Genomic DNA, 144,179 nt, shown 5'->3' with positions numbered 1-144,179 from the left:
GGACACCTCCACCAATCAGAAGCCTTGGTTTTCAAACATTCCAAAAGTCAAACGGACTTCCAGAACGGATTAAGTTTGGCGCTTTTGTTTTTGCCATTTATTTTGCGTTTTTGTTTTTGAGGCTTTTTTGGTTAATTTGTTTTTGTGACTATGTGGAACCCAGTTCAGCTACTGACTGATTGATTGATTGATTGATTGATTGATTGTGTGACTATGAAAATGGATAAAAGCCCCCCATCCAAACAATGACTATCATCAGTGCATGTAAGAAAACATTTAAATTTAAATTTTTATCATCTACAATACTGTCTTATTTATTTTATAGTACAGTGCATTGATTATTGCTTTCATTTTATGGATCAATGGTCCTGTTAGATAGTAAAATTCATGTTAAGTTGCTGTTTTAGGGGTTGTTTTTAAAAGTCTGGAATGGATTAATCCATTTTGCATTACGTTCCAAGGGAAAGCGCACCTTGGTTTTGGAACGCTTTGGTTTTGGAACGGACTTCCGGAATGGATTAAGTTTGAGAACCAAGGTACCACTGTATCATGTTTTGTAAAATAGGACCGTTGGCCATGTGCTTGGGTACATTTAGAAGTCTAACCCTTGCTGGTTATTTCAGGCCCCTTCCTGAACATTCAGTTGCTATTCATTTAAGTAGCCCCTATGTGAATACTGTATAAGGAAAACAGAGTGGGTCGTATTTCATCCAATTGCTCACAAGGAAGTAAACTCCTCCTAGCTGTCTTTGATCTGCCAAATGAATGGGAAGGCTCTAGGATGAATGATAAGCACTACTGATTAGATGCTCTTTTGATTTTAAGCATGCAAAAAGTCTAAATGTCTATTTGTTTTTCACATAATTATACTTATGTACTAACATCACCATTTGTGATTTCATATCTCTTTTCTATTATTCCAAGTCCAGGACCAAAGATTTTTAAATTGTTCCTGCCTCCCCTCCATTAATCATACACATTTTGTAAGTTTGGACATCATAGCAATATGCCATACTATATGAAATCACTCTCATTCTGTGGGCATTTTTAGTGTATGCCATTTGGCACTTGATTGGGTTTTTTACGCAGTTAATAGGTTTCCCACCAAAATAGAGTGTTCTGGGCGTGCATCATTTTTTTCACATAAGCCAAAATAATCTGTACTAACTTTAATGGTATAGGACAGCGACGTCCAACCGGTTGACCGCAATTGACAGGTCGATCCCTGGATGTTTGTGGTCGATCGCAGTATCCCTCTTGATCTGTGGCAGTGAAAAGTAATGCAGTGAAAGTCCCCGGCCCCCTCCTCCTTTGCTTTTTTGCATCAAATGTGTGGTTTTTAATCGTAGTTTGCCGACGAGTCTGGAAACGAAAGTAGTCATTTCCGCTGCATTGTTGTTAAAAGTGAGCGGTTCCCCCAACAGAACTTCAACAGCTTTTAGTCCATCCTCCCCTTAAAAAAGGTCAACAACTTAGGCTTCCCACCCCGTAAAAATGGGTAGATCACTGCCAGTTTTTTATACTGGGAGTAGATCGCAGTCTCTTTGGAGTTGGACGTCCCTGCTATAAGATAACCAATCATATCTACTATATTCTTTATAATTTTCTCCCTGTAATTTTCTGACCTCATCACAACCCCACAAAGCAGGCAAATTTTCCTCATATAGATTCCAACATAGATTACTAAGATTAGGATGAAATAAACACCAATAGTAAAGCATTTTTTGACATGTATGTGGATTTTTATGCTGCCTTTTGATGTATTTTGATGTATCTTAATATATTTTGACGTTTTGTGTAGGATTTGTTTTTGTTGGTTGTTTTACTTATGTAAACTGCATAGAGATCTTTATATGACTTAAAATGTGACATAATGAATAGTAAATATAGGACTGTGCTTGGTTTTGAACATGCAATCTTACTGTACAATATTTCTTATATTGTTTCCTTTTTTGAGGATCTGTAAACTGCTTAGAGATTTCTGTTGACATATGAAGTTGTATATAAATTAAATAAATCTCCTAAGGAGTTATATTATGCTTATACATGGTGATAAAGTCACATTCGTGGGAAATTCATTGCTCCACACCTCCTCCGCAATATTCATCTGTAATAGTCCTTCCTCTTATTTTGAGAAACTACATTTTATCATTTGATAAGAAGGTCTCATATATATTTTATATCCTTTTTTGTATTTTTCTTCCTTGACTACTTGTGTTGTTTTTTTTCAAATGATACTTCCAACGGATCACTCCATTTCAACTACTTGTTCTTTTTAAACTCAGCTCCAGAAATGGTCAGACAGACCTCCTCACTCTCGCTTCTGAATCCACCAAATGAGCTTGCCGAAGGGGAAGCCCCCTCAAGCGCAATTTATAATTATTCCTCTTGCCTTGGTATGCCATGGAAATCAACCCATGCAGAAATGCTCTCTGACTGCTGTTCTGCTAGGTTTTCCTCAAGGTTGGTCACACAGCCACAGCTGGGAGAAGACTGCAGACTGCCCAGGGAGGTGGAGATTCACCGAAATTTCTTTGGAGCCTATCTCCACTGCTCCCTGCATCTCCACCTAGATTTTCATAAAATTAAATGTAAATTAATACACTTAAATAACTTTAAACATTGTGGATGAGTTATATTTATGAATCTAATTTCCCAGTGCTCTGCAAATATTGCCTACCTCCATACATTGGCCTACAGGCACTGGATATGGGACCAATATATAAAGGAACCCTGCCTCCCTGGATTGAGGTGAGGAACCTGTGGCCTTCTGGGTGTTACAAGGCTCCATCTCCCAGCAGCCTCGGCAACCATGGCCAGTGATCAGGGATAAGGGGAGTTGGAGTCAATGACATGGAGAGCCATGGGTTCTCCATCCATTTCCTAGGAGATTTCAGACAATTCCCCAGCTGACGGGAACTGGAAGAGGCAAGTAACTTCACTCTAAGGAGAAAGGATACCATGAAAGCTGCAATTGACATCCCAACAAGCTGCAACCCACTGCTAAGTGTTTCTGAAAGCTAATTATATGACACAAAGCAAGCGTAGTCGTCTACAAAACAATCTATGAGATGTACTTCCCTTTGTTCCTCTGGTGCCTGAATGGATACGTTCAAGAAAATTAACAGGAACTTCAAAGAGACTTGTAAAAGCCACCAGGACAATGAAAAACAGCCTTGACAGCTTTCAGATGTAACCAGGAGGGAGCTGGGAGGACTTTCTTTCCACAGATGTCTGTGCCTACTCATGCCAGGAAATGGCAAGTGGAACAAGGATTTGTTATTAATGATGGTGGTGATTTACCACCCGACTTGAAGGGAATACTTACTAATCAGCAAGATAATGGAGATTTTCCATTATCATTTTCAAGCTTTACATGCAGTTCCAGGTAAGAATTTGATTCTGCTTGAATCAGATTTCAGATCCAAAATCCTCAATGCTGCTGGCTAGGCAGATTTGGGTTGTTTCCTATGTTAACAAGTGTTTAGCAAGTATTATCATTTCACTGTCAAGCTGAGTATCGTGCTAACCCCTGCTGAGCCAAATGCTTGGGAGTTATAACTCTTTTGTTTGCTATGGACCACATGCGGGGCTGGTGGCTCTTCAGATTTTGCTAGACTACAACTCTCATCATCTCTGGCCATTGGCCATGCTGAGTGATGGAGCTGGAGTCCAGTGACATCTGGAGGACTACATGTTTCCCATCACTGGAAGTTATCTAAAAGTTTTCTATATTGAAGACTGTTTTAACTCTCATGGCTTCCCACAAGGAATTGTCACTCCCTGAAGATGCTGAGAATTCTCCATTAGAGATTCCTCCCCTGGGGGGAAGACAAGAAGGCACCCCGCGGGGGGTCATGACAGCGCGAGCAGCCATCATGTCACTGCAGCCTCAAGTGGAGGATCCTCCGTTCGCGGGTACACCACAAGCAGAGGATCCCGGTGCTGGCAGCAAACCACTATGTACAGTGCATGTGCAGCCTCTGTATGTTACAACGCCACACATGTGCTGTACATAGCAGTTTGCCGCCGGCGCCACTCAAGCGCCATACGGACGGCGGTGGAATCTGCGAGCAGAGGGTCCCGGCACCGTCTGTAAGGCACTGGAGCGGCGCTGCCGGCAAACTGCTATGTACAGCACATGTGCGGTGTTGCTACATACGGCACATGCGTCATACGTAGCGACGCCCCGCCCCAGGTGTCACAACGCCTTCATTCACCCCTGTCTAGTCCAGCCCCCTGCAGTGCAGGTATCACAAGTAAAGCATCCCTGACAGATGACTATACAACCTCTGTTTAAATGCCCCCAATGAAGGAAAGTCCACCATCTTCCATGGGAGTCCATTCTACTATTGAACAGCTCTCCTCTCACTTATGGAGCAATAAGGCTATCAATAGTTACTAGCCACTGGAGGGAATGGCAGTTTTTCAGGTTACCTGGTCCAGAGTTGTTTGGGGCCCTAAAGTAGCAGGATCTTAAAACTGGTTTGGTGGCAGCCAGTCTCAATCCCTTAGCACTGGTGTGATATGTGCCTGACAAGGAGACCACTCAAAATCATAATCATCATCTCTGGAACTGATGGCCCCTAAATCTGGCCCTGACTGTAGCGTCATAAGAAAAGCAAGTGATACCTGTGACCTCCCCTGCAAAGCAAAGTCTGCTTGAAGAATTTGCTCAGAGAAAGCTCACCAACCAAGTTATTTTTTCCCCTCAAAAGGGAACTTCCACAATTGGCTTCAGCTGCCTGTGACAACATTAACTACCTTGTCTCAGAGAGTGCAATGTGCACTCACAAATAATTACAAATAATTATTGAGGCTGATATTCCAGTCTGATATCCCATAATTAAGCATAATGATTTCATGGGGCTTTGGCTGACCAAGAACTAGGCATTTGGAGATAATGGCTTTCCTTGCCTTTTATTCAAAGTGTATTAACTTCCTTCACTGCCTGAAAGGCAGTTATTAACACAAGTGCATTTTATAATTGGGTTTGTTCTGACTTGCATGCTATTCATTAAATACTTACAGTCAAACCTGATAAGATCCCATTTCTTGGACAGAGAAGAACTATGTTCTTCACTAATGGGCAATCTTATCCCTTTTGACATGACCTTTTAACACTGAACCACCACCACCATTTTAACATCTAGATAACGTTTGTAATTGGGTTACGAAATAGATATGCCACACCAAAAGAGGTCACCAATGAAGCAAGCACATATAAAGGATAGGAGAAAAAAGAGAGATAAAGATTTAAGGCAGGGCCCCTGGGCCAACTTGGGCCCACTAAGAGTTCTAATTTGACCTGCCAGGCCATTCCTGGCAAACCACATCCATCTGTCCCACATCAGGTGACATCAGGTGTGGGAAATGGACAGGTGTGGCTTTAAAGCAGCAATCAGGTGATTTAAGTAAGCTCCTGGATGTTCCTTTGCTGGAGCAAGGCATGTTGCCACAACCCTTCAGCTCAGGGGATGGGTGGTAGGACACGCCTTCCTCCAGGATTAGGAAGAGGTTTCCATTAAAACTCCTGCTAAAATGGAAGAAAAATCTGCAGACTCCCTAGTAATGTTAAGTACAAACCCCATGTTTGACGTATAAATTATTCAGTTTGTGGGGAGCAGCAAAACGTGGGGCTTTCCATGCAAAACACTGAAAAAGATCGGCAAAACTGTGGCACAGGTTTGCAGAGGATCCCAATTTTGGGGGTTCATAGTTAATGGGCCCATCTGAGGAGAGTCCTGGGATACGAATAAGGAGGCTTGGAAGGCTGTATTTAGCCTGTGAAGCTGAGGTCCCCCACCACTGCTCTAGCAGGAATGGGACCCTACTTTCTTGAGAGCAAGCTTGCAAGCACAAGAATACAAATAGAAAACTGCAAATGGAAAAAGCTACCAACATTTCTGCAAATGATGCTGGGATTTTGTGAGCAACGTTGCAGGCATTCAAGTGTAAAAACAAAAAAAGTTTTAAGCTGCAGCAGGAGTGGTTTTTTGGGACGCGGGTGGCACTGCGGGTTAAACCACAGAGCCTAGGACTTGCTGATCAGAAGGTCGGCGGTTCAAATCCCTGCAACGGGGTAAGCTCCCATTGTTCAGTCCCTGCTCCTGCCAACCTAGCAGTTCGAAAGCACGTCAAAGTGCAAGTAGATAAATAGGTACCGCTCTGGCAGGAAGGTAAACAGAGTTTCCGTGTGCTGCTCTGGTTCGCCAGAAGCGGCTTAACCATGCAGGCCACATGACCCAGAAGCTGTCTGCGGACAAACGCCAGCTCCCTCAGCCAATAAAGTGAGATGAGCGCCACAACCCCAGAGTCGGTCATGACTGGACCTAATGGTCAGGGGTCCCTTTACCTTTACTAGGAGTGGTTTGTCCTATGGGCTGGGGCTGCAGAAACAGCCTCTTGGCCGGAGCATCACTGCCACTTCCTGTGAGGGGGAGGGGCAAGGGGTTGGCAAAGTGGGAGTTGTGTGGGTGCACTGGTGGGAGTCCAGATACAGTCTGTACAGTCCCCACCTCATCCCCCTCACCCTTCATAAGCAGCAGTGCCATCACTCCTGGAAGATTATTGCTGAGGCTCTGCCTTGCTGGGTGAGCAGCAGAGGCCACGAGCTTTATCTGCATTAGTCTTCATTGAAAGGGACATGAGAACATGAGAAATGCCTGCTGGAGCATCTCAATGGCTCCTTTAGTCCAGCATCCTGGTCTCACAGTGGCCAACCAGATTCCCGTGGGAAGCCTGAAAGCTGGACTTGAGCTCAAGAACCCTACGCCCAGCAACTTCAGTCCTACAGCAGACACAAATCCTTGCAGTGACGTCAAGTGTCATAAAAGCTGCTAGGGCAGAAAACTGCAGCAGCTAAATCTCATAGATGACAAGCTTCCTCATGTTGACTTTGGCTCAGAAATAAGCCAAACAACTCCTCCAAAAACTGGGAAGATGCTCTGCTTATTTTCAAGGCAAAGCCAATTTCTATACCACCCTACAAATCCAATACATTATCCCATCCAGCAATACTGCAATGTCAATAGTCCTTGGGAAACTACATTTCCCAAGAGCCAGTGCAGTGTTTTGTCCCGGCATGCTGAAACTTAGCATGCTAGGGACTAGAGAGGGAAGGGAACATATTGCATGAATTGTTCAGTTGCTTCTGATCTAGCAATTTTTATTTTTTAAAAAGTCTATTGCAAGGGTAGCAAACAAGATGGTGTCCTGCAGGGGGCATTAGACTCCTGTCAGCCCCAGCCAGCAGAATCCATAGTTAGGGAAAGTGTGAGTTGTACTCCAAAAATACCTAGAGGGCCCCACATTGGCCACTGATGGTTTTATTGCCTCATTTCTTTCTCAGAATATCTCACACTCTGAGCATCTTTCCTCTGCCTTTTTTCAAATGAGCAGTCGCAGAAATATTGTTGACTTTTCAACTCAGCTAAGCAGTGTGGGGAGGGAATAGTGCTGTACCACCTTGTAGGTCATATCTAAGTAAAACGGAATTATTCGGGAAGGCCGTGTTCATTTCACAGTAATACCAACTTTATTAGCTTTCTGAATTATTTAGCATAAGCCCCCTTTTAAAATATTGAACCATTAAAAACGCTCATTGTTAAGTTCCTAGTGATATAAGAAACCAGCAATCCTGTGACCTCTTACACTCGTTATGTTCTTTCCAACCCTGTGTGACGTATCTTCCGAAACATAATCTTGGGCCGGGATGGTTCGGGGACTTTCTTCATCCATTTTTAAAGTTGATTTCAAAGGCCCATTTGCAGAGCGACGGCAACTGAGTTAAGTCTGTGCTGCAGCTTCTCATCACAGGATGTCTCTGAGAAATTGCACCACTTACTGACCTTTGTGCAGCTTGCCTTTGCTTTGAGCTGCAACAAGCTCAATAAAGAACTTCCTAAATATTTTATAAAGCCTTGCAATTGTTTCATTAGATCCTGTGTACAATTTGGCCGGGACATAATGTTCAAAAGGATATGCTGCTGCCTGCTGGGAAACTCCGCGGAGATTTTTATTTTATTTTTTAACTTCTTGTTTGATGCTTTGCAATTGTCTCTGGTGCATTAATGCTCAACAACAAAACAAAATCCTGTTTGCTTAAGCAGCCCATTCTAGTGCTGATCTACCCGCGTTAATTGCCTGTCTTCGGAGTTGTGGGGCGGGCATGACTTGCCAATGCTTTTTCAAACAAAGATGCTGGGCCTTCAACAGGTGCGTGGCAAGCCGAAAGAACTGCTGTAGATTTTCTTGAAATGGAAATGCATTGTTGAAGAAGCTACTGAATGATTTCTGACATCATTAAGTTGTTAAAGATGCATACCTTCTTGGGTGGGAGCAGAGCCACTGACTTGAGCCTCAACCCATCGGTGCCAGCGGTGCATGTGAAATGTGACGTCATGACCATATACACCACCTTGACCTACTTGCCTCAGGTGTCAAAATGCTCTTGGACCAGCTTTGGGTATGAGTAAACACAGGTGACTGGCAGCGCAGTCTCGTACATGTGTACTCAGAAGGAAGTCTCAGTGCTTTCAACAGGGCTTTCTCCCTGGTTAGTGCATACAGGATTGTAGCTTGAGTCTTAGATACTTTAGGCAGACCACAGAATCAGGACAGAGTCTCATCAAGCACCTAGTGTGCTCCAACACATGGCTGTCATATTTCATACAGCCTGGGACCACCCTTTGTACAGGCCTCCCAAACGCAGGTCGATTTCAAAAGTGTGGTTTGTTATTTTGACATGAATTGAGCATTAATGAACTCTCAGATCAGCTGCCCCCATAAATTTTCAGGGAAATCTTTCACATCTTCCACCCAATCCATTTTTCTCATAAATATCAGCACTCAGGGCAGAGAGCATTCATAAACAAGCAAGAAACCCCCTGGGATCATTCTCATCATTCTCACTTCCAACTTCTACACCGTACAATTAGCCGAGATCCAGCCTTTTACTCAAGGCCAGGAGGCAAATGAAAGAATCTGTCCATTGGGACGTTTTTTCCATAGTTGGGTATGGGGAAAGAAACACTGCTGGTGAAGAAGGGCCTTGTGTACTCCATCTGCCCACAATTAAATCACTGTCCAAGTTTTTGTTTTTGTTTTGCCTTTGAGATATGCCTTTTCTAACATTGTCCTAGCATGAGGGGGAGGGACAAGCTAGAGGTGTTTTTAATTCCATCGCTATCAGGCATTCCCCCCCCCCTGGGGTGGAGGAAGGGGGTGAGGTGGGTGCGGACCGCCCTGGGTGTCACTACTGGGGGGTGGCCAAATGCTGGACTTGATCCCCTTCCGCTCTTTTCTTTCTCCTTCTGTGATAGAACTCCTATTTGGGGACTTCCCTGGCTTTTTTCTGGCCCACGTAGGACCAGTCTGGATAGTTGGCCTTGGTGAAGATTTGACGTTTTCATCCCCAAAAAGTTTTTGATTTGAGTTTCTACTGAAATGAGGCTGCATTTTAATGTTGTATTTCAATCTTGTTTTTAAGTTGTATTTTAATCAATTGTTTTTATACCTGGTGTTAGTCACCCTGAGCCCAGTCTTGGTTGGCTAGGGTGGGGTATAAATAAAACAACTTCTTCTTCTTCTTCTTCTTCTTCTTCTTCTTCTTATTATTATTATTATTATTATTATTATTATTTATTAGGAAATGCAGAATGCAAGGAGAAGAGGCTTATTCCTGCCTTCCCTAAATGCAGTGCTGATGAAGACTGTCCATTTGCACTGCAATGAGTCTTAGGAAAATAAAACCCCTTGGTGCCAGTGTAGGGAGGCTGCCTAAGGTTAACTAGCTGGGTGGGGCACTTCGTTGGGATTGTGACTAAGGACAGAAGCATTAAATTCTCCCTCTCTAGGTGCTGCCGTTCTGATGCAAATGGAGGGGGCTGTTCTCCACCTGTAATTAAAGAAGACAAAAGAAAAACCATGCTTCCCCTCTGTGCATTTAGCATAACAGTGTCGTTTGACCCTGAGATGCTACAGTTGCCCCTTGATATAGATCTGCCTCCTCCCTGCTCAAGCTGAGAATTAATCCATCCATAGCGGAGGCCTTCCATCTCCTCACAGTGTCTAATGGTGCCATTTCCAGCAGCATTACAGGGCAATTTCTGTAAATCCCTGCGAGAGAATTTGCAGGAATCGGCAAATAACATCTGTCACCGCTCACTGCACAGCATCCAGCAGAATCACAGGTATTTTTTAATATCTCTATCACTCAGGACCCCACGCTTTGCAAATAAAACAAATGAGAGCAAACCCCAGCAGCTGGAATCCCTCCTGCTGCCAGATACACTTTAAATAAAGAGATTTGGAGCCACTTGATCCTGGCTTATCTCCTCCTGAAAGAAGGGATTTAACAGCCGGCTTCCTCGCTGACATCTTCTTCTCCATTTTTCAATTGAAAGCTACTTCTCTACACAAAAGTCTCATCCCAGCAGCAGCCCCCTCCTCCCCTGCTAGGCAGTCAACAGCTGGCCCAGGGTCATCTCCAGCCCTTGTTTATTAAATGTCTACCTCCCGGGTACAAGAAAACTCAGGGCGGCTTATAACAGGGTGGTAAACTATTCCATCATATATAACATAATTCCAAGGCTGTCTGCTATGTAGTTTGGCTATGTGAAAAAGCATACAGGACTTCAGCTGAAATCACAACTGTTTTAAAATGTATGTATGTATTCATTTGTAAGATTTCTACTCCTTTCTAGGGGTTTAACCTCTGCTCAAGGAGGCTTACATAAAGTAAAAGTCACAACCATAACAAAACATATCAATAAAGTACAATTTAATATAAAAAGACTGGCATGAGTGACAGATAAAAGAGAAGAGAGTTCTCAAACTTTTATCTAATGTGGCATAGCAAAAGCCTGCCAATATAGAAAACTCTTCACTGACCAATGAAAAACGGCAAGAGAGAGAGAGTCATCTGAGCCTGAAAGGACAAGGTGTTCCATTACCTGCTTTGTGGATATTTTCCTGCCCAGTATACAGTGGTACCTCGGATTAAGTACTTAATTAGTTCCGGAGGTCGGTTCTTAACCTGAAACTGTTCTTAACCTGAAGCACCACTTTAGCTAATGGGGCCTCCTGCTGCTGCCGCGTCGCCGGAGCCCGATTTCTGTTCTCATCCTGAAGCAAAGTTCTTAACCTGAAGCACTATTTCTGGGTTAGCGGAGTCTGTAACCTGAAGCGTATGTAACCCGAGGTACCACTGTACAAGGAAAATGTACAGCCAGAAAACTATCTGGATGAAATGGTGGACTTGGATGTGAATCCCGAAGCTTGGCAAGATTCTGTGGGTGCCTGGTCTGCAGGTCTGAGTCTAGGAAGTCAGCCAGTGTGTGGCTTCTAACGCACCATGATCCAGTGTGGGTATAGTCTCACCCACTTCTCTTGTGTTCATCCAATGAAGCTGGATTCATGACAAGTAAAAGAAGTACTTCTTCATATAGTTAACTATGGAATTTGCTCCCACAGGAGGAGTGATGGCCACCAACTTGGATGGCTTTCAAAGAGGATTAGACAAATCCATGGAGGATAAGGTGACGAGTGGCTTGATACAATATGCTTCTGAATCCCAGTTGCTGGAAACCACAGGAGGGGAGAGTGTTGTTGCATTCAGGTCCTGCTCAGGGGCATCTAATGGCCACTTTGAAAACAGGATGCTGGACTACACACCTGATCCAGCAGGCTCTTCTTATGTTCTTAGGTGTAATATTTGCTTGTTGAGTTCAGCAAAAGGTTTGTCAATTATAGTTTCCAGCTCAGTTCCTCCCTCCAAAAAAGTAACTAACACGGACAAGTCCATCAATAATTGAATACATGCAGCACACACGCAAACGTACATGTGTGTGTGTAAGCTGCCTCCATATATTACAAGAAACACAAGACACTTCTAGACCATTCTTATTTTGCAGGTGAGATTTAATTGCATACCAGCAAATGTAGGTCACAGAATTAAAGTGGATTTTGCTCCCTTGAGGAGCATACCTGCTTTCAAAACAAATCACACTTTCAAAACAACTCAAAGTCTTTGGAGTAAGAAAAGTGTCAGGAAAATGAGAAGTTGTGAGATAGCAATTGCTTGGCACAACTTTGCGTAACCTCCCTCAGCCTGAGGGCTGGATTCAAACATGGCTGACCGTCCAATGGCCACATTCCAATGCAGATGGGGCCAAAGGTGAAAGGCGACAGGGCCAAAGACTAATAGGAAAGAAGAAATGTTTTTCCCCGTAGTAGAATAAATTAAAATAAAGAAAAACAATACTCTCTAGGGAAACCATACCTTCTCCAATCCCCTCTTCTCCAATCCCCCATTTGCCCTTCCCCTCCATACCTTCCCCAATCCCCTCTTCTCCAATCCCCCATTTGCCCTTCCCCTCCATTTTGCCTCACTCCCTGCTGCTGTGATTAAAAGCCGATCCCACGGGCATGGTTGGCCAATTGGTGCCAAAGAAGGATAGGACTTTTTTTATGTACGCCACAGCAGCAGCAAGAATACTTATTGCAAAGCATTGGAAGACACAAGATCTACCCACCTTGGAAGAATGGCAGATGCAAGTAATGGACTACATGGAAATGGCAGAAATGACCGGCAGAATACGAGATCAAGGAGAAGAGCGGGTGAAAGAAGATTGGAAGAAGTTTAAAACCTACTTACAAGAATACTGTAAAATTTTTGAATGCTGATGACATTGAAGGGGTTCTAGTAAATAAGGGAAAGAAGAGTATGAAAGAAGGGATAGATATTGGATGAAAATTGGGAAAGTATAATACGTGAGGGAAATTATTTAAAGATAAAACTAATAAGAATGAATTTGCTAATCAATTTTAAAGTGGAATACAAGAAAGGGAGGTGGGTGGAAGTCAGGAAAATAAGTTTATGAATGATAAGAATTTGAAAAGAGGTGGGGTTTTTTGTCTCTTTTTTTGTTAAATTTCTTAATTTTTTTGCTTCTGTTATATTTTTTCTTTTTTGTTGTGTTTTAACTGTTTGTATTCATTGGTTTTTTGATGTCTGTTGTATGTTTGATATGTATTGTTTCTTTTTTGTATTGTTTTTCTTTTGTAAAACTTAATAAAATATTATTTAAAAAATAAAAATAAAAGCCGATCCCACATCAAGCTCACCTGATTCATTGGTGATCCTCAGCACCTCCTGTGAACTTTGTGCAAGCTAATCAGGATGAAAGCGCAATAAAAAAGGTCATTCGGAAGTGACCAGAATCATTAGCTGAATGATCAGCCACAGTCACTGGTGAATGTACTCATCTAGCTGCCATTCCAGACCTCTGAAGGCTATGCTTCTCTGGGCGCCCCTACCAAGTGCCATGTGACAGGGAAAGGGAATTTCAGCGGTGACATCTGGTTACAGAATGCCCTCTCCTTCTCAGGCTCACCTAGGGCCCAACCTTAAACTTTTATTGGTGCCAGGTGAAGATTTTTTATGTTATTTTGCCAGGCTTTTTAGATCTGGGCTTTTTCAATTCTGAATTTTTAGATCTGCTTTTAGTCACACTGTTTTGAACTATTTATACTCTTTTATTTGCGGCTCCTATTTTTATGTTGCGGTTTATTTACTGATGATCAATTGATTTTTTAAAATTGTGTTTTGATTTTGTAAGCCACCAGAGAACACTGTTGCTACCCAGATATGTAGAATGTGGATGTGTGTTTTAATCTGTTTTCAGTTTATCACTGATTTCATACACACACACACACACACACACATATATATATATATATATATATATATATATATATATATAAAATAAATAATATATGTATATATATAATAAATATATATATATATATATATATATATATATATATATATATATATATATATTTGCTTTCGTAGATTTTCACGGGTACAGGAATGCAGGTTTTGGTGTCCTCGGGTGTCTTCCCGTGTAAAAGTTGGGGTGTCTAGGCGACGTTTCGACGAGGTCTCACTCGTCATCTTCAGGCTGGTGCTTTCGGCTTCTTGTTACTGGAACAGAGCAGGATCTCAGTGTTTGAGTTCCTATAAATACTGTAGAGGGGGTGTGGTGTATAGCTTCCAATGTTCTGGGCAGAGAGGAAGTTCCCAGGCTAGTGTGCCTTTTCTTCTTTTGTTCCTTAATTACTTGAGAGATATCTATATAAAATATGTTTGCCTTTAACTGGTTTTACTGATAGTATTGCTATGAGGTGGGGGGGAGTAGGTAGACTATATGCAGAAACCTTCCTAAGCCCCATATGTTGCTGTCATTGCTGAGCATAGGCCATCTTGGCTATGGCTGGTGGCAGGCAAATTAACATCTGGAGGACCTCAAGTCCTGTATCCTTGTTTTAATGCATTAAAGTGAAGTGAAATATTCATATGTATTCCAGCCCTTTCTCTCCTATCCAATTTTTCAGCATCTCTGGGATGTTGCTTATGCTGAAGTTCTAAGATTCTTCATTCACCCTTCCCAGAATGCACTGTTGTTCTTGTTAAATAAACAGCATGAGAGTCGCTCATCCATATGCTGCCAGTGCTAATCCTAATTCTCCAAGGAATCACGCTGGATTACATTCGGGGAAGGTCAAGACCTGCACTATTCCTCTGCCTGCAGCAGGAAACCTTGTCCAAGCTGCAGATCACATTTAGTGCCTGGAAACTGGAAGAGCAATAAGCAGGTAAGTGTGGCACACCTTGCCAAATATGTTTCTGCGGTATTGTTTTTGGTTTTTCAACCAACTGCAATCAGCTCGGTTTCAAAACTGATTCAGCAAGAATTATCAGCAACAAAACAAAACATAATATCTAGGTGGCTAGGTGGTTCTCCAAAGGAACGGAAACCAATAATACCATTATTAAGGAAGAAGGAAATGTGCCTGGATTGTTTGCAGGGCATATTACATGATACATTTTAGTAGCAAGCTGGCCACAATGCTGTATTATCTCTCATTATATTCTCAGGTATCTCAGTTACAACATGGTGCAAATGTAGCGTTTGAAATCACATTAAGCTTGCCTGAGATTTTACACACACACTTCGCCAAGTGTATACAGGCACCTTCTATAATAGTAGCAAAGTGGTCTTAGGTGGACCAAGGAGTTAGTTCTAGAGCAGAGGTAGGCAACCTAAGGCCCGCGGGCTGGATGCGGCCCAATTGCCTTCTCAATCCAGCCTGCAGATGGTCTGGGAATCAGCGTGTTTTTACAAGAGTAGAATATGTCCTTTTATTTAAAATGCATCTCTGGGTTATTTGTGGGGCATAGGAATTCGTTCATATATTTTTTTCAAAATATAGTCCGGCCCACCGCATGGTCTGAGGGACGGTGGACTGGCCCACAGCTGAAAAAGGTTACTGACCCCTGTTCTAGAGTCTCATTTTACTCTCATGAGTTCAACATTGGAGAAGTCCCACACCTGCTGACCCTGGCCCTGTCATTACATTCCCACAAGCCCCTCTCACTGAGAGATACTGGGATGGGAGGTCTGAAAGGAGAAGGTTACTCTATGTGCATATGTCCATTCTTCCTCCCAGGGGATTCAGAACCCTGATCATGCAGGAGAACCTGTAGGGAGAACCTGTCCTAGATGAATAGAGCAGAATCTCCTCTCCAAACCTTCTCCCAAAGTGTAGATGGGGTCAGGGCGGCACAGTAGTATTATGGAGCCAGTAGGCATGGCCTCACTCTGCCCTTCATGCAGCTAATTGTGTGAGGGGATAACATTCCAATAAAAGGGCTGGCACCATTATGAATCATGCACAGGCAGATGCCAGGGCTCCAGTGCCCTGGGAGGCCTCCCCCCGCCCCTCGATGCATCCTTGCTTATTAAAGAAAAAAATGAAATAATTTTGTATTTTTGAAAAAGAAATCAGCACTCTGGTATCAAGATTTGCCCCCCCCCCCAATGTCCTGGAAGTTACATTGTTTGAAGTTACGGTTGGGTAAAAGATGTCTGCAAGCATAAACACATGACAGCCACCATACTTCTGCGAAGGCAACCTTCTCTCTGCCACTCCTCCCCCCCCCAAAAAAAAACAGTTTCTGTAGCATTGGGAGCAAAGCCAAGCTAGTGGCCAGAGGTCACTTGTTAATGGAGTGGGCAACATGTTAATTGCACATCTTTCTCTTATCAAGCGTTACTTGGGAGATATGTGAGAAGCAAGGGGAAATGAGTAGGGGCACCAGTCCCACACCCCCTGTGATATATAGTAAAGCTGAAAGCGTTGGATCTGTAACTAACTCCTCTGTTGCCATTCTGCCTAACAGTAGGGCAGGCCCTGCTCCATCCCCATCTCAGAGAACACTGTCTCAGGTGGGACTTACCTGGCACCTTCTGCCAGCCATCTTCACATGAGTGAGTTTAACATCCTTAAACCTCCTCCAAATTCCAGCACCAGCGTCAAAACCATTCATATTCCTGGGGGAAGGCATACACATCCCTTTTCTCTCCTCTGAAAGATTAGAGAAATTTCTCTCAGCTAGCAATTGAGGCAGCAGCGTTTTCAGAGTATCTTGTGGGGCTTATTATTAGTGAATTCTGCTCAAATATTAACTAATAACTCTCTTCAGAGAGACAGTAACTTTCTCAAATGCTGCTTGGGGCAATATTCATTTTCCCCGCAGACAAGGAGAAGAAGAGCCACTATCACACCTAGGCAGACAGGCGGTAGGAAAAATCTGGCATTTCAAAGAAATGGGCTCATCATAGTATAGATATAAAAGAGATGAAAATGTCCATTCTGTTTTGGTCCATTTGGGAGCCGTGTGCATATTTTACAGGAATGGGGTTAATGACATTTAAGGGATGGCAATAATCCAGAAAATGAGCTAGAGAAGAGGCTGTATTATTTAGAGACTTCTTTTTTTTACACTTGATCAGACTGTCTAATTACCCCAGGTTTCAACCTCCCCTATTTGAGACTGTGCATGACAAAGCAACAGATTCTGTACAGGTCTAGGAAATGCAGAGATTATTTACAGGAAGGGTCGATATCAGGGACCCTCCAAATGCGGTTGGACCCTAACTCCTATGGCCAGTGGTCTGGGCTTATGGGAGTTGCACCTGAATGGCATATGAAAGACCGCAGGTTGCCACAGGATTTATTGCTTTGCCTCTGACAGGATATTCGTTGGAAAGTACCCAAAGGAATACTGTTCCTAAATAGTGCTTTGGAAACCTCACACCAGTCTACGGGCCAGAATGCATCTGCAGCCTAACCTAAGATTTGATATCTGAACTGAATGTGCCAATCCATTCCAGTGCTGCCCTGTGTTAGGAGGATGTAAATAGTACCTGGTTTTGTTGAGAATAACACATTCCGCCTCCAGTTTGGCCGTTTTAACATGATGTGCTACAGGCTTTAATGCATTCATCCTCACAACCTCCCTGCCGCTTGGATGTGTTGAGGCAAATAAAGGGCTTAGCCTTTAGGACTCCTGTGGGAAGGGAATAATAAGCAGTCCATTTGCTGTGGCCTCAGCAGCTCCGCTACCTCCTCCTGCCATGCAGATGAAGACAATGAAGACATCAGAAAGGTGACACTCAGTGGTGTGAGACTTGACTCTTCATTACTGACTCATCAAGCTGTGGGATCGATTCCATTTTCCCACAGTTTATTGTAAGTTCAAAGCTTGGTTAGCTTTAGCATTTCATTTTCTAAAGGTTCCCTGCACTCCTAAGGCAGACATCAAAGAGAGAAGGGTATTAGAGAGGTCAATGAAGCACTCGGAAATGGCAAGAGCACCTGTGGAAGTGGATCGCTCTGTTCATTAAGATGTATCGCCATAAGCCTTTGCTCAAAGAAGACTTGCAAAGAAAAACAGCTGAGGAAGAAAGCGCAGGGGGATAGGTTGTGAAATAACCTGAGAACTGCCGTAATCAGACATACTTATATGGCTGTCTTCTGAGGCCTGGCCTGGAAAGCAGGAGAATGCTATCAACTTCCCTGTACAGTGGTACCTTGGGTTAAGAACTTAATTCGTTCCGGAGGTCCGTTCTTAACCTGAAACTGTTCTTAACCTGAGGTACCACTTTAGCTAAGGGGGCCTCCTGCTGCCGCCGTGCCACCGCCGTGCAATTTCTGTTCTCAACCTGAAGTAAAGTTCTTAACCTGAGGTACTATTTCTTAGTCTGTAACCTGAAGCGTCTGTAACCCGAAGTACCACAGTATATCATGCGTGGGGGGACTCCTTTGCAGACTGAGGGGCACATTTCCATCTGGGCAACCCCCTGGTGGGCCAGGGTGAAAGCAGGCAAAGCAACAAATTAAAATTCACCTTTGTACAGGAGACTAGTTTCTACAGACTGATGCTCTATCCTCCATCCCAGCAGCCAAGAGGCATTATTAGACAATGACACTTTCCAGCCTGTCAAAAATGCTCAATGAAGCAGGGCTGCTAAGAGTGTGTGGCTGAGGAGGGGTTGTAGCATTGGAGGAGCCCAATGGCCAGATAGAGAGCCCTAGTGGCCACATTTGGACCCCAAGCCTGAGGTTACCCACCTCTGCTTTAAACTGCAGTACAGCAAATGATGGAACTGGAAACTTCTCCATATGTTATCAATTGTGTATTGCAGAAAGTGGCTTTGGCTATCAGCACAGTACTTTTCAAACTCAACGTTTTTCAAACTGTAGAGCCAGTGCAATATAAGCAGTTAGAGCGTGAGACTCGAACCTGGGAGACCAGGGTTCAAATCTCTACTTGGCCAAGAAGCTTACTGGGTGACCACATCACAGCATAACCTATCTGACAGGGTTGCTGTGCAGATAAAATTAGAGGTGCCGTATGTCCGGAATTTCCTGGACATGTCCAGGATTTAACCAGCGAAAATAGCATCCAGGTCTGGGATTTTGAGGTTGATTGCTTAAACAACTGTTGTGTCCTAAGAAAAGGGAGAACCATGTACAGCACTTTGAGCTCCTCAGAGAAACAGGTGGTGTATAAATTCAATAAATAAATGTAGCTGGGGACCATAGGCCAGAGAATGGCCTGAAGAGTCCTGGGGTCATTGTGTTTCTGAAGCTAAGCAGGCCTGGGCCTGACCAGAACTCACATGCCACTCTGAGCACCAACCACACATTATGTTAAATACATAGCATGCGCTTACATCTGTTTGTTTTAGAACCAATACAAAATTTCTTACTAGCTTAGCCCAAAACAGCTACAACTTGCGTCCCTTTCTGAAAGTGAGTAAGGAGGTAGAGCTTTCCACCTCAGAGGTCATCACTGTAAAGGTCTAGATACCAGCAACTACAGTTCTAATTTTCCACAGTACTGGAATGTGAAGCAGTGGATTTCAATCTCTAGGTGTAAAGATATCTGGGCGGCTTGTAGATCTCACCCTAAGTGACATTGAGAACAACCTACTATGAACTACAGTCCAGTTGATGTTAAAGGAACACTGACAAGGAATGCTGTCGTGCTCATGTCCTGGGCATCTGGTTGGCTACTCTTAGGGGAGAATCTTCTTGTGTTCTTCTAAGTCTGGTATATGTCCATTTTATACACAAACACATACAGTGGTACCTCAGGTTAAGTACTTAATTCGTTCCGGAGGTCCGTACTTAACCTGAAACTGTTCTTAACCTGAAACACCACTTTAGCTAATGGGGCCTCCTGCCGCTGCTGCACGATTTCTGTTCTCATCCTGAAGCAAAGTTCTTAACCTGAGGTACTATTTCTAGGTTAGCAGAGTCTGTAACCTGAAGCGTCTGTAACCTGAAGCATATGTAACCTGAGGTACCACTGTAGATGATATGTAAAAATCATATCTGCTCCTGCTGATCAATATTGCTGTAAGTGATCATGAATGGCTAAGAAGTTTCACCTTCCCTTGTAACGTGTAGTTTCTATATATCGATTTTGGTTGCTTGCTTCCTTTAGCAGCTACATAGCTGGCAAGGAAAGGTCTTCTGCCACTCTTAAAGGTAAAGGAGCCCAGAAGGGAAGGTAGCAATCTTAGACATTGCTGCATTTTAAATCGTTTTTTGTCTGCTGCCTGTCTGTTCAAAGCCTATCACAACAGGATGCACTGAGAATGATATGGATCACTACTTCCTCATGCATATTCTTTCAGCACCGTGGGACATTGAGCCCATTCCTGCTATCAGTCACTGACTCTTGATTTCACATCTGGAACAAGCCTCATCATCGGCTGAAATCTGCCTCTCTGCTCAACTTCCATAGGTGCGTCTTCTTGGAACAAGGTCAGCTGTTCCTTGGCTGCAAAATCCCTGTCTAAATGTTCAGAGTCAGGGCACAGCTGGGGGAAATGGCACATTAGCATAGAACTCATTTTATTTCTCTGGCTCCCTGTTGTGCTCTTGTCTGCAGCCATTAAGGATGAAGCAATCTCCTTGTTGCAGAGGCCTGCCACAGGAAAAAGGCTGCTGGTGCAAAGTTAGGCTCAGCATTTGACAGGTACAAGCTTCTGAAACCAGAGTTCTAGTGAAGGAATCACTCTTTGAAATGGGAGCACTGCTTTGGATATCAGTAAAAGACACAAAGGGACGCAGGTGGCACTGTGGTCTAAACCACTGAGCCTAGGGCTTGCCGATCAGAAGGTTGGCGGTTCGAATCCCCGCGACGGGGTGAGGGTCCCTGCTCCTGCCAACCTAGCAGTTCAAAAGCACATCAAAGTGCAAGTAGATAAATAGGTACCGCTCCGGCGGGAAGGTAAACAGCGTTTCCGTGCGCTGCTGTGGTTCACCAGAAGTGGCTTAGTCATGCTGGCCACATGACCTGGAAGCTGTACACCAGCTCCCTCAGCCAGTAAAGTGAGATGAGCGCCACAGCCCCAGAGTCGTCCGTGACTGGACCTAACGGTCAGGGGTTCCTTTACCTTTAAGAGAAACAAAGCTGTTCACAGTGCATTTATTCATGTCCTGATTTGAGGTCCCCAAACTGCAAGGAAAAGTAGGTTTGGGGGTTCAGAAATCAGACAGGGTTGCTGGAGGAGTATATGGCTAACCTGTCAGGAGTATATGGCTAATCTGAGCCAACAACCCCAAACAAACAAAACTCACTGCAACCAACCAAATGCAACCAACCATTCCCTCCCCCCTCTCCCCTCCCAATATCACAATGCCTATGATAGCAGTATCTCACACCAAATGTAACTGACCTGTAGAAAAGACTCTGTGAACTGAGAACAGAGACACTATTTGTACCTTTGTTATCCATGAAAATCTTTCAATAAAAATAAATAATACAAATAAATCAGGCAGAGTGAGTGTGGGCAGGTTAGTGGGGAACCACATAATCTGATTTTCCTTTGTTCACACACACTCTGCTCTCAACTCTGAAACTTGCACACCATCCTATTAAGGCAAGCTGATTGGGAGCTGTGATTGCCACCTTCTTCCTGACAAAGCCCATGAGCAGTCAGTAATTCAGCAGGTGCAGCTGCTTCTCGCTAAACATTTGTCACCTTCTTCCGGCATGGTTCCTGTACCTTTAACAGCTGCATGCTAGGAGGAAGTCCAACTGATGAAGCTTTCCTCATCACTGCATCTGAAGCTTCTGTTCTGTTCATACATACATCATTTTATTTGCATGCCTCCTTGCCAGCTTACATGAAAAATACACAAGTGCAAGCACAACAAAAGCAGACATAAACAATAAATAACACATCAATAAGTACACAATCAAATTGAAATAATTTCCACATAAATCATAAGATCTAAAATAAAGATAGAAAAAAATAATATCAATACGAGCAGCAAACCCTCCCCCCCCCAATAAACCCCCTAAACAATACCCCAGCCCAAGAGTCTGTTCAGCAGCCTTAACATCCTACCTTCCAAGGCCATGTACAAAAACCTAAGGCACAGAAGCCAAGCCAGGACAAAAAATAAACAGGCAACACTATTTCATGGTAAAATCTGAGGTATCCAAGGCAGATAAAAAGGAATCTCATTAACATGTGGAATATGTGGGTCATTTCTTGGATGGAACACATGGAACTGATTCCACTTTTTCTGGCAAGGTTCGTGCCAAAATTCATCACATGCAACATTGCATAAGGATGGTGTGCTTTCCCAATTCAATTTTCAACTCAGATGCAGTAGCTAAGGGCTTGGGACTCTAGCCAGGAGGGGGTGGGAAATAGGACCACACCGCTTAGGCGGTATTACTAAGGGCACTTCCACGTGGCAATTAATTGTGGACTCAGCCAAGTTAACAATGGCCTCATCAAAATGCCATCTCATCTTATTTTCTCATTTAATCCAGATGTTTCCCCTTCAATCCAAATCCATGCTCAGCTTCATTTGCGAAATATAGTTTTGTTTTCAATCTCATTTTTATCAAGCTTTTAGGAAATTTTATGGAATTGGTTTTATATGAACTACTTAGAGATTTTCCACATTATGTAAGCATTATAAACATTTGATAAATAAATGCACCATTTCCATGGAAAAATCTGATAAGGAAAAAATAAACTCTGGGGGAAATCCGGATTTAAAAGTGAGGGGATGGCACAGGCCAAGGGGGAAGGGGTAGACTTGCATGCCTGTGCAGCACAAAGTCCGTAATAAATTGCCTTCTGTCTTGGAATGTTACACACTCTCTGCACGTTACCAGGAGAGGAATATGTCGCATTCCAATCCAAAATGCGGCGTGCAAAACTCTTAACATGGAAATAACCTGCACCTGCTGAACTTTGCTGTTACTTTGCAGTTTTGGCATGTTTCTGTCCCGCTGCACTAAGCCTTTTTGTGCAATGACATTAAAATCCCAGTAACATTTGTTAAACAGGGCACCTGGGGAGGGTTGGCAGCTTTCCTCTTCACCTGGCTCAGTGGCACGATACCCGCCAAGCTGCACCGCTCGCCAGAAGGTGAATGGATGCGCTGAGCCAAGTGGTACTAGAGAAGGGAAATGGCTAATTGCCTGACAGGGACGAGATGAATATGAGATGCTGATCTTTAATTGCAAACAATTACATTTGCAAGAAACAAGCTCGCCCACATGCATGACGTGCAGCTTCTAATTAAACGTTAAACACATTCATTTTTCCCCTTCCCTTCTTCCGTTCCACCCCCCCTTGATTTTCTGTAGAAAGTAATTAACTATCTTGTCTACAGGTAAACCATTAATTAATACTTTGCTCATTATGATCAAGATCAGATTGTTTTGATTTATTTGGTGCTACTTTTTTTCTTAATGCAATTACTCCCTGATCCTCGGGAAGGTACAGTGGCAGCTGATCTTTTATGCATGGGAAGCATCACCTTGGAAGTGCACAGAGTTGGAAGCAGCGTTCCAAAGGCTCATCTTTGGACTGAAAATGCATCACTCTACAGCACAACATTCATATAGTAAACAGTGAGGTGATAAGGGAATAAAATGAAGTTCAGAAAATTACATACATTCGTAATTACCGTATGTAATTAATGGGGTAAATCACAAAACAGCTATTGATAACATAAGTGTGTGTGTGTGTGTGTGTGTGTGTGTGTGTGTTTGCCTCTAGCTTTGCATGCAGAAGGTCCCTGGTTCAGTCTGTGGCATCTCCAGGTAGGGCTGTCAGAGACCCCTCCATGAAACGATGGGAAGCCTCTGCCAATGCCATAGCTGTCAACTTACAGATTTGAAAATAAGGGACCAGCAGCCTTGAAAATAAGGGACCAGCAGCCAAAATAAGAGACCTGCAGCCTCACCTGTTCCAGGCACTCCAGTCTTCCTGTCCTCCTGCAGTCTGGTCAAACTCATGCTGGGTAGCTTTGAGAACACTGTCCAACCAACTCTGTAACCAGAGGTTCAACTGAATAGAATCTGAATCACATGCACCACAAGGCCTATGCAGCCTCAACTTAAGATGGCTCCCCGGCCTGGCTTTGCACTGCAAAGTTTGCAGCAGCATGTGCAACAAAATGGCGTCCAGCATTCAAAAAACCCATCAGCTTACATTAACTAGCCACACACAAGGCATGCAAGCTCCACCCCCCAGTCGTTCTTAGACTTCTTATTGGGTGAGCAACACAGCCAAGCAACACAGTTGGAGCCTTCCTCCTCCCTGTCTGGCAGGGAGGGAGGGAGAGGAGCTGCTTCCTTTGAAATTTAAGGGACATCATTTAAGGGACATCCATCAATAAGGGACAGCAGTGGGACATGGCACTGGAATAAGAGACTGTCCCTTCAAATAAGGGACACTTGACAGCTATGGCCAATGCACTGTCTCAGTATAAAATAGTTTCCTATGCCTCCTCTCTTAGAAAGTCTCCCACTGCCTGACACAGGGAGGTTGAGGGAGTGAAATGGCTCAGGAGCCCAGTACCGCAGGACCCCAGTACCTCTCCAGGGCCACTTCCGGGTTAGCGCCTCCGGCAATGGCAAAGTTCCTCCGATCGGGAGGAACCGGCTCCGTGAAAAACAGGGTCTGACCGCCAAGGCGAAGGCGGAGACCCTTAGAAATCACAGACGGAAGAAGTCTGTGAACCTGGGATTCAGCTGGCACCTTCAGCGCCCCCCTACTCGTGGGGAGACCCGGTATCGGGAATCCAGAGCGACGTGGGGTGAGAGGCGCGGTGCTTTGAATCAACCGCTTATTTCACGGAGCAAAGCCGCATTGCTGCTGTCGGAGAGCGCTGACTTTTTTCCTGTAGACAATTGGATTTTAAACAACAACCCGTGAGTAGAACGGGAAATTGAACTTTTAAATAATTTAATTTGGCACCGAACGGGGAAGGTCCAAACAGGAAGTCCACCTTCCCTTTCTGTAAATAGACTGAAGCAAAGTAGTTGTTAACTAAGGTTTGGGAAAGTCTTACGTAAAGGACTAAAATTCCACTGATTGAAACTATTAATTTTGACCAAGTGAACTTGCAGGAGAAGGTGAAAAATTAAAAATCGAAGCGTCACGTCTCTGAACCTGGGAACGGCTTGTAAAAAGTCCATCGACGGTAAACAGGACAAATTTGACAGCTAGCTTTAAAAGAAAGACATTGTTTCTATTGTCTGCTTCTGCACTTAAAAAAGAAGAAAAGGTAACTGGAAACTGTTACTAATTTACTTTTGGAATTGTGCTGGAAAGGATTGATACAAATGGAGACTGTCTTCCTCTAGAGGGAGTTTTGGGACATTGTTACAAGAGTGCAGCTGGGAAACTGGCCTTAAGATAAAGACTGTGAGAAACTAGTTCTGACCTTGAACATCTTAAGAATGTTGGCAAAAGAAGAAGTAGCGTCTGTACTGAATAGGACATTCTATTTGTTGGGAAAGCTGCATAAACAGATAGATGTCATGGTTACTAAGATTGACATTTTGGGAACAAAAGTGGATATCAGCATAGAAGTCGACAAGAACCTGGCACAGGAATCCTTCTTAACTGAACAAATTGATTAATTAGAGAAGGAGAAAGTTGCTGTTGTTGAGTACAAAGCAAAACGAGGGTGAGCCTTAACCCTAAAGAGGCAAATGGAGGATTACAACTTGAGGCCTTATATGACTGTAATTAGGAGAAGCCAGTTTTTGAAGATGGGTACCTGGCCTGATCTGGGAAAGGAAAGGTGGAGAGATCCCCTTATGCAGGGATCAAATGAATTTTGGAATATGAATTTGAGCCAGGAGGAGATTGGAGCTTTTGGGGCCTTCGGACGTGGAAGAATTGTGAAACAAGATTTGGAATACTTTATGGGCCCTAGCTTTAACTATGGAAATCTGGCAGACCTGTCAAGAAGGAATATAAGCATCGTTGGGTTGGAGCTCCCCCGAGATCTGCTTTTAGCACCAAAGATTATCAAGAAGACCGGCAAAAGGGAAGTGAAGAAGAGTTAAGAGCCTCGGATATAAGATCTCCAGGTTGATGGACGCTGGGAGGTTGATGGAACTGACGGCAGGGGCCGAGACTGGGGAGGGGAGACGGTGGAAGAAAATTGGGAATTTAAAGTGTATATATGGAGATTTAAAAAAAAAAAAATTAATGAGAGATGGAAAAATCATGGAATGAATTTTTTATGACCCTAGGGGAAATGTCTTAAGAGATTAAGTTCAAATTTATTAGTTTTAAGGAAAAATAAGATTAAACAAAGTAAAAATGGATGATTAATTGGTAAAAGAAGAGAATGTTAAATTACAGTATATTAAGATAAATTATTAGGATAAAAACAAAGGTGAAGGATTTGCTAAAATATCTAACTGAACCAGAATACAAAGAGGGGAGGTGTGAGGAGGTCAAGGAAATAAGCTAAAGAAAGAAAGTTATGTAAAGGTTTGATTTATTCTTTTTTTATTGTATGCATTTTTTTTTCTTTTTTGTCTGTTCTCTTTTTTATTTTTATTTTTCTTTGATGGGACTTGTTTTTATATATGGTTTTGCTTTCTTTTTTGGTCTAATTGGGTGTTTTTCTTCTGTTATTTTTTTTATTATTCATGTAACCTTTAAAATTTCAATAAAAATTTATTTTTTTAAAAAAAGTACCTCTCCAGGACCCTGCAATCATTATCTGAGGCTCTTCTTCATAAGTCTCTTCCACAAGAGGTCCAGTAGGTGGCAACACGAGAACAGGCCTTTTCTGCAGTGGCTCCCTAGGGAGACTCACCTTGTGCCTTTGTTACATATCTTTAGGCTCCAGGCAAAAGCATTCCTTTTTCATCAGGCCTTAGGCTTTTAATTAGTTATAACCTTGTTGTGTGGGTGCGATGTTTTAATCTAGTTATTTATTTTAATAGACTTATCTTTTGGGGGTTTTTTAAATGCTGGTTTTAATGTAGGCATGTGTTTGTTTTTTGCTTACAATATTGTAAGGCACTTTGAGTTCCCAAGCAAAAAAAGTGACAAATGCATTATTATTTTTATTATTATCACTACTACTACTACTACTACTACTACTACTACTACTACTAAACAATTTTTTAAAAGGCAGAGGAGCTGGTCCAGTCAAAAGATGACAACCATTTTTGTCTTCCAAACTCCTAAGTGCCTATCTTAGAAATAAACTCTCTTCTGAGATCTACATATTCTCACCATATTAAAGCACATTGTTTGCAACTCATTTGTGCTGCAGAGAATTGTTCAAGCACCAACAATAATGTGGTAGTTTGCAGGAAGCACTACAGTACAAGCTAAAGCAGAATAAACACACTACCAAGGTGCTGTTATTGTGGCAAGAGTGTGCTGCGGAATACACCTGCAATAAAACATCAATCTGGAGGGGCCCTATGACCATCTGAACCTTTATTTGACCTTTAGGTTGCTGAGAGATGTAATCAGACAAATTGCCACTAGAGGCTGCCCTAAACTGCAAAATCAAGCCAGGCCTCAGGCGAAAGAAAAAGAATACTCTCTGTACAACAATTGTCAGAAATATGAGTCTTGCAGTTCCTTCCATCTCAGTTCCTAGAAGTGTGCAGCCCGGGTTCTTTGCTAATGCTGTCTAAACAATGCAAGGCATTCCAGAAATGCATTTCTAGCTATATATATATTCTAGTGGGAGCAAACATTTGTTCCAAGTTAAAAAATGTCTAATTTGCACGTCCTCTCTCTCACGCACACCTGGTCAGCACAACCTGCCACTGTTTGTGATATGCAGAGAAAGGGCCTCAAGCTTTTCTCACTTTCCACCCATCATTCCTGGGCAAAGAGGGAGGATATGACAGCCAGATAACTGAAACCTGGATTCTTCACATATTTACTAAGAACTTTCCCTTAGCTTAGAGGCAGAGAAACTCCATTTATTGATCATCCTGAAAGTTATAGTTGCCCTGTTAGTCTGAATCCATTGAAACTGGATTTTCAACTGTGGCTAATCTTCAAAAGTGGGACTGAGACACCCACTTCTAAATTAGAAGCCTTAATAAATAACCATTTTCTCCCTGTTGCATGAAAGCACAAATATGTAAAAAAGAAAAAAGAAAAAACTTTCGAATTATTTGGACTAAAAAAACCCAAGGATTTTAGCATGGAATAAAATATCCTCTATTGGTAATAGGTTGGCATCCTGAGTGCCAGCCCTAAATTAAGGGAAGGATGTAAAATACTGGTTGTAGGAATGTCATTTAGGATCCCTCAGGCAAGATGTCCCCCATAGCCCCATCCCTTTCATGGCAATCCCTTCTTCAAGCCATTTAGTTTAGGATTGTTCTTTGAACAATATTCTATCATCATTTGGGGCACAGTGCACCTTGCTTCCTTGTGTTTCATTTGGCACACGCTGTAGCCTATATATTATACACAAATTTGGTCAAACAACTGTTTCTCCATGTAGGTGATTGGATTATATGACTTTCAGTTCTTCTCTAGCCATGCAGAAAAATCCTATGCATTTTCACATAGAAGTAAGCCCCTCTGAGTTCAGTAGGGTTTGCTCCCAGGTAAATGTGCATGGGGTCGCCACCTTAAATATCTGTGATTGAAGTAAAGCCATTAAAACAGCAAAGCTAAACACATATATTAGGAAATAAGCCCCACTGAACTCAGTGAGTGGAAGTCAACATTGCGTGATGTTGAATGTTCCATCTGTGCAAGCATATAAGCTTTGCCAGAGAGAACAACCCTCCTCTCCCCTTAACTGCTCACTGTTCTTGGTGTTCTCTTGATGCCCCCAGAGCTAATTCTAGGAGACATGGGGTGGGGGAGAGTGAGGGGAAAGCCCCATTGCACAAGTGGAAACCTCTATACAGGGCTTCTGCTGATGAGGCTCATTAGGTGAATCCCAACCAGTAAGACTTGCTTCTAAGTAAATATGCATCGGATTGTGTAATATACTCCCTGCGTGAAGATGGGAGTGGTGCAACATGACCAAGTCTGAGGTGATTTAGTCTGAGGTCACTCCCTGTCTATAACAACCGAGAATTCAGGGGTTCTCTTTATGTGGTAGCATATAATATAAACCCACAGCAAAGACTCTTGATATTGGGTGTTGCTGTAACAACTTATTCCCTCCTAGGCTTGCTGATCAGAAGATTGGCAGTTTGAATCCCAGTGACGGGGTGAGCTCCCATTGCTCTGTCCCAGTACCTGCCAACCTAGCACTCCAGTGCGAGTAGATAAATAGGTACCGCTGCGGCAGGAAGGTAAACGGCGTTTCCATGCATTCTGGTTTCCATCACAGTGTTCTGTTGCGCCAGAAGCAGTTTTGTCATGCTGGCCACATGACCCGGAAAGCTGTCTGTGGACAAATGCCGGCTCCCTTGGCCTGAAAGCAAGATGAGCGCCGCAACCCCATAGTTGCCTTTGACTGGACTTAACCGTCCAGGGGTCCTTTACCTTTTTTAACTTTTTATTCCCTGAACTAGGTATCAATTAAAGCTGAGGCAAGATGGAAACAAACACTCAGAGGTATAAAGATTGACGGATTCACTATTAAAGGCACAGTACTTATTTTCTGTCAGAAACGCTGTTTCAGGTTTAACCAAGATCTTATAAGAAAATAGAACTGTTTCTATTAAAACTGTCTGCTTCTAGGCTGGCTATCTGCTTTTACTGTTAATGTAATAGCATCTCTAGCCCCTTTCTAGGTCCTTTTTCCTCCATCTGAGGCAAGGAAACAGGTTCATCCTGCCTGACAAACCCCTAAGCGCACTTATCTACTTCCATAGCCAGGCCCTATCTCTCGGTCTGTCACAGATTATACTGCATGGTTCTTTTTCCAGGCCTTTGCAGGGATGAGTTATAATCCAGCGACATCTGGAAGGCCACATCTTACCCAGCCCTGCCCTTCAGGTTTTACTCATTCACCTCTTAACACCTCTTTCTTCCTAACTAACTCCTTCAACTAATCATTTTTGACACACAAATTTCAGGTCCAGATTTTTGTTGGAGTTTACAAAGCACCTAACAGCCTATGAGGGAAAAAATGATGATGTTTCTGCTATTGGGAATAGCAGATCCCAAATGAACTTTTTTGCTGAGGGTGAAGAAACCCCTTTTGATATGTAGCTTGCTGAATCCACTCTCTCCTTGTGGTATGTGTGGATGGGCAAGCAGATATTAACATTTTCTAGACTGTTATGTTTTGGGTACTTACCTACAAGCCAGCAGCCCATTAATGAATACTAGATGTTTTCCTCACAAAGATTTGCTCCTATTAGCAAAATGTTGTGTTGTGTTGTGGTGGGGGGTTGTGTGCACAGAACACCTCCACTGCAACAACACACAAAATCTGGTGCAAGATGTGGTGACAGCAGAAACAGGGGGAGCCTCACCAGCTTGGCTGCTCCCTGCAATAACTGAGAAAACCCCTGAGCTTTCCAGTGCAAGGGGAATGAATGGTTTGCAATCTGTTGCTACGGCAAGCCTCAATGCCTGTCTGTGCCTTAAAAGTCTCAAGATGGAGACAGCCAATATTGCCAAAAGCTCTTCCTTTAAGGAATCACAGAGGCCACATTCATGGGACAAAGCCTGCTGGCATTGGACCAGACCCAGAAACATCAATGAACTGTCTGAAACAACATTTGTTCTATAATGGGACTGCTCCCAGTGGCAGGGTGGAAAAATAAGAAAATCATGTATCCTTTCACATAACCCAACTATCCAGGCTGATTTAGGTAATTCCTTGCATCTCATATTCCTACTTCATTAGTAGAATATCTGCCAAACTACTCAGCTGTTCCAGTGTGTGGCACAGTATACATACCGTCCAAGTGCCTTGGGAAAAAATGGGACATCCAATTTTTTCATGAGAGATCTTGGCAGCCATTTTGGGTGCTGCGATCTCATGGCCCCCCAAAGTGGGGGGTTTTTCAGGGCCGCAATCTCACATGGCACAACAAAACACACGTTTTGGGGGCACTGTGTGAGATCTCGCCCCAAGGTGAGAAGGAGACACAGGCCATGTGACCCACCCGGGAACACGTCCCAGTTTTGCATCGGATAAAGTTGGACAGTATGCAGCCTACAGTGTATAAAACGTTTAAAAAATATTGGCTACAATCATCAGTCTGCATATGGCTCAATTGGTGAGGTAATGTTTGTATTATTTCCCTCCACAAGCACTTGTTTTATGTAGGCAAGCTCCAGAGCCAGGGATATAGTTTCTTCCCACCCACAAACACATCTGGGGCCAGATGTGTTTCACTTTCAACATGTCACATCGAAGATGGATGGGACAATACTTGAGTAGGCAGAAATATAGGCATGGAAGATGTCAAGGCCTACCCTGAACCTGGGGTGCAGGACCTAATCTACTGTAGTTTTCATGAGAGAAATATCCCATTTATCCAAACCAGCAATAGCATTTTAACATAGCAAGAGGGCTCTCATTAATATAGAGCTATCTGCAGGAAGAATAATGGATGATTAATTTGTTTTAGATTGATTATCTTTGCCCTTTTAGTGATGCTTGGTTGATATATTAAGAGAGGGCTTGTTTGTTTTGTCCTTGCTCCGAACCAATTGGAGCAAGCACCCACTGCTTCTACAACCCTCACCCACTACCCTGCTTCAGGAATGGAAAGTACACAGTGTATGACTGCTGACTAAACTACGATCCTTGACAGGGAGGCTTACAGCCTAAGGGTTGCCTCTACGGGGTTCAGTAAACCTTCTGGAAAGCAGAGTAAGTTGTAAGCCCTGCAGCTCTGATGACACCTGAACTTTCCCCTTGAGCGACAACCTTATGACTGTGTAAACTGACTACAGAAAGAGGCCGTGCTGCTCCCAGCTTTAGGAGATAGATTTCCTGCTTGTGGAAATCATGGCAATTCAGTTATGTATATAGAATGTAAATACAGTTCAGCCATAATTATATAGTATGTAAACAGAACACCAACAAAGCAGCCTATGCTGTGTTTAAGGCTGATAACACCACCATGACTTCTATGCTGTTGCTTTAAGACGGCACCACCAACCTGGCTGCCATGGGTGCCTTTAGGAGTTTCGAGGGGTGCCCTTGGGCAAGAGCCCCGGACTCTGATCTTTCACATTTGTTTTCAAAGTAAGTCACTTTGGGGTGTTGGGGGGGTTAGTACCCCTGGTAGGAGACATGTACTTTTTCTAGGGTAGTTTGTCCACCTTTGGTCCCCACCCTGCACTCAGCTCTCACTTGTGGCTCCTAGAAGCTGTCAGTGTGTGACAGCAGACACACCTGTGAAGCAGCTTCAACTGGCCAGCTAAAGCAAGTGAGGGTAGCTGATGGGTCAATGAGTTAGGGACTTCCCCTGCATGTGAAGATAGGTTCCAGTATATTGAGCGCATGAGACCAATAGTAGGTGCAATGGTCAATAAGCCAGTTTCTACATGTGCTGTAGAGGGAAGGTGAGGGGCAGATGACGCTCATCAACTTGGGAAGGTAGCCAACTAGAAGAAGGAAAGCTCTGATTCTAAAACCCAGCTGCCTTGCAGCTATACACATTTGTGAGAAAGGCTTTGGGAGTAAACCCCGAGGAAAAATCCATACCCACTGCCTTGCACAACATATTCTGGAGAAGAAATGGCTAAGGAATAAACCTTATACAAATCCAGAGTGTGGTTCCTAAGATGGCATTGGATGGTGTCTTGTATGCCTCCCTCCATCAACTCCTTCAATCAAGCTGGTGCCTAATGTATTGCTGTGCTTTCCTTTGAATCACATCAGCAAGGATGAGGGGTGGGTGGGTCTTGTCGTCGGGGCAGCCCAGGTCCTCCATACACGCTGCCCAGGCTTGTACCCCAGAGAGGTTACTTTGGCTCTGCTAATGCACCAAAAACAATGCAGGATGCAACAGTCAAGAAGTCACTGCTCTCTGCAGCCACAGAAAACACTTGATTCTCCAGTGGTTTGACTTTAACCCCAGAGGCGCATGCCATTGTCTCTTCAAACAGATGGATGCATGCCAGCAAAAAAGTAAGTCATTAGCTTTCCTAGAAAGACAGTTATGGGACAAAATGTGCAAGTACCTTCTAAGCAATTTATGTGAAGTGAGAGTGGTATGCCTACCTTGTGTACTGTATTTTTTACTGGCATTGAGACAGAAACAGCATTCATGTGTGTTATGTCCATAATCAGGACCAGCAAGACATAGCTGACTTCCCATGGTATACATAAGCTTATCCGAGGTGATTCTCTCTCTAATCTTGTGTTACAGTATGGCAGACATTTTCCTGTTATTCCATTCCCTGTCCAAGGCAGCCATTTTGCAACCAGGACCCCCAGCACTCTCAAAGTTCAAAATATGCCCACTAATCCAAAAAGGTTGGTGACTTCTGTTTTAAGAGACAATCTCTCTGCCTCCCTCTATTGCATGCTCAAAACTCTGTTCAAAAGCATGCTGCTGATATATACTTATATTAACATTAAAAATGGATTATAGTGTTAACTATTGCTGTGATATCATAGAATCAGCTGTAGAGTTGGAAGGGACATCTAGTCCAACCCCCTGCAATGCAGAACATATTCTTGCATGTTCTGTTGTAGACAGGGAAAATGGGGCCTGAAACGGTGGCATCTCGAAAGGTAATGCTTACAAAATGGATGAGAATCACTGGTCTATGGGAACTATAGAATACACACTCCAAACGACACATTTATGGATATATGCCTTTTAAGTTACTTGTCCTTCAATGACTGTAACCTGTGCGGCCATAACTACCAAGCCTGCTAGTCTGAACCCCTTTGTTGTACTTTTTGTGCAACAAGCACTGGTACACCTCCACTAGTTGCAAAGAACTGAAGCCCTGATGGCCTATTTAAGTGCTTGCTTGCACTAGTGCTAGCTCACAGGCTACTGTTAGAACAGCTATTTCCTCTATGGCTTCTTTGGGGTGTGCAAGATTTGATCCCGCTCACAAGCTGCTCTTGCAACTGTTTTTTTTTTAAAACAAATGAACATAAAATTAAATGCATCATTTGCATTTCCAGGAAATCGTCCCCAAGCCAACATATAATTTAATAATAATAAACACAGAACAAATTAACAATATACTGAAGGAACAGGTGCTCTAAGGCAGGAAAGCATATTAAGCTTGTTGACATGGGAGCTTAGTGACTATTTGTCCTGTGGCTTTCCTGCAGCTCCCTCTAGACCTAATTTTCCCAAGACATAGAGCTTTGGATAAGCGGCTTTCTCATCCTTCATTTTCTCTGGGGTCAGTTGGGTCTCATTCGCCTAAAACCTCGCAACACCTTCGCAAAAAGCAGTTCGGATGCAGAAGGAGCCCCTGACTCAGCAGAGCTCAAATCTTCTGGCAAATCTAAATAAAGGGTCCCTGGGCTCAAGGCGGACATGCAAGAATGCCAATCCCCTTCTCATGGCCATCACATGAATGCGCTCAGCAGAGTTCCTGTCTTGGAAGGGGATTGAAGTGCATTATGGTAATGATTAAGCTGCTTTACCCTTTTTCTTTTCTTTTTTAAATGCCTGCCTGTGTGTGTCAGGGGATTGGGGGAAGATCACAAGGACAGGCCTCTTCCATGCCAGAAAGAGGAGTGAGGGGGAAAGCGATGCCATCTTCAAACCAAGTGTTTGCAGTCAACAGAATGCAGAAAGAAGTTCTTGCAGCAGCAGTTGCTGCTGCTGCAAAACCAACAGGACAGGCTAGCAAGACGTTGGTGTCAAGAATCAGATGCCGGGATGGAGATAACAGGCAGCTGTGGTTACAGCCGCTCTAGTAATGTTGGCGTGCTATCGTGTTAAGTGAGAAGCAGTTCAAGCACATGTTACAGGGAGAGCTACAATTTCAATACACGGTAAGGCAGGCCAAGCTGTGTGTGCCTCATGACCCAGCAAGAGGAGGAGGAGGATGCTCCCATTGCTAAAGTGGTCAGGTTTTTAATAGAATTGTAGAGTTGGAAGGGAGCAATCCCCTGCTTTGCTGCAGGAAAGCAAATTAAGACAACAGTGAAATTTAAAAAACACATCCCACCCAATGTATATGTCATGAAAGACAAAGATTTAGGGTGTTTCCAACACCACATTCAGCAACTGGACCCCAGTAATTGGATTCTCAAGGAAGGAAGCTTCAAGCAGCATGAACTCACAGGCTGCTTAGCTGCTTGCTTAGTCTCCATGCAAAAAAGGAAGGGGGGAAGGGGCCCAAAATCTATTGTAAGCTACTTGCAGCAAATTGAAGATACTCCATGCATCTAAAGCTAAACCACAGGGCAAGCTGGTACAAGCCAATGGCTCACTTCAGAGAGCAGAACATATTCAAATCACTGTTATGTAGCTGTAGATGCTCAAAGTCTATGGATGCTAACAAGATATAAGGCAGTGTTGCTATGCCACAAGCAAGACACAGCCAGGGCCTTGCAGAGCCAGGCAGAGGCCCGGGCCAGGTAGATAATGTGCCCCCCTTTTTTTTTACCCTGGGGATAACTGAAGTCTTATAAATAAGTAAGTATATAAATAATTTTCACAAAAGTTATGTTGACAAATAATTTTATTTCAAGGCTTGAACCGCCACCTTTGCGCCTCCATGTTCGCCCCAGTGCATTCCCTGTGATTGTGAATATGCTGACCGAGGCCCCCTTTGGAATTGGAGGCCCGGGCCAAGTGGCCCATATGGCCCCCCCTCCTATGTCTGGACACAGCATAAACTGCTCTACATTTTGCAGCAACTGAAAGTCAGGAGGGACCTTTGATCTCTAACAGTGTTAGAGGTCTGTGTGCGTTAAGAAAAAATTATTACATGAGGAATTCAACGTGCTGCTTTTCACTGATAGAGTCTTAAATGGTTCAGGACTACAATACTTCAAGGATCGCCCCTCCCTATATGAACTAATGTGGACTTTGTGAACACCATCTGAGGACCCTTTGCACGTGCCTCCCCCATGATAAGTGCAGAAGGTGGCAACATTTGTGGAATGCTCTCCCCAGGGAGGCTCACCTGGACCTTCATGACATATCTTTAGGTGCCAGGTGAAAAATTATCTCTTCAACCAGATTAACATTCTATGGCCTTTTAAATCTGACTATGCGAATGGGTTTGTTTTGCTTTTGTTTCATTCTGCATTTTGTGTTTCAGTTTTGTATTTTTATGCTGTGAGCAGCCCCGTGATCTTCAGATGAAGGGTGGTATACAAATTCAAAAATATATTGTAAGCTTTTTATTTGCAACTGGTACAACAGTCCACGGCAGAAAATGGATCTCTGCCTGAGAGAACTTTGACCTAGGAGCAGATGAGTGAGAGAAGAGGGTTCTCTACAGTCACAAAAGGGTGATGCACATGAGAGTCAGTGGGAAAACATGCTCTTGCTTGTACTCAGATAAGGCTAAATAATGTGCCCAAGGCTAAAGTGTGCCCTGGCCATCAGCTGAAGTTCCATGCCACTTTGTGCCTTAGCTCTATATTTAGATAGGAAGCTATTTTAACGATGCAACATTTCTCGAATGCCTAGAAATAAAAGGCAATGAAGATAAGTCTTTCTGCAGTAGACCAAAGTTTAGCACAGGGGAAATCATCAGCCTTAATGTAGGCTGGTTTGAAAACTTAGCTACATGTGTCAAGAAAGGGTCCTGTTCTGTTCTGTGGTTATGTCACAGATTGGGGTGTGTGGTTTCCATTAATCTGTTGCATCTTTAAGTTTGAAAATCCTCTCCACAAGACCACTATAGAAAGGGCTGGATGGGCTGATCACTACTTTCTGTTCAGTCCCAGCAAATATATCTTTACCCGCTAGACTACACTGACCAGACCAGGATCAATCTAATTTGGAAGCAAAGAAAGACAACTGGAGAAACTGCATGCTCATACTTAAGCCCCCAAACCAGTTTCATGCCAGCCAGGGATTTGTTTGCTTTTTCTAAGTTCCAGCCAAGCAGAGGAAATAGCTGATGTTGTTTCCATCAGGGTGGAAGAAAAATAAATCATTGGTTGCCTACAGGGTCTTGACCTAGTGATGGCTGCACCAATCTTTCATTAAGATGCCATTCCCTAGGCACACAAGACAGCATGCAAAACTAAGTATTGGAACAAGTGAATTTGCTTTCTTAATGCAGTTTGTTCCAATAAAAGATCTGGGGATTTGTAGATATAAAGGGAGCATGTGTGCACTTGGCTGTTTGAAAATGCTATTTAAAAATAGGTGGGCTTCTGCAACTTGGCAGTAAGACCCCATCTTTTTTCCCTGACTCACTTCCCTCCCCAAAGAGCTACAGGATTCACAGGTCAGTATCTTCGTTCTCCAAATTATAAAAAGCTTGTTCGTGTTCCAGTATCAGACCACTGTAAATTGTTTTACAACATCAACGTGTTTGTGTTTTAATCTGCTGGAAGCCACTCAGAGTGGTTTGGGCAGCCCAGTCAAATAGGCAGCATATAAATTTACTGATTCTTTCTTCCAAGTTGGTCTACAACCCAAATTCTACTGGTGCTCACTCACTCAGTATCTAGCCAACGCTCCTAAGTGCGGTGCAAATTTTTATCCAAGCAGTGGTGGGAGGATAAGGAATATTTAACCCTCATACCTCTTTCCGCCTGCTGTCATTGCCTTAAAAATTAATATAAAAATCCAGAGGGAGATTCAGTCACAGATCTCTTGTGCAACATGCAGGTGTGTGTTGTTCCAAAAATACTAGGAAAAAAGAAACTTGAAACCAGAAAATTCTCTATATTGCATAAGCCTTTCACCTAACCACCTTAAGATGGAACATTCATGACTGACATTCAGCACTCATAGTGGATACCAACCCAGAACTGGCCGAAAGAACAATCCTGAAAAAAAGAAAAAAGGTATTAGTTTCTCTACGAGCAGAGCATAAATATCCTAGGCAACTGAGAAAGATGAGGGGGGAAATGGATGAGGGATAGTGAACTGGCCTCAAGTTTAAGAATAGCCTAGAAATAAACGGGCCAGGCTGGTGAAGAGGAATGTTTATGATAGCTGCCTATGATGGAATTTGGTCGGGAGATGAACGAGAGTCATTTCACATTGCTATTAAAAGACATCCTTGACCTATGCAAGATTCACATTGGAATTCTTCCTTTTAGTAGAAACTTGCCCTAAAGGCATGAACACTTAATCCAGGATGCTCTGCTGTTCTCAGCTATCCTAGTACTAGTTGCAGAGAGCAAGCTCAGCACTCTCCTCTCTCTCTCTCCCTCCCTCCCTTCGAATATTTCCTTCTTTTTATTCTGGTGCTGCAGAATCAAGGAATGCCACAGAACAGTCCCTTGGCATCTCCACAGTGGCAACCTATATGGGAGAGGGGAAGGAAAGAAAATAGCCAGAATCTGGTCCTCACAGTGATCAACCAGATGCCCAAGGAAAGCCTGCAGAAGCAGGACCTAAGCACAATAGCACTCTCCCCATCTGTGATAGCCAGCAACGGGTATACAGAGGCCTGCTGCCCCCAATACTGGAGGGGCTAGCTCAGTTGGTAGAGCACGAGACTTCAAATCTCAGGGTTGTTGGTTCGAGCCATAACCATATTTGCAAGGGGTTGGACTAGATGACCCTTGAGGTCCCTTCCAACTCTACAATTCTAGTACATGGCAATGATGACTAGTAGCCATTGATAGTCTTATCCTTCATTAATTTGCCTAGCTTCCTTTTACATATTTTTGGGGGGGGTGGCTGGGAAGCAGCCACATTGAAAACGATTTAATGGAACAAGCTGCAAGTAAATACTTTTCATTGGTTTCATTTGTGCAGTTGCAGCAGCTACAGAAGGAAGCTTGGCGGTATCTCTTTCCCAACCTCCTTGCCTTTGTAAGCAGTAAAGCTATTAAAGAAAATTACGGGGAGATTTCTGACCTCTAGATGCTCTGGTTTCCTTTTTAAGACAATTGCTTGAGCTATCTAGTTTACTCTGAGGCACTTATGTTTGGAGCCAAGGCAGCAAACAAGTTGGGATTTAATTTTTATTTTTAACACCCTTGTACACGACCTGGTAGAATGGAGCAGTTTCTTCTTCTCTCCTGCATGCCCACAACCTAGAATTCTATTTTATAAAATCTGATAGATTTATCTGTCCAGTATTTGAAATTTTTTAAAACATATTTTCCCACTTGCTTATTGCTGTTTGATTTTTGAGGTTGGATCTTCTCCCCGCCTTTTTTTCTTTTGCTAAGGAGAGCAATTCTGCTTAACAATGGACTGTTATCAGCACTTCTTAGCTTTGTACCAGTTAGACTATCACTCAGTGGCGAGGCTGTAACCACAGGAATGTGACAAGAAGCAAACCTGTCGCTCAAGAATGGAGATACAAGCATTGCACATTGCTAAATACTAGCAGTACACAAAGGCCCCATATCTGTCTTACTTGTGTTACTTCTAAATCTACAGGTTACAGAGAAGGCAAAATAAGCACTAGTCTTAATCAGAATAACTTTTTCTGAATGCTATAAAAAGAAAACATTTCATATATCAATTTCTGTTAGTCAAACGATTTGCTTGTTTCAAAATTAGTAGTGCATACAATGTAATGGTTCAGATGTCAAGACAGAAAAGGTAGTTTGTTTGGCAATAGAGAGGCTGTTGGCTTTTGAATGTTACATTACTCCCTTTCTATGTTTCAGGCTAGATCTGCAGAACTGGATTCCTGCCCAGCAACCTGGCCTACAGAAGCAAAAGAGGACAGATGTACTCAGTTACTAACCTTCCCAGGCGCAACCTATCACAGACATCAAGATAAAGGTGTGCTATTTCCACACCTTGAGCTGCTCACTTCAGTACATTTGTTAGCGGAATCTTATCTGTTGGAACAGTCTGTCATTAGAGCCAATACAGAAGTGTTTGGGTTTGAAGACTCATCTGCCTATTACCAGTATATATATATATGTATGTATTTACATATTCCCCAAGCAGGATCCCAGGTCCTAAAAGGGCCAGTACAGTCATACCTTGGGTTGAAGTAGCTTCGGGATGAATATTTTCAGGTTGCGCTCCGTGCCGACCCGGAAGTAATGGAGCGGGTTACTTCCGGGTTTCGCTGCTCGCGCATGTGCAGAAATGGCAAATCGCAACCCGCAGACACGAGTTGCATTTGCTTCAGGATGCGAACGGGGCTCCGGAACGGATCCCGTTCGCATCCTAAAGTTCCCACCCACAGAGGATGCTGCCCATTGCAGCTCTGCATGAGTAGCTGCTCCAGGAATGCCTCCTTCCAGTCAGGAAGCCTGCCTAGAACAGAAATTTGTGTTCCTAGGGTGCAGATTCCACTGAAAGTTTAAGAATGTGTCTTTAAAAGGGGTGTGGGGAGAGTTATTAGGAGCTTGTGAAACTGATCCAATATGTAATTAACCAGGCAAAATTCAAGTCAGGGGTGTGTGCTCAAAGCTGGGAGTTTTTTTAGTCCCCAGTTAGGCAACATTATTGACTTCAGCTACCTCTTGCAAGTTTAAAACTGCACTTATTAAATGCATTTATTAACAAGCAGGTAGCCACAATGAAAGATTTCTATGCAGTTATATCCAAGACTCTCCCAGTGCCTTAAGTTGTGGTACGATGAGTGAATAGTGCCATCAAGTGATCCAAGGAGGATCCAAGCACAAGAGCACTCGCCTCTGCCTGTGGGTTCCAGCAAGTGGTATTCACAAGCATGACTGCCTCCACCTGTGGCAGAAGGGGTATTCCATGTCACTGAAGGTACCTGGGCTTCTAGTGACAAAGATGGAGACAGGAGCATTGCCAAGCTACATATCTGATGCCTCCGGGTTAGTACACCCCCATTCAGAAAAGCTGACTGCCTTATCTTCAGCACCCACAACCACTCATCTAGATGTCCTCTATATTGGCAGGATTCACCTGTTCTATATACCCTGAAGAACACAGGATCAGGCTTTGTATGTACAATGTGCTTTACAATAATCTTTGCCGATCCTTATATAAGTTTTGCAGTCCAGACCATTCTTAACCCAGTATTACTAAAACGGGTATTGGTTTGTTCAGGATGATTGGCAAAATGAATCAACTGCTAAGCTTCACTCCAAATTGTTGCTTAGCTCAAAAACCAGTGTTCCCCAGAAACCAGAGGCCTTTCTCCTGGGCATGGTCGGCCAATTGGTGCCAAAGAAGGACAGAACTTTTTTTATGTATGCCACAACAGCAGCAAGAATACTTATTGCAAAATACTGGAAGACACAAGATCTACCCACTCTGGAAGAATGGCAGATGGTGATGGACTATATGGGACTGGCAGAAATGACCGGCAGAATCCGAGACCAGGGAAAAGAGTCGGCGGAAGAAGACTGGAAGAAATTTAAAGGCTACTTACAGAAATATTGTAAAATTAATGAATGTTAGAATGATGTTGGACAGAAATTAAGTGCTTTCCAGCTGTAATGCTTAAGAGAATATGAAAAAAAGGGTTTAGAAATAAGTAAAAACTAATGGTGAGGATTTGCTGAACTAACAATTTGAATTTGAATACAAGAAAGGGAGGTATGAGGAGGTCTGGAAAATAAGTTAAAAGAAAATAAGTAATGGAAATTCTATGTGTTTTTAGTTGTTTTTATTTTTGTATTTTTGTTGTTTTTTCTTTTTGTTCTACATTGTATTATTTTTGAAAACTTTAATAAATATTCTATATATATATATATATAAAAACCAGTGTTCCCCACTGGTCTATGTTTGCTTTCACAAAGCCGGCCTGGTGCTTTGGTGTTGAATGGCTATATAATTACCTCCAGGATCAGAGGCCTCTTAATGCATTGGAGAACAACAGGAAGTAGCTTGTTTTCTGCTCGAGGGCTTCCCATAGGCTGTTGTGGGAAAGAGGATGCCTATGGTGTGACCCAGCAGGATTCTTTATGTTCCCAAAGAGCTTCACCTACAAAGTAGACATCCACCTGCACCCTTGCTAAATTAAAATACAGTTTCATGAATGAAGAGTGGAAGCCATTCTAAATGCCAAAAGAAACAGTAGCAACACAAATTAGCTGGGGATGCCAGTGTGTTCCTGACACTAAAATAGATAATTCATTTTATCTTTACATTTTATTACAGGCATTTTTACCCCTCTCTCCAGTCATGTTCCCAGGATGGCTATAGTTGCAATGGTTTGTAGCCACTGGTGCATGTATCTGAGTGCAACTGACATCCACTCGTGCACCAGGACTTTCACTTCATAATGCTACCCCCTCCTTCAGCTCAGTGCATGCTCTCACTAAGAATCTGCTGCAGAGTGTTGGAAGACCCTCTGGAGCAGATTTGGGGGTATGTGTGGGAGAAGAGGAGGAGGAGGGGAAATCATTGCATGACCTGGTCTGAACAAAGACATTGGATTCTTATCTCATTATACATGACAAAGCCATTTTTCACCTTCTCACCCCTTGCTTTTTCCTGTAAGACCTATTGCAGTCGTTAAGAGTGTCAACAGGCTCATCACAGCTATCTGCCAATCACCCATTCCCACCACCCTTCTGAGTAATACCCCTCCCCACCTTCTCACTATATAGAAGGGTCTGGTGACTTCTGTTTCAGTGTATCTGAAGAAGTGTGCATGCACACGAAAGCTCATACCAAGAACTAACTTAGTTGGTCTTTAAGGTGCTACTGGAAGGAATTTTTTTATTTTGCATTGCATGAAAGTCCAGTAAACGTAATAATTGAGAACAAATACATTTATACTGCTGTAGTCATGACTCATGGACTAAAAAACATTGATCACACCTGAAATTTTTCATTGTTAGTTTATTGCAATGTGAACCAGTTATTATGAATTCTTGACACATGGAACTTCTGAACATATAACTTGGTTTTATGTCGCAGCTCAATACAGTACAATAAAATCTGTTTATACAAAATACTCTATTGGCTTTATAAACAAACATATTCTAAAGTATGAAAATACCCTGACCTGTTCCTTTTTGTACAATTTTAGAGCAGAATGCAATTACAAAAAAAATATTTAAAAATCCAAAACCTAAGCAAACAAGACAACAGAAAAGGATTTCACAGTGCATTGTGTAATACTGGCAAGAGAGTTCCAGAAACTTTTTTAAAAAAACAAAAAACCCAACAAGGTTACTTGTCAGAATCTACATATTTGGGGTGAACAAATGAAAAACACAAAATCAATTTGTTCAGCTTTATTTGCATAAACCAAAAGTGTGGGCCAGTTATTAGAACTACTATTTGCGTAACATTCTAAGAAAGCAGACTTGAGTTTCCACAAAATGGTAAGAATTCTCACTTCAGTATGAGCTTTGACAAGGCAAGAGTTTCACAGAGAAGTAATTTACCTTCGATTAAAAAAAAATGTAGGATACACAGTGAAGGAGAATCAAAGGTTTAAAACTTGTTAATCAATTTCCTACCCTTTAATGAAAAACGCTGGCATTAGTAAGTGGAGGGAAACTAATAGAAATGGGGTGTCTATTCTATCCCCCCCCCAAGATGCTATTGGACAACAACTCCCATTATCCCTCACCATTCACCATGCTGGGAGATACCGAAGGGAGCTGGAGTCTATCAGCATCTGGGGAGCCACTGATTAGCCACCCCTGCCAGAGCATTGTGTTATATTTAGCGTCTAAGGATGTGTATTGCATGGACTTTTTGTGGGGACTGACAAATTATTGCTAAGTGTTACTAATCATAATTCATTTCACCACTCATATTAGCAAACTTTCTGGTGCTGAAAGCTTGTAGTTGCATATTTTCCTACAATCTGCCTACCTGTCAAAGGACAAACTCATGACATCACATATTACACGTTACAGGGATAGTTGCTGTTATTAACTCTTCACAAAACAAGCCACACAAATGTGTGCTATTCACCCCAAAGGATCTGAAGGGTCCTCCTTGTTACAACTTGAGGCCAATCACAAGATAAAAGCTCTAAGTACAAAGTCTGTAGCTGTAAGTGGAAATGTGGGAAGGAGAAACTGATGTGCCACACAGCAAACCTGCTTTTAGGTCGCACAAAGCAGTCCCTGCAGAGGAACCTCCGGTGCTTATGGCTTATTACGAAACTGCTAAATCAAAGGCACAGGAAGTTCCTGTGCAGATGATCATCAAAATACACTACCCTAGAAGGGAAAAACCCAACAGAATTTCAATTTATCTGGCCAAAAATTTGAGAACACCAAGAACACCCATTAATACTTAAAACACCAGCTGTTTGTAATGGAACACTATTTTGCAGGAAAACAAGAAGCAACCACTGCACAAATTCACAGAATCACAGAATTGTAGAGCCGGAATTTGGTTCATATTAAGCTGGGTTCAGATTCCCAGAACACGCTTAAAAATCTATTTATTTTCCATATCCTAAAAAGACAAATGCAATACCACAATATTATGAACTTTATACATTGAGGCTAGAACAAGACATTAGAATATTTGCGTCTCCCACCAAAAACAAAGAGCATCTTCTCTTCCTCCCTAATAGTACAAAACATACAACAAGGTCATTATGCTAAGGGCTTCCTGGCCATTGCAAGCAGCAACCAATGAAACTGAGTAGTGTGGGACTAACAAGGAGCCCAATGGCACATGCAATGCATTTTGTATTACTAGACATTACCAGAGGAGACATTGTTGTTTTCAGTGTTCCCCACATATCTTTCTGGCCTAAACATCAAGCAAGGTGCTAATGTTCACTTCGGCAGTCACACACTGAAACACACACTGTTCACACACACAAGCATCAGGTACATTCCAAGAAAATTGTGCTTCTGTTACTTATACTCCTCTACAGGTTTTCACAAGACTGGGTGACTCACAACAGCATGTCTTAGACTGAAATTCTATATATACGCTAATCTGTAAGTGAGTCCCATTGAACTATGTGGGCTCAGTTATTGGAACTTAACTTTACAACCCACAGAGATCATTTGCCTCTATCTTCTAACTAGATGACTCACAAGATATATGTCAATATACTTGTGCACTTTGGAATGTGGCTATGAAAAATCGTTGAAAGTAGCATGAAAAACTACCAACATTTGATGGGTGAATGAGATGGTGCAAGTTTATTTGAAAAAGTAAATGTCTTACAGGATTATTTATTAACTTTTAGTAGCATTTATGACTAGCAAGAGGCTCTGCTATCCTCCCAAGTGTGGTTTTCACTCCCACTAATAAAAATGAATAAATATATACAAAGGATTCTCCCATCTTTTACCAAATTGCAGCTGAGCAGCTACATCTCATTTCGAATTCTTAGCCCATTTGAAGTAAGTTGCCACATCAGAAAGCACAAGGAACTGAGAAAAAGTAATGCCTCTGTTCAGCTTTTCCACCAATCTATCCTTGGATTAGAAAGAAGTATCTACTCAACAGTTTAGCTAGTGCTGAGATACTATTCTCTGAGCATTAATCTCCACAAAATGGGGTACCAGATTTCATCGCCACCCAGTCAGATCACTACTTACAAGATGAGAATGAAAATGAATCCCTTTGGAAGTGGTGGGGTTAGTAAGCAAGCAGCTGTGCTTAGGGTGACACCCTTAGTCTTTCCTATTCCAAAGCTAGCTCAGACACTGAATGAGTCAAACGGGTATGGAAAAACTGTATAAATGAGGGTTCTCTCAATGCACAAGGCATGTGCAAAGTAACCAACTCAACTACTTGCACAGATACCCGTTTCATTTTGAAATGTTTTCTCAAGGCAGACATCCTAGGCTGATGACAACCAGTAAGTAAAGTAATGGTGACTAGAAAGTAGGCTTGACTCCATAATATGTCAAGTGAAAGACAGTGGAAATGTCTCTTTGCATATTTTATTCAAATGGCGAGAACTCACATTTAACCAAGAAGGGACTTTAACAAAACGAAACAACTCACAACAATGAGAAAAGTTTTCAAAAACTGTTAGAAACACAATCAAGCTGGCATGTACCTGGAATCTAGAAACAGCAGGACTGCAATAATATTGATTAAAACTCCACCAACCTTTTCATCACCTATGCTCCAAAGCTACTGTATTTGTACTTCTACCAAGTCTGGCCGTAACAGAATTTAGAAGCATGTGAAGTAGTGTTTATTTAACACCCAACCTTGAAACCTACTGCATAAAAAGTAGTCAAGATATCCTTTACAGATATAGCCTAAGCAGACTACAAAATTCTAAGTGGAACAGTTTGTAGAACTAAGGTAAGGCATTTCCAGCAGAACAGCCTAAATGTGGAAGCTCTAAGGCACATATTAGTACATTCACATTACTGTTAAAAAAGCCAGAGTATAAAAATTTCCCTCCCTCCCCACCCAATACCCAATAAAAAGATGGCACTGCCCATTGAGCTCTGCTACTGTCAAATGCTGATAAAAAGACAATTTGCAGCTTTTAAAAAAATCACCTGATTTATAAACGTCTCCCCACTGTTCACTACCAACAGTGCTCCCCACACCCAAGCACAACATATCATATTGATAATCTTTCATCATGCCCTCCTGGATTTAAGATACCAGTCTCTCTCACATGTGGCTATCCTCCTCTTTCACACTATCTTCTGTGCTTTTCTGAGGCAGACTGGCCACATCATTACTGGGTTCTTTTTGTTTTTCAGCCTCATCAATGTTGGTTTCTTCTTCTTTCGCTTCAGCCCTCTGCTTGTCCTCAGCCTTCTGCTCTTTTGCCAGCATCCGGTAATTGATGCCCATTCCAATAAACAGGAAGATCCCAGAGACAATCAAGATGATGCCACACGCCCAGTAGGTGTATTTGTAGTCACCATACATATCATTGAGTTTACCTAATAGGACAAGAAAGGGGGGGGGGGAGTACATTAAAAGATCATTAGCGTTTTACTTCACGGCTAGACAAGAAAGTCTCTGCCTTAAAACCAAGGAGTGTGGGAACATCCTCCTCTCCCTTTTTAGGTTATTTCCTACACAGGTAAAAAAATCCATATGTTTTAAGCTGGATCAGCTCCACCATAAATATGTAATACAGGGATATGGGAACTGTACCACAGGCTGATGAGATCACTGTTCTGGCATTTGCAAAGTGCCAGAAGCAACATAATTCTGACTCTGGAGGAGAAGGAAATCTTTTTCAGAATGAAGGCCCTATTCCCATCTGGACCACCTTCTGCGTACAACTTGCCTTTGGTAGGTGAGACCAGATACAAAAGTGGGCAAGGCAACAAATGCAAATGTTATCTTCGTAGCATAGGCTAGTTTCACCACACACCCCTCTATCGAGGCAACTGAGGACACATTCCAGCCAGGCAAAAACACTCAAGGAGGGTATGGAGTAGGGCTGCAGAGGGGTATTGCCTGGGGAGAGTTCAGCAGGCCAGATAGAGAGGTTTGGAGGGCAGCAACTGGCCCCCAGAACTAACTGACCAACCTTCTTGCCCCCTTCTCTCTCACCAAAAGACAAATGCATCCCCATACACAGCCTTCTGCAAGAGAAATACAGAAAATACTCTTACCTAGGAGAGGGGGTCCCAAAAGAACAGGGCAGCATTCCACAATAGTCACCAAACCAACAGCACTGGAGAACCGTTGCGCTCCAACTAGATCCATCAGTGTTTCAAACAAGACAGAGCTGAGCCAGCCAAAGGCAAATCCGAAAAACCCAGCATAGATGCAAAAGCCGGCATAGGTGGTGGATATAGGGGCCAAAAGGTGGCACACTCCATTATAAACTACAGACACAGCAAAGAAGTACTGGATCCTGGGCCTCACCCACTTGGTGTTTGCTACCAAGCCCATGGATGGCCTGGCAACCATATCTACAAAGGCTAGAATGGAGAGCAAAAAGGCAGCAGATTCTTTAGAGAAATGCATACTCTTCCCATAATTACTGAGAAAGACTAATGGAGTAAAGAGTCCAAAAAACATGACCACGTTGCCAAACAGGTAGAGCAAGAAGCCACGGTGCGTGAAGAGAGACAAATCCAAAAACTTGTTAACAGTCCCCAGAACTGTGCTTTTCTGCTTTTTAGACTTCCCAGCAATAAGGTCTGCGCTGACATCTCCTGCACCATCTTCTTTTGCCCCTGCTTTCCCAGCCTCCTGCAACACTTCCTTAACTTCTTTCTTTGGCGGCTCCGGCTTGGGACCTATCGGTCTCATCAGAGACCCAGCAACACAACAGTTCAGCAAGAGGCCCCCGAGGATTAAGAAGCTTCCTCTCCATCCAAAAATGCTATAGAAATACTGGTTCAGGGGAGCCAGTGTAGACAAGAACACAGGACTGCCTGCCATAGCCAGTCCATTAGCCAACGGGCGCTTCTTGTAGAAGTACTTGCCAATCATGGTCAGGGCTGGGTTTAAATTAAATGCAAGTCCAAGGCCTGGGAACAGAAAAAAAAGTTGAATTAAGGGTATGAGAATGGTAGCTCTGCAAATCCACTGCTTTAAAGAACATATTTACTGAAGCAGGCTGAGTGAGAGAAACTGGGTCTGTGTACTCTTATTTGCTGTTTTGAGCTACTAAGAAGGTGGGGGTGTGATTTTCTGACTCAGCTTCTACACTATTGACGTATGTATGAAACAGAGATTCAAAGGATTTAAGGTATAGGCGATTGAGGTTATTAAACAAAAACAAAAAACAAGCACACGCTGAAAGAGCCAAGACACTAAATAGTGTAGGGATAGACTGTGAGTTAGGGGTTCATACCTGACAAGTGCCCCATTTGTTTCCCAGAAGGGACACCTGCAAGGTAAGAAGCAGTGCTGTGCTTTGCAGTCAAACTCCAAGGTTGGAAGAGGTGGTTATTATATGCTGCATCTTCCATGCAGAGCTTCAAAATGAGACGTCAACACAGACACTGCTGCTGCCGCTTTGCCGGTGAGTCTTGGGGAGGACCGCTCCCCCTGCAAGCCCATTCTCCACCTTGGGCCTGGGGGCGGGCCCCAGACTCCATCTCAGCATATAAGGCTTCAAGGAGGCCTTGGAACACCACTGCTGCCGCTTCGCCGTGCGTGTGGGGAGGGCTTCCCCCTGCTAGCCCATTCTCCATCTTGGGCTTGGGGACGGGCCCCAGACTCCACCTCAGCATAAAGACTCCAAGTAGGCCCGGGACACTGCTGCTGCCGCTTTGCCGGTGAGTCTTGGGGAGGACCGCTCCCCCTGCAAGCCCATTCTCCACCTTGGGCCTGGGGGCGGGCCCCAGACTCCATCTCAGCATATAAGGCTTCAAGGAGGCCTTGGAACACCACTGCTGCCGCTTCGCCGTGCGTGTGGGGAGGGCTTCCCCCTGCAGGCCCACTCTCCATCAGGCCTTGGGGCGGGGCCTACGCTCATCACTGCCGCACCTTTGGGGACATTGGTGCTGCGGCAGCGGTTGTTTGAAGTGTTTTTATATGTTTTAAACTGTGTGGGTTTTTTGTTTTGTTTTGCTTTGTTGTACCACCATAAGCGGTGATTTTTATCCATGTATTTTTATTTTGTTTTGGTCTATTTTGGGTTGGGGTGGGGTGGTTGTGGAGTGGGGTGGGGATCGGCTTTATTTTCGTATAATTGTTTTTGTTTGTTTGCTTTTATATTCTGTAAATGGAGGTGAGCCTGAGGCTTGGGATTCCTACTGTGGAGGGGCAAGGAGGTATGGCGGTGGGGGCAGATGTCATAGGCGAAGGGGATCGAGATACGGATATGCTCGTACCCCTTCCAATCTGCGCCCCATCCCGAGAGACGAGGGTAGGGTGAGCAAGGATTACTCACCTCCGTCACTGGTGTTGTGCAATGCCAGGTCTATAGGCAACAAAACCGCCACCCTGCGAGATTTCTTTACCTCGCAGGGGGTCGACCTGGCTTGTGTGACGGAGACCTGGGTGCGCGAAGGGGTAACTGTTACCTTACGAGAGATGGCGCCCCCGGGTTTCTCCGTCCTCCACCAGTCGCGGACTGTGGGCCGGGGGGGAGGGGTGGCGTTATTAATCCGGGAAGATTGTCCTTTCAGGGCTCTACCATCGCCATCGATCCCCGGCATTGAATGTGTTGGCCTAGTGTGGGGCTCCGAGGTGAGCTTGGCTGTCTGGCTGGTGTACCGGCCACCCAGCGCACCAGCAGCCACCCTGTCAGGCCTGCTGGAGGCGGTGGCCGGCTGGGCCTTGGAGTTCCCTAACCTATTGGTATTGGGGGACTTCAACATACATGCTGATGCCACTCCCTCCTCGCAGGCTCTGGACCTGGTGTCTTCCATGGCGACACTAGGGCTCTCCCAGTTTGTTTCGGGCCCCACACATCAAGCAGGCCACACGCTGGATCTGATCTTTGGCATCGGTATAGATGTGATCATGTTTCCTTCGATGAAGGTGCCATGGTCTGATCACTATGCCCTGAAAGCCAGGATTGACGTTCCACCCCCACCCTGCTTGGGTGGCGAGCCAATTTGGGCTCGCCCGCAAAGGCTGATGGACCCTGATAGATTCCGTCAAGCCTTGCGGGACCTTTCTCCCCCTGGCGACTCATTGACTGAGCTTGTTGAGGCCTGGAATACCCAGCTCCTGGCAGCCATCAATGAGATCGCACCTAAGCGCCCTCTGCGACCCCGCAGAAACCGGGCTCCCTGGTTTACCGAGGAGCTCCGGAAAATGAAGCGGGACCTCAGACGGCTAGAGCGAGTATGGCGGGGTGCCCGTGACGGAGCCTCAAGAACATCTTATAGGGTTTTTATGAAAACCTATGAGATGGCAGTGAAGGCCGCTAAGAAGTCTTACTTCTCGGCCTCCATTGCATCCGCTAGCTCTCGCCCGGCGCAATTATTTAGTATAATTCGGTCTTTAACGTCCCTCGAAGGACAGCCAAATTTAAATAACAATTTGACACACAGCTGTGAGGCATTTGCGAGCTTTTTTGCGGAGAAGGTCTTGTTGCTCCGCCATGACCTCCCTGCCAATTTGGATACAATAAAGGAACTGGAGGCCCCTCGACTGTCCTCGGGTCCAGTATTGGACCACTTTGACCGGATATCCCCAGCCGATGTGGACAGACTCCTCCGAGCTGGAAAGCCCACCACATGTCCTCTCGACCCGTGCCCGTCCTGGCTGATTAGAGCGTGTCCAGACGAGGTGCGGGCCCCCCTGGGGGATATCATCAATCTGTCCCTTGGCACCGGGACATTCCCAGGGGAACTGAAGGAGGCAGTGGTGCGCCCGCTCTTAAAGAAAACATCATTAGATCCCTTAGATCTATCCAATTACCGCCCGGTTTCGAATCTTCCATTCCTGGGTAAGGTGATTGAGAGAGCGGTTGCTGAACAGCTTGGTAGGTTTCTGGATGAAACATCGGCTCTGGATCCATTCCAGTCCGGCTTCCGCGCTGGTCATGGGACTGAGACGGCTCTGGTCGCCCTAACAGATGACCTCCGCAGGCAGCTGGATCGAGGCGGGTCGGGGCTGCTGATTCTTCTAGACCTGTCAGCAGCCTTCGACATGGTCGATCACGAACTCCTGGACCACCGCCTTGCCGACGTGGGGATCCAGGGCACAGTCCTTCAATGGCTGCGCTCGTTTCTCTCCGGTCGGGGACAGAGGGTGGCGCTTGGGGGGGAATTGTCATCCCGCCACTCCTTGGCGTGTGGCGTGCCCCAGGGTGCAATACTCTCCCCAATGCTTTTTAACATCTTTATGCGCCCCCTCGCCCAGCTTGTCCGGAGTTTTGGGCTGGGCTGCCATCAGTATGCTGATGACACCCAACTCTATCTGTTGATGGACGGCCACCCGGACTCTGCCCCAGACACATTGATCAGATGCTTGGAGGCTGTGGCTGGATGGTTACGTGGGAGCCGGCTGAAGTTAAATCCTTCGAAGACAGAGGTCCTCTGGCTGGGACGGGATGACAGGGGGCTGAGGGGGCAACTCCCATCCCTTGCGGGGGTGCAATTAGTGCCAGCACCGTCCGTTAAGAGTTTGGGTGTAATCTTCGATACCTCCCTCTCTATGGAGGCGCAGATTGCAGCTATAACAAAGGCGGCATTCTTTCATCTCCGCCAAGCTAAGCAGTTGGCTCCTTACCTCTCACGCCCCGACCTAGCCACTGTGATCCACGCGACGGTCACCTCCAGACTGGATTATTGTAACTCGCTCTACGTGGGGCTGCCCTTGAGACTGACCCAGAAACTCCAGCGGGTGCAAAATGCTGCAGCGAGACTCCTTACGGGGTCTTCGCTTAGAGATCACATTCATCCGGTGCTATACCAGCTGCACTGGCTCCCGGTGGAGTACAGGATCAGGTTTAAGGTGCTGGTTTTAACCTTCAAAGCCCTATACGGCCTAGGGCCCTCGTACCTACGGGACCGCCTCTCCTGGTATGCCCCACAGAGGAACTTACGATCTTCAAATAAAAACATCTTGAAGGTCCCAAGCCACAGAGAGGTTAGGCTGGCCTCAACTAGAGCCAGGGCTTTTTCGGCTGCGGCTCCAACCTGGTGGAACGCTCTCTCACAAGAGACAAGGGCCCTGCAGGACTTGACATCTTTCCGCAGGGCCTGCAAGACAGAGCTGTTCCACCTGGCCTTTGGTCAGGGCGCAGCCTGACTCCCTCCTCTGGCAATCTTTACAAAACTTTAGTTTATGGTTGCCATCAATTTTGATTTTAATTCATTTTAATCCATTTTTATAATGTTTTATAATGTTGTACTGTTTTAGTGTTGTTAGCCGCCCTGAGCCCGGCTTCGGCTGGGGAGGGCGGGATATAAATAAAATTTATTATTTATTATTATTATTTCCCTAAGAGGGGTAACTGCTGGGTCAAGGGCAATGCACCCTCCTTCCCTTTCGGCCCAGTGCCTCTCTTCAAAGCACAGTGGACTCTGGGCACCCTCTTGCTTCCTGCCGAGAGAGGTGCATACAAAGAAGAAGCCATGCAACTCTCTCCTGGACCACCGCTCTGTATCTTTCAGCAAGCTTATTTAATTTTGAGCTATTTATATCACACCTTTCAGGGCACTTAAGGCAGACAACAATTAAAAACCATAAATTTAAACAGTCTTAAATATTACATTATAAAAAGAGCAGAACATTAAAAATGAAAGTATTAGAACCACAGAAAACCCAAAGGAGGACTGAAAAACACAACAGCCAAAAAGCCTGAGCAAATAAAAAGATCTTCACTTGAAACAAAAGGGAAACAAAAAATGACATAGGTTTAGCCTTTCTAAAAGCCTGGGCAATTACTTGTTATAATCCTTTCAGTTCAGTTTCATAGGCTACACTAGTTTCTTTGCATCCTCCTTAGTTCTGGAATCATCACTTCAAAGAAAGAGCAGCGTTCCATGGAAGTAGTAGATGTTTTGCAGCCATGCCACTCACCTCCTACAACCCCAACACAAAAGTAAAGCTCTTCCACTGTGTTACAGAAAGAAGCAGCAATCAAGCCACACCCTGAAAGGCAGCCGCCTGCCATCATGACTGGCCGGCTGCCATACTTGTTCACCAGGATACTGCTGATGGGACCTAGGAGAAAATCGAAAGGACAATAGTTATCCAGATGTGGAAAAGGGTTTTACATTTCTGTTCATTTCCTACACTTTGGAACAGGTGCCTGCCAAGCAAAGCATGAACTTTTGAAGGCTATGGATATTATACATGAATCACCATGTTAAAGATTAGCTTGCTTGTCCTAGGCTGATCCATATTTGGATCGAAGAACTGCAACTGGAGCTCTGCTTGTGGAAAAGCGCATTCCCACTCCAACACCATGAGAAGCTGTTCCTACAAGTTGGGTGACTTTTGTAAATGCCCCCCCCCCCCCCGTGTGTGTGTGGCGCATATGCGTAGAAATTCCAACTTCCTCCTTCCACTCTATGTACCTTTCAAGGAAGAGAAAGGTAATCATTATCACATCTCATGACCCAGGGGGCAGTGAAGGAGGTGGTTAGATGATCCAAGGGTGTCAGGAGTAGACCATTGCACCTACATGCTGATGACCCATGGGTTAGGGGTGTGTACAGTGGTACCTCTGGTTACGAACTTAATTTGTTACAGTTCTTAACCTGAGGTACCACTTTAGCTAATGCTGCCACACCGCAAGCATGCAAATTCTGTTCTCATCCTGAGGTAAAGTTCTTAACCCAAGGTACTACTTCCAGGTTAGTGGAGTCTGTAACCCGAAGTGTTTGTAACCCGAGGTACCACTGTATTATGGGCATGTCCACACAGCTGAACACTCTACTTTAGAACTGGTTGAATTAGCATTTCATGAATAACTTACAAAATGAAGAATTTTCGGTAGCAGAATGGGCATACATAAAAACAATTTGCTACAAGCTAATACAGGCTAATACAGGTGACAGCAGGATTTTTCCTATGACAACCACACACTGAAGTGGTTGTGAGGGTAGGCAGTCTGTAGTAAACTCGGTTTTTTTACCAAATATGTAAATGTATGATTCAGCTCCAAAGCAACTCCTTGAGTGGTAAAAAGTAGTTTGACAATTGGCATAACATATGAATGGAACAGTTTCAACCAGATATAAAACAGTGATAACAATAGAGAGGGTATTTTAGTATTACTTGTGTATCAAATTCCAAGCCAGTCAGTAGCTGAAATCACAGCTGAAATCCTCTCTAGTCAATATCTTTTATGTATATACTATATTCTTTTAATTACCAACCAAAAGGTATGAGTCTGATAAAGATACACGGCAGTATTTAAAGTACTATCTTAAATCCAAAGCAAACAGTGACTAAGGACTGATAATAAAGCCCATTTAAATAAACCGAAATTCATTAACAGATAAAAAGGTACTCAGCCCCATGGTGACCCTGGATAACTAAATAGAAGTTTGCTGGCCTTGGACTTCCGGGTTGGCGCCATCGCCAAATGGCGGACTCCCTCCAAGATCCGGAGGGAGCCTGCTCGGCAGGGGCTGGGTCCTACCGCGACGGCGACGCGGGGACCCTCAAAAACCATGGGCGCTGAAACCCATGGACATGGTGACTCGGCTGGCACCTTTTGCGCCCCCCCCGACCCGCGAAGGAGCCTTTTTAAAGGCTGCGGAACGGGTGACGGGGGGGTGGTGCTTTGAGTCCTCCGCTTCCCCTGCCGAGCGAAGCCGCATGCCATTCGACGGAGAGCGCTGACTTCTTCTATTGAAAATTTGGACTTAAAAGAATAACCCGTGAGTAATTGGAACCTGGACTAAAAAGGGGGATAAATTTTTTAAGAAATTCGGAGCGAGCGGGGGAGGCGCAAAAAGGAAGTCAGCCCCCCCCCCTGTCGTAGAGGAGTTAAAGTAAAGGATTTGACAACTAAGATCGAGCGCAACCCTATTTTGACAAGGTTACTAACTTCGCGATGGAAAATTATAAGACTGAGCTGGAGGAGAAAAGTGGAATTGAATTAAAAAGCAACCCCCCCCCCCCGGAATCCTGGGAGCGATTTGTGAGAGCGCCGGGAGAAGAGAAAGAGAGGTTTTGACAGCTGTCAAAGAGCTGTCAAAGCGGAAGAACAAAAATGAGAACTTTGTTACGAGGACTTTGCCGGTTACATTTGTTATAAATTGGATACAAATTGCTTAAAACAAGGAATAACAAGTTATTTTGACTGGTGGGCGTGATCTGGAAGGGAACTGAGTTATTGCAATCCACCTAGAGGAGCTGAGGGATATTACAAGTATTGTTGGCTTGGAACTTGAATAGAACTTTTTATCTCCTGGGAAACTGCAGGAATGGAACACTATTTTGTCTACAGAGGTCTACACACTAAAGGAGACAATAGATTTATCTATTGAAGAATGGAAGGGACTTGGCATAATGTTTTGTTCCTGAATAACAGAGCCTCTGCAGAGGAATTAGCAGCTTTTGCAATTAGAACATTTGTGCAGGAGAGCAGGAAAAAAAAAAGGAGGAGAGGGATTAACAAGAACAACAAGAACAAGAAGAATTGGATAAAGTTGGAAGTGGGAACATTTAGGACATCCAGATTTGAAAAGTCTAAGAAATAAAATTGGAGTTTTTACTCCTAAATATAAAAATCTGGATGGAAGAAATGGGCCTTTTTGAGATAGACTCCTTCCAAGATTGGACATTCGAAATTAAAGATGACTGGTAAAGGACTATGGCCTAGATAGATGTGGGAGCTCCAGGAAGACATCAGACGTTGATGAACATTGGGAACGCAACCGGGAAAGGGGGGAGGGAAATTTGGAATCCAAAGGGTGTAAAATTATATTTGATTATCTTAATTATATTTTTACAATTTTATTTTAATTAATTATATTTGATTATTTTAATCTGTATTGTATATTAAAGGAGGGAACGCGCGGAAGGGAACAGGTCGATTTTAGGGGATGGGAAAATATTTTTAAAACTGGGCTAATGATAATAAGTTCAAAATCTGGGATAAGAATTTGCTGAATTCATTTGTAAGAATTGGAATACAAGAGGGGGAGGGGAGGGGAAGTCCTGGAAAGATGCTACTGAAAATAAGATTTTAAATTGGGATGTTTTGTTCTTTTTATTTTTTTTGTAATTGGAAATTTCTAATAAATATTATTAAAAAAAAAAAGAAGAAGTTTGCTGGCCTTGATGGTGACCCTGGATAACTAAACAGAAGTTTGCTGGCCTTGATAACAGCATCCTAGTTTTTTTAAAAAACAACAACAACCAAGGCATTCAGAAATCCCAACAAGTTCCAGCTGGGTCACATCTTGTCCCACTTGGTACTGTTCCAATTGTTTTTAGAGAAGTACACAAAGTACAGCAGTCTCCTTTCTGTGTGTCAGTTATTATTTTCCTAATAAAGCTTTTTTTAAAAAATCATGGTAAAGTGATTGGTGCATTTTACAGCTGTGTAGCCGATTCATAAGAAATCTCAAGAATTCAATATGGGGCTCCCAAATTCCAGGCCTGAATACATATGAAGTTGCCCTGTCCAGCCAACCAAAATCCAAGGTCTCAGGCATAGGTCTATGCAGTGCTCCCCCCCCCCAGAAGGGTGGGAGAAGCTTGAAAAGCTACAGTTTGATGTTCCTGGGGAGGGTCCCAGTGGATTAGGATGAGCCCCATCTCGTCCCCAGGAGGTCTTAAGAGTCAGCTGGGAAGGAAGTTGTAGGTAGAGTTATTGATTCTGAGGAGGAACCAAGAAGATTGCCAATTCAAAGATGACTGAAGGTGAGAACCTTCAGTGCTAAAGTCGTACCTGCTCTACTCTTCACAAGCTTGTTGGATCTTAGTTTGCTTAACCATGCATACAATCTACTGTGCCCTTTAACCAAAATCATACTGATTTTGGCAGAAAGACAATATGGGACTCTTCATATGCACAGAATATGTTCTGTCACTGAAACCATGGTACTTTGCCCATCATTTTCTTTTTACATGGCAAATGCTACCCAAATAAATCGCTGAAATTTTCTCCCTTGAAATATTGCCTGTAACAGGGGTGGGTAGACATTGTTTCCCTCAAGTACATTCTATCAAGGACAGTATATTGGGGCCCGCATGCAAAGAATGACCAAGAACGGATGGAGCTAGAAACAAAAGTGTTATGGATTAACTAATCTGAAAGAAGATTGCTTCAATTTTCACTGTAGCTACCCTTGGATGAGAATGTCCAATCCTATGGAGGTCTACTCAGAACTTAAGACCTGCTGGGTTTGACAGTATCACTCAAATAATTAGGTAAGAGGATTTTTTAGTACAACAAACCAAAATAACTACTGTTCTGGAAAACAAATAAAATTAATTCCTTTCAGCCTTAAATGTGCCACACACACAAACACACATACACAGAGAGAGTGAGTGCAAATAAGTACAAAAGGTAATATAAAACAACCCCCCATTTATTTTCATCAAATAAAATAACATCCTTTCAACTTCTACTGAAACTACATAAAAGTGGGTCACTGTTAAAAGCCAGGAAAACTGAGAGGGCATGTAAGAAGGAAGGAATTCTGATCAGATGGAGGAACAGGGCAGCTTTAGGAGGTGTCAGAAGGAGCATAAAATTAGGTTGGCCCCCAGACCACAGTTCACCCACTTGTTTTATATAGGAATGACACTAGGCATGCAGCATCCAGCAGCTACTACTTTTGTGCAACAGTCTTTTCTTATATCATTGCAACATCCAGATGCTTCAGCAGCTGCAGAACACCTACACAAAGCACACAATAGCTTCAGAGTGTCACATGGATATTAAACACTAAAGTTCTGTGTTTGTTAAGAGGACACTACTGAATTGTACCATGTTATAAAAGGGAGAATTGGCAGAATTCAAGTCCAGTTGACAGAGTGAGCACACAGCCAAATTACATTTCACTTCATGGAGTAAAATCTCATCTATCAATGGAGCGGCTTATGTAAAGTTTTGCAGAACATGAACTTTGACATGTGGTTATATGAAACTCCTAAACAGCAGAGCTTCCACCAAGTTTTTAGTCACTACCTTGAAAAAGAACACTGTCCTTTTCTGGACAAATATGCATTTTTAATAAAAAAAAGATTCATTTTACTGGAAAATGGTTCAAAGGACAACAGTGCAAACAAGCATATAGACTAAGTAAGCCACATGCTTAGCAAGGTCAGCCACAAATAAGCAAAAAAAAAATATATATATTTTTTTTAATTCACGGCACTTATAGCCAAGGGAGACCAGAAAATATTGCTCTTTGGAGCCTGGATATTTTGGAAGTATACCAACAGCTAATGAAATAATTATGTCCCATCTTAGAAACAAACATCTCATTTTCTCTTATTATTATTCCAAATAAAGGAAAAGCCAATCTTCACCTGCCCACAACTTACATGCATTTAACTTGTGTGCATTCAGGTTTATGCACAATAACAACAATAAAAATTAAAAGCAGGAGGAAAGGGGACTGGCATTCAAGGGGAAAAAAGACTTTGGCAATCAGAGGCTAAACTAGAGGGTTGGCAAAACTGACCCCTGCTGGGGGCACAGAAATCACCTCAGAAATCTGTGTGTGCTACTTCTCTGTGCCTTAGTTCCCCTCATGTTTACACAGCCCACCTTCCCTCCCTTACAGGGAAGTGTTTGTTTAGCACCTCCTGAGGGAAGAAGCTGCAAGAGATTCCCATTTTCCACCCTCCTCCATTTGCTGTTTGGGCTCTGTTTGCCCTCTCTCAAGCCAACTCATGTGCTGGGCAGGAGCAGCCCCAAGAGAGCTTGGGAAGGCTGGCCAGGGAGCTCCAGGCTAAGCCCAGAAGACCCTGGACGCCTCTCCCCTCTGCATCCCCAGCCCATGAAGAGAGAAGAGAAAGGGCTGGAGGAGCACCGATTAGAAATAGGGTGTTTAGAAAACGGATTATCTAAACCTTTAAAGCAAATAATCACAGACGTCTCATTAAGTCAGTTTCCGTGCTTGTTGTAACACTGAAGCAGGGAAGTCTGCTGGTTGGCTCACCAACTGAATAAGGACAAAGCAGAGACTGTTCCCTTCCAAGGAAAAGTCTCATGCAACAACGTCACTTGCTTTCTGAGGCAAAATGCAAAACAGAAGTCTGGCCCACCAACACTGCGGCAGCAATGAAGCCACAAATACCCAGCTCTGCTTCCAAAGGAGGAATTTATGCCGTGTCATCCCAAAAGGGAAACATCAGGTTAGAAAGTGAAGAGAATCGGAATTCAGTACACATAGACGTATTTGTGTGTGTGTATTCAGTATGTCCTGTTTTACAAACTGTTATAGTGCTTTTTTTTACTTGAGTAATATATGATGGGGACACGGGTGGCGCTGAGGGTTAAACCACAGAGCCTAGGACTTGCCGATCAGAAGGTCGGCGGTTCGAATCACCGCAGTGGGGTGAGCTCCCATTGCTCGGTCCCTGCTCCTGCCAACCTAGCAGTTCAAAAGCACGTCAAAGTGCAAGTAGATAAATAGGTACCGCTCCGGCGTGAAGGTAAACGGTGTTTCCGTGTGCTGCTGCTCTGGTTCGCCAGAAAAGGCTTAGTCATGTTGGCCACATGACCCGGAAGCTGTACGCCGGCTCCCTCAGCCAATTAAGCGAGATGAGCACCGCAACCCCAGAGTCGGCCACAACTGGACCTAATAGTCAGGGGTCCCTTTATCTTTTACCTTTATGTTAGCTTCACCAGTACTTGAAGGTATCTCATTTTGAAATGAACTAAGTTTAAGCCCTGATTCCCAATTAAGACAACTCAGAAAGTCCAATTATGAGAAAGCAAAAGCTTCCAGACTTCTCACAGCCATGCAGAACAGGAGAAGGGGAGTCATGGGGCAGACTAGGCTTGCTCAAATAGCACTCCTTCCATTTAGTACATGGGTAAGCAAAACTAAGGCCCGGAGACCAGATCCGGCCCAATCGCCTTCTAAATCCGGCCTGCGGACAGTCCGGGAATCAGCGTGTTTTTACATCTGTGGGTTATTTGTAGGGCATAGGAATCCATTCATTATTATTTTTTCAAAATATAGTCCGGCCCCCCACAAGATCTGAGGGACAGTGGACCAGCCCCCTGCTGAAAAAGTTTGCTGACCCCTGATTTAGCATCTCATCCAAATGCAGCCAATAGGTTGATTTTTATCAGTGGTTTTAGGGTTTTTAAAGAGATGTTTGCTTAAGTATCAGTAGCAAATGGGATATATATATATTTGTTTTCTATCTGCCCTGAGAAAATCTCCTGACTCAGCATAGCCTGGGCCCCTTTTCCCATGGCATGCATCAGTTTTGCTACAATTGCCATGGCTGAGATTCCTATTCGGCAGTAGCTTGGGAGGGGGGTGTCTCTACCTTCTCCAATTACAGGACAATATCCAGGGTCTGGCAACATACTGCACCAAGACAGCCAAAACTCAGTCTTGTAAGTTAATAAAGGGTACAGTTTACATAACATTCTGTTTGCACTGTCTGGAGTTTTGTTGGATACAGAGAAATGAGTTGGCATGGATGAGTGAGAGGACTACTGAGAATATGAGCGTTGAGAAAGAACACGAGAGTGAGGGGGGCAAGATACAGAGTACTATTCACTAACCAGGACCACTTCCCTGCACAAGAGGGGGGGGGGAATTGTTTTAAAAAAGAAAACTGGACACTGCACTCCATAATTGCCCCAAGCCTTTCAGATCCTGTGTTTCAGATGCTTATGACAAAAGAATGGGATCTTTGTCCTGTAGCTTGAAAGCAGACTGGAAATAATTCAGTTCAAATAAAATTTAAATCAGATGTATCTTGTTAGCTTCTCTATACACAGACCATTCTAATGAAAGACCTCCAGCCACAGCCATTGAAATGCTGATGAACAGGTAATTCTGGTTCAAATGCCATTTTCCCAATCAAATATGATTTGTTGAATCGGGGGGGGGACCCCAGCCAGCTAATTTCAGCACTCCCCCTCCTGCCTTCATGTGCCCAGCATCATAGAATACACCTTGAGAGTTTTAAGCAAGAGGGTTTTTGTTTTGTTTTTGCAATCTTCATAGCAGGAAACTTGTGGTTTTAAGTGCACCTTACACACCAGGAAGTGGGGGAAATGCTTGACCTCACTGGTCACTCCCAATCAACAAATCCTACTTTGTTGGAACTAGGCATGTGAAGTTCAAACCAGGCCACCATTGCCTTAATATTAGTATATAATTCATGTGCTTTCATGCAAGGTTTATACACCTTGCATGGTAGCACATAATTTATACGCTAACATTAAGGCAATGGTGGCCTGGTTCAGATTTCTCTTGCATAAAAGTGTATAAAAAAATTTCACACACTCACATTCTTCATTTCTCAGATTTATTTGTCAAGATCCTGCTTTATCAGGTCAAAAACTCTGAAAATAGTTAACCATGGATCGCACATGTTGCACAGTGCAGATGCCAGTAAGAAACATCAATGGCTTCTAACGAGAGATGAGCATTTATACTGAACTATTTGGAAAGTGTAGAGTCATACCTCGTGTTGCATTCTGCTCTAGTTACGGACTTTCAGCTTACGAATGCAGGAAACGCAGAAGTGTTTACTTCCAGGTTCGCCGCCCGCGCATGCGCAGAAGCGCTCGATCGCGCCGTGCACATGCACAGAAGAGGCGCTCTAGTTGTGGACTTTTCGAGGTGCGAATGGCACCCGAAAACGGATTAAGTCCTCAATTAGAGGTACCACTGTACTATTTTTTTATCTTTTCCCCTCCTCACCAAATTAGAAGTCCCATCCTGCTGCTCTGTTTCCTCTTTCTATTAACAAAGCAGATTTTGTTTTATAGTTACAATTTTCAGAGAAAATGATTGATTAAATACTACCTGTAATCCACCCTCACTATGGAAAGCAGCAAGGGAGGAAAGATTTCTTATCCTTGTACCTTAACCCCCACTTTGGGGCCTTACAGGTCATTCTAACAGAAGAAAGTGAGAAAATTCACAGCACACATTTCAGTTCCACTTGCAAGAAGCCAGGGTGGAAGCAATAACTCAGCCAAAGCTTCTACCCTGGGCAGGTTTTCTTACTACTGTATTTATTTAGCAGCATTTCAAGACTACTTAATATTTTTTTTAATCCCTGAACAGTCTAAAAAAACCTAAAAGCAACTAAAATAATATAATAAAAACAGTAGAATCATGGAGTTGGAAGAGACCCAAGGGCCATCTTGTCCAACTGCAATGAATAAATCTCAACCCACAGTACCCCATCCAATTTTAAACCATACCAGACCCTGCTTATCTTTGCAAATGGGCAACCAGTTTAATTTTATTATTACTAGGACGTAATAAAAAACAGGAAAACACAGGAATTCTTAAATAAGAAGATCTGATATACATATAGTCAATGCTTTATTTGCTCCTACAATGTACCTTCCTGTGACTTGCAGTGCTGAGCATCTACTGTCTTTCCTTAACCAGGCTAACTCAGAAAAGCAGTGCAATTGCCCTGTATGATGGCCTCTGCCAGGAGAAACCCAAGGAAAATATGTCCCTATTGATTCTCCTCAACTTCTCCTTGGATTTCAATACATTTGACCATGGTATTCTTCTGGAGCACCTGTCCAAGTTGGGGGGTGGTGGCACTGCTTTGCAGTAGTTCTGGTCCTGTGTGAATGGTCATTTTCAGAGGTTTATGCTTAGGCAGTGCTCTTTGGCTCCATGCAGCTTTCAATGTGGGGTTCCTCTGGGTTCCATTTTATCCCATATGCTTTTTTAAATCTATATGACATCACTGAGTCATCTGGAGCTTTGGAGTGTGTTGCCAGCAAGTAGCTGGTTGGTGTCACACAGCTCTACTTCTCCTTTACATCTGCGGGTGATGTTGTAGACCAATGTCTTGCCCCGGTAAAGGATGAGAGCCAACGAACTAAAGCTCTATCCAAATAAGAGGGAGGGGCTGTTAGCGGCATGGTCCCCTAGACCAAACAGCTTGAAGGTTGCCTGTTCTTGATGGGGTTTCATTCCCTCTGAAGGCGTGAGCATGTAGTTTGAGGGTACTGATGCATCCTTTGCTATCGCTTGACGCTCAGATGGCCTGGTGGCATGGAATGCCTTTCATTAGCTTCAGATGGTGGCCCTATCTGGACAGAGAGAGCCTAACTCCAGTTGTCTATGCTCTGGTAACCTCTAGGTTAGATCACTGCAATGTGCTATATGTGCGCTGCCTCTGCAGATGGAAATTCAGCCAGTACAGAATTCAGCAGCCAGGCTGCTGACCAGGGCAAGATGGTTTGAGAATATTACACTGATCCTGGCCCAACTGCACTGGCTGCCAATTAGTTTCTGGGCCCAACTCAAAGCGCTGGTTTTGACCTATAAAGCCTTAAATGGTTCAGGACTGCAGTGTGTCAGGGAGTATCTCTTCCTATATGAAGTGACCCGGACCCTGCAGTCATCATCTAAGGCCCATCTTCGTATGCCTCCCCACAAGAGGTACCAGAGGGTGGCAACATGACAACAGTTGTAGAATGCTCTCCCCTGGGAAGCTCACCTGGTGTCTTCATTAGTATCATTAGGCACCATGCGAAAACATTTCTTTATAACCAGGCCGCCTTGGGCTGATAGAGCATTCTATGGTTTTTAAAAATGTATGGGGGGGGTATTGGTTTGGGGTTTTTTTTGTTTTATTATGCATTTTGTGTTCTCGTTTTGTATTTTTATATTGTGAACCACCCTGTGATTTTTGGACGGAGGGTAAAATACAAATTTAATAAAGAATAAGAATAATTAGCTAACTTGGAGCAGCCTCCTTACAAATGATGTCAGAGAGGCACACCAGAAAGACTGCCAGGTCAGAAACAGTACCCCGGAAATATTTTATTTTCAGCTTTGTAAAGGAGGAAGAAAAGTTAGCTTTGGAGTTGGGTTTTCTCCACCCCACCCCCATCCCATTTTGGGTATCAAGAATTCATTCTACCACATGGGAGATGAAGGGTCACATCCACACCATTTATTTAAAGTGCTCCTATATCATTTTAACAGTCACTGCTTCCCCTCCCCCCCCCAAAAAAATAATAATCCTGGGAACTGTAGTTTAAGGGACTTGAGTACTATAGTCCTAGCAACTCCAGATATCCTTAACCTACAGTTAATTAGTTTCCAGGATTCTTTGAGGAAGCCATAACAGTTAAAGGTGGTATAAGACTGCTTTAAATATACAGTCAAAACAAAATAAAAAAATTCCTTCCAGTAGCACCTTAAAGACCAACTGAGTTAGTTCTAGGTATGAGCTTTCGTGTGCATGCACACTTCTTCAGATACACTGAAACAGAAGTCACCGGACCTTTCTATATAGTGAGAAGGTGGGGAGGGGTATTACTCAGAAGGGTGGTGGGAATGGGTGATTGGCAGATAGCTGCGATGGGCCTGTTGACGACTCTTAACGACTGCAATAGGTCTAACAGGAAAAAGCAAGGGGTGAGAAGGTGAAAAATGGCTTTGTCATGTATAATGAGATAAGAATCCAATGTCTTTGTTCAAACCAGGTCTCTCCATAGTTTTAAGTTTGGTGATAAGTTGCAATTCAGCAGCTTCTCTTTCCAGTCTATTTCTGAAATTCCTTTGTAATAGAACAGCTACTTTGAGATCTTGTATAGAATGTCCTGGGAGATTGAAGTGTTCTCCTACTGGTTTTTCTGTCTTGTGGTTCCTGATGTCGGATTTATGTCCGTTTATTCTTTGGCGTAAGGTCTGGCCTGTTTGTCCAATATAGAGAGCTGAAGGACACTGTTGGCATTTTATGGCATACACAATGTTAGATGATGAGCAATTAAATAGTCCCGAGATGGTATGTGTGATGTTGTTGGGGCCAGTAATGGTGTTGTCCGGGTGTATGTGGCAGCAAAGTTGGCATCTGGGTTTATTGCAGGCTCTGGTGCCAGTGTCCGTGTTAGGTCTGGTTGTAGTATTATTGTGGGTTAGGAGTTGTTTAAGACTGGGTGGCTGTCTGTAGGCAATGAAAGGTCTTCCTCCCAGAGCTTGAGAAAGAGAACTGTCATTGTCCAGGAGAGGTTGTAGATCTCTGATGATGCGTTGTACTGTTTTAACTTGGGAGCTGTATGTGATGACTAGGGGTGTTAAATATACAGTGTGGGTGTAAACGAAATAAGGTACCCACAACAAATCTATTAATGAATCTTTTGCCTCTGATTAAAACAGATTAAACTAGGAGTCACAATTATAATTAAGCCTCCACATATGACACAGTAAAGGCATGCAGCTTTATTTTGCTTGCAAACTTACCTCCTGCATACATAACTGCCAGCATAATGGAAGAGATCCAGGACACTTTGCTGCTAGATGCTTCGAAGATGATTTCTATCTCTTTAAAGAATACCGTGATGGATTTGGGGAATGCATAGGAAAAGCCTATAGAGATAAAGGCACCAACAACTACTGCCCAGCCCCACCCTCCTTCTGGTGGCGTGTATCCCACGGGGCCTCCAATTGCTGGTGGCATCTTGATTGAAGTGGTAGCAAATTCAACTAGAAATCACAGATCTGTGAAGAAAACAGAGTAAGGTCATTAGGGTTGCGGAAGCATTCCATTTTATTTTTTTCTAAGTCTCTTGAAATGAGACACATTCTACAAGCTGAAATTTCCCTCTACCCCTACACAGAAGCTTCTGAGAGGAACACTCCATCTGAATGAAATCCAACATTTGAATTTTGACTCACAGGGCTGTTTTTTAAACAGCTGAAGAGTATAAAAACCCATAGAAATTAACACTAGCTTTAGGTTGCATTTGGATGCAATGCTTGCACATGGTTTAGTGCTGTAAGAAAAAGCCTTGCCTCCCACTGGACTCCCCCTGCCTCCTCCAGTGCAGTCCTAAAAAGTTGTTTGGAAGGTCTATGGGAGGCTACGGCCTCCAAACTCAGGCAAACTGTGGTTATTTATGATTAATGAAAACAAAGAAATCAGTTTCTTAACTGTGCTTTGAAGCTGGCTTCTTTTTCACCGAGCATTGTGATTAACCACAGCTTGTACAGTGGTACCTCGGGTTAAGAACTTAATTTGTTCTGGAGGTCCATTCTTAACCTGAAACTGTTCTTAACCTGAGCCACCACTTTAGCTAATGGGGCCTCCCGCTGCCGCGTGATTTCTCTTCTCATCCTGAAGCAAAGTTCTTAACCCGAGGTACTATTTCTGGGTTAGCGGAATCTGTAACCTGAAGCGTCTGTAACCCAAGGTACCACTGTATGGGTTTGATGCTATGGCAAGCTGTGGTTAATTTAAGACAAAAAACAAAACTCTCCAAACTCCTCTTTGTGGCCACACTGGAGGGAAAGTGTGCGATCCCAGGGGGAAACAAGTTCATTCTCATTATGTAAAACAATGTTACAGCATTAAGTTCAAATCAGCATTTATTCTTTCTGGCAATTAGGTTTCTGAATTCCAGAACCAAATCGTATCAAAAGCTTCTTTTTTATGGGCATTTGCAATGCCAAGGCTGGATTTGAACAGCTCAAGGTTATGCCACCCTGAAACCCATGTCCATTTAAAGGCCAGAGACCACTACTGGCATTTCTTTCTTCTGAAGTTATTTACCTATTATAGGAAAAGCTAGTTTATAAAATTTGCAAGCTTAAAAATATAAGGTTCGCTTTTTAGGATACATGGTCTGAGCAACTAGAAATAAAACAGAATAGATTAATTGTTGGTAATCTGGGATTTTCAAGTAAAATGAGTTAGTAATAACTAGAAATCTCTGGTGAGTCTCTTTGTTCAGCATTTTCAAAAATATTCTACGATAAATTACGCTGTGAACCACCTTTTTTTTAGGATATATGGTTTTATATATATATACAGCCTTAAGAAAGGATGCAGGGGCTCATAGTACAAACACTGCTGTGAACCACCTTGAGATCTTTGCATGAAGGGCAGATACAAATTTAAACTTTAAAATATGAAAAATATAGATACTGTTCATGCTGGATAGCTAGGTCCTGAAGTCAGAGATAATTACACAAAACTTCGGCAATAAAACAGATGCATGAAGTATAAATTACAAGCAAGGACAAGGACCTAGAAGTTGCATAATAGTTGCAAAAGTTTCTCCCACAAGACATATCAATTACAAAGCATTTGGCTGCTGAAATGGTTAGGAAATCATTGCATTTCCAGTCAACAGCATTAGTTCCAATGAGCATGACTTTCACAGAGGTTTATTTAGGCTACATCTTCTTAAAAGGGCCAACAATCAGCACATACCATCAATCAAAATTATGGGAACCAAATCCCAAAGAATAGTTCAGTTCAAGAGTGTTGGAGTGCATCCTGGGTTCACTACAATCATAGTGACACACCAAGTCAAACCATGCTGCCCCACTTGACCACCATAACACTATCAAGTCAGCCTGGTTTATAAGAAACCATCCCAACCTCAGCCACAACAAAAGTTTGCATGAATCACACTTTGGACTGGTGGTGTTCAGCAGAGAGAATATCCTCTGGGGTTATTCCAATATAAACAACAACATGTTTTGAATTTTAATGTCTACATGTTCACTATCCCTTAGTATCACAGCAGAAAAAGCCACAAGTCCATATTCCTAAAAGGAGTAGAAGGAGGCAGTATGGGAAACTAACCCAGCACTTCAGTATTTTTTATCGCTTCTGCACAGCTATGACCACTTAATAAATAAAATTGTTTTTAAAAAAAGACAGAAGGAAATTGCACACACCTTTTCTTCAACTCTGCCTAAAACATTCCACATCCTATTGTCACTGTGCACCTTCTCCTATAACCCTTTTTCAATTATTGGGACTCCTATTGTTCTACATTAGTCCACTTAACATTAGTTCTAGAACCACACTTTTCCATTTGGTGCTTTGAGGGACCCATTCTTAGCTACTTTGCCAGAAGCTCTCAGGATCCCTAATGGTCACTGCTCTCCATGGTAACATTGCCCAAGATTTTCTGAACCGACACCAGATACTCATCTATTGCCAAATGCTCTGCAATGCTGCTGTTGCTCACTATTTCCTGCTACGCCTTTTGGGGTCAGAGGAATCACATTACATTGGGCTCCTGCTGCTCTGTATCTGTATAGAGCTGTATACAGAAAGATTTCTCCAGCTACATTTCAGAAGTGGCAGACTCTTTCAGGCTACTCCTATTCAACCAAGAACTGCTGTTGTGCTTAACAATGATCATTCCTCAAGCTACAGAACTTAACACAATCTAAGTGTTTAAATCTAAGACTTTTAACATGTCCGGAGAGCACACTAATTAGCTAAAACATTTTCTGAAAAGGTAAGAAGTCCTGTATTAGTATCAAATGAGTTCTCTTCATCCTTGAGGTCAAAGGACTGCTTTCTTAATTAGATGGTAGATGGGTCTTAGAAGGTATCAAGACTCCAGAAAGAAAGGGTCTGAAAGAGCAAACCTGAAAAAAGGAGAGACCAGAAGCTGAGACTGGGACTGGACAGGATTTTAAAGAACACATTTTTTGGTGTAGAAAGGTCCAAGAGCCCTAATACCAAACCCTTTACAGTCACTCTTGAAAAGAGCCCTGAAGGTCAGTAGACAAGTCTAAATTTAGCAGTGGTAGATAACAACAGAAAGTTCTGATAGGTGCTTCTGTGCTTTGTATAGGCTTCTTGAGTTCTGAATTCCTGACTGTTTTGGAATGTACTGTAGCTCATGCTGCAGATTTCCCAGCATCACAGTGCCATTCTTGCCACTTTAGGGTATGCTGAAGCCTTAATGGGTGCTGCAGCACACTATTTGTCAACATAACCCAAAAACTATATTTGGCATCTTAACAGCATAAAAATTACTCCAAATATTATAAGCACTTAGGGATGAGGAGATCCATCAGAAGCACAGCATTCTGACCTCCTCCTCCCATTTTGGAGTCATTCCAGAGCAATGAATCAAAATGAGGAAGCAACAGTTACCGTATTTTTCGCACCATAGGACGCACCGGACAATAGGATGCACCTTGTTTTAGAGGGGGGAGAACAAGGGGAAAAAATTCTTCTGCTCTCTGCCCAGCGCCCCTTCAGCGAAGCGGCAGGAAGCGCTGCGCAGAGAGTGGGAGAATTTTCCCCCTTTTGTTTTCCCGCTCTAAAACAAGGTGCCGTTTAAGGTGCGTTCAGGCGGCTACCTTGGAAGCCTGGAGAGGTGCGTTCAGGCGGAGAGCCTTGGAAGCCTGGAGAGGTGCGTTCAGGCGGCTACCTTTGAAGCCTCTCCAGGCTTCAGGTTCCTTTCGACCTGCTCTTTGGGGCTGGCGGGGGAAGCCCACCACCAGCCCCAAAGAGCAGGTCAGGGAGCAGCGGCCATAGGCGCGCGTCACCTCTCCAGCCGGGAGAGGGTCGCGGGGGGGCTGCTTTAGCCCCGTGCGTGCTCTCCCGGCTGGAGAGGTGACGCGCGCCTATGGAAGCTCCTGCCATAAGCGCGCGTCATCTCTCCAGCTGGGAGAGGGTCGCGGGGGGCTGCTTTAGCCCTGTGCGTGCTCTCCCGGCTGGAGAGGTGACACGCGCCTATGGAGGCTCCTGCCATAGGCGCGCGTCACCTCTCCAGCCGGGAGAGTGCGCGCGGGGCTAAAGCAGCCCCCCGCGACCCTCTCCTGGCTGGAGAGGTGACGCACGCATATGGCAGGAGCCTCCATAGCCGAGCGTCACCTCTCCAGCCGGGAGAGCGCGCGCGGGACTAAAGCAGCCCCCCGCGACCGTCTCCCGGCTGGAGACGCGGAGCTGGGGCGGGGGAAGCCCGAGCTTCCCCCTACCCCAGAACGGGACCCAGAGCCATGCCAAAGCTGCGCGCAGCTTTGGCATCGCTCTGGGAGCTTGCGGGGCTGGGGGAGGAGGAAGCCCTCCGCCAGCCTCCAAACCATGTCGGGAGACAGCGGGAGGGCGCGCTGCGCCTCTCCCGCTGTCTCCCGAGTTTGCGGGGCTGGCGACGGGGAGGAGCAGGCTTCTCCCCCCCCCCGCCAGCCTTCTAGCCAAGTCGGGGGACAGCGGGAAGGGCGCGCTACGCCTCTCCCGCTGTATCCCGAGTTTGCGGGGCTGGCGACGGGGAGGAGCAGGCTTCTCCCCCCGCCAGCCTTCTAACCAAGTCGGGGGACAGCGGGATGGCGGCGTTCCGCCTCCCCGCTGTCCCCCAAGCTTGTGGGGCTGGCGGTGGGGCTCTCCAGCTTCAGCGAAAGCCTGCATTCGCACCATAGGACGCACACACATTTCCCCTTCATTTTTGGAGGGGGAAAAGTGCGTCCTATGGTGCGAAAAATACGGTATTTATTTTAACTGGGGGGGGGATACTAATTCTGTAGCAAACTTTGTACCTCTGGTTTTCTGGGTGGAAAAGGGGAGGTTCCCATATTTACTGAGCCTGCACAAACTAACAGGCTTGCACAAACTTCAGTCTCAAGATAGTTATTTGTTTTTTAAATAAGCTCTACCAAAAGCTGTATCAAAAATCCTCACCATACTAGTACTCAAGTAGCCAAATCTCATGAGGCAATGCAGGCCTCAAAAGAAAGAAAAGTTTGCCCACCCCTGCTTTATCAGATGGCTGCAGAAAAAGGATCTTTATCTCAGAATTTAATTGCTGCTTAAGCTCAGCCACATATATTATTTATTGCACATACTTTTCCTAGCTAGGAAACTATTGCGACACTCAATGAGGTTTGTGAATTTAGTTTTAAGTCTGCTTCATGTTTTTTACATTTTTCATTAGGTTAGTTGAACTTTAAACTATAGGCTTTTGTTTTGATGGCTTTATACGGTGGTACCTCGGGTTACATACGCTTCAGGTTAAAGACTCCTCTAACCCAGAAATAGTACCTCGGGTTAAGAACTTTGCTTCAGGATGAGAACAGAAATCATGCTTCGGCAGCGCAGCAGCAGCAGGAGGCCCCATTAGCTAAAGTGGTGCTTCAGGTTAAGAACAGTTTCAGGTTAAGAACGGACCTCCGGAACAAATTAAGTACTTAACCCGAGGTACCACTGTATTAAGATCTGGGCCATAAAGCTGGGCCATAAAGAAGGCTGATCACCGAAGAACTGATGCTTTTGAATTATGGTGCTGGAGGAGACTCTTGAGAGTCCCATGGACTGCAAGAAGATCAAACCTATCCATTCTGAAGGAAATCAGCCCTGAGTGCTCACTGGAAGGACAGATCCTGAAGCTGAGGCTCCAATACTTTGGCCACCTCATGAGAAGAGAAGACTCCCTGGAAAAGACCCTGATGTTGGGAAAGATTGGGGACACAAGGAGAAGGGGACGACAGAGGACAAGATGGTTGGACAGTGTTCTCAAAGCTACCAGCATGAGTTTAACCAAATTGCGGGAGGCAGTGGAAGACAAGTGCCTGGCGTGCTCTGGTTCATGGGGTCACGAAGAGTCGGACACGACTAAACGACTAAACAACAATATTAAGATCTTTTACTTTAAGGAGGTTAGGGGCATTATTCTAACCACTATCTCCTGATAAAAATGATGCTTTTGTTCTTATATTTAACTTATTTTTGTATCAAAACAATGCAGAACCAGAATTTACAATGTAGGCCCCCCCCTTCATATAGCCATATTGGTTTTACTGTTTTTAATCAAGACTACCACAACACACAATGACAATGCATATAGCCAAGTCACATTTGAACCATAAGAAAGAATTCACAAGATGCACACTAACACAAAACCCTATTAACTTAACTATTCTCTCCAGCTCTCTTCCCATTCTGTATTAGATGATAGCAGTTGTTTTTACCTTCATTCACCAGTTAAGAAATCACAAGCGGAAGTCTTAATGCCAGCTAAGGTCAGTGTTCGAAAATCCCATTGTTCTAGGCACATTTTGCAAATGGGAATTTCATTGAGCTCTGGGCGCAGTACTGAGTCTAAGATTTCAGATTAAAACTGCAGAATGGAAGGAGAAAGGAGGACCGTTTTTTGCCTCCCCACTTCCAGCTACACTCTGAAGACTGGAGAAGAAACCCTCTTAAGAATATTAAGGGGGTGGGCAGCAGAAGGACTAGGCTGTGTGAAAAATAAACATAATATTTTAGCTGCAGTTCATTCATTTTCAGCTTTGTATTCTTGTTATTAAAAAGTGTGCCTAGACATTCCGTTGTTGCACCCACAACCTTGGTTTAAGGTGCCATTTAGCTCCTAGCTTCTGTATCTCGGTTTCTAACACTATCTAAGGGACACAGTAGTCTGGAATACAGCTCAGATTTTTGATACAGATACCCATAAGTATAATATGCAACAGACATCCTTGATCATTCCCAAGTTCTATTTTAAAAAAAATACATGGCAGTATGATGTACACAAGATGCTTTATGAAGTGATGAGATGCTCTTCATGTAGAAGAGATAGCCCTATTTTGCATATAGTTATGCACTGTACACAGTCATGTTCAGAGTGAGCTACTGATCAAAGTCAAGAGCATTTAACACAAGGACTTTCCTGCACACTACAGCTTGCTACAGATATTCGGTTTTACTTTCACTGCCGCTCTATCACTGCCTAATATCAAAAGGGATGATATGTGAGGCAATTGCCTCATTTAGGGGGAAACAGTCCAAAGGCAAACTTTGAAAGTCTCATTACTATACACATTTGAGGATCACAGCCCTCTTAAGTTGAGCTCACGCTGCTTTATACTCATACCAAGACATCCTGAATTCCACTTTCGGTCAGCTCCATATATAGACTCATAGTAAGTGGACATCAATATACATTCCAGCAGTTGCACAGTTTTCTATCTCCTTTGGCTGAAACAGACGCTCCCATGAAGAGCTACTCTTTTTCTCCCTATACAGAGATAATTTGTGTATGGGAAGGATGTATTTCATGAAGTAACTCTCTTTAATAACCACAGTTCTGTCAGCCATGCCAATGCATCCATTCTCTGCTTCAGGGTGAGAGAGGAATAGTGCAGGCTCTTGGAAACTAACTAATAAACAGTTTTAGCAATGTTGCAGAGAGGCAGAGATATCTTCAACATCAGAGGGGAAACGTTTGCTGACCAAAGGTAACAATTTAGGAGACTTACTTCTGTGTTTACAAAAGAAATAAAGAGCTGTTGTCAGTCAGCTCAGCAATGCCCAACTACTTTTTGTACTTCCACTGAATGAGACACATTATTGCAAAATTGCAGTGAAGAAAAAAGCGCTTTATTAGGTGAGGTGTTGACCCACAGTTGTTAAAACTTGCTTATGGCTTAATGTGCCAAAGCATTGTCTCAGTAGCACTAAAAGGCAGGGAGCACCCATAAGGAGTACCTCGGTTTTAAATCTTCTTTTGCTGTGCAAATACTGACACACTGAATGCATTAGAAATTTTCCTGAGCTGGTCACAGTTTCAGTAAATTCAGCTCAAGTAACACTGTGCTGGTTTATTGCTTTAAGCCCCTAAGGCAAATTTGATGTATACACTGTTTTGCAGGCTTATTTCCATGAGTGTGGGGCTCATTTCCTTCTCCATCCTAATATGAAAGAGAAAAGGCAATAGCCAGTTCAGACAGCAACTTCTACATGCAAAAGTTTCCTCAAAGTTTAAAGCAGAGCTTGTAAAGTCTCCAGCTTTGTTTGGAAAACACTGCTACGTGTCAGGCGTGCTTGGAAGTGGAATTCAGAGATACTAGCCAAGGATAGTTATTTTAAAAGCCACATTTACAGTAAATAAGATGGTTGAGTCAAATGTGATGCTGCAAATGAATAAAAAGCATTTTTCCAGGCTCTATGAATAGGGACTAAATGTTGGTACAAAGAGAAGAAAATTGAATTAATTCTTATTTTGGCAAGGAGAAGTATGGGTCATTCACCAAGTTTCTACTTCAATTAGGGTGTTGAAGCAAAGCAGAAATTCCCAGGATGTTGCACAAATTCCCAGGATGTTTTTTTAACTGTGCCACTTTATGAAGAAGCAAACTTTATAATTGTAGAATTACACAGCACTTTCAAAGTACTGTAAATTCAGCAACATAATTATCTGACATAGGATTCTCTTTACAATTCTTTATAGAGGACACAGTAACAATTTTCTCATATCTAAGTCCAGGAAGGAACATTCAGCTCCACATCTTGGAAACTCGCAGTTGTGTTTCCCACTCGCTAACTTACAGGACAGCGCCACCACAGAATATGGTATTCAAGAAAGCTGCTACCATCCATCCATTTATTTATTTTACATTAGATTAGATTTATATACCACCCTTCATCATAAGATCTCAGGGCAGTTCACAAGATAAAGTCCTACCTCACAAGGTTGTTGCAAGGATAAAATGGGGAGGAGAACTATACATCCTCCCTTGAGCTCCTTGGAGGGCAGGGTGCGTTATAAATGTAATCAATAGTAAGATTTCTACCATCCCAGTGAGAATCATGATCACCATATGAGTAGTTAAGTCTCGTGTTCCTATGAGTTTTTCCATGGGATGGAATAATCTTGTTTATGGGAAGGAGTTAGTGCTGTCACCCAGTAACAGAGATAGTGCAGCACAAACCTACACAGGTTTATTCAGAAATTGGCCCCCACTGTGCTTGGTGCGGCTTGGGGTTAGGAAAATATGCACAGGATTACAATGCTGAGAAAACACATGCAACTCTTAAGGCTGGGGATAACTAAATGCAGTCTTCTACCCTGCCAGCAGGAGCCCTACCAGGTCATTAGAGGAGCAAACAATGCACTTCCTCTGTTCATTTGCAGGGTTCCAACACACACACACACACACACACACACAGCAACAATTTCCCTCCCATGTACAACAATTAGAAGGAAACAAACACCAACAGCTCCTATTCTAGGATAATGTTCCCCTGGTTTAGGGGGTTTATTGTGGAGAGGGGCACTGGGAAGAAATTTGACCCAAGCCTCCCTGCTCCCCGCATCTTGCCTCCAGCACACTACCTTTCTGCCTTGCCCTACTTACCTCTGAGCTCTATTGTCATTCTCCACCCTCAGAGAGATCCCACATGTCCTACTCCCCCCCAACCTACCCTCCCAGGGACCTTGGAATTGCAGTGCCCACTGACTAAATCTGCATGCATCTGCATACAAACAAAGCTGTTGGGAAATAATATCCTTTGTTTCTTTATTACAGTGGTACCTCGGGTTACAGGCGCTTCAGGTTACAGACTCCACTAACACAGAAATAGAACCTCGGGTTAAGAACTTTGCTTCAGGATGAGAACAGAAATTGCGCGGCGGCACGAGGCCCCATTAGCTAAAGTGGTACCTCAGGTTAAGAACAGTTTCAGGTTAAGAACGGATCTCCAGAACGAATTAAGTTCTTAACCTGAGGTACCACTGTATTCACAGGCAACCATATTAGACTAAGCACCCCCTCCTGTGTGGAAAAGAAAATTGAATTCCTCATCCTAACCGGTGCCTACCACCTACTTTCTTAAATAGCTGTTTTCCCAGTTTTTCAGCAGGAGGCTCAACGTTTTAGTTGTAGGAAGTGCTCAGTTACCCACATACCACCTGTTCTTGTTTCACGTTAGCCAGCTAACTAAAGCCAAATGTTTTGAAAAAGACTTGCTGATGAGAGACAGCAATGGGAAGAACTGAGCTGGCGCTTCTGCTCCCTCTTGGAAAGGAAAAGTTCAACAAAATACTAAGAATTTTCATTTCCAACAAGTCCTCTTCAGGTTAGCCCACTTCGCTTCAAATTATTCCAAGCTCTTCAAAACCAAAATATTAAAATAGTTGCATATTGTTTATAGATCCAGTGTATATTTATCTGGTCAGAATTATTAAGATAGGCCTAAACACAATTTAGGGGATGCGGGTGGCGCTGTGGGTTAAACCACTGAGCCTAGGGCTTGCCGATCAGAAGGTCGGCGGTTTGAATCCCCGCAACAGGGTAGAAGACTGCATTCCCATTGCTTAGTCCCTGCTCCTGCCAACCTAGCAGTTCGAAAGCACATCAAAGTGCAAGTAGATAAATAGGTACCGCTCCGGCGGGAAGGTAAACGTTGTTTGATTTGCCAGAAGCAGCTTAGTCATGCTGGCCACATGACCTGGAAGCTGTACTGGCTCCCTTGGCCAATAAAGCGAGATGAGCACCGCAACCCCAGAGTCAGTCACGACTGGACCTAATGGTCAGGGGTCCCTTTACCTTTACCTAAACACAATTTACTACTATTGTCGCTGGTTTCTGAGAACACTTGCCCATGTACATCTACATTGTACAATCTTGCATGCCAGAAATTGATCTAACAAACATCACCACACAGATGCAAGGAAGCTAAGGAACACCAAAGCCTGTACCAGATGGACAACTGCCGACCAGCATGAACATGACACACCTGTTCGGGCAACTGTAATGTTTTTCCAGCTCCTCTGTGGTGCAGAGGGAAAGAGGTGCAAGTATGAAGTACCTCTCTGTCACCAAATGTTTCATCAAAATCCAGCCAGTGTCACTTGCTCCTTCATTAAAATCTTTGCAAATTACTACCATATTTATTAACAGCTAGTAAACACCTGATCAGTGCAGGTACACAAACACACATATGAGCAGCCTTCATCAGGGCCCAATACCATATTTAGTTGCATCATTTTCTCTAGAGAGATAGTGTTGTCCTGCATTTGTCAAGTATTTTGCTCCTGAAGCTTAGCTTTGTTTGGACCAAAGTTTTCCAAAGCTCCAGTAGGTGTTAGCTGTACATAAGCCAGCCATTGAACATGGAGCAGAACACGCCCATCTCCAGGGGCCCAGCTGTGCATGCCATTCACGGCCTTGACTTGCAGTAATGTTAGCTAGGCACTGCTCATAACATTGCTCCATAACTTGGCTGAACAAGTGGAACAGTTGGAAATTTTAAGTCTCTGACCAGGCCTGTATATTTTAAAAAACAACCGAGCATGTAAACTTGCAAGCATTAAACCTGGAGAAAGATCATTTCAGCAGTAATACCCAGGCCTCTGCTAAAAAAGGGAAAGGGTCTCCATGGACCCTCATACACTGGGAAGTTACAGAACAATGTCTAGCTTCTCCTTTCTAGTCAGAAGTCATTATAATAAGCTATGGCCAAGCAGCTTCAGGCACTCATGGATGGAATGGGATTTTGGCTGGACTTCAGGGCAGAAAGTGCCTTTGTCTTCCTGGTCAACAGTCTGTATTGGTAGATAGGGGAAACATGGACCAGTTACAAGCCAATTGTGCAGACGAAGTGCAGGGGTTCTGCAATGCTTCCGCTTCTATTTTTCCAGAAGGTTGACCTTGAAGGTGGTGCTGAGAGACTGATGAGGCTGTTCCTTTTCATGGGAGAGATCCAGCAAAGTTCCACAGGGATCTTTTATGAGGCTAACTGTATCTGGGGACTGGGGACAAGTCTATTTGGTATGCTCCCTTCTTGTATTCTCATCAAAGACAGGGGAGTCAGTAGCTTCCCTGGACGTCTTTCTAAAGTCTAGTAGCGGACTAGATGAGCGTGATACTCAATCCAGACTTATAACCGTTGGCACACTGCCTAGAGTGGACAGTATATATGCCGATCTTGTTTGATGTCACAGTTGCTTAAAAATCAGATTCACAAACCAGGAATTCTCTAGGTCCAGGTTTGCCCCTGACATCCAAAGCTGTAAGTGATTTTGTAGGTTTGCTTCCTGGATACTACTTTGTTCCACTAGCTATAATTTTGTTTCCAGCCAAAATTCCAGGCCAACAAATTTAAGTCCAGCTATGCATCTTCATATCACACACACACACACAGAGAAACCATTGGCATTGAGCGACAAGACCCTTCTGTAGGTGTCACCAGATTTTGAAGCAGTTAGTTGCTACCAGAAACAGGGCTTTTTCCAGTGCCTGCCCCTTGAGAAAGGTCTCCTGAAAAAGCTTGGCCAGATTTGCTCTACTGGCCCATTCAAGAAGGTCATAAGCATTTTCAGCTTTTTATATAAACAATTTGGCCACAATGTACACGATGCAAGTTGCTCCATTTGCTTTATTTCAAATTCTGGCTATGAAGTCCACCCTAATTAACTATTGTTGGGTTTGGGAGAGTCAATTTAATTGCAAGCATTAAACTAAAATACATTGGAATCAATATTTACCAGACACTGCCAGTAGTATCAAAATAATTAAAACATGAAAACATATCTAAAGTTTTACTGGAGTGGGTAAATAACAAACTCTATATGGCAAGCATGGTCTTTCTCCTATCAGTTCATAAAGCAATTACCCTATACTGCCTCTGCTGCACAAGATTGGTTTACATAGTGCTTCTGAATAGGTTTAAATGCCTTTTATCTGGCTATGTGCACTTTTCAAATGGAGTTGTGTCACCACCCTATCTACAGAGGAAAACCTCTTCCCAGTTCATTGGATAGGTTAAAAAAACTGTAAGGCAGTTAAAAGGGGACAAACTTGCTCAACAGAAAGAAAACGTCTGAACAGAACAAAATCTCAACAGTATTTATCTGAACAGGCACAAGCTGAAATAAAACTCATCATAGTCACTTTCCCCTCTTGTTTCATCTGACAAAAATAATTTGTTTCAAGTGGAGTTTTGCTCAGTCCCCTTGGCTAGAAGAAAATCTGGCTCTGCCTGGTATACGTGACTATCTGGGGCTTGTAAGGGCTCAGCACCACACAATAGACAATTGAAGGCCTCCTTGGTTATTGCAAAGCTCACAGGGTGAACCAAGGTCAGCAACAGGCAGACAGAGAACTACTGAGGGTTTTTCAACTAGTGGAAACGATACAACATTCCTTCTCACATCAGCCACAGAATATCCCATAAGCAACCTGAAAAAAGAGATGTTCTTTGTGTGGTCAGTCTCTGAACTTGGGTAAAGGAAAGGCAGAAGACTGATAGACTTCTACAAAAGTGGCAGCAGCGCCTCTCCTTCACAAGAACAATGCAATTTGCCAGCACTTTAGATTCATAGCAGGTAAATATGTTTTTTAGGCCATCCACTGTGACACATAACAGTGACCAAGCTTTCCGGTTTTCCTGCTGGACGTTAATCTAAGCAGGAGTGGGGAGGAAAAAGGTGGCTTGGTGTTAAAATTGGTCTGTCTTAAGATGAAGTGTAGGAAGAACAACCTTAATAGACTGGGCCGGTGGTTCTCAAACTTTTTAGTCCGGGCCACACTTTCAGAATAAAAATTTGCTCGTGCCAGACTCAATTTTTTTATTGATGAGAAATACCATACATTGGAAAAGGAAAAGAAGCAACTCCTAGCAGTGCTTGATTTGTAACACAGAACACAACTACTTTATAATATGACCATGGGACATCCAGAAAGTATCCCCAGATTCATTGAAAAAAATATGGTAAACTTATTCTAGAACAGAGATGTGGAACCTGTGACTATACTGCTCATCATCTCAGAGTACTAGCCAATAACAGCTGGAGCGCCACAAGTCCCCCATCCCTCTATGAGAGATTAATTTGCATATATTTGTGCAGTGCTGGTTGTTGTTAAAATGGCACTACTTTTAAGGAATTGCATATACTTCCTTCAAACAGCATCTGGAACAACAATTTACTCCTCAGCCAACTGAAACCAAAGAATTAGATCACAGTATAAGCCAGATTCTGTTAAAATATCAAATGATTTCTTGAGAAGCAAATAAGGAGCTATTTATTTGTTAGTTGTTTTGGGCATCATCTGTACTGCCAGAACATATAAACTATAACTGGTCCCTCAAAAAATTCTACATAAAAAGAAAAACCAAATTCTTTGAATTCTCCACATTTGTTGCTGGACAGTGTTGAGATACTTTATTTAAACAGTACTCTTAAGAATTCAGAATATATTGATTCGAATGGATTAGTATATTTTTAAAGATTATCTACATAGTATTTTATAAACGTCTTGAAATGTTGTTGTAGGGTTTTTCCCCCCGCGATAATAAAATTGAATGTTTATGAGGGTGTCAAGGAGTTCCTTCATCTAGTACATGTGATGCACTATAAAATGTATATTTTAAGGAGGGTGAGGAACAGGTTCACAAATGCATATTTAAAATGCTCTCTCCTGGCTTAAAAACAAAGAATGCAGAAATGGGGCAGAATGGGCTTACGGATAAACACACAAGTCGCACAGACCAAAAGTTTCATTTAGCAGCCTTCCAAGCAAGGTAAAGGTACCCCTGACTGTTAGGTCCTGTCACGGACAACTCTGGGGTTGCGGCACTCATCTCGCTCTATAGGCCGAGGGAGCCGGCGTTTGTCCGCAGACAGCTTCCAGCTCATGTGGCCAGCATGACTAAGCCGCTTCTGGCAAACCAGAGCAGCGCACGGAAATACCGTTTACCTTCCCAGCCGGAGCAGTACCTATTTATCTACTTGCACTTTGAGATGCTTTTGAAGTGCTAGGTTGGCAGGAGCAGGGACCGAGCAACGGGAGTTCACCCCGTCGCAGGGATTCGAACCGCTGACCTTCTGATCGGCAAGCCCTAGGCTCAGTGGTTTAGACTACAGCACCACACATGTCCCAGCCTTCCAAGTAATTTCCTTCCAAAGTTATGCTTAAATATCCCTCTCAGGGAAACCTCTAAATTCATACTTGTATGGTAAGTGTACAAATCTTGAGTTGGGAACACTAACAGTTTGATGCCAGGAAGCGTTAGAAACTGAGATGTGAAAGCTAGGAGCTGAATGGCACCTTAAACCGAGGATATCGGCGCAACAATGGAATGTCTAGGCACACTTTTTAATAACAAGAATACAAAGCTGAAAATGAATGAACTGCAGCTAAAATATTATGTTCATTTTTCACACAGTCTAGTCCTTCCCCCTGCCCACCCCCTTCATATTCTTAAAAGGGTCTCTTCTCCAGCCTTTAAATAGTAGCTGGAAGCAGGGAGGCAGAAAAAGGTCCTCCTTGCCTTCCACTCTGCAGTTTTAATCTGAAATCTTAGGCACAGTAATGCATCCGCTGCTCAGAAACTGCTTCTGCTAATGAAATTGCCTATCACAAAATGTGCCTAGAACAATGAGAGTTTCAAACACTGATGCTAGGTGATTTTAGTACTAAAATGCACAGAGGGGGAAAACTCCACACAACTAAACTCACATCTAGGTGCCAAGATATGCAAGTTAGTCAAATTTGTTCTACAGCAGTATTTCAGATAGTGGGCCTTGGGCCACTTTCAGAATCGTTACTTACAGTGCCACAGCCCTGCTTCCTCAGTTGCCTGTTTCCCTGCTCTCCCAGACATGCCTTAGTCCTGTTACAGTGGTACCTCTGGTTACGAACTTAATTCGTTCCAGAGGTCCATTCTTAAGCTGAAACTGTTCTTATCCTGAGGCGTGCTTTTGCTAATGGGGCCTGCCTCCGGTGCATGATTTCAGTTCGCATTTTGGGGCAAAGTTCACAACCAGGAGCAGCTACTTCCGGGTTAGCAGAGTTCGTAACATGAGGTACCACTGTGTTGGGTCAGCACCTCCTTGCATGCTCTGAGAGGAAAGGGCCAGAGAAAGCGTTCAACCTATAGCAAGTGATAAAAAGTTAATATATAACAACAGCAAACAGGAACAACAGACAGGGAATGGTTAAGGGGATGCAAGGGGAAATAAGTTATACAAGAAAGAAGTGAATGTAAAATGACCAGGAAGGAAAGAAGCTGACACTGGGGGAGAGTGGGTGTTAAGGTACAAAATGAATGGGAAGAAAAGAAGCTTCATGCGGTGGGTGAAAATACTTTGAGGATCATATGGGGGTAGAAAAGGAACAATAGAGTTTCTGGATTAGCAACTCTGCCTAAAATGAGGAGGCTGCCACAAGAACTGCAGAACAAATGACTGTGCTTTTCATGAGTTGAGTAACTCCTTGCCAGAGGGAAAAGATGGAGCAGATATCAGTAGGAAATGATTATTATGCCAAAGGCTTCTTCCATCTGCCACCACTGGCTGCCCCACTGACAGCGGCTTGATGCACCCCATCTCTCTCTCCTCCCACTCAATCCATCAGTGGAGGTGACCCTGCTTCGTCTCCTCCCCCCAACCCCCATCTGATCTGCACTCACCCCACTTGCAGGACCTCTGCAGCTGCTTCTTCCCACATCCCCAAGCCTGATCTACACACACCCCACCCATCTGATCTCTTGTGTTTGCTCCTTCCCTCATCCCCATGCCTGATCTCCAATTTCAGACATTGTGATATATTGTGATACTTAGCTGCTGATATATCACAATGTTGAAAACCAGATATCGCTCAGCCCTAATCTGTTATTATTTTGTATACCTAAAATTGTTGCTCATTATCTTTATCCACTGTTTTTTGTTCAAAAATTGCTCTCTACCAGAGAGTTATCAAAATTTTCAAAAGTAGGGGGTCTGTGGCTTGGCTTTTGAAAAACAGAGGTCCTCAGTAATTAGCTAATTGGGAACCATTGACCTAGATAATAATGAGGTCCTAGAAGAGGAAGACTGTCACAGAAGCTAACCAAAGGAATGAGGGCAAGAGAAGGCAAACTGGAAAAACAGAATAATCAGAGGAAAGGTGCATACAGGTAGGAGCTGCAGGTGAGAGAGGCTGAGGTTCATGTGAAGTTTTAAAAGCATGTGACAGAGGCTATCATTGGCTACTAGCCATGATGACTGTGCTCTTTCTTATTGGAGGCAATATGCTACTGAATACCACTTGTTGGAAACTGCAGAGCAGGATAGTGCTGTCCTCTGCTCAGGCCCGGGGGTTTCCCACAGGCATCTGGGTGGCGACTGTGAGAACAAGATGCTGGACTAGATGGGTCTGATCCAGCAGGCGCTTCTTATATTCTGCTATATTACCAATCCAGCACAATTGCTGGAAATCAAGTATGAAGTAACATTACTCTCTACCTCATTCAAGCCAAAATCAAGTTTTAAGAATTTTAGGTTCTGAAAAAATATTCCAAATCAGAAAAATAAATCTCCATTGTATTAATGGGAAATCTCTCAGGTAGCAGTTTAAAGCATACTACTTGGAAGTAAATTGAGTAAATCACTGAGATCTTCCATTATGACACACTACTCATAAATGTTCAGCCCCAACAGAGTTCACACATTCTTATCAATACATACATGAATATTGTCCCATCCCCAGTTCACCAGGCAGAAAGCCTATCTGTTTTGAAGTAACATAGGACTTAAACCTCAGATCTGAGAAAGCCAGTGTTTCATCAGTTTACAAAAGTGATTCCTTCCCCTGGAAGTTCACAATGATTCCCAGTCACCCTCTCACATTTCTTCCCAACCGTTTTCTTCCTAATTGTTGCTCCAGTCTTTGAACTATGGACCATCTGCAGTCTGTCATGGAGCTATGGACCAGCAAGGTCAGTGTTAAATCACTTATATGTGACAATGCTCTAGCTCAGCCCAAAATGAAATATCATAGAGAAAAATAAAATTGGAACCTCTTAGTTTCAAAACTGTATTTTTCAGATACTAATCATGTTAACAATTATGACAAAAAGCACCCCATTACTTACTTACCAACGCTAAAACAACAAAGTCAGATTGAAATGTCTTGTATCTTATAATGGGACTCATTAGATTGCATGCATACAAAGTTAGAGGACATTAAAACGCACAGTCTTGCCATATTAACTTTACCTGCTCTGAGAAGTCAGCACAAGATCAAAGTACAACAAAGTGTGCAAACAAATCTATTTTCATCTCAAACACTAGGAACTGGCTCCAGATCAAGTGAATAAGGCTATGAATGTTAAAAAGATATTTTTAGATTTCCCCCCAGTATTATATTATTGTTTAGTTAGGGTCCTATCCATATGTTAATTCTCACAATGATTACATCTAGTGCGCATCAGGCTAACGGTATTCAAAATGACCCAGAGAGAGACTCATTCAATACAAGTCTAAATTACTCATGATTGTGACTAGGAACTAATGCAGTTTTGCAAGCTATATGCTGTGGCACAGAACAGCTAGCCAAAAACAGAGCCAGCCTGAATTGAAGTCCCTTATCCTGCTGGTTTATAGCAGAAGCAAGAGTGTAATTAGTATGAAGAGTGCAATTTGTTTTTATAACTCAGTGTGTTCAAAGTTACAGGGAATGAAATAAGAGATTCAGATTTTCACTAAAGAAAAACTGACTTAGAATCAAGATACCCATAAGCAAAATTGTATTTTTCCCCATCAGTTGTGAAGCATCTCAAGACAATAGTTCAGGACTAGAAATCATCACCAAGATGGAAGCATTTACCCCGTTTCCAAGGTTATGGTACAATTCCAAAGTACACTCAGAATTCAAATGTATTAATAAAGATAATCTCAACACGGGATGCATTTATGTTCATGTTATCCCACAAATCTCAAGTGTAGGCCAATAGGTGGCAACCACACAGCTGGTAACAATTGAGGAAAGATGGCTGATGCCCTAGTATTTCATTCCCATGTAATGCCTGAAGAGGACTGTGGTATGTTAAGATGGAATCCTTTCCCATGTAAGTAATGTTTTGTTGGCTGGGGCTGAAAAGATTTGTAGTACATACTATCTAGAAGGCACCAAGATGGCAAAGCCTGCCATAGGTTGTACATGGGACAGTCTATCAGGTGCAGGAGAGAGAATGAGCTCTGTGCTCTGTCACTAATGTATAGAACCTTCATATTGCAGTTCTATTTAATGAGATGTTCAATGCATCTCTTGTTTAAATTACTATAGATTTTTATTTGATCTTCCATGGTTCTCATTTCTAGATTTATTAGAGATTATGAGCCAATAGATTCATTTTTATGTGGATATACTGCAGTGTAGCTCAACCCCCTGACAGAATGTTTTTATCTCGTAGAGCCACTCAGTACAATTGTTCCCATCGGCAGCACTTGATTGAACAGGTTGGTTTTAATTAATATTGGCACATCTTAAATATTAGAAGTAAATGGAGTTAGCACTGATTAACAAAAAGCTAACCCATTCAGGCACCAGCTAGATAGATCTCCTATTCACAGAACAGCATCTCTGTAACCAGGCCTTTATTCCACACAAAAATTAGAAGTTTCTCTGCCTTATTAGGACTGACTTCTAGAACAGTGGTTTACACCAGTTCAGTTTACTCTGTGATCTTTACAATTCAGTTCGGTCTATTCCGATAGCTTAAAATGGGAAAACATAGGTAACAGCTATAACCCAGTTGCATCATGCAAAACATGCTGTCAGTTCAGGAATTTATTTGTGCTAGGACTCACTAGACTTTCCAAATTACTCATCTAAACAAACCCTGTTCATTTAAATAAAAGACTTGAAATGCTTAGGCTTCCAGCTCCAGGAAAATTAAAAACAGTTTTGTAGATCCATTCCCCTACAACAGAGGAATACTTTTATGCAATGTTGAATAAAGTCAGTAAATTAACGGATACTGATGTATATCCTTAAATATTTTGCGTAGAAAATGATGCAAATCAGTATAAAAACAGTATACATCCAACAGTAAAAAGGAAAAGGTAAAGGGACCCCTGACCGTTAGGTCCAGTCGTGGACGACTCTGGGGTTGCGGCGCTCATCTCACTTTACTGGCCAAGGGAGCTCGCATACAGCTTCCGAGTCATGTGGCCAGCAGAGAGTCATGTGCCGAACCAGAGCAGAATACGGAAACGGCGTTTACCTTCCCTCTGGAGCGGTACCTATTTATCAACTTGCACTTTGACATGCTTTCTAACTGCTAGGTAGCAGGGACCGAACAATGGGAGCTAACCCCGTCGCAGGGATTCGAACCGCTGACCTTCTGATCGGCAAGCCCTAGGCTCATTGGTTTAGACCACAGCACCACCCGCGTCCCTCCAACAGTAAAAATCTTAAAAAATTAAAAGAATAGGCATTAGGAGAACCTGCTATCCTGAATGCGAAAACATGGGTCAAGCAACAAATCCAACCACTGGAAACAAATAAATAAACCAAAGCAGGTGCCGGGCCACCGAAAGCCTTGAAAACTTTTTCCTGCTTTACAGTGTGAGCTCCAAGGTTAGAAAGCAGCATGAATAATTTTCCACAGGGACGGTTTCTTACAGTATATTCTGGTGTACAAGTTATCTTGTTTGAACTGTCTTCCTGGTCCTAGTCAAAACAGCCCTGCTTCAAATTCCTTCTGCAACACTATGCTTTGAACACAGATAATTAAGGGTACTGGCAAGTATTGCGGTGGAGGCACTCTTTATCTGTTATGACCCTACTCCTTTTATTTAATGTATGATGCTACTATACTGTGGTTTCTGCCACATTTATGTGCAGGGGAACTATAGGATTGGGCTGCCAAAGTGTTATATAAACCCTCACTGCTGTGGGTTAGTATTCAGTTAAGTAGCTAAGATCAAAACAGCTCTGTTAAAGAAGTTAATCCACTGGGAGCTCTAGATTGCATGAGAAGCACAAGATTCATGGATAATGCTCCATAAGGAGCAGGAAGCTTTGCTTGAACAGTTCTCACTGTACAGAATATCAGAGTTTCGTTTGAATTACATTTCAAGTTGATCTACTGTAAAATTGTGAGAGTGGGAAGAAGTGAGCGGGCTTTTATTATTTTTTAATGTAATAATACAAAGAAATAATGTGGTCTATATCTCCATGATCCATCACTGTGAGCAAAAACGAGTGCATTGCATCTCTGCTTTCATTTAAACTTTCCAAATGGTTGTTGAGAGGTCTGCATTTGGATCATAGCATAGGGGAGAGGCTTAAACCTTTCCCCTTGCATCAAACTCCTAATGAAAAATGGCAAAAGCTATTATTTTCCATATTACCCCAAAAAATATATAGCCATGGATTATTATTTTGTCAAAAAAGTCTTATCAATTATTTGCAAAAGTTTAAAAGGAGTAAAGATGTATGAACACCTCAGACCAGAGGTCCCCAAACTAAGACCTGAGGGACTCATTTATGCGACCCGCGGCAACCCCCACCTCCCACTCTTACCGGTACTGCGCTGCGCAGCTGCCCACTTTCAGGTTGGAGGAGCACTAGAAATAGCTTGTGCGCATGTGCAAGCATTATTTGCGCATGTGCATGTGTTACTTCCAGTGCACATTGGGGTCAGAGGACGCCCGTGCACATGCGCACAAGCTATTTCCGGTGCTCCTCTGACCGGGAAGTGCGCCGGAAATAGTGTGTGCACACGCAGATGGGCACGTGCTCCCCCGCCCTCCGGCACTGACCCCTGCCTCAGACCATATCTAGCTTTACTCTCATTGTCCACAGTTTACCTTCTATTGAAAGAGCTGATATCATCCCATGATCAGCCAGATCTAACTATTTCATGGTATCTTTCCCAGCCACTGCCCTTTCCCTCATTATGGAAACTTTCTACATAACAATTTTGCCAAAACATGCGTATTCACGATACACCTCACTAATGTTTTTTACTATTCACTAGGAGATGAAAGCTGGTTTAAAGTATAATTAATATGAATTAGAAGCTATAGAGTAGGAAAGAGATACTTGTTCTAGCCTTGCACAGGCTCAGACACATCCATTTCATCATAAAGTTTCCCCTGTCTTCTATTATTATGCTATTAACATGCATACAATTATGAAAATGCAGCTTTACTTTAGGAAATGTTTTCTAAAGGAAAAAAGCTGAAGCCACCAGTCTTAAAAGGAGGAAATACATATATAAAAGATAATGCGAAAAGATTAGTACCAGGGCAATGGGGGGGGGACTAGAATGAAAAGATAAGTTGCAAAGTACACAGGTGCCAACACACCCTTATTTGTTCAGAACTCAACCAGCAACACCAAGGAGAGCAAGGAACTCAGAATGTCCGGATGCAAAAAGCTATATGGTACTATGGGCTACAAGAGAAATGAAAAATAGGGAAAGTGTTTGGTAAACTGAAATAACAAGGTTGGTGGAAAAATATAGGTGATGCTGACCAGGTATGCATGCCTAGAGCCAAGGTGGTAGACTCAAGGACACACAAAACATACTACACACTCAATGCTACCTTGATTGACACTTGGCCAGCTTATGATTGCAACATGATGCAACCAGAATGTATTTTAGAGAGTTATCTGCAACTATGAGAAACGAAATGCCTCTTGGCACAGGCATATCCACAGCCAAGCTGTTACAACAGGACTGGAAATATGGGCCAGAAGTTATAAAGAATGCCTGCCTAAACCAAAGCTGTTCCTTCTCCCTTCACTGGCTTGGCACGCATTCATCTCCAAAAGGTTGTACAGTGGTGCCTCGCAAGACGAAAAGAATCCGTTCCATGAGTCTCTTTGTCTAGCGGTTTTTACGTCTTGCGAAACAAGCCCATTGATGTCTTAGCGGATTAGCGCTATTAGCGGCTTATCGGATAAGCAGATAAGCGGCTTAGAAAGGGGGGGGGAGGAAAAAAACCTGCAGGAACTCGCAAGACATTTTCGTCTTGCGAAGCAAGCCCATAGGAAATTCGTTTTGCGAAGCACCTCCAAAACGGAAAACCCTTTCGTCTAGCGGGTTTTCCGTCTTGTGGGGCACCACTGTACCTGAAATGGAAAAGTGTAAAGGAGTTGTTTTGATCCTTCTTTAACAACAGTCAGCTGCAAAACCAGAAGGTGAACAGCACTACTCTATTCCACTGGGCAGTAGTTCTTAAAGCGACTGCAACATTTCTGAAATGTGCAGAAATATGGTAGGTGATTAACCACCATCAACATGGCTTAATCAAATGCATGCAGAACTCAGACAGATCCACATGCTGAGGCAAACATACACTGAACAGATCACACAGCAAAACAACGAGCAATCATCTCATTGCCTTAAACATAAAAATGAAATGGGTCTCCAGTACTGCATGTACATTACAGGCCATTTGTTTTCTGTGGTATTATCACAGATATCATTTGTTGTTGTTGTTTAGTCGTTTAGTTGTGTCCGACTCTTGGTGACCCCATGGACCAGAGCACGCCAGGCACTCCTGTCTTCTACTGCCTCCCGCAGATTGGTCAAACTCATGTTCGTAGCTTTGGGAACACTGTCCAACCATCTTGTCCTCTTTCATCCCCTTCTCCTTGTGCCCTCAATCTTTCCCAACATCAGGGTCTTTTCTTCTCATGAGGTGGCCCAAGTATTGGAGCCTCAGCTTCAGGATCTGTCCTTCCAGTGAGCACTCAGGGCTGATTTCCTTAAGAATGGATAAGTTTGATCTTCTTGCAGTCCATGGGACTCTCAAGAGTCTCCTCCAGCACCATAATTCAAAAGCATCAATTCTTAGGCGATCAGCCTTCTGTATCACAGATGCATCCATCTCTCCAGCTTTCTAACTGCAGTCATGTTCCCATGATTGGCTGCTGTGTAATTAGAAGGTTCTCATCATCAAATTTGTAGGAAAGCAGTTACAAGCAGAGGTGACAGAATATAATGTATTTAAGGTCACCCGATCACATCTGTTAGTATAAAATTTTAATAAAGTTTAATAAGTACTGAAGTTGTGAAGAGGCAAAAAAGTTCGGAAGCACCTTTCTGTATCTGGAAGTACAGTGGTACCTCAGGTTAAGTACTTAATTCATTCCGGAGGTCTGTTCTTAACCTGAAACTGTTCTTAACCTGAAACACCACTTTAGCTAAAGAGGCCTCCCTCTGCTGCCACGCCGCCAGAGCATGATTTCTGTTCTCATCCTGAAGCAAAGTTCTTAACCCCAGGTAATATTTCTGGGTCAGCAGAGTCTGTAACCTGAAGCGTATGTAACCTGAAGTGTATGTAACTCGAGGTACCACTGTACAGTGTGCTGCATAGCAACCAATTAATATTTTACTTAAAACTGAAGACATTAACAGCTTGAAAATGAAAAATGCAAAAGAATATATCATAATCATAACCTGATCAGCTTTCTCAGACAGCAGGAACAATGATTCAGTCCTATTGATAATTGTGCCTCAAGCTACTTTCCAAAAGATATAGAGACCTGAACAACTCCGTAACATAGTTTCCTGACATAGAACTGAGATTCCTTATGACAATAGGTCCATACAACAAAACTCAGGTCATGCAAGAAATTGTTACCAAGGAAGGTGGTCAACAAATGCAAGAAATAACTAAAGTATTAAATAGGTGAGTAACTTTATTAAAAATTGTAAACAGAGAGGGACACAGAATTACTGGTTCCTTATTGGGAAGGTTTAACTGCTGAGCCATGCCTGTGCCTGAAGAAAACAACAGACAGTATGCCGGTTCAGCACAATTGCTTCTGTACCCAAGAATGCTTTAAGCTAACCTGATGTGTCAGCAGTCGTTAAGGTTCAAAATGTCACCAAAAGAAGGCACAGTAAACTAGGCAAATCACATTGTGAGAAAGTTGTCCTCCCTCAGTCCAAAGAGTGCCTATTTTGAAAGGCTGATGAGCTCACACAAGAAACAGGCAAGGCTTTATTCCTAAATGTTTGCCTCCTTTTCAAAAGATACAAGAGGTGATGCACTCAAGGAACAATGTTTGTTCATTTGCCACAACCAGAACTGCAAGCAGTCCCACATACCTGTTAGCATCATCTCACAAGGCAAGCTCACATCCTTGTATTTCACTGGAAGTAATCCACTGGTTCTAGACTTAAGAGCCGATTCACACATGGTTGTCATCACTTGGAGGTTGCAACATCTAGTGAAGACATCAGTGTGTGAAAGCCATCAAAGATAGAACTTTTAATTTACCACCTCACATTAAGTCCAACAAAAGTATTTGAAGTGGAGGCAGAGCACACATTGAACTACAACCAAGCGGTGAGAAATTGAGGATTGTCAAGTATAATAGGACATTTAAAGGAATATGGTAAAGCCCTCTCGCACTTCTGCTGCAAATCATTTTGAGATGAGTTGCTAGGGCTACCCAGTGTGGGCTAGATAGGCTTATCTATATTCAAAACCTGCATCTCAGCGCTGAGAGATGCACGCCTGTGCAACAGGGAAGTCAGATATCCTCTAATCTCTCAAGACGAATGCAGGCATGCAAAGCAAGCAAGCCATGCGCGCAACTACTCATACCCAACTCGAACCCTTGTAAGATACATAGCAGAAACATTAACGAATCCTTCTTCGCCATGCACCCCCAAACCACCACATGCTGAATTCAAACAAAGAAGCTAGCCAACCAGTCCCCTCTCCTCCCCGCCAGCCCAGCAAATCCCCAGGAATCAGGAAGCAGACGAATGCAATGGCCCCTGACCCAAGCAGTCCTCACTTAAAGATAAAGCGATAAACGATCAGTAACGGGACCCCCTTCCCCATGGCCAACGTGGCAGGATGGCCGGCCACCTTGGGCCTCGGACCTCCTCGCTTTAGTGCATCCCCCGGGGCTTAACCCCCCCCCCAGCTCTGTGCCAGCACCACCCCACCGTCGCCACGCGCCCCTTCCACCTCGTGCCCGGCTCCCCAGGCTCGGGTCGCCCGTCTGCGCCCCCCCCCCCATTTCCCCGCGCTGGTGCTACTCCGGGGTTGGCGGGCAGACCGAAAAGCTGCCCCCAAGACGGCCGGCGGCCACCCCTTTCTGCCGCGCCACGTGGAGCGCCGCTGGCTCCAGGAGCCCCGAGAGAGGACTTTGCCTCCCGCCTTCCCAGCCGGGCAGCCGAAGCCCTCCCTACCCGTTGCACGCAGCGGCACTCACACGACGCGCTCCTGCCCTTTCCCCACGCCGCGTCTCTCTCTTTCGCGTCTCTCCTTCCAGACAGTCTCCCGAGCGCTACTCGCAGGCGCTCCCGCCCCCTCACGCACTATAACGGGCCGGGCGGGGAGCCTGCCTGCGGCGAGGAGGAGGAGCCGAGAGGCAAAGGGCGGGCTTTTGCGCGGCTTGGCCAGCTGGCCTCCCCCACCGACCGCAAAGAGCCAGCGGCTTCTCCTTATAGGAGAGAGAGAGAGAGAGAGAGGCGCCTTTGTGTGAGAGAGGTTGCCTGAGGGGGGAGCCTTTGTAGCGGGGGTGCCGCTCGCGAGGAGAGGCGGGGAAATATCCACCAGGGGCAAATGGAAAGTGGCGTTTCTGCACGTAGAAGCTGGCGGCGGCGTTGCCAGAAAGGAGCGGGGCTGCCTCGGGTCTCCCTGTGGCCGCCAGTGGGCTCCTCAGTCTCGCTCAGTAAGGGGTCGACACAAGGGCCCCTTATTAACTAGTATTTAAATATATATACAGACGTTACATTTAGGTGGGCTGCTGAAGCCCCAGAACCACACACATATGTGTGGTTCTGGGGCTTCAGCAGCCCACCTGAATGTAACGTCTGTCTCCCTCCCGGGGTACTTTTTATATGCTCAGAGGCAATTCCCACACGCACACGCCCTACCCACTTCATATTTTGCGGGGAGGGAGCAAAATTGGAAACGGTGCTTGTGATACGGTAAGCCGTGATTTCAATGACCGCCCCCCCCCCCCTTCTTGGCAACTGAAACTCAGCCAGGTTCGCCTCAGCAAATGTGCTCCTTAGAAGTTAGCACACTGTTCCGTTTGCTGCAGAGGGGCAGGTGGATCCCTGCCCGGAGGGTGTCTGAGCCTAGCACTCCGAATTGCACAGAAATTGTGACACCCTCCAGACCGGGGCCGGATTTACTCACAAGCTATAGCTCAGGGCCCCGCTCTCTTGGGGGCCCCCCAAAAGTATACTTCTTCTTAATTGAATTCCACTATTAATATACTTATTAATTGTATTTCAGTTCAACAATTACTTTGATAAAATCCATATTCTGTTATGTGCAAATGGCTTTAGATACCTATTAGGCCCATAAATTACCATGTAGCATATATTCAACACAAAAAACAGCAGCAATTTGTTGTTGACAAAGGGCCCCATTACCTTCAGTAGCTTAGGGCCTTGTCAGACCTAAATCCGGCCCTGCACACACCCTCCAGACACCTGTGTTCCCTGCAATCGATGAACCTGCAGTCCTGAACTAGAGTCCCATTCAGGGCAGTGGGAGTTGCTTCTTGAACAAGCATGCTTATGGTTGGTTTTAGTCACTTACATTAAGGAGGTAAAATCAGATCAAAGTCCACAGTGCCAAAGCTGGGGAAACCAGGTAAAGAATATCTATGAAAGGTGGCCTGAGAGCAGGAACAATCTCTCTGAGTGCTATTATTCCCTGTTTAGGGAAGCTTTTAATGTCTGGTGTTTTATCGCTTTATTATTATTATTATTATTATTATTATTATTATTATTATAATCATCATTAATTCTGTTGTGAGCCGGCCAGAGTGGCTGGGAAAACCCAGCCAGATGGGCAGGGTATAAATAATAAATTATTATTATCTCTGAGGGAATGAAATGTTTGGAAATGATCTGTACAAGAGCAACAGCGTCTTTATTTATTTACACATTCATACCCTGCTCTTTAGCTAAAAAGTCTGCCAGGTAAACTTACAAAAATCAGTAGTAAGAGAGCCCCTGGCCTCAGTCTCATAATCTAAAGGACATGATGTGAGGAAAGAGGGATGGGGAGGGTAGAAGAAGAAAGCAACCCCAGACATCAATTATTAGAGTTATTACAATGCAGTTATATAATTCTGTATTGGAGATTATCCCCTCTCCAAGAAAATTCTTCACCCACCCCAGGCAGATCTGGGAGCAAAGCAGGTCCAGGCAGAAAGAGCAGAACTGCTCCTGCCGCATAGGAGCGGACACTAGACTTGATGGCGGTTGGAATCCTTACAGGAAGGAAATCGATGGAGTTGTCCTCTTCCCTCACCAATGACAGTACTGGTTCTCTAAATGATACAGTACACAACACCATAGGGGAAAGGGTAGGAACTCATATAATACATTAACATTTCATATAACATAACATTTGTGAGAAATCAAAAACACTCCCTTTTTTCAAGCAGCCATGATGACTTAATTTGCATGCATTTTGCAGAACTGGCAAAGCCGACGGGGGAAATCCAAAACCAACGAGTAAATTTATACAATATTTGAAAGATCATTGTAAGCAATTAACAACACTAGTAGGGTTATCTGAAGATTTCTAATGAGATTTTTTTTACCTTTATTTATTTAAATTTTGAGGGATTTTGTGATAGTCTTATTAGAATTGGAAAATATATAAAATATTGTGATATAAAGGTTAACTTTGAAAGCCAAGAGGTGGGAGGGAAGGAAGTTGATAGGCTCTAAAGAGCCAAAGAGGTAAAGCGGACAATAATGATGTGATTATATATGTTTAAATGGGAAATTAATAAAAATTATTTAAAAAACAATTTACATGCATTTTTATAAAACATTTGCAAGGTCCATATGTCACTTAAGAGAAAACATCCAGTTAAATGAGCCATCATAGGCACTTCCCAGTACAGTGTATAAAGCCTGGAAAATCAGGTATTTGTAAACGTGACCTGCTATCAAAACTTAAGAGTAGCAAGATACTGTCACTATGTAAAGACCACTTGAAATACTAAACTTTTCCCGAGCACTGTAGTAAGCACACACACTGGCAATCAGGGTGGAATGTTGTTTGCCAGTACGTGATTTCCATGTGTGCACACACTGATCAAACAATTGTCCGTACAATTGCCATATAGTGATTGTGCTTTCTCCTAACCAAAAGAGTTTTCTGTCTATGAAACCTAGACAATTAAACAGCTAAAGTATTGTGTACCAAGAAACCAAGGGTAAAACTTATTTTTGAGATGCATTACAATTCTTGTCAAAGTGCTGTTTGCCATGAGCTCTCTTAATTTGTGATTCACCTGTCATTGTACCCTGAAATTGACTAAGGCAGACCAATTTTGCCTTTCCCAGAGGATAAATGTTTAATATCTTGTCATTTGCTCCATATTAGAAAGAAATGGGGAACAAATCCAGTGACACTAAACAGATGGGAAACGGTTCTTCTGCCACATCAAAGGGAAAAGTCATCCTTCTACCAGGCATGATCATTCAAGGTACGCTTCATAAATGTTAAGGCACTTAATGATGCTGAGAAATAGAAACAGAACCTTGTACATTGGACAATAACACAATTATTTTAATCCAGGGATTATAACCATTCCACTCATCCACTTTTAAAATCATATTACGTATAGACATAAAGACTGGTGGGTTGACCAAGGTTCTTTTAAACTTTTATTTGAATTTTAAGTGTTTTACTCCTCAGTATTGCATCTTGTGCAGAATTTTTAAAAGATATTAATCCCAAGGCTTTACTACACTTTCCCCCCAGACCTGAGAGACTGTACTGTACTTGAAAGAAACGTTAATTGCCATTAGGTGCTGGCACAACCATTAGACATCTTTGAAAACTGTTGAAGCTGCTGCATCTTTGAGGAGGAGCAAGTAACACTTATCCCCATTTCATCTCAACATTTTGCCCATACACTTTGGCCATTTTGCTAGCTCTAGAAGAGCTGTTTCAATTGCTTGGTAAGGGTGAACTTTGGACAGACCTAAAAATGCTGAGGACTGAAGCAGGGTGGTGCCTCCTGGCCTGTGGGAAAGTAAGCTTGAGATCACTCTCATAGTTTCTATGTGTCATCAGGTGGCCAAACTCACTGCCTCAGGGTTCTTTCATTCTAGAAGGCCAGCACATGTAGTCAAGTATGCTGATAGAGTCTCAGTGTGAGTTAGATACAGCTTGGCCAATTTTCGTCAAAAGGTTTCTTTACAAAGAAATACTCCATTTTTATTGTATTATTATTGGGTGACATTCAACTAGGTTTTACTCAAAATAAACCTAATGGGAGGAATTCAACACTGAGCTCCTCTGATTTTTGCATCAGCACAAGCATTTCTGCTTGCCAGACAGAATTATCCCCCTTCCCCTTCTAGGCATGTGAACTAAATGGTTAGGCACCTGCTGTTCACATTTTACTTGTATTAATATACTGGTGCAGCCATGATAAACACAATGTTAAACACAAGCACATGCATCTTCAGATGGAAAGGTGCATTGAAAAGCTTTGGATGGAAAAGTGTTGTATAATTTCGCTAAAGAAAATAACTATTTATATACCACTTAATCACCAAAGTTGCCAAACAAAGTTTCTCAGCTACTTCACACTTTTGGGAATAATATGGTGGTGTTGGGGGTTGGAGAACCATGAAAGCTGCTCTGAGTTTGTTAGAGGAAAGATGGGATTAAAATATTGTAATTAATAAAATATAAAGCATGTCTGAAGGAGACTAAAAACAGGGATCATGTTCCTCTGAAATTATCAGCTGTTTCCTCATGCCTAGAAAGTATTGAAGAAGTTCGTTAATAACAATTTCAAACTTTTAGTGTCCCACCCCCTCATGGAAATGCTGTATCTACTTTGTTTATAAGCGTTGACATTAAAAAGTTGTAGACTAATAATTCCTATGTCTGGAGACAGGACTTCCTTCTTGCTTTTCACTCAATGTCAGGTAGCCAAAGGAGACAGTGAAGACATGTAGGACTTCATTACATCTTTAATTTGGCAGCAGCATCTCTTCACTCCACTCCAAAAGTTTGCCCTCTTTCAAATTCAGTTCATTTTGTTTAGGGGGAAATTTGTTTATTTGTTTTTAAATTTATAAACTTACAAATTGCCCTACTAATGCTTTTGCATCAGGAGCTGAGAAATAAACTATACAATATTGCTCCAAACCCATCTCCATTGGAGATGGGGATTAGGGTGAGATTGAGATATTTTTTCATAGTGTGAGGGTTGGAGGGAAGTAGTTTGAAATTAAGAGATACTAGTTGTCAACAACCTTGTTGTACAGACTGGATTTATCTCCATACTGGCAATTGATGGGTGTAATGTAAACTCTGCATTCTAATCTTCATATTTTGTATGGGAACTGGTGCATAATGGCTTGCAATTACTAGAAAAAATTCTAGTAAAGACTTGAAGAACCACCTGCTTGATATTTTTTGGCAAGATGTGCTATAGTACATCCCAGTTTTCTAATGCACAATCATGTTATTAAGATACAATTATATCTGTATCGTATAAAACTTATGTAATTTCTCTTATCTGCAGCATGTGCCTAAATCCTCTGAAACCATCACAGTCATGTAGAGAACAAATAATGCATCCAAAGCTGGCCTATCACTCACATAAAAATACCTCAGCTTTCAATAGAGCTTAAACTAATTAAATTACCTTCCACAACCCTAGCAATAATTAAATGCAGGTGCCTTGTGTCCTATTTGCATGCAGAGACATTGTGCTTTTCTGCCCAATGTTATCAAATGCAGATCCTAAACAAAACAGGATCCCAGGAGCACTTGTTACTCCTGGCTTTCCATCTCCACATATGAAACTATATTACTATATGATTTAATTAGGCAGTTCTAATGATACTTTGAGCTGATGTGTTTGTTTAGTCACCAGATGATAAAGAGATGCTATTGTAAGATGCTAATTGCAGAGTAATAAACTTCCTTGATTGTTCAGAGAACTACCAACGGAAGAAAATCATCATTGCTGATTCAAAATATACAAACTTTTTGTTGGCCGTTTGTTTGATGTTTTTATACTCTGCCCTCGTAAAATCATTACGTGAAAATCATTCATTACCTAAAAGGACCAAACATCTAATGTTGCCTCTCCCGAGTATTTCCTTAATTAAGCCAGATTAAAGCAAAGGCTTCAGGTACTTTTTTCTATTGTGTTTTCTACCTACTATCAGCTTAACAAACATTTCCTCACTGAAGAGTAAGCCAATCCTTGCTGAGATCTTATCACAGAATTGCCCTTAAGTCTCTGTATTCACATACTGATGTCTCTGGTTTTTATTTATGCCACTGCCTGTCAGGTGGACGCAAAGCAGGCTTTCCCCCCATCCCTTCACGCTGATAAGATTTAATATCTGTTGAGCATTTACTTCATAATTCAGATTTTTTGCCACATAGGTGAGGCAACTAAAATATAGAATGGAAAAGAAAATATCTGTGTGAGAAACAGCAAGTTCATCCAGTTCTAAGAAAATCTTCTCTCAGGTGATCCTAATAGCTGTGTTCCTGAGTAAAGAAAATCAATCAATAAAAATATTGCAAGTATTGAGCTGAAACAAACATGTTTTGTGCATATTTTTTTACCCCTTTCAAAAGGATGCATGACTGGTGGAAAGGAAATGTATCCCTACTGCCAAGACAATTTGATCAGTGCATAAAGGTAGAACTCAGCTGAATGGTCCAGGTTTCAAGTCAAAAGCCAGACAAAAGCTACTTTCTGTTTTAAAAGGAACCTTCCACAGAGACAGATACAGATAGGTAGCCGTGTTGGTCTGCCATAGTCAAAACAAAACAAATTCCTTCCAGTAGCACCTTAAAGACCAACTAAGTCAGTTCTTGGTATGAGCTTTCGTGTGCATGCACACTTCTTCAGATACACTGAAACAGAAGTTTCCAGACCCTTCTATATAGTGAGAAGGTGGGGAGGGGTATTACTCAGAAGGGTGGTGGGAATGGGTGATTGGCAGATAGCTGTGATGAGCCTGTTGACGACTCTTAACGACTGCAATAGGTCTTACAGGAAAAAGCAAGGGGTGAAAAGGTGAAAAATGGCTTTGTCATGTATAATGAGATAAGAATCCAAGGTCTTTGTTCAGACCAGGTTTTTCCATGGTTTTGAGTTTGGTGATAAGTTGTAATTCAGCAGCTTCTCTTTCCAGTCTATTTCTGAAATTCCTTTGTAGTAAAACAGCTACTTTGAGATCTTGTATAGAATGTCCTGGGAGATTGAAATGTTCTCCTACTGGTTTCTCTGTCTTGTGATTCCTGATGTCCGATTTATGTCCGTTTATTCTTTGGCGTAAGGTCTGGCCTGTTTGTCCAATATAGAGAGCTGAAGGACACTGTTGGCATTTTATGGCATACACAATGTTAGACGATGAGCAATTAAATAGTCCCGAGATGGTATGTGTGATGTTGTTGGGGCCAGTAATGGTGTTGTCCGGGTGTATGTGGCAGCAAAGTTGGCATCTGGGTTTATTGCAGGCTCTGGTGCCAGTGTCCGTGTTAGGTCTGGTTGTAGTATTATTGTGGGTTAGGAGTTGTTTAAGACTGGGTGGCTGTCTGTAGGCAATGAAAGGTCTTCCTCCCAGAGCTTGAGAAAGAGAACTGTCATTGTCCAGGAGAGGTTGTAGATCTCTGATGATGCGTTGTACTGTTTTAACTTGGGAGCTCTCTTCCACAGAGAGTTAATCCTCACACAATCACCATCCATTCCTCACGTAATCACCACTCCTTATCTACTCCCCTGATAAGATTAAAAAATCTGGACTGATTGGTGGCAGTTTATAACTGGGTACCTCAGCCTGGAAGAAAGGACCACATTTTTAGGATGTATCTGTATAACAGTATTGTATTTAACTGACGGCAACACAGACAAGTGCACAGAACACAGGAAGTTTCCTTATCCCAAGCCTTATTCCAAGTCAAACTACAGGTCCAACTAGCTCAGTATACCCCACACTGACAGGCAGTGTCTCTCCAGGAGATTCAGGCAGGGGATTCAAGGACTGAACCTGAGACATTCTGAACATCAACTACCTATGTCATGGAATGCAATGCAGGCAAGTGTGTGGATTGGCAAAAGAGGGACGGATCATTCTGCAGGCCTGCTGTTTACTTGTTAGATGGGCCCGCTTTATGAGTAAATAGCAAAGTTAAAGAATAAAAATCTAGGTCAGTATCTTTAGGAGGCTTGCTGTATCATACATACTAAAAACAAAATGTGCAATGCTTACAAACACAAATTTAAAACAGCAGTTAACTCTCAACTTAGATACCTCATACAGGCACCCAAGCACATTTTTCTGCTGCCACCCTGCAACAGGCCAACAAAAAAATAAAATAAATGAGTACACATGGCAGTGGCTTGAAAAATCAGTCAATTCATTAGGATAAAGGCTGAGTGTCCTGTATGAGTGGGATACTGGTGACCACACCCACTTTTGATCACACCTTCTACTTGCATGTGGTCCTAGAGCCAAAAAAATCAAATCAAAGCTGACTCTTGAATTTCTATCTCTTGAACACAGCTTTTTCTGTTTCCCAGCTTTTAATATTCTGTATATAGGATGGGAAGTCATATTATTGCTGCATGTATACTGCTACTAAGAATGATTTCAAATACACTGGTGTTGTTTCTTGTGAAACTAAGCAAGTCTGGTCCTGGCCAGCAATACCAGGAGTCAACTCTTAGGAGCTGAGGTCCCTTCGCTCTCCCCAATAAAATATTTGAGTGGGCTGCCCCCCAAAAGTTGATGGGCATTGCCATTCAAATGGTGTATGTGTGCCTCATCTTGTGATCAATTATGTGGGGTGGGACTTATCTGCCTCCCAAAAAATTTATTCGAGATGACACCCCTGCCAGAATGGGAAAGTAGTTGGCAATTCTTTAACAGCACTTTCTCCATGGAAAGCTAGTTAATGGTAGTCATCACCATTGTAATAATGTATTTCTCTAAATATCGACAAAACACTAAATATCTGCAGATCTTCATCTATTGAACTCATGATTTTCAGTGATCCATGAGGGATCAGGCACTGTTTGGGCATCAAAGTATTATAAGCTGATCATTGTAAGCTGGCCGATATAAACAGCTTCTGTTGTTTCCAATGGGCAAATTTCCCTTAAAAATCAGAGTAAGTAAATGACAATTCACCCCATATGTGCCAATGGTGCAATTACTTTTTCCACCTCCTTTCTTGATGGCTTGCAATGGAACTGGCACCCAGACTAAGACACAGTGATCTTGCCAGCTCCATCTTTCCCCCCACAAAAATATATTGCTTGTATTCTTTTGCCTCATTTAAATGGTGGGCAGCACGTTTTGCTAGAATCTCTAATGCTGGCAGAGCTGGTGTGATAATTTCCTCCATAGGGATGCTACTGACAGTGTTCCCAAGAAGAAATACATGTGGAAAACATGTCAGAACTGAAAATCAGTGTGTCCATGTTACAGCTTAAAGATCCTCAGGCAGAAGCCAATTGCAGGTATATGGTACCCCACTCCTGGATCTTTCCTGGGAAGCCATGGATTTTTATTTCTGTCACAATAGTTTCCACAAGTATTCCTCCATGGGATTCATTCCAAGAGCACTCTTATAGGGCAGAACATTACACTGGAATTGGGTCTCAGTGTAAACTCTGGCACAGGAGTTTTGTGACTGGCTTATAGCACTGGCAGTTGGGCATTGTGCCACATATATAGCTATTCCAGCCAAGGGGCATTCCAACTTTGTGAGTAGCGGCCATGCATGAGAACAAGCAGAGGATTTTCAACTGGGAAAATCAGATCTAGCAGCTGGGAGCATGCATGATTGACAGCCAGTAACTAGCTAAGCAAATAACCAATTACTATGTGTGAGTAAGAATCATGGCTTCACTTTGGGACATTGTCAGTCAGGAGATGCATCACTGATGGGAATCACCAAGGCATAGATTTTAAGCAGGCTATTGGGGTGTTTTGTCAAAATGTAATTCTCTTTAGTGCTTCCGAGAAGAGAGCCAGATTACCTGTTTATTGGGCATTCACCCCGATTTACTTGCACAAAGTTTATGCTAACTAAGTTTGGTATTGGTATGAGCTTTCGTGTGCATGCACACTTCACAGATCTGAAGAAGTGTGCATGCACACAAAAGCTCATACCAATAACAAACTTAGTTGGTCTCTAAGGTGCTAATGGAAGGAATTTTTTTATTTTGTTTCGACTACGGCAGACCAACACGGCTACTTACCTGTAACTAGTTTATGCTGTGGTTGCACTGTACCACTGGCCATCAGGACTGGCCCACCCATGAGGCAAGCTGAGGCAACATCATCAGGTGGCAGAATTCATGGGGGCAGCAGAGTCTGATACCAATCCTTCTTTCCTTCTTGTTCCTGATGTAGATCTTCCCTCACCAGTTCTTTCCTGGTGGGGAGGGAAGTACCATTTTGCCAAATGTATAGGGCTGGCCCTACCCAGCCTTCTTTGAACATTTGCTCTGAAATATTTCCAAGGAGGTTATGTGACAAAGAGCATTAATTCTGCATTCATTATTGTGTGCTGTTTATACATATTTCCATACTTTTCAGTGCTTTCCCCTGTTCCTTTCCTAACCTCAAAGGTCCCTTAGAAATGGATTTCTTGCAACTAAAGCAATAGAGTGCTTTAATCCACTATAACTGTGCAAACTTGAATTCCCCAGTATGCGCTGGAACCTTTCCTGCAAAATGCTGACAGTCTGCAGACACTCTGAAAGTCTGGTTGGAGATGATAGATGTAAAATTGCATTATAACTTACCTGCCTGTAAGTTGGTATCAGGTGAGAGTGTTGCCTCTTGTGGAAAGTTAAGTGCTGTGCGGAAGAGTCCTCACACATCCTTACTTACTGTAGTTCACTTCTTCTCAGGGAGAAAAGAACTTAGCATCTCAGTTTCTGAGGGAACTATTTCAGGCAAAGGAAATCAAACAGTAGCTGTACAAGACAGTGTGTGGGTATTAATTGCACAGATCTCAAATTGCAGTTATCTAAGGTGGGGGCTCATCTTTCTTTGACTATGCTGCGTAAACCAACTCAGTCATATTTCAACTGGAATTTGAACAGTTCTTTAACAGAGCATGATAAGCCCATATAACGCAACAGTGTTAGTCTAGCACTGGGGAGACCTGGGTTCAAATCCCCAGGCAAACATTAACTTCACTGGGTACCTTGGAGCAATCACTTTCAGCCTAACCTACTTCACAGGTTGTTGTGAGGAGAAACTGTGTCAGAGGTGAGCCACATATGCTGCCTATACTATACAGCACTTCTACAGGAAAAGGGGAAATCAAAAGCCTGCTGCATGCTTTCCTTGATCCTCCTTCCACTGCAGTTAGGCTGCGGGGTGGGGGGCAGCCTTCTACTGTAGGCAGTAGAAAGCTTTTTTCAAGCCTAATTGTTGTACAGGGGTACTTTGTGGGGAGGATTTCCAGCTGGGGAGCAAATGGTTAATTCTTGAATCTAATTAAAATACAGTAGTGTGTCTCTGTTCTTTACTCTGTCCCTTCTGTTGCTGGCCTCTCTTGCCAGATATCAGTGTATTTCATATTCTTTATCAGCTACTCTTCCTAAACAGCAGTAATGCATATCCCAAACTGGCTGTTACAGGGGCAGGGTGTGTGTGTGTGTGTGTCCTGTCCCCAAAGTTGTTGCCACTGAGCAAAGATGGGAGACCTCAGTCTCAGGGGCCAGATGGGGCCCTCCAGTCCTCTTTATCTGTTAGGGACCAGGAGTGAGATTCCTCTTCATCAGCTAATAGAGGCAAGGACTCCAAACCAAAGGGTGTGTGGGGTCAGCCTCAGAGATGCAGCTACCAGAAGAAACAACAGCTACAGCTATGAGTATTTTTTGCTCTATAAGACTTTTTCCCTCCTAAAAAGTAAGGGGAAATGTGTGTGCGTCTTATGGAGCGAATGCAGGCTGCACAGCTATCACAGATGCCAGAACAGCAAGAGGGATTGCTGCTTTCACTGCGCAGCGATTCCTCTTGCTGTTCTGGCTTCTGAGATTCAGAATATTTTTTTTCTTGTTTTCCTCCTCCAAAAACTAAGTGCGTCTTGTGGTCTGGTGCATCTTATAGAGCAAAGTCTTATAGAGCGAAAAATATGGTAGTTAGTACATGCAACACTACATGTTTGGATTTACTTGCCCTTTACTATCAATTGTGAGTTTATATGCTTGGACGTGAAGATTTCAAGCAACCTTACTGGCCACAGGAGAGACATGGATTTTTGGTCAACAGACAAAAAGCCACCAAAGAGGCAGATGCACCAATCAGAATGATGTATTGATGACCAGAATTCCAGGTTCAATTTAGGTTCTGATGATCCACCTAAGAAGCAATAAGGTAGTTTAAGTAGAAGAAATTATGACAATGTTGTGGTAGCTAGGCGGGTGGCCTGAAGGTATTCTTATGCCAAAACAAAAGGTCCAGAACCCATTGCTTTAATCAAATAATCATAATCTGAGGATTATCACTTTTCTGATACCTCTAATACATCAGTCTTAAAGCACAGATACATCAACCAGATGGAAGGTAGATGGTGAAATGGAAAAAAAACCCAATGCTGTAGACTCTAAAGTAGGCAATATTTCACAAATCTCCCAGTCTCCTGGCTTTGAGCCTATTGCAATTATAAGCAATTATTTCTAACTGTTTTTGAAGCTCAGCATGAGATACATTGGGCCTGCTTTTCCACCAGTCACAATAGGGCATTCCATTGATTTCAGCAGTAGGTAGCGAGGTATGTGATTTTCCACCCAAATCCGTAGTTATATTCATTGGCCTAAGAGGACCGATTGTACTACTACAAGTAAACTGTAGATTGCAGAGGAATGCCACTGAGCTCAACACCTATCTTGTAAAGCAGAGGTTTTCAACCTTTTCTGGGTCCACAGCTTCCTTGACCAACTACATTCTTTCTGCGGCACCCCTGTGGGGCTCAGGAGCCCAGTTATATCACCCCTTGCCTGCAGAGCCAGCAGCCCCTCACCCCTTTTCGAACACCCTCCCTTGTGGAGTGTTCCCTTAGCCTCCTCTCTCCTCCCCTCTCCTTGGGAGTTCTCTGAGCAGCCACAGATGCTGCCCTTGGTCTCTGAGCTGCCCCTCCCCCCCCCACTCCAAAGAGAGGTGCCTCCTCACACTGCCCCACAGGAGGCAGAGAGGAGGGAGACAGAAAGCTGGAACCATTGGTGGGCTGGATGTGGGCCTGTTAACCGAAGCTGAATCCTGATAATGCAGAGGTGTTATGTGTTCCATGTTCTTGACTCAAAAGGTTGGGGAAACAGGCCTGTTCTGTGTAGGGTTGCAGTCCCCAAGAAGGAGCAGATCCATAGCATTGGCAACAGAGGAGGAGGGAGGATGCTTCTCCCTTAATTCCAACCACCAAGTTTACTGTCTCCAAACAGATTGAAACAAACCCAGTTGATATTTTGGTCTAAAATAGGCACATTTCTTTATTTGACTGGAGGGAGTAGGACAGCTTTTTCAAAACACAAATATAGCTGCTATCTTGTGCAAGAGGGACTTGGGATTTCCTGAAATGAGTTAAGTGGCCCGCAGAAGCCAGGAGAAAGCTGCACTTTCTTGCTCATTTTGGGAAATCCTGACTCCCAGAGCCACTGCATGAATAAAGATGACATGTGTGGTGGGAATAGAGCCATCAGCTCAGCATCCTGCTCCAGCAGTCCTTAGAGAGACCATGAACTTGGCAGGGCTGATGTTGCATAAAAACAGCAGAAAGAGACTTGTGAGGCTTTCTGCATCTCTGGGACACTTTCTACATGCAATATGAGAACCAATTAGCAATCCATCCAGGGCACCTTCCGGATGAATAGTGAACCAAATCAGTTAGCAACTGCAGAACAGCAGAAGGAATACAGTACATTTCCAATTTTCAGCAAGTTTGTAGAAGCCACTTCTTCCCTATAGCAATCTACACAATATACAAAAGTTCTCTTTTTACAAGACAGGCTAATTTTAAAAATACCCTTTCAAATCAGCAAGCATTAGTGGCAGGTCAAGCAACTTCTGTGCTGTCAAAATAAGGAAATATGAAATTCCTCAGTTGGCTATTTAGAAGGTAATTTTAGAATGTTTTGATGGATACTAATCCTGTGTGTCACTCTAGCATCACCCAGTGTCTCCTAACCTGATCACAAGACACTCAGAAGTGTAGCCTTTGTCCTCTTCATGCTGTCAGGAACTGACAATCCCAAACTTCTAGAGGCATGAGGTTGCCAGATACTGTTGGTTCTGTTTGTCAGCTCTCTGGGGCATAAGCACAGTCTTTGATCAATGCTCTTTGATCAGACATCTTAACATTGATAAATGATTTCTCTCCAGTTGCCCACTGCTTTAGCTTCTCATATGCTGTTTAGATATCCTTCAGGGAGAAAGCTGTGTAGAGAGCCCAAATGTGTCAGTATAATTCCTAAGGCAAGGGTCCAGAAGGGGTTTAACAGAACCAGATAGAGCTTCCAGGAAGCGGGTGTTAGCATGCCAGTGGCAAGTACCTTCCAAAGATATAACATCACAGAGATGGAAGACACTTCAAAGGCCATCTAGTCTGCTCCCCTATCAGGAAATCCACTGCCCAGTGACTCTTCTTTTTTTTATATAATAATATTTATTGAATTTTACAAAAAAGGTTTACAAAAACAGAAAAACACACAAACACAAAAAGCAAAAACCAAAATTTTAAAAAGAAAAATTAAAAATCATTGTTTCAAATATCATACCATTCATTAACTTACTTTCATGACTTCCTCACATCTCCCTATTTTGTATTCCATTTAGAAATTTAATCAGCAAATTCTTATCCTCTTATTTTGCATTTAATTAATTGTCCTCTCGAATTTTAACTTCTAAACATATTTGCTAGAACCACTTCATTTCATTTCAACATCATTCGCATTCAAAAATTTTGCAGTGTTTCTGTATATACATTTTAAATTTCTTCCAGTCTTCTTCCACCGACTCTTCTCCCTGGTCTCGGATTCTGCCAGTCATTTCCGCCATCTCCATGTACTCCATCAGTTGCATTTGCCAATCTTCCAGAGTGGGTAGATCTTGTGTCTTCCAATGCTTTGCGATGAGAATTCTTGCTGCTGCTGTTGCGTACATAAAGAAAGTTCTATCCTTCTTTGACACCAATTGGCCGACTATGCCCAGGAGAAAAGCCTCTGGTTTCTTAGGGAAAGTGTACTTAAGTACCCTTTTTAGTTCATTATATATCATCTCCCAGAAAGCCTTAATCCTTGGGCACGTCCACCAAAGGTGAAAGAATGTACCTTCAGTTTCTTTACATTTCCAGCATTTATTATCGGGCAAATGATAAATTTTTGCAAGCTTGACTGGGGTCATGTACCACCTATACATCATTTTCATAATATTCTCTCTTAAGGCATTACATGCCGTAAATTTAATCCCGGTGGTCCATAACTTCTCCCAGTCAGCAAACATAATATTGTATCCTATATCTTGTGCCCATTTTATCATAGCTGATTTTACCGTTTCTTCCTCTGTATTCCATTTCAACAGCAAGTTATACATTTTTGACAATACCTTAGCATTGGGTTCTAACAATTCTGTCTCTAACTTTGATTTTTCCACCTGGAAGCCCACTTTCTTATCCTGGTTATAGACTCTTCAGCCTCTACATGTGATACTGACATGCTACCACAGTACATGGTGGAGTGTAGTTCAAACATTAGGAACATAAGAAGCTGCATAACACCCAAGTCTCAACATTCTCCATCTTGCTGAGTACTGTCTCTGCACTGATGGGGAATGGGTTTCCTGGGTTTCAAACTGGGGCATCTCCCAGCCATATTTGAAGATGCAGGGGATCCAGCCTGGTACCTTCTGTATGGCAAGCATGTTTTCTACTTCTGAGCTGCAACCTTTCCCTATTACATAGCAAACTGCCTTATACCAAGTCAGACCATAAGTCCATGTAGCTCAATATTTTCTACACTTATTGTAAGTGGCTACCCAGGGATTTGGTCAGGCATTTTCCCCAGCCCTATCTGGAGAAATCAGGGATTCAGCCTAAGACCTTCTACATGCAAAGTGTGTGCTTGACCACTGAGCTATGGCCCTTGTCTATTATTCCTTGTGTTCTGTTCTGGTTTATTGATATACCATGTTTTGGCCAAAAGCCACCCCAAGCAGCAGATAGAGAGGGGTAATGGATACCTGGGTGCTAAAAAAGACACACACATGACCAAAGATGGACACAAGTGGTTCCTAAACCTGATATTTGGTAAAGGTGCAGAGGACATTAGCAATTTAGCATCCCAAAGGTGGCTTGTCATATAGTTCTTTTTTCTTTTAAAGAAATCTTTTTATTGAAAGATTTTCATGGATAACAACAGTACATACAATGTCTCTGTTTTCAATTCATAGAGTCCTTTCTACAGGTTGATTACATTCAATGTGAGACATTGCTGTCATAGACATTGTGAGGTTACGGGGGAGAGAATGGAGGAGTAGGGGGGAGAAAGAAGGGTGAGTAATGATCTTTCATACTTTTGCTTAGTGTATGTGTAGGGTCACGAGGATAGGTTCTTTATTTGTCTATTTGTTTGCTTTTGTTGGTGATGCAAGAGGTTGGAGAGCCCAGAGCATGGTTGGTTGCATTCAGTTGATTGCAATGAGTTTTCTTTGTGTGAGAGAGGGGGTGGGGGTTGTTGGGTCAAATTACGGTAGCTATATTGATTTGTATGCTGCTGGGGGTTTTATGTTGTTGCATTGTTGGGCTGTTGTGAGCCAGTGTGGTGTAGTGGTTAAGAGTGGTAGTCTCGTAATCTGGTGAACCAGGTTCGCGTCTCCGCTCCTCCACATGCAGCTGCTGGGTGACCTTGGGCTAGTCAAACTTCTCTGAAGTCTCTCAGCCCCACTCATCTCACAGAGTGTTTGTTGTGGGGGAGGAAGGGAAAGGAGAACGTTAGCCGCTTTGAGACTCCTTCGGATAGTGATAAAGCGGGATATCAAATCCAAACTCTTCTGTATACCTTGTCATATAGTTGTGAGCATGATCCTGAGAGAACAATCCTATGCACACTTAACTGTGGTCATGATCCATTAAACACAAAGGGGCTGGCATCTTCAAAGCTTTAATTATCTCTTACTACCACCTTTATAAGACACCCCACCCCTGCCATTTCCATTCTTGTGAAATAATTTATCCACACTGCTATTTCATTTAATAGGGCTAATTCATGGACGATTATGACTTTCTTGCAGCTCCAGGATTTAATCCAGTAACAAATTTATTAAATGTGTATCATCATAGCTAATCTATTACTCGTCTATCAAGGTCACAAGATGAGTTCACAGCAGAGATCAGACTAAAAAGAGAAGATTCATTATTGCACCACCCACCCAACCATTAGCGTTCCAACTTGTTACACAACATTTTAAATCCAGATAGGGAATCTAGATTAAACCTTCTAATCTCTGCAACATGCCAAAATTCTGTTTTTCTTCCAATATCCAGCAAATACAGATATCAAGCAAATTCCACTAACAAAAAAGTATGCCAGCATCTGTCATCAGTCAACCACATTATGAATACTATGTTTCAGAAGGAACACTGGCTTCTGCCTCAAAACTAGCCAAAGAGAGACATTCTTCTGGCAGCGCTCTGGATCTGCACTGGCAGGATTGTCACCAGGCAGTTGGCAACTTATTTTACAGGCCCTGCCTGATTCTAGTGCTCTCCCTCCTCCCCACTACCCATGCGAAAACAAGCAGCCAGCCCAAGGCATTTTGCTGCCTGAGACAAAGAACAAGATGGTGACACACACAAACTAAATTCCAGGTACAGAAACTGGCAGCTGAATTTTCTTTCCATCCCAGGAACACCTATGAGTAACAGGTTAGTTTCTGCCACTTGAGCCTACTGCCTCACTTTGCCTAATGGTTGGGCTGGTCTCTGTAAGATGACAGTAAAGTGAGAGGAGTCTGCTGGAATGTACTTTTCTTCCAGCAGGAGGCACAGTACTATATAAATTATACTACTCTGTAGAGCCAGCCCTATCAGTGTCTCACTGATATTCCACTTTAATTTGTTGTTCTGGACATCAAGCTAAGTATTAAACTTAAATTAATCCATTGCAACATAATAACCTGCATACAAACAGTGCAAACACATCTTAATCCACATAATACTTCGATGCTTCTTGCAAACAATTCCTAAAGCGGCTTACTGTTGCCCACACCCTGAGCACCTTTCTATTTAACAGGCTCCACACACCAAGCAGCTTTCTATTACACCATATGGTGCTAAATGGCTGATGACCTTCAGCAGCTGTCGAGAGGAAGCCACCTCTAGTTTCAACCTTAGTTTTACTATCTGCTGTAAAGAAGAAGGAAACAAACAAAACAGGAATTCAGTTCATCAGACTCTTGCAATCTGCCTGCCTTTACTTTCAACCTTGGTTTTCTAGAATCTTACAAAGTTCCATCTTTCTCCCTTCAGGTGAAGAATGCAAGTAAATTAGGTACTCCATCTACAGCTTTCTTGCAATTGCATCAGTGGGAAATCTGAGCCTGATCCAGTGGCCACCAGGACACTATGAGGATGTTTCTTTGCCTCAAAGGAGAAAGAGAAGGTACACTGGAAAGACCCCCACCAAGCGTGTCACCATTTCCCTCTTTATATCCCTCCATGAATTGAAGGATGATTGTTTGCAGCATGGAGCTTCCTCTACTTGTGAAAGCTCCCTGCATTGGTTCTTGATCATATACAGAGGCTCCCTGCAGAAGGCAGCCCTGTAACACCCGGAGGAGTTCAAACAAGAGGTGAGTGGCACATGGAGGCAGGCAGGGTTTGGCAATGCACTCTTGGTCTCACTAACAATTGCCTGAGAAGCAAAAGCATCCACATAGTGTTTAAATCTAATAGGATTCTTGCTTTTGGGACTGAAATCAACTTCTCAGGCTGTGTGCCACGCTGAATGGTAGAGATGAGGTGAGGAGCCCAGCCAGAATTTCAAGACATATAATATATTATAGAATCTTAGAGTTGGAAGGGACCCCAAGGGTCATCTAGTCCAAGCCCCTGCAACGCAGGAATCTCAGCTAAAGCATCCATGACAGATGGCCATCCAGCCTCTGTTTAAAAGCCTCCAAGGAAGGAGACTCCACCACCTCTCATGGGAGTCTGTTCCACTGCTGAACAGCTCTTACAGTCAGAAAGTTTTTCCAAATGTTTAGTTGGAATCTCCCTTCTTGCAACTTGAAGCCATTGGTTTGAGTCCTACCCTCCAGAGCAGGAGAAAACAAGCATGCTTCCTAGTCCATGTGACACCCCTTAAGATATTTGAAGATGGATATCATATCTCCTCTTAGTCTCTTCTTTTCTGGGCTAAACATACCCAGCTCCTTCAAGTGATCTTCATAAGGCTTAGTTTCCAGATCCTTGATCATCTTGTTTGCCTCCTCTGCACAAGTTCCAGCTTGTCAACATCCTTTTTAAATTGTGGTGCCCAGAATTGGGCCAAGTGTGGTCTGATTAAGGCAGAATAGAGTGATACTATTACTTCCCTTTATTTGGACACTAGACTTCTGTTGATGCAGCCTAGAATAGCATTAGCTTTTTCTTCTTTTCTTATTTTTTTGCTGCTGCATCATACTGTTGACTCATGTTCCGCTTGTGGTCCACCAAGACCCCTAGGTCCTTTTCACATGTACTGCTAGTAAGCCAGGTGTTGTGTCCCTCATCCTATATTTCTGCATTTGGTTCTTCCTGCCTAAGTGCAGAACCTTACATTTGTTCCTACTGAAATTCAGTTCTCCATCTGTTAAGGTCATTTTGAATTCTGATTCTGTCTTCTGTGCCATTAGCTACCCCTCCTAGTTTGGTGTCATCTGCAAATTTGATGAGCATCCTTCAATTCCTTCATCCAAGTCATTAAAAAACACTGGGCTCAGGACAGAACCCTGCGGCACCCCACTTGTCACTTTTCCCCCAGCAAAATGAGGAACCATTAATGAGTACTCTTTGGATTCAGTCAATCAACCAACTACAAATCCACCTAACAGTTACCTTGTTCAATCCACATTTTACCAGCTTCCTCATGACAATTTCATGGGGGACTTTGTCAAAAGCCTCACTGAAATCAAGATACACTATGTCCACAGCATTTCCCTGATCCACCAAGTTTGTAATTTCATTTTTTAAAAAAATCAGATTGGTCTGGCATGTCTTATTTTTGAGAAACCCATGCTGGGTCTTAGTAATCACAGCATTCTTTTCTAAATGCTCAAAGACCGACTGTTGAATTATCTGTTCTAGGACCTTCCCTGGTATCGATGTCAAGCTCACCAGCTGGTAGTCACCTGGGTCTTCCTTTCCCCCTTTTTAAAGATGGGGACAACATTTGCCCGCCTCCAGTCTGTAGGGACCTCAGGTGTTCACCAAGAATTTTCAAAGGTCAGAGACAAAGGCTCTAAAATTACATCTGCAAGCTCCTTTAGTACCCTTGGATGCAGCTCATCAGGCCCTGAAGATATGAATTCATTTAAAGTAGCTAGGTGTTCCCTTACTATATATTTTCCTATCTTGGACTGTAGCTCCCTCCTTACATCATTTTGAGTAATCTGCCTTTTCTCTGTCACCCAATAGCATTTCTCTGTGTTCCCCACGCAAAGGACTTACCACTTGCTTGTTCTTCCTCTTACTTCGAGCATAGCCAAACAAACTATTTTAATTATTTTTAACCTCTCTTGCAAGCCTGAGCTCATTCTGAGCTTTAGCCAGCCTGACTCCCCCCCTGCAACTGTTGGCTACTAGTGTATACTCCTCCTTTGTTATTTCCCTTTCTTCCATTTCTTATACATGCCCTTCTTGACTCTCAGCTCATCTGTAAGCTTCTTATGCAGCCACACCAGTTTTCCTTAGATGCCTCCCACTTTTCTTTCTTGTTGGTATTGCCTGCATATGGGCCTTTGGTATTTCTCCTTTTAGAAACTCCCATCCTTCTTGAACTCCCTTCTCATTGAATATTTCTGACCATGGGATCACACCCAGTAGCTCCTTCACCTTTTCAAAATATGTGATTGTTTCTTTAAGACACGATTGGTTAACCTCCTCTATCCATGACATAGGTTTGGAGGGTTTGCCAAATTTTGTGGTTTGTAGTTAATTATCATCTGATTGATCAATTGATTGATCAGTTGATGAATGTTGGGGGCTGATTGCAAGCCCATCAGGGTGCTGGGCTGATTTATTTATTTGTGTTCTTTTTGCCACCAAACTCAATGGGGTCTTGCTGAGAGGCTAGAAAAATTTGCTTGGTGGTCTGATCAGGTCCCCCAGGACAAACTTTAGCCATCCCTGTTTTAAATTCTCACTAATCACCATGAGAAAGCGGAAAAGTCAATTGTAAGCCACATTATCTGCCATAAACAGCATGGTGTTTTATAGCACCACAACAATAAGAGAAACACTAAAGAATCTTGAAGCAACCATAAAACATGAATAAGTAGCCAGAAAGTAAATACAAGTTACTTGCCAAAGGAAGGTTAAAATCATCCAGTCAGCTTTCCAAAAAAGCTTTTTAAAAATGCCACATTTTGCCCTGATTTTGAGCATTCATTAGACTATGGACAACAAAGAAAAAAGTCAGATCATGTCTGGGCTTCAAAAAGGATAGATTGCACAACAGTTTAACTGCAATGACAGCAGAGAAGCCCAATTTCATCTTTGCAAACTTTAATCAAGAAAGGTCCATGCTCTGGCCTTGTTCCCAACAGACTTTGCTCAGGCCAGAGCATATATAAGGTGTGCCCATGCTCCTTGCAGTTTTTCCTGTGAAATGGAAACATCACACATTTTTTTTTATCTCAGCCTTTGTTTTCCTTTGAGTTAAGTGTTCTCAAAATTCCCTTAATAGCTGGGCAACTTTGCCTATTTCCTCCTGATAGCCCAACCCTCAAAGCAGACATCCTGTATCCCAGAGGTGTGATGGAAACTCTTTAAACCCAGATAATCCAAATTACCTCACCCCTCCCCCACAACAAATGGAAGGTAGAGTTGCATAGTTATCAGAGTTCTGAAGAGGAAATTCACCTTTCATAGAATTCACTTTGTTCCTTGGCGGGGGGGGGGGGGGGGGGGAGAGGTGGCAGGAGACAAAGGACTCTGGGGACAACAAAGACCCCTTTGTTTGCTAAAGAAAAAAGACGTGACCAGCATGCAGTTTAAAATGGCTTAAGAATTTGGAACCTTTGAAAGAATTTGAAACACCCAAAAGTCATAGTAGGCAGCAATACCTAGTGTTTTTCTGTCTTCCCCATCTTTCATGCCTGCAAAATTACTTATTTCCTTAATAAATACACAGATACAGAGTTTTAAAGGGCTTAAGTCTACTCTCCAACCTACCTAGCCTCACAGAACCAGAGAATTTGGACTTTTCCCTAGAAACAGGATGGGTGGGTTCTGTGGATGCCCACGTGTTTTGGGATCCACTCTTGATCCTTTTTGTAGCTGTTGCTGTCTTTTTGTGATGGTTACCATTCAGTGGTGACAGCTGGTCAATTAGTCTTTGGATTTAATGACCAATACACCCAGCATGTCTCCTTGATGAGTTCTTCAGCGACTGTGAACTGTAGTTTAGTGAAGGAGCTGAAAATTCTGTTAGACAGCTTCTCTCTCTCTCTGTCACACACACACACATGGATTCAAACTACAATTATCATCACAAAGGGAATATCTATTAACCACCCACTGTAACTATGTCTCATAGCTATGCTCAGATTTCACTAAGGAGTAGTTAGGCTTGCTAGAGTTCCTAAGGAAAGTCATCAAAACTCAGCTACTTCCCCAGATTTCAAAGAGGTTGTCATGCAGCCAGGGAACTCCAGAGAACAAACAGCTAAGACACAATCAAACCAGCTGGCATCACACTCACCAATAAATATTTATTTGGAAGATACTTTCTTTTTATTTTATTCCAAGGCTGTGGCCTACAATTTGGACCCTCTTCCTAAACTATTCTAAAGTAAAGCAAAACATTTGCTGCTGAGTTTAAAGACACCCTGGTTATAGATACTTACAGATAGTTCAGTGGGACTGTCTGTATGAGTACGAAATACTGTAGGAGAGCATTATTACCCTTTCCCCATCCCCTGTCAAGGCTGCAACATTATACCCCAAGTTCAAAAGCGCAAGGTCTTGGATCTGGAACTTTTCCTGCTATTGAGGACAAAAGCTGATCCAGCACTTCTTTAGAGAGCTCTTATGCTAGTACCTCAATGAAGTCTTTTGTAAGTCGCTCTTTGATCGCAGCAAAGAATTTTGAAAAGTTGCAAGTTTTGTTGAGATCTGTTTTCCGCAAAGGTACTCTGTTTTTCTAGCAGAATGTAGGCGAGCAAAAGAAGGGATGTTACGCGAGTGGCTAAGAATGTGTGCTGTGAATGACAACAGTCCCAGTTCTAAACCTAATCTCAGTCAGGAATTGACTTAGATGATCTGAGTTGCCTACCTTAAAGGGATTTTGTGCGGATTACACCTGAAATGAGTTAGATTAGAGCCGAATGTGATCATTGTGTGTGAACTAGAATGCAGGGCACTCTGTCAAAAGACACACACGCAAAAGGATACCCAAATTCTACAGGTTCTTATCCATGCATTAAAAGTACTGAAGTTGCCCATTGCACACAGATAGCAAACCTGGCTGGGATGCTGAGAAATCAAACAAAGCTTGGTTTAAGCTAACTGTAGCCTTAAGATGGATCATGTGCAGGATTTCACAATTAATACATTTACCTGAGAATGTCCAGTTTAGGATGTATCTGCTCTGCAAAATAAATTCAAAACGTGTCGTGGATGCACCACTCATAAGTGGCTGGGACAGACTAATTCCAGTCCAGTGATGTCTAAGCACCAGTTTCCCACCAATTTAAGCTGAGGAAAAGAGTAAGAACTAAATTAGCATATGCACATTTTATGCACCCCGATATAGAATCACTAAGATCTGATTAGAATTAAGAATTAATATAAGCATTGTTCCAGACTTTGTTTCTTTGTTTGAGCAACTGTTTCCTAGGAAAGGTTCCTGAACCGATCCTCCTTGCCTCATCTGCTCCGGAACCAAGATTCCCAGCTACCCCAGGCCTCAGCAGTCTGTTGGTGAGCTTGGCTAAGACATGACAAGACTAAGGCAAAGCAGAAAACATGACAGACTTAGTCAAGCACGGCTGAGCAGAGAATAAGCAGCACTCATACTGGAACAAGGCAAGAACATGTCAGGAGGGCAACTGGTTTTTATTTTGCTGTTTTGGGATTTCCGTCTCATGCCAGCTACTCCACAGGAGAGTCTCAATATGTTAATACCACTGAGATTGTTGATATTGCAGGAGGCAATCTTTCAGTACTTGGGCGCCAGGCCATTTAGGAATTTGGGCCCAGTAACTCACTGGCAGCTAGTGTAGTGTTTTCAAGACTACTGTTCCCATAAAGCTGTTCCACTCACCAAGCTGGTAGCTGTGTTCTACACTAGCTGCAATTTCCAGACCGTGGGGGGACTGCCCCACGTACAGCACACTGCAGGTGTCTAGATGGGAGATCACTAGAGCAATGGCTAATGAGACCAGCTGCCCCAGTGCAGGAATGGTTGTAGATGGTGAACTAGCCTAAGCTTGGACATAAACAGAATCGACTTGGCATGCCAGTGACATAATGGAATCAAGGGTCTCTGCCAGACTACGAACCTGTTTCTCAACAGGGAGTGCAATGCCTTACAGAGGTCATCCACCTAATGAGAACCACTTGGGGAGAAGCACCTCTGCCTTATCAGGATTCAGCCTCTGTTTATTGGCTCCCATCTCATGTATGTTCAGAAACCCAAACCTTTGTCAGCTAATATCCAGCTTAAATTCCCCTTCTATCTATCAGAACATTCCTTTACTATTTGGTCAGCCAAATAGCAGAAAAGCAATAAGATAAATATGGTTAAGAAGCCAAAGAGGCTTGAGGCTAGTCTGATGCTCTTTGAATCTAACTTCTCATCCACCATGTGTTCCAAGGATATACTATCTTAAGAATTTTGTGCTGTACAGTGTTAGAGAATTAGAGCTGTTCTCAAACTTTCCATAAGAACAGACACTGCAACTTACTCATAGACCACAGTGGTTTATTTTACTATAAAACACCACTTATCACTAATGCAAAGAATTACAGGGGTCCTTCTCAGGCTGCCTCTGGAAGGCGGATGGCTCTGCCCATAATTATTAATTCTTCACTCTCCCCAGTACTCCTTTTACCGTATTTTGGACAATCAGATTTATGGTTGTTTTTAAGACAAGGATTTATTCTTGCTCAGAACAATAGTCCCAGAGAATCATTTCCCAATTTGTCAAAACTGACAAAGAAACATTTTATCAGGTTTTTTTCTCTGGTTTCAAAAAATAATCTTTGTATATATCACACCAGTCATGTTTCATTAATGATTATCTACTATGAGTCAATATGATTAAGAAATTTCCTCTCCATGTACGTGCCAAATGCTGGTGGCAAGTCTGAAAAAACAAGACCCTCTTTTCCCGTGGCTCTGGCTAGGTGCAAGCAATTTAGCTGCAGCTCCTGATCCAACAGACCAAAGACCAGGACACAATAAAATCCAAATACTCTCCAAACAAAATTATAGGCATGTGAGGTCATATATTTTACTAAGACGCTTTGTTAAAATGAAGAGGATTTTCTGAGGTGTTGCCACAGCATGCTGCTGCTGACACAGGAAACTTATTTAAAAGCAGGCATGTCCAACAGGTAGATGGTGATCTACCAGTAGATCACTGGATGTCTATGGTAGATCACCAGTAGATCAGTGGCTTCCCGCAAAGAAGCTAAAAAACTTTGGCTCCCCTAAAAAAAAGCTCAGCATCTTTGCCCTGCACCCCTAAAAAGAGAGTAGATCACTACCAGTTTTTAACTCTGCGAGTAGATAGTAGTCTATTGGAAGTTGGCCACCTCTGTTTAAAAGCAGAGTAAAGTCTTTACAAAATTTCCATGTTGAGTTTGTAATGCTGTTACTCTCTGGCACTGTCTCTTTGAGGTACAGATCTTCTTGCAGACTCTCTATCTGCAGTTGCAACCCTGATTTCTTTCATGCAGGCTCCCAGCACAGGTCCAGATCGCCCAGCTTAATTCTCACCCTTCTTGCATTCCACTTCCCCATGCTTACTCTTTCACACAAACCTGGCTTGATGGTGTTCAGCATCTCATGCCCCCTCCTTTTCCATTGCCCTTTGTCTCCCACCATCCTCCCAAAATGATTTTTGCAGGAGCGGTCCATATAGTACTCTTCTGCTGCCATGGCAAGTCCTCTTAGGAAACTCTAGATAGCACCTCGAGCTCCAATCTGAAAAGGGGATTGTTCATCTGACCAGAACACAGATAATATATTTTCAGGGTGGCTCGAATACTCATTCTTAATATTTTATTTATTGGATACCATGCGCTTCCTCTGCAAGTAGACGAGGGCAGCATACAGATATAAAATTTAAAGACCAAAAACATTCTAAAACAGATTAAAATGTTATAAAAACAATTATAAATAAAAACATCTAAACACAGTTACAGTAGAATACAATCTAAAAGCAATTACAAGTAAACATACTTTCATCCACTGATCCGTATTCTTCAGCCACCAAGTACATGAGTAAGCAGGAATGTTTTTAAGTTCCTGCTGATGGAGACAGGCAAGCCACACTAGGGAGGGCATTCCACAATCAGCAAACCACCACTGAAAAGATCCTGTCATCGGAAAGCAACATGGGAATTTGTATCTCTCCTTCTTCTAGACAGGCTTCAGGCTTTAAGGAAGGGACTAGCATGATAAGGAAGTGTAATCATTTTCAATGTTTTCTTTAATAACATATTTTGGGGTCCAGTTCCAATTTACACACATCCCAATTTACACAAACCCAGCAATTTCCTACACCAAGGCCAGAGATGGAAGGCTTCAACATCATTCCAACCTGCTATAACGTACATCTACTTTAAGAAAATAAAACATCACTTGTCCTGTTAAGAATGCAACTTCTCTGGGGAAGGGTATTTTCCCCCAGAGTCACCTCCTGGTCCTCAATTTAGTGTGGCAGGCAGCTTAGCTAGTAGCTTGGCAACAGGGTGACCTTGTGCTCTGTTGGGTTTCAAACGTTTTATTAGCCACACTGGACTCTCTCCATCTTTCTCTGCCCTGCTTCTTATTGCTGAGCCCCTCATTAGTGCAATTAATAAGCCGCTTCTGTCAGGGCAATCAAATGCAGGGCTCTACAGCAGCCAAAGGCTTTGGCAGATCAAGTAGGGGGGATTCCGGGTCGCACAGTGGAATTATAGGGAAGGCTTTCATCTCTCCCTACAGGCCCAAACAGGACTGGAATTGTAGGGCTGGGATTCTCTCAGGTCACGTTTATTTAATGCCACTTTTTTTGGTAGAATAAATCAGTCGTCCCGTCCCCTCCGTCATTTTGGATAAAGTCACAGGTTCGTTGGAGAACTTGGCAGAACACCCTGATGTTATTAGTGATGGGTTGCACAAAGCCCTATGCAAGATAAAGTCTTGGACTCAGCTTCCCTTTGAGATCTCTCTCTCTCACACACACATGCTCACATACACACTGAATGTGTGCGCAACAGGCCTGCTTTGTTGTGGTTCATACCAGGGCAGGGACTGTAAGGTGTCATCAACTCACAGTGCCACACAAGCACATGGGGATGGGCGGAGCACTGAGGAATGATGCACTCAGATGCTGACCTCAGATGCCTCTAGGCCAATAACCCAAATGTGTCCAACTAACTAACCTACCCCTGGGGAACTATGGGCATGCTCAACATCCTACCAGATCCTGGGAGCGTTGTGGCCTGAACTCATTGAGGTTATTTGTTATCTCTTAATTCCAGTGATTCCCCAGAGGAATCCAAAAATAATACAAACTGAACACACACACACACAGAGAAAGAGAGAGCGCTAATAAAATGTTTGGGCTGTTCCGGGTTTGTTCTTTTCCAGAGGCCTAGCAAACACCATTCAGATGTTGTCTCCATGTGTTAATTGGGTAGCCAACAAATGTTGAACTATGACTGCCACCATCCCTGACCATTGGCCATACTGGCAGCGGCTGGTGGAATTGTAGTCCAACATAATTTGGATGACACCATGTTGGCTACTCTTGCATTAGCTAAATGGAATAGGATGGAGCAGAGCTGAGCCCAGTTGGCCCTGCCTCTGTGCATTAGGTAAGGAGGTGGGGTCTGCAGGATGCAGTGACATCAGGGGTGGGGATAGCAGACATGCCTCCCTCCCTAGCCTAGCTTAGTTTAGCATAGAGCAGAAAGTACTCAAGTAGCTACTCACAGCGGTTCTCAACCTGTGGGTCCCCAGATGTTGTTGGACTACAACTCCCATCATCCCTGAGCTCTGGCCTTGCTAGCTAGGGATGATGGGAGTTGTAGTCCAACAAACATCCAGGGACCCACAGGTTGAGAACAGCTAACTGGTATTTGAAAGGTATACTAACCCCATTCCACCCAAATCACCAAAAGTGCTGGTCTCCCCATTCAAACTGAGGACAATATCTATTTTAAATTGATCCACAAGGATCTATGTATTAAAGAGCATGATGACACAAATTGTACCTCAAATTTTTTGGATGTCACCACACTGGCTGCCTTAAGCGGTTTGGTGAAAATCAGGGAGCAATAACTTTCTCTGCCCGCCCTTTAGAAAAGAGACTCAAGCAACAGTAACTGCCTTTGTGGTATGCTGGTTACAGCATTCATTACTGTGTGATCATGCGAGAGGTAAGGGGGTCACCAACATTTTAGTTCCGTAGGCATATTTGGATTTTTGAGCAAGTGCCATAGGAAAACCCCTCAGGTTTCTGCTCACTCCAACCCCCGCAAGAGACAGAAAGAGAGAAAGTACATGCACATATACAGACTTCGCTTTTCCAATGGACTATGTAAAAATCAGATCCAGCTGAATTGATCTTAGCCCTGAAAAGCACAATGAGCTGAAAGTGGAAGTGGGAAAGAGCATCAGTCTTGAACTCCTTCCTTCTACTCAAGGGAGAAAAAGGTAATACCTTTACCACCTCATGCGGGGGGGGGGGGGGGAGTTTAGTGGACCAGCGGGGGGGGGGGGGCAGGGCTCAAAGCCTTCATGGGCACCGGGAGAAGACCTCAAGGATGGCAGGATTAAATAGCTCAGACATAGAAACAAAAGGAGAGATGGAGCAAAACCAGCAGAGATTAAATTAATGTAATAGCAGCATAACCAACTGGTGTGCCTCAATCACATCTAAAGCAGGTGGTAGGAGTGCAATTTAAAGTATCTATTTAAAGGGGTGCATAGATAGCAGCTGACGCTTCCTCATGCCATTGATGCACCTAGTTTTTCTCCTGAGTGGAGATGGAAAGTGGCCCACATGCCACTTAAAACTGCAGTGCAGGTGATTAGGAAGATGCTCATTTGAAAACACAGCTCTCCCTTCATTGCGTGTAAGTTGGTCCCAAGTCAACTAGAAAAGAGAAGGCAACAGGGAAATGTGCCTCTCATTGTGCTGAAAGCTCAGGGTCTCCTGTCACAAGTTATCACAAGTGATCTCCTCCCTAGGATTGATGCACAACAGACTCTTTATGACCCCATGCTGATTTAAACAGCCTTGTGCATTTTAAAGATTTTTTTCTTATGGAAATAGAGCAATAAAGCATGTGAAGATGTCAAAGACAGGTCTTGGGATAAAGAATAAGTGGACACAACAAGAATTGCATTTAAATACTCCCTAAGAAAACAGTCGTCAATCTGTGCTGAGATCCCCAATTACAACTAAAAGAACTTCAGGAAGTAATTTACAGTTCATTGAAGCAAGAGACTTTTGTCCCTTATGTCTGGATCCAAATGCTTTTTAAAAAATGACAACTGAAAATATGAAGCCACAAGGCTCCATAGAAGATTGTGTTTTTATTGTAAACTGTCCTGTGATCCTCAAATGAAGGATGGTGTAATGGTTAGAGTGTTGGACTATGACCTGCAATACCAGGGTTGGAATCCCAACTCAGCATGAAGCTCACTCGGTGACCTTGGGCCAATCACCATCTCTTAGCCTAACCTACCTCACAGGGTTGTGGAGAGGATGAAGCGGAGAAGAGGAGAACCATGTACACCACCTTGAGATCCTTGGAAGATAAAGGTGGCATATAAATGTAATAAATGCAGTGCTTTATTCTTAAAAAAATGTTTAGGGGTACTCTCGTTTTGACTCAAGAAAATCACTATTTTATAGTTCAAATCATGAAAAATAAATACAGTAAAGAGACAAAAGTACAAAGATTCACAAAATGTTTAGGGGTATGCGTACCCCACCAGAAAAAATGCACTGAATAAATGTAATAAATAAACTAATAAAAGTTGAGATTGGCCAGTTGTGTGATTTGGTAATTTGAACCAGTACATCATGAAAGTTGAGCTTGAAAATATTGTATCAATACCCTAATCAGTGTCTCAAGGCAACTGACCACAAAGTTTTAAACAGAACTTCAAATTATTATTATTTTTTAAATAGCAACTGTATCAAGTTACACACAAACACCCATAAAAACAAAACAGTGAGTTTATATTATACAAATACACAAGTGCACATTCCCCCCCCCTCTCTCTCTCTCTCTCTCTCTCTCACACACACACACACACACACACCCTTACATCCACCAAGGGTAACTAGTCTAGAAAGAGGCTAGATGGAATTTACCACATTTTGAGGTACCCTGTGCTTAGATTAATGCACGATCTTCCAGCCTTACTGTTAATATTCTTGTGAAAGAAATGTAAAGTTGTAAGCAGTGCACCTTGCAAACTGGTCTGAACTTGCTGATGTCCGGGAGGGGAAAAGTTAAAGCCCAAAGGCCAACTTGCTACTGCAACTTGTATAATGTTTATCATTTGGGCAATGAGGAGCAAAGTTTGATCACACTTGGGTGCAGAGGGGAAAGGAGCGTCCAGCAAAGACAGAGAAAATGGAAGATGAGGCAACCCGCTTCTCTTGGGGTCAGTGCTGAGTACTTTGTAATGTTGCTGTCAGATGGTCGTCATCGGTACGAACAGACTCACAGCTTTTGCGTCCAGCGTGTGTATCCAAGTGTGTGTATCCTATGTTTGGCTGAACTTTGCTCTGGCTTTCAAGTTTGTAAAATAAAATGGCCTTTGAATCCTGTTGCAGCTTTAGGACATTTTTAAACCAAAGGGCCTGACCTTAGCTTAGTACATCCCTGCTGGCTTCCACAGAGATAGCCTGTGCCCCAGTTGGAGTACAGCCTGTTACTTAGAGGCCTATGAGGTTCATGTATGCAAAGAAACAACATATCCTTTGACTTTCTGGCATAGAACTTCCCAAACTAGAGTTAGCTTTTTGGCATGTCCAGACAATGTATCTGTTGATCTGTTATCCTGATCTGTTTTCAGGAAGATTAAATGATGTCGGCTATTTAATGAGCATTCACTCAGATTTGTTCATGTGGAGGCTGCACAACATCGCATCAAAGCAGGTGCTATCCTAAGCTTTCCACTGCATTTTTCTTTCACTTCCTTATCACAAAAATCTGATTTCTGGGGAGGTGGGTTTGTTGTGCAAGAGCTCTAAATCAACTTTAATTCCACAGCCTAAATTTGTTAGTAGGCCATTGAATCCCATTGAATCTGAAGGAATTTTTGACTGAGTACATATTACCCTTTATTCCAGCTCCAGTGCCTTTTATAGTACAGTCGTACCTTGAATCCCAAACGCCTTGCGAGTCAAAGGTTTTGGTTCCCAAACACTGCAAACCCGGAAGTGAGTGTTGCAGTTTGCAAATGTTCTTTGGAACCCGAATGTCCGACGCAAATTCCGTGGCTTCCGATTGGCTGGAGGAGCTTCCTGCAGCCAATCGGAAGCTGCGTCTTGGTTTCCGAATGTTTTGGAAGTCAAACGGACTTCTGGAATGGATTCTGTTTGACTTCTGAGGTACCACTGTACAGAACAAGCTGCTTTTGGGTAACAGAATGTCTGTTCCACAACACTGAAAAGAACAAACTGTTAAAATCTATGGTGGCCACTGTAAGCATGAAAAGAGAATCGGCTAGGCATGGCAATTGTGGTTAATCTTGAATCGTTTTGTAAACAGATGAAAGAGGAGATTGGGAGACATTTAATGAATACGAAAATTAGTCAAAGCTTTAATAAGGAAAGACACTCAAAAATATGTAATCACATGATGATGAGGGATGATCCAAAGAGCCAAATGATTTTGATTTGTTCAACATGATGACATTGGGTTGCAACTATAAAGATTGCTGTGATCCTTTGACTGGTGAATAGGAATCACATATGTAATCTAGAAGTGTAAAAAAAATATTGTTTTGGCTGTGGTTCTTTGCAGTCTCCTGTCTATTTTTGAGGCTGTCCCTACACACATTTGTATTTCAGTAAAGGCCTATATTTTCACTTGGAGCCTGCATTTTATTTCTTTTGGGTTTTTGTGAGGGTAACCTCCAGTTTAGGAACCCTCTTTTAAATTTATCCAACACAACATCTCCCATTGAGGGCAACAGGTTAGTTTAGGGGCTACCTGATGGACTGTGTGGCAAACATAGCCGTGATCTGGAACAGAAAGGAATAGCCAGGGCTCAGAAGTAATGGCTATGGATGCTGCCAGAGCTGCCCTCCAGTATTTGCTGCCTGAGGCAACTGCCTCACTCTGCTAATGATGGGGTCAGCCATAGATCTCAAGATATTAAGGGGATTTAGAGGAACCACATGCGCTAAAAATGTATACATTGTTCATGAACTATCAGAATGAGTGTATATTCTGATCTGGCAGTAAACATATTTTAATCTTGCTTCTGTTTTAGCCATTCTGTTCAGGCTTTTAATACTCTATTTTTAAGTGAATTGAGTTTTTATTTTTGTAAATTGCCTTGCTTATATAAATGCACAAATGTTTCAAAGCTCTCTCCCCACAAATAAAACTTCATGTACATGTCACTGGATCACTCTTCTTGTAATACAACGGATTGATGTATAGCTTAGAAAATTATTTCTTTGTTCTAAGCGCCTAAATTGCCTCTGCTTCCTCTTCATGTAACATGATGTTGGAAACACAGAACATTATAGAGCTGTTTTTAACCTTGTTTTTAAATATTAGTTTTCTTTCCTCATTGACCTACATATATCTGAAAAAAATAGAAATGAGCAATCATTTTTCATGATGAAGCTTATTGGATTGGATGAAGCTTATTGCTCTATGAAATCGCTTCCACCTCTAGGACTTCTCCTTCCCTTCTGCCACCCCAAATATGTTGTGGGGGTCCTCCAACCCTCTGGAGAAGAATTTGGGGCACGGGAGGCCATTGGGGAGAGAAGAAGTAGCAGAAATCCTGTTGCACAGGCAAAAGGCCTTGCACTAATAGGATGATGTTGTTGTATATAACCCATGAATTCTGCTGGTTTTTAGAGGGGAAAAATGGTGGTGGTACATATGTTTAAATATGATAAAATGGGGTGGGTGTGTTATGACCCTTGGTCAATCCTTGGGTTGTTATATGTGTCTAAGAGGTGTTATTTGGCATTGTTACTTCAATTATATATTGTCAGGGTTTTAGGGAGAGAGGAGACAGAGAGCGAGGGCGAGGAGGAAGAGGACGACAACGAGCCGAGGTTGTCCCAAAGTCCGTCTAGCGAATCAGAGGATTCCCAGAAGGGAGCCCCCCCTGGTCAGGCCAAGGGGCAATAGAGAGGGAATCAGTCAGAGAGAGGGGAACGAAGAGGGAATCCCCAGTGGGAGTGGCAAAGCGGGACCAGCTCCCCCGTCGGAACGGAGTGGAGGGGGGGGAGTTGCCAGTGTGTCAGAAAGAGCAGGACAGGAAGGAGGAAGGGGGAGGAGTTCGGAGCAAGACGTCCTGCCTGAAAGGGAGGAGTGTAGTACCGAGAGCAGCGTAACTGTAGAAAGGAAGGTCAGAGGCAACGTACGCGCGCCAAGTTCAAATATAGAGGCACGCGGAAATGAGGAGAGCTCTGAGGAGGAGCCTGGTGCCAAAGCACGAAGGAGGGGGGAGCAGGCGGGAGAAGACTCAGCCTCTGGGGAGTCCCGGAAAGAGGGAAGACAGGGGGGCAGGAAGACCCTGCGGAAAAGGAAAGAGAGGAAAAGGTGGAGCAGTACAAGCCTCTTAAATTGGTGCAGGGGAGGGACGGACTCAGAGGGGACTTCTAACATCTAAGGGTAACAGATGCGGAGCCACGGAGTTTGGATGTAATGACGACAATGATCTTCAATAAAACCTTTTGTATATAGCTTGGACTGGACTTTGGTCTCTTGTGAGCTGGGACCCAGGGTGGCTCTGACAGAAAGTCCCCTCAAAAGAACGCAAAATTTTTTTTTTTGCAAAGCTCACGAACGGTGACAGCCATGACTGCGGAGGAGCAGTTGACAGCGCTGCGAACTACAGTTTCCGAACTCACTGCTGCAGTCCTTGCGTCTCAGAAGAAGCATGACGAAATGGAGAAGCGCTGCCAGGACCTGCAAACAAGGTGGGAACGTGCAAGCAGGGAAGGGTTCCCAGGGTCCAGATCAGAGGGGATTGGACTTGGACGGAGGGGGGGCAGCCTAGTCACCCACTTCGATGGGAACCTGAAGCACTACCCCAGTTTCAGAGCAGACGTTTTGTATGCATTGCACTTGCTTCGTCATGACTTTAAAGATGAGGAGGAGAAAGTGGGGTTTATTGTTTCTCACTTGCATGGGCCGGCCAGAGACTGGTTGCGCAATTTGTGGCATGAAGATGGCCCTGCCCGCCGCGATGCAGATGAATTCATTAAAGCGATGGATGCCTGCTTCCAGTCAACTGTAGATGTGGATCTTGCACGCAGGGAAATTTTTGGATTGCGGCAAGGCAAAGCCACTGTGCGTCAGTACCATTCTAGATTTTTTGCTTTGCTGACTGCGCTAAGCTGGGAGAAGGATTGTGCACCTGTGAGGGATTTGTTCTGGGAGGGGCTCAGCGGTCCCATTAAGGATGAACTTGCCAGGGGAGACAGACCCCAGACCCTGGAGGAGCTTGTGCAGAGGGCTTTGGCGATTGGGATACGGCACGAGGGACGTCCTTGGCACACTGAGGAAGAACGTCAGGTGCGTCCACCAGCGAGGACGTCTTCTTTCATCCCCAGAGAGTTCAGTCAGTCACATCCTTCGCCACTGGGAAGGCAGGGGGAGGAGCCCATGGAACTTGGTGGTGCTAAGGCTCAAGCAACAGCCAGAGCCCCAGCTTCCGGTGCAGTGAAGGCAAAGCCTCCTAGAGGGACCAGGAAGTGTTACATTTGCGACAGTGCACAGCACATGGCGAAAGAGTGTCCCCAGAGGCTGCAGAAACACACTGCAGCTTTAGCAACTGTTGCAGCAGAAATGATGCAAGCAGAGCAACCTCAGGGAAACGACAGTGCCTGGCTGGAAGCAGAGCTGCTGGGGCTCAGCCAGGCGAATCTGTAGAGCAGTCCCCAGCGCTTTTGCAACGCACAGACCCTTTACCACCCAAGCCAGCGGTGCAGCTCACTGCAACACTTCAGTTGCCGAATGGAACCACCCTGGAAGTCCCCATCACGATTGATTCTGGGAGCAACGCAGATTTTGTGGGGACGCACTTTGTCAAGCAGCATCGCATAGCGCTTCTGCCAGCGACAACACCTCTGAACGTAGTCACGGTGGATGGCAGGAAATTGCTAGGAGGACAAGTTGTGCAACAGACGCCTCCCATGGTGATGAGGATTGGAAATCATCGAGAAGTCATCAGCTTCAATGTCACCCGCCTTTCAGACACGCCTATAGTATTAGGCATGAGTTGGCTGGAGAGACACAGTCCTGCTGTAGCGTGGTACCAACGGCAGATCACCTTTTGCTCATCGTACTGTGCTCAACATTGCATCCAGTCCAGCCAGGAGGAGGGAGCTGAGCAGCAGTTGCAACTTGGCATGGTGCAGGCAGTACCCCGCAAGTACGAGGGGTTCCTGGAGGTTTTCTGCGAGAAGGAAGCTGACCAGTTGCCGCCCCACAGGCCTTATGATTGTGCCATCGACCTGGTGCCAGGGGCGCAGTTGCCGACTGCAAAGCTGTATTCCATGTCTGAGGACGAGATGCAAGAACTCAGGGAGTTCATAGAGCACAATTTGAAGCACGGATTCATCCGAGAATCGAAAGCGGTGGGGGGCAGTCCTGTTTTCTTTGTAAAGAAGAAAGACACGCCCCAGAAAAGACTCATTGTGGACTATCGATTCATAAACAGTAAGACCAAACCCAAGGCCTTCCCCATGCCCAAGATAGATGATCTCCTGGCAACCGTAAGGAAGGGGAAGATCTTCACCAAATTGGATCTGCGTGGAGCGTATAACCTCATACGCATCCGGGAGGGCGATGAGTGGAAGACGGCCATGTTCACGCCTCTGGGCACGTACGAATACAGAGTTATGCCATTTGGTCTCCAAAATGGATCTCACGTCTTCCAAGCATTTATGCATCACGTGCTAGCGGGACTTCTCTACAAGAAATGCGTGTGTTTCCTCGACGACATCCTGATCTTTTCGGAAACGGAGGAGGCCCATGAGAAGGACGTAAAGGAAGTCCTGCAGAGACTACGGGAGAACAAGCTCTACGCCAAGTTAGAGAAGTGCCAGTTTGATGTGACGGACGTGGATTTCCTAGGCTACAAGCTGTCCGACAAGGGGCTGGCCATGGACAGCGCCAAGGTCCGCGCGGTGTTGGACTGGAAGAGCCCTCGCAATCGGAAGGAAGTCCAAAGATTCATCGGCTTCGCCAACTTCTACCGCAAATTCATCAGAGGTTTTGCAAAGGAGACGGCAGCGATCACGGACACTCTCAGTTCCAAGAAAAAGAGGTTCGTGTGGACGGAACAGGCGGAGCGCTCTTTTCAGAAGCTTAAAAGCCTTTTCGCCTCCGAGGAGCAGCTGCTGCACGTGAATCCAGGCAAGCCCATACGACTAGAGACCGACGCGTCAGACAGAGCGGTTGGAGCCGTACTCCTGCAAGAAGATCCACATGGAAACTGGAGACCCGGTGCCTTTTACTCCAGAAAGCTCAGCAAAGCGGAGCAAAACTACACCATATGGGACAGGGAGCTGTTAGCCATTCACGCAGCTTTCAAAGCGTGGCGACACTTCCTCATAGGAGCCAAGCACACAGTACAGGTCCGCACGGATCACAAGAACCTAGAGTATTGGCGCACGGCGAAGCTCCAAAGCCAGAGGCACATGCGCTGGGCGGAATTCTTCGCGGATTTCGACTTTCGGATAGAGTACGTCCCAGGAGATTCCAACGTTATAGCCGATGCGCTATCCAGGAAACCGCAATATCTCGATGAAGCGGCGCCTGTAGCAGCCAAGCACATTTTCGCACCGCAGGCGTGGTCGTGCGCTGCCGCCACAGTAGATCTGGACGCGGTGCGACGCGCGTTGCAAGTGGATCAGTTCGCACAGTCCAAGATGGAGGAATTGCGCAGAGGTGTGCAGAGTGGCGAAGAGTTCCAACTACGCGACGGGCTGCTAACTCGCAAAGGTGCCCTCTACGTGCCAAGCGACGAGCTTCGCGCAAAGGTTCTGCAGCAGTTGCACGACGCCCCCAGTGCGGGCCACTTCGGTAAGGAGAAGACAATAGAACTGGTGGCAAGAGACTTTTGGTGGCCCCGGATGCGTGGAGAGGTAGCGGATTACGTCGCCAGGTGTGACACTTGTCAGAGGTTCAAGCCAGTACACCAGAAGCCAGCGGGGCTGTTGGAACCGCTAGAAACGCCACAGCAACCGTGGGAGAGGGTAGCTCTGGACTTCGTTACTGACCTGCCCAGCTCCAGGGGGAAGACGGCGGTACTGGTGGTTGTGGACCTGTTCACCAAGATGGCGCACTTCATTCCATGCGCAAAGGTGGCGACGGCGGAACAGACTGCCAAACTCTTCATCGATCACATGTTCAAGGTGCATGGGCTGCCGCAGTCCATCCTGTCCGACAGGGGGCGCCAGTTTGTTTCCAATTTTTGGCAGAAGCTTTTAGGTATCCTGAACGTCAAGATCAACCTCACGTCGGCGAGACACCCACAAACCAACGGCCAAGCTGAGAGGGTCAACGCGATCATGCAGCAGTACCTGAGATGTTACGCCAACCAGCGACCAGCAGTTTGGGTGGACTACCTGCCGATGGCAGAGTTTGCCTATAACAACACGAAGCACGCGTCCACGGGGGTGACGCCGTTTTTCGCGAACAATGGTCGTCACCCCAGAACCTTCCCGGGGTTCGTGGCACCGGGAGAGGGGGTGCCGCAAGGAGCCGACCAGTTTGCAGCGGAGCTGCAGGAGGTGCACGAAGAGTTGCGGAGACATTTAGAGCTGGCCAAGCAAGCATATAAGGTGCAGGCTGACAAAAACAGGAGAGAGGGAGAGGAGATCCAGGTGGGGGACTGGGTGTGGTTAGCGGCCCAAGCGATGCCAGCCAAGTCGTTGGCCAAGAAGAAGCTGGGGCACAGGCAGTTAGGGCCGTACCAGGTGGAGGCTAAAATCAACCCTGTAGCCTTTCGACTAGCCCTCCCCGAAGGTTCCAGAGTGCACCCGGTCTTTCATAGATCGGTGCTCACTCCCTACAAGGCACCGCACAGGTTTCAGGAGTCTGACACAGTCACGCAACAACACACTAAGTCACAGGAGAGGGAGAGGGCGCCTAGGGCCGAACCACTCAACGAGGTCACAGAGATCCTGGACTCGAGATGGGGGCAAGAGGGAGTAGAATATTTTCTAGTCAGAGAGGGTGCCCCAGTCAGTGCCAATGGTTGGGTGCCGGGCTACGCCTTAGACGAACCTCTTTTAAAAGACGAGTTCCATGCCCTTTTCCCTCATAGACCCATGCCAGCCGAGTACTTTGATGACTGGCTCTTTACGCCCACATGTTCAGGCAGCACTTTCCACGGCTTTTCTTCAGCTGAAGAAAGGTCGCCGGACTCCAACTCGCCCAGGGGATCGTGTTCGGGGGTGGACACAGAACCCTCTTATTGGTGGGACGAGCAACCAGAGGAGGACTGGCGCAGGAAATGGCTGACGGGACCTTGGCAGGCAGCACCGGACCAGGTACCAATGGAGGAGGGAGAAGAGAACACCTTGGGTCAAGAACCCGAATTCGAACACTCGTACAACGAACTGCAAACAGAGGAGATGGAGGTGCAGAATCTGTATCCTGCGTCCGCCTCCGAAGAGCGGCAGCTTCCACAACCTGCACCCGATGAGCGGAAGGGGGGAAGGGGGGGCTTCGAGGGGGGGATGGATGTCAGGGTTTTAGGGAGAGAGGAGACAGAGAGCGAGGGCGAGGAGGAAGAGGACGACAACGAGCCGAGGTTGTCCCAAAGTCCGTCTAGCGAATCAGAGGATTCCCAGAAGGGAGCCCCCCTGGTCAGGCCAAGGGGCAATAGAGAGGGAATCAGTCAGAGAGAGGGGAACGAAGAGGGAATCCCCAGTGGGAGTGGCAAAGCGGGACCAGCTCCCCCGTCGGAACGGAGTAGAGGGGGGGGAGTTGCCAGTGTGTCAGAAAGAGCAGGACAGGAAGGAGGAAGGGGGAGGAGTTCGGAGCAAGACGTCCTGCCTGAAAGGGAGGAGTGTAGTACCGAGAGCAGCGTAACTGTAGAAAGGAAGGTCAGAGGCAACGTACGCGCGCCAAGTTCAAATATAGAGGCGCGCGGAAATGAGGAGAGCTCTGAGGAGGAGCCTGGTGCCAAAGCACGAAGGAGGGGGGAGCAGGCGGGAGAAGACTCAGCCTCTGGGGAGTCCCGGAAAGAGGGAAGACAGGGGGGCAGGAAGACCCTGCGGAAAAGGAAAGAGAGGAAAAGGTGGAGCAGTACAAGCCTCTTAAATTGGTGCAGGGGAGGGACGGACTCAGAGGGGACTTCTAACATCTAAGGGTAACAGATGCGGAGCCACGGAGTTTGGATGTAATGACGACAATGATCTTCAATAAAACCTTTTGTATATAGCTTGGACTGGACTTTGGTCTCTTGTGAGCTGGGACCCAGGGTGGCTCTGACATATATTTATGTATTGTTTCAAGAGTGATGCACGATTTTTGAATTATTTCACCTTTATCTGTAGATTTTGAGACTGCAGTTCTCATTTTCATTCAGTCAGGATTGTGGGTTATATTTGTTTACACAAAGTAGATACACTGAAATTTATGGCCATGACTACCTTAGGTCCATTAATTTCAATGGGTCTACTCTGAGTAAAGGTTAGCTGTTTGTGTTTCTGCTTTGTGGTTCCTTGAGTGGAGCCTTTTGATCTTGGTTTTCTGAAATTTACTTCAGCACTTGACCTGCACACTGGGCTAAATGTTAAATTGTACCTAATTTATTTCTTGTAAAATCTAATATGGGAAGATCATTATTTTTTCTTTATTTCATACTCCCTGAGAGGCATATTTCCCAAAAAAGATAACTACATTGCTCAAATTATTCTGTTTGCCAACCACTATTAATCTCTCTCACCAAACAACTCTTATTTAAGTTTGAAGAGGTGGAAGCATACTAAATCTCTTGTTGTAATTAATAACAGCACAAGCACAACTTATGCAAGTTTTGTACATGTAGCTAATTTCATTTTAGAAGATATTCTTCTAAAGATGCTCATCCTTTCTCACAGCTTCAGGGCACACAGCTGTGATAGAATGGCTCAGAGATTAAGATCTAGAAGTCATTGGATAGACTGTGCACAATCCCATCAATTTGATAATAGTTTCTTCCTGAGCAATACTTGGCTACTTACACAACACTTGCCCTCTCTGTGCATTGCAGGTCACCTTTCCCATGGGGCCTCCACAACCTTACACCCTATACGTTTTGGGATGTACAGATCTCATGGTTGAAGCCTATACACATTTGCAATGTATATTTGGGGCTCTATGTAAATGTGATGTTTTAACATGTGGACATTGTGGGGTGGAGTGGCTATCCCAGCAGAGAGCTGCCACAGAAGTTCTGGGTTTAGGACTCCCTCCCTGCATTTCAGGGGGAGTTTGTTTTGTCCCTAAGGACCCCTGACGATTAGGTTCAGTCGTGACTGACTCTGAGGTTGCGGTGCTCATCTTGCTCTATGGGCCAAGGGAGCCGGCGTACAGCTTCCGGGTCATGTGGCCAGCATGACTAAGCCGCTTCTGGCGAACCAGAGCAGCGCACGGAAACGCCATTTACCTTGCTGCCGGAGCGGTACCTATTTATCTACAGTGGTGCCCCGCAAGACGAACGCCTCGGAAGACGAAAAACTCGCTAGACGAAGGAGTTTTTCGTTTTCTTAGCCACTTCGCAAGACGCATCTCCCTATGGGCTTGCTTTGCAAAACGAAGCTTGCCCCGCAAGCTCCGGGGATAGCGGGGAAGCGCAGCGCGTCTTCCCCGCTGTCTCCGGACCTCTTTTGAAGCAAGGGGCAGCGGGGAGAAGATCGCACGTGCCTTCCCCTCTGTCCCCGGACCCCTTTTGAACCCAGGGGCGGCAACGGGGAGAAGCGATCTTCTCCCCGTTGCCACCCCTTGCTTCAAAAGAGGGGACAGAGGGGAAGGCGTGCGACGCTTCCCCTCTGTCCCCGGAGATTGCGGGGCAGACAACGGGGAGATGCAATCTTCTCCCCGCAGCCCCTTGCTTTAAACAGGTCCGGGGACAGAGGGGAAGGCGCGCGGCGCTTCCCCTCTGTCCCCGGACGGTCTCCATAGGAACGCATTGATTGATTTTCAATGCATTCCTATGGGAAACCATGCTTCGCAAGACGAAAAACTCGCAAGACGAAAAAACTTGCGGAACGAATTAATTTCGTCTTGCGAGGCACCACTGTACTTGCACTTTGATGTGCTTTCGAACTGCTAGGTGGGCAGGAGCAGTGACCGAGCAATGGGAGCTCACCCCATCATGGGGATTCGAACCGCCAACCTTCTGATCGGCAAGTCCTATGCTCTGTGGTTTAACCCACAGCGCCACCCACATCCCAAGTTGTTTTGTCCCTAGGGTTTGACAAATATGCCTAGATGCCAGACCACAAGAGGTGTAGCCTGTTACAAAATGGTCTGGGCTGAGGTAGGAAGAAGACTGCCCCAGACTGCAACTTGCTTTGGTCTGATTCATAGCAGGATATGGGTTAGTGGAGCCAGAAATTTTAAGTGGGCAGAGTGAAGCTCTGCAAAGCACGCTCTAGAAGGCTTCTAATTTGGAGCTGCCAGTGCATGAGGTTGGCTGGTTTTCTTTTTTGTGTACCTCTTGGTTCAGCTCAGAATTGAGAAAAGCATTTTAAATCCTTTGCCCTAGAGGAGGTGACTTACCAAGGTGTGCTGGCTTGGTTACTGCATTTTTATGTAAATCTTCCTGCAGGCAGCTGCTTCTGCTGTCCTGGGGTCTGCTGGGACATAACAAGAACCAAAGAAGAGCCCTGTTGAATCAGACTAGAGGACTATCCAGTGCAGCATCCTTTCTCCCACCATGGCTCAACAGGTGCCTATGGGAACCCACAAGCAGGACATGAGCAAAGTAGCACCTCTGGCTGTTGTTTTCCATGTGTGTGGCAAGAAACAATAGTGACTTATCTCAAAGAGCTTAGATTTCAGCTATCTCCAGGATCAGAGGCAGCTTGTCTCTGAATACCAGCTGATGAAGGAGATCTCAAAGGAGTTGTGCCACTCAGGGGCAGGAGGATAAGACTTACAGCAAGGTTTAAATATGTGTTCTATTGTAAACACACACACCACAAAACCTGTGCCTTTTAAAAGCATGTGCTGTGCCTACTTATTATTTCGCTGATAGCAACTATAGCAATAGAATCAATACAAGTCAAAGCAGTTCATCAGCAAACACACACTGAAAGGGAGTGGAGAAAAATCTACCCCTCTTACCACCTTGATTGTGAATTTGACTGGGTGTTCAATGAAGTTGTGAGATAATTAAGCTATGTTAAGCGGTCTTGAACGTGCACACTAGTGTTTCTTTACTTATTTATTACATTTATATCTCACCTTTCCTCCAAGGCTGCTCAAGGTGGCATACACAGTTCTCCCCCTGCACATGTTATCCTCATAACAACCCTGTAAGGTAGTTTAGGCTGAGAGACAGTGCCTGGCCCAAAGTGAGCTTCATGGCTGAGTCCCTACTCGGATTTGAACCCCAGTTTCCCCAATGCTCTTAACAACTGCACTGCCACTGGCTGAATCAAAACATGTTTGATAAAAGTTGCTCTAGTTTTTTGCAGCAAGTAACCACTATTTTACAGAGACGTTGCTGTGTGGCAGTTTTCCAGATTCACTTTGTGCGTGGTGTTTGCTACAGGTGTTGGGGTCGATTTTATCGGGGGGGGGGGGAGAGACAGCAGTCCCCTCCCTGTCAAGCAAGAGAAGCTTTGCAGGCATTTCAAATGAGCTGACATTCTTCTACTTGTTAGCAGGTGCAACGGTGAGGAATGGACAAATCACTTTGCTGAAGTGGGAAATGGAACAGCAGCACACTATTTAATCCCAGCTGTGGTGAAGGCAAGCTTTGTCAGCATCTCCTGCATGAAGCTCCAAGGTGGGAATCAAATCCAAGACCAAGTGGCAACTTCTCTCTCACCAGCAAGAACCTAGGTGCACTGAATGAGCCCTGGCAGAGCAGCAGTGGGCTTTGGTGTCTCAAATTTCAACGGTGCCCTGTGCAACACCAAAATTTGGTGCCCCCACCTCTCGCCTTCCATTTTACATTACAGTTGCGAGGCCCCTGAGGCCCCGTGCGCAGTGCAACTGAACTGGTCACGCTCCTGCCTATGGACAGAGGATCCTCAATGATCTGTAGCAGATTGTGGATGGCGGCAGTTTCAGTGCCCTATCATGCCAACATGATTTGAGAAGAAGGTGGTTCAGAAAGAGCTGCTGCTTTGCCTTTAGGCTGTCTGAAGCGTTAAGAAGCATTTATGCCTTTTCTAATTCCAGGGCTGAGATTAATGTCCTCATCCTCAGGCCCTTGCACACAGCGGTAGGCTGTCTGCACAGAAGGGCACGCAAAGATCTCTGGGTTCTCACGCGTGGAACAAATTCATGCTGGGTTGGGTATGCCCAGGAGGTACAGCCCATTTTGAAAGTTCAAAAAGTCTCAGAAACCTGATTGTTTTCAGAACCTCTCCAGGTCATCAAGACCGCCAGGTTAGCCCTCTAGTGCCATCTACTGGTAGTGCCTAGAGACATCAAAGAAGTTCATGTCAGCAACTGCCATACACTCTCAAGGCCACTTTGCATGCTATATTTTTATGACTAATACTAATACCACATTGCAAAATATCGCAATGGAAGGTTTGATACACACTGCTACTCAACAACAACATTATGGGAGGTGGTTCGGCTGTGGCCATGTCTGTCTCACAGAGTACAACACACTTTTTTTGTTTATTTCATTCATATACCACACTTATCTTCCAATGAATGTAACTAGTCACAATAGTCCTGTATCAGGAAAATGTGGCATTGGGAGGAACATTCAAGTAAATGATTCAGGAGCAAAGCTTGCTGTTATCCAGAATGTGTGTAGTTCTGAAATGTCCCATGAACTGTAAGGGCTGGTTCACATAACACATTTTCCAGATACAGCACAGGCTTTCCCCTAGAAAAATAACCTTCCTTATGCATTCAGTGAGAAACTGCAGGTACATGTTGGGGTCTGTAGTTCTGAGTTCAAGATTCCAGCCATTCTGTTCTTCTAGGCTTGCCATACGCCAGGAAAATTCCTGACGTCCTGGTTTTTGGGTGTAAAAATGGCGTCGGGCGAATTTTGCTGAATTTTTGCCAGGAATTTTACTTTTGAAATATGGCAACCCTAGAATCTTCCCTTGCAACAGGCTGCATTGAGTGTAATCGGTACTCACTGAACTATTTTAGAAGGCCCATCTTCCAAAGAGGATTTTTTAAATAAATGTTTTTTGTACTTCTGCAAAACCTTTGGTTTTCCCCAAGCCTGTTGATACTCCAACCTTGTTTATAGGTCATGCTGTTTGAGCTACATACTCAATGGCAATCACAGCCTAAAGGAAATGCAAATCTTCATATCCGATTTTGCAAGCCACGAGTTGGTTGGGAAGTGATTCATGTGCCCCTGTCTCGATAAAATCTAGGGAGATGTCATTCTGCAGGAGCCAGAATCTAGTACGAAAAGAGTATTACAACTGATACAGGATTTTGGTCGGGTGGCAGGATTTAAATTAAATAAACAGAAAACTAAAGTGTTGGGAAAAAATTTGACAGATACAGAGTCGGAAAGGTTTCAGAGAGAAACAGAACTAACTATGGTTAAAAAAGTAAAATACCTAGGGGTAAACATAACAGCAAAAAACCTGAGTCTATTTAAGGATAATTATGAAAAATGTTGGTCTGAAATTAAGAGAGACTTGGATAGTTGGACAAAATTGAAGCTTTCTTTGTTAGGCCGAATTGCTGCTATCAAGATGAATGTATTGCCAAAAATGTTGTTTTTGTTTCAAACATTACAGATCGTGGACAAAACGGAGTGCTTCCGGAAGTGGCAGAAAGATATATCCAGATTTGTCTGGCAGGGCAAAAAGCCCAGAATTAAGTTTAAGATATTAACAGATGCGAAAGAAAGAGGGGGCTTTGCCCTGCCAGACTTAAAGTTGTATTATGAAGCCGCAGCTTTTTGCTGGCTAAAAGACTGGCTACTTCTCGAAGACACTGACGTGTTGGACTTGGAAGGTTTTAACAATGCTTTTGGTTGGCATGCATACCTATGGTATGACAAAGTTAAGATCAATAAGGCCTTTAAGAACCATATTGTCAGGAAAGCAGTGTTTAATGTCTGGACAAAATACAAAGACTTACTGGAAAATAAAACTCCAAGGTGGCTCTCACCTCTGGAGGCTAAGGCCCTAAAAAGACCCAATATGGAGGCTAAATGGCCAAAATATTGGGAAATATTAGAAAAAGATGGAGACAATTGGAAATTGCAGAGTTTAGAGAAAATGAAGGATAAGGTGCGAGACTGGTTACATTATGCTCAGATTAAAGAAGTTTTTAAAAATGATAAAAAGTTAGGGTTCCAGGTGGAGAAATCGAAGTTAGAAACTGAATTGTTAGAACCAAAGACTAAGGTATTATCTAGAATGTATAACTTGCTGTTAAAATGGAATACACAAGACGAAATGGTCAAATCGGTTATGATAAAATGGGTACAGGACATTGGGCATAACATTATGTTTGAGGACTGGGAAAGGTTGTGGACCACTGGGCTGAACTTCACCGCATGTAATGCTCTGAAGGAAAATGTAATGAAAATGATATATAGATGGTACATGACCCCAGTTAAACTTGCCAAAATATACCATTCGTCTGATAATAAATGTTGGAAATGTAAAGAAAACGAAGGAACATTCTTTCACCTCTGGTGGACATGCCCTAAGGTGAAGGTCTTCTGGGAAATGATATATAATGAGCTGAAAAAGGTATTTAAGTATACCTTCACTAAGAAACCAGAGGCCTTCCTTCTGGGTATTGTCGGCCAGAAGGTGTTAAAGAAGGACCGAACATTCTTTATGTATGCAACAACGGCAGCAAGGATACTCATCGCAAAAAACTGGAAAACTCAAGATCTACCCACACTGGAAGAGTGGCAGATGCAACTGATGGACTATATGCAACTGGCCGAGATGACAGGCAGAATCCGTAACCTGGGAGAAGAGAAGATGGAGGAAGACTGGGAGAAATTCAAGAAGTATCTACAAAAACATTGTAATTTGGTTGAATGCTAAGAAGGATGCTAGATTATAAAAAACTGGCCACCACTAAATTAGATTTGAAATTTGATGATAAGTGAGACTAAAGAAAATACAAATTTTTTTGGAAGAAGTGCTAGATTATATTTGAATGAGTGGACATGAGATTGTAAACAAGTTGATAATTTGTTTGGAAAAAACTTTTAACGATGTAAATGGGAGCGGGAGACGTGAGGAAGTCCAAAGAAGTGATGAAATTATGTCTGTGATAGAAGTAAGACTGTTTATTATTTGTGCATTTATATTTAAAAACTTTAATAAATATTTATAAAAAAAAAAAAAAGGAAGTGATTCATGTGCCCCTGTCTCGATAAAATCTAGGGAGATGTCATTGGAGTGGTTACATGTGCATTCGGTACTTGACCTCCTTTGTATTGTTTTGCTTTAAAATCTTTAAGATAATATTTTAGTTTCCTGTTAGTTATGCTGCTTTGAATATATCCTTTATATTTGACTTTCTTCTTTAATGTTTTATTCTAGATTGCTTTAGAATAATATTTGAAAAGACACCAAGGGTCATCTAGTCCAACTCCCAGAAATACAAGAATTATGCCCTCTGTTTAATGTTGTAATGTAGCTTAGAAACTGCTTTGAGATTTTTTTCTTACAAATATAAAGCAGTATAGAAATTTTATAAACAAACAAACAATTTATCAGAAAAGCTGGTATACTAGTAAGACACAAGGCGTTAATCAATATGAAGCATCTCTTCTGAATCTTTAGTATCTTATGACTTGGTCGCCGTATGAACCCAGACTATAAATGACAAGGCATTCTTCCCCCTCTCGTCTTAGATCAAAGGAAAAAAATATTTCACAACACCAGCTATTCTAAGTGTTTTGTTCTGCAGAATGGACCAAAACGAGTAAGACAGACAACAGGCTCATACAAACAACTGAGACTACAAGGTTCCAGGGCTAAAGAGCACAGGTGCAGACAGCATGCAAATCTGAAGGATGTTATCAGCTTCCTGTCAGTCAAAAAGTAACTCATTTACCAGAGAAAGAACATGTCCAGAGTCACAGGAAAAAGATCTTCTAGCAGGTATAGATGATATACGGTTAAGACCTGCCGATTTATGACTGGGTTTGTGTTCATAGCAAACAGCTTTGCTGGGGCTGGACTATGACGCTTCATTTTCTCTCATGCCTTGCTACGGTGATAGTACACAACATCAAAAGACAGGCCTTCCAAATAATCCAAGTCATTATTGCCTTAATATCATGAAAGGCTTCATGTTTTCTTTAATGGTAAAAGTGTTTGAGGCTTTCAGGATAGGAGGTATATGGATATACAGGGAATCAAACAAGCTGAAATCCTAATAGGCACACTTAATTGGAAGCTAAATATGCAGAGGACCAAGTTTTGCATGGTTTTAAGTAACAGAGGCAGTTAAGTTCGGCAGCAATATAGGTGCACTTGCCCAAGTCCTATGGCTCTTGGGTAGCAGCCAGTTATTGGCACCAGGAATAAAACCAGGCTCCACCAGGCCTTGAAATAGCCATGGTCTGTACCATAGCCTACAATGCTCCCCCAGTTATTTAAGGACAGTAGATATGTTTCTCATCATTACAATTCCCCACCATCAATAAAACATTACAATGAAAACTAAACATTGATTTTCCTCACCCCCTTCCATAGTTTCCTTGTCTCGGGTTCATCCTCCAGCATCTCCAAAAATGGGATTGAAGCTGCTCTGTAGACATGTGTGTGTATATAGATAGCTTGATGATCCAGGTTTTAAAAAAGCAGCTGCGAGGGGGATCAGAATCAGTACCAGTACAGTGGTACCTCAGGTTACATACGCTTCAGGTTACAGACTCCGCTAACCCAGAAATAGTGCTTCAGGTTAAGAACTTTGCTTCAGGATGACAACAGAAATCGTGCAGCGGCGGCGCAGAGGCAGTGGGAGGTCCCATTAGCTAAAGTGGTGCTTCAGGTTAAGAACAGTTTCAGGTTAAAAACAGACCTCTGGAACGAATTAAGTACTTAATCCGAGGTACCACTGTATGCAGAAGGTTAACCCTTTGCTCTCATACTGTAGTCCTAATGAAATTGCACCTCCCCAGCTGCTTTTTATCCAGGAAGAAAGCTTCCCATTGGATCAATCTGGGGGCAAATAACAGGTGGGGGCAGGACATCAGCATGGGAGGAAATAGTTTTAAAACCCTCTCCATACAGCACAGTCACAATCCTGAACACTACAACCAGCCCACAGATAGTTGCTATTAAAAAACAACAACAGCCAAAAAACATATGAAATGCATTGTATACCTGTATTGTCTTTTAATGTCAACCACCTTGGCACAGCTATAGTTTTCAAAGGCAACTTAGAAAGATGCATAAATAAAAGCTGCCAACTGAGGATAAAACTTTGTACACCTGATGAGGCAGGCTCTAATCCACAAATGCTTATTCTGCAACAAGTCTGCTGGCTTTTAAGGAACCACAAGGCTCTTTTGCCGTCATTTCTGGAACGGGCTGACACGGCTATCCCTCCAGAAAGTTATACAGCATGTTGTTTGCCCCAGAGCTGAAGCAAAAAATGGAATGCTTATGCCATCTAGTGGAAATCTAACCAAAGAATTCCAAAAAGAAAGTGTGCTTTCATAAAACGATGGAAGCATATGCTGAGTTGTTTACTCATTGTGCATTAGTAATACTGGGTAGAATGGATTAGCAACATTAAAAGCACAACAAGATTCCAGGATGAACTAGGCAGCTCAAAGCCTAATGCTAGAGTGGGTAAGATCGACCATTTTGGTAGTTAGCATTAAACTTAGAAAAATAAACCCCAGATCAGTATGACACAGAAAAAGTGAAACTGTATTCTGGGTAATTCTATGTTTTTGCCACAAGGGACTGCCATGCTGCCTGGGGCTGATAAAGCCAAACAGCTTTTGGAGGGACAAAGGTTCCTCTTTTCCTGATTTAAGTGAATAAATAGGTTGCCAGGAACTTGCCTCTTGTCTTTCAATGCTCTGGGGTACTGAGACAGGATATAACCATTGTGCCCCTCACTCCACCCTTTCATGACTCCTTTTGTTCATCCTCTTCTCTGCTGCCTCTGGGTATGGCCTGATGCTGGCTGTGAGGGGGACGCTCAGCAAAATGTCTTCTGGTGGCATCCTTGGCATCAGTGAGACCCTCATGATGCAGCTACCAGTGATGGTGGCAGGCAGAAGCATTGCTATGATCTGCAGCAGGTAGCTGTGAATTGTCTGCCCTGGGTTGAGGGCAACCCAGGGCATTTGCAGTCTGATTTTCAAACGTGTTTGCCAACACCATTTGGAACAGAGTTCAGAAAAACATCAGGTATCAGACTGTAAGCTTTCATGCAGACACTTGGTGGCAGTATAGGTACAGGTATCTGTCAGTGGCAGGCAACACCTAATTCTAATGGAATATTTTTCCATACAAAAAACCCTCCCTATAGAAAACTAGATGATAAGGAAAATAACTTGGGCTCAGTCTTCTCCAGGACATAAGATCTTGCTTTTTGCCCCTTTGAAGAAATCAGGTTTTATTTCTGGGGTAAAATATATAAAAGAATTGACAAGGAAATTCACTTTAAAAAATGGAAGAGTTAACTGGCTATAAAATGTCTCATAAAATGTTATGAGCTGTGATGTATGCAAAATATCAGAGGGGAGATTGCTGGTGGCTGTTCAGTTAACTGCCACTTTGTGTCAGAACAAAAATTGTTCTGAGATTGAGGTTTCAGTCTTTAGACACAGTGGATTGAAAACCAGTGAGTTCTAATTGATTAAGGCAGTGAACCTACTGCTCGATCCCATCAGTTTTGGCCTGACTGGGGAGAGCGGGGTCTGAATGTTGATCTGTGTGAGCTTTGACCAGTGCTTTGTTACGAGAAAAAATGATGCCTGTACTCTGGGCAGTTGCCCTGGGTACAAAAATTCATCGGGGCCAGGAAAAACAATTACATGTAAAACAATTACATGCTTTACTGGAACTTCATTAAGATATTGGTATATAGTTATTACATTAGGCATGATCATTAAATGACTTGCTGCAAAAGTGGAATTTGCTGCCAAGGAGTGTGGTGGAGTCTCCTTCTTTGGAGGTCTTTAAGCAGAGGCTTGACAACCATATGTCAGGAGTGCTCTGATGGTGTTTCCTGCTTGGCAGGGGGTTGGACTCGATGGCCCTTGTGGTCTCTTCCAACTCTATGATTCTATGATTCTATGATTCTATGATTCTAACACCATACCTTTTTCTGTAGTCTCAGTACCTGACTGTGTGTGCCTATTTTCACTACATGGTCATACTGGTGCCGGATTTACATATAAACTAAACAAGCTATAGCTTAGGGCCCCATTCTCTTGGGGGCCCCAAAATTTTTTAAAGGAAATAAAAAACTGGATGCACATTTCCAAAATAAAGATAAAAAACAAATAAAATAAAATTTACGTACATACAGCAACAGTGTTTTGTGTTGTTTAGGCTCCTATTTGTTATGTGCAAATGGCTTTGGATACCTGTTAGGTCCATAAATTACCATATAGCATATATTCAACACCAAAAAACAGTGACAATTTGTTGTTGACAAAGGACAGCTGGACATATAAAGGGCCCCATCACCTTCAGTAGCTTAGGGCCTCATCAAACCTAAATCTGGCCCTGGTCATACCATCCAACATTCTGCTGGGACACAAACTCATGTCTCCTTCTCCAAGCCCGGGAAGCATTTGCCTAGCTTAGGGAAGGAGTGTGATACTCTAAAGGGGTTAGAGAACCCTCCTGCCACCTCCCCGCTGCAAGGTGATCGTACTGCGTACCATTGTGTACAGCCAGAAAAAAGCACCGCTTGAGGGTATGTAAGGAAGACGATGGAAAATTCGACTGAAGAAAACATCTAGGCCTAGAGGCTTCAAACACCTGAGGGCAGTGGCGTAGCATGGGTTGTCAGCACCCGGGGCAAGGCAAGTAATTTGCGCCCCCTAACCCGTGGATTTTGCGCCCCCTAACCCGTGGATTTGCCCTAACCCCAGATGTTGCGGCCGGGGGCCCCTGCACCCCCCACGCTACGCCACTGCCTGAGGGAAGACGAGAGCTGAAACCACTAGCTGGATTTGAGGAAGTCTGCACAGAAAAGTGTCTAAGAGACAGCCTTTGAGAGAGTTCTAAAGCCAAGAGGCAGCAGCCTTGCTGAATACCTGAGCTAGCAACAAATGTTCAGCCTAGAATGCAGTAGAAGTACTGAGAGATGCCTGAGAGATCTCAGAAGAAAGCACTACGGACCTGAGTGAAGACTGCATGTATAGTCCCCAGTGCCTGATTAATGAGAGAAAACTGAGTTGGAGTGATTTAGAGAAATTGGCAATAGGTTTAAATGGGGAGGGGGGGGCTGGATCGCTCAGAGCTATCTTCTTATGGAAACATTTACCTTATAGTGGAGTGATGGCGAAACATTTAGAGACCGAGTACCCAAACTGCAACCCAAAACCCACTTATTTATCACAAAGGGCCAACACGGGAATTTAATCTGTATATCCCATTTTTTTTCTGTGTGTTTCACGTTTCTTCTTTATGACTGCTGTTGTAATAAATAATCCTTCATAAAAAAATTTGCATTACATTCTTCATTAAATTATCTTTCCATTGATATATAATTTTATGGTATAACTCAGTGCTTTTTTTCTAAAAAATGTGTAGGGGTACTCTCATTTTGACTCAAGAAAATCACCGGGGGGGGGGGGCGATAAATACAGTTCAAATCGGGGAAAATAAATACAGTGGTACCTCAGTTTTTGAACAGCTTAGTTCTCGAACTACTTGGAACCTGAACACTTCAAACCTGGAAATTAGTGTTCGGTTTTGGAACTTTTTCCGGAAGCCAAACATGCGCTGTTCTGAGTATAACTTCCGTTTTGAGTGCCACACTTCTGTTTTCAGAGCGAGGGAAGGCGGGCTGGGAGGCAAGTGAGCAGACACC

The 144,179-nt window shown here is 43.6% G+C and overlaps 1 protein-coding gene and 1 long non-coding RNA gene across 5 annotated transcripts; one reads left to right on the top strand and one right to left on the bottom strand.

The window, feature by feature from the left end:
* Positions 1-42,457: 42,457 nt before the first annotated feature.
* On the bottom strand, positions 42,458-91,722 carry SLC16A1 (solute carrier family 16 member 1). 3 transcript variants are annotated; one of them, XM_081864995.1, is made up of 5 exons: positions 91,535-91,722; positions 65,311-65,568; positions 52,994-53,137; positions 47,167-48,033; positions 42,458-46,482 (listed from the first exon to the last, which is right to left on the bottom strand). In XM_081864995.1, exons 2-5 carry the CDS (start codon positions 65,525-65,527, stop codon positions 46,205-46,207), a joined length of 1,506 nt encoding a protein of 501 aa, XP_081721121.1. In that variant the 5' UTR covers positions 65,528-65,568; positions 91,535-91,722; the 3' UTR covers positions 42,458-46,204. The 3 variants fall into 3 exon arrangements, with proteins under 3 accessions (XP_081721121.1, XP_081721120.1, XP_081721122.1); XM_081864994.1 differs by having other exon boundaries at positions 91,558-91,722; XM_081864996.1 differs by lacking the exon at positions 91,535-91,722 and adding an exon at positions 90,437-90,556.
* Positions 91,723-91,741: 19 nt separating this feature from the next.
* LOC309343473 lies at positions 91,742-139,442 on the top strand. 2 transcript variants are annotated; one of them, XR_014157282.1, is made up of 4 exons: positions 91,742-92,019; positions 94,710-94,812; positions 134,858-134,982; positions 139,018-139,442. It is a non-coding gene; the product is annotated as an uncharacterized lncRNA (long non-coding RNA). The 2 variants fall into 2 exon arrangements; XR_014157283.1 differs by lacking the exons at positions 134,858-134,982; positions 139,018-139,442 and adding an exon at positions 97,749-97,910.
* Positions 139,443-144,179: the final 4,737 nt, after the last annotated feature.

Source organism: Podarcis erhardii (genome assembly GCF_964252035.2).
Source record: "Podarcis erhardii genome assembly, chromosome: 6".
Lineage (NCBI taxonomy): Eukaryota > Metazoa > Chordata > Lepidosauria > Squamata > Lacertidae > Podarcis > Podarcis erhardii.
This window is presented reverse-complemented; position numbering and strand designations above follow the sequence as displayed.

Coding starts and splice junctions, on each gene's coding strand:
- SLC16A1 (XM_081864995.1), bottom strand. CDS start 65,527: ATGCCACCAGCAATTGGAGGCCCCGTGGGATACACGCCACCAGAAGGA. Junction 53,138..65,310: donor GGCAGTTATGTATGCAGGAG/GTAAGTTTGCAA, acceptor ATTTTCTCCTAG/GTCCCATCAGCAGTATCCTG. Junction 48,034..52,993: donor TTGTGTTGGGGTTGTAGGAG/GTGAGTGGCATG, acceptor TTCTGTTCCCAG/GCCTTGGACTTGCATTTAAT.